The sequence below is a fragment of the Trichomycterus rosablanca genome, chromosome 9 (assembly GCF_030014385.1).
Source record: "Trichomycterus rosablanca isolate fTriRos1 chromosome 9, fTriRos1.hap1, whole genome shotgun sequence".
In the NCBI taxonomy this organism is placed as follows: domain Eukaryota; kingdom Metazoa; phylum Chordata; class Actinopteri; order Siluriformes; family Trichomycteridae; genus Trichomycterus; species Trichomycterus rosablanca.
This window is the reverse complement of record NC_085996.1, coordinates 16,224,412-16,346,307: the sequence shown is the minus strand read 5'-3', so window position 1 is coordinate 16,346,307 and position 121,896 is coordinate 16,224,412. Positions and strand designations below refer to the sequence as shown.

At 36.9% G+C, this 121,896-nt stretch overlaps 3 protein-coding genes across 6 annotated transcripts in view; 1 reads left to right on the top strand and 2 right to left on the bottom strand.

Annotated features, from left to right (window-relative positions):
- The first annotated feature begins 6,146 nt into the window (after positions 1 to 6,146).
- On the top strand, positions 6,147 to 72,957 carry enpp1 (ectonucleotide pyrophosphatase/phosphodiesterase 1). Of its 2 annotated transcripts, XM_063001965.1 has the most exons (25): positions 6,147 to 6,432; positions 24,218 to 24,290; positions 24,431 to 24,556; positions 30,134 to 30,259; positions 31,146 to 31,206; positions 31,290 to 31,387; positions 32,063 to 32,142; positions 34,710 to 34,829; positions 34,968 to 35,077; positions 35,253 to 35,318; positions 36,691 to 36,763; positions 41,486 to 41,594; positions 44,230 to 44,361; positions 47,703 to 47,734; positions 47,816 to 47,943; positions 49,354 to 49,423; positions 51,871 to 51,958; positions 55,955 to 56,139; positions 57,053 to 57,092; positions 61,509 to 61,663; positions 67,152 to 67,287; positions 67,451 to 67,531; positions 70,046 to 70,178; positions 70,369 to 70,513; positions 72,453 to 72,957. In XM_063001965.1, exons 1-25 carry the CDS (start codon positions 6,313 to 6,315, stop codon positions 72,603 to 72,605), a joined length of 2,640 nt encoding a protein of 879 aa, XP_062858035.1. In that variant the 5' UTR covers positions 6,147 to 6,312; the 3' UTR covers positions 72,606 to 72,957. The 2 variants fall into 2 exon arrangements, 1 of the variants encoding a protein (XP_062858035.1); XR_010013705.1 differs by lacking the exons at positions 70,369 to 70,513; positions 72,453 to 72,957 and having other exon boundaries at positions 67,152 to 67,324; positions 70,046 to 70,135.
- A 4,771-nt stretch (positions 72,958 to 77,728) lies between these two features.
- On the bottom strand, positions 77,729 to 103,520 carry disp1 (dispatched homolog 1 (Drosophila)). The gene is made up of 8 exons (XM_063001190.1): positions 103,465 to 103,520; positions 96,095 to 96,651; positions 92,557 to 92,586; positions 91,654 to 91,777; positions 90,692 to 90,819; positions 84,811 to 84,911; positions 84,635 to 84,732; positions 77,729 to 81,489 (listed from the first exon to the last, which is right to left on the bottom strand). The coding sequence occupies exons 2-8, from the start codon at positions 96,631 to 96,633 to the stop codon at positions 77,998 to 78,000; spliced, it is 4,512 nt and encodes a 1,503-aa protein (XP_062857260.1). The 5' UTR covers positions 96,634 to 96,651; positions 103,465 to 103,520; the 3' UTR covers positions 77,729 to 77,997.
- A 4,841-nt stretch (positions 103,521 to 108,361) lies between these two features.
- The window catches only part of brox (BRO1 domain and CAAX motif containing), a 17,709-nt gene continuing 4,174 nt past the window's right edge, over positions 108,362 to 121,896 (bottom strand). For 2 of the 3 annotated variants that reach the window (XM_063001961.1, XM_063001964.1), the window contains exons 6-13: positions 120,424 to 120,496; positions 120,175 to 120,280; positions 119,982 to 120,071; positions 119,703 to 119,788; positions 113,880 to 113,961; positions 113,619 to 113,769; positions 111,441 to 111,600; positions 108,362 to 109,968 (exon numbers count right to left, since the gene is read on the bottom strand). In XM_063001961.1, the coding sequence (XP_062858031.1) occupies positions 109,876 to 109,968; positions 111,441 to 111,600; positions 113,619 to 113,769; positions 113,880 to 113,961; positions 119,703 to 119,788; positions 119,982 to 120,071; positions 120,175 to 120,280; positions 120,424 to 120,496 (841 nt within the window). In that variant the 3' untranslated portion in view covers positions 108,362 to 109,875. Of the gene's footprint in view, positions 109,969 to 110,593; positions 110,650 to 111,440; positions 111,601 to 113,618; positions 113,770 to 113,879; positions 113,962 to 119,702; positions 119,789 to 119,981; positions 120,072 to 120,174; positions 120,281 to 120,423; positions 120,497 to 121,896 lie in introns of all 3 variants that reach the window. The other variant, XM_063001962.1, reaches the window with a different exon arrangement.

Here is a 121,896-nt window from a genome sequence, read left to right as displayed (position 1 = left end):
TGTTTGTGAAAACAAAGCAGAAATCTATAGAAACTATGTTATTGTACAAGGGAACTAGGAAGTAATAGAAATGTCTGTACTTGTGCATACAGTTTGATTTGGTTATCTTTTTACTAAAGCACTGTTTTTCTGCTCAATGCAGCTCCACTTGTGTGCAGAGTGAGCATGTGCTGATAAACTGCAGATGTGCACAAATACTTCTGTAGTCGTGGCGTATTGCACTTATAGTTTGATGGAAAACAAAGGTTGTCTGAATTAAGCACAATGTATAAGGTAATATAAAGAATTGTTATGATAATCTTTGGGAGGCACCAGATTTAACAGAAAATATTTGGATGACAAAGACCCCATAAAAATGTGTTAAAACATGAAAATTAAATGAAACAATACTTAAGAGATAAAAACTAAATAAATTAATATAAAATTATGTAAAAAGCATAATAAAACCATAATGTAAATTATGTAATTTACTTCAGTCTGTGGTAAAACAGAGTCCGAGTTTATGGACATTGTGAGCTGCAGATTCAAATCACATTCAGTAGTCCAGCAAAAACAGCACTGTTGGCATGGCAGCTTTAAACCTATGGGCTTCAGCCTTAGGTGAGTTAAAAGGTACATGTCAGAACCACATTGGGGTAAAATCAGAAGGGAGTACTAGGGAAAACTGTTTGTACCACAGCTAAGAAGCCTCTATTAGGACATCAGTACCCACTTCCTCAACAAACCTGGGTGATGAGAGGCAGAACGACAGCAACCCAACCTTCTTGACCCCAAAATTCTATTACCATAAACCCCCAAGCTCTCTGCATTTATCTAAAGCAGAGGTTAAAGGTCCTGGTCCTAGAGGACATGCTGAGAATTTTTAATTCTAGGAACTAAAAGTAGCCTTGCTACTTTTAAACACGCTGGTTTGTAGTGCTCAATACATTCACTAAAATACTGTGGTGCCGGACTTTGTAGTACTTTATAGGTTGGTAAAATTATTTTGTGGTTTATGTGGAATTTACTTGGCAACTAGTGTAGAGATTAAAATATATGACCAGTGTGACCAAACGTTTTAGCTCTAGTTGCACACATACTGCTGCACTTTGAACCAAGATTAACAAGATACAACTGGAGCTTGTTTATGTAACCTTGAAGATTTACAGTGCTGTAAAAAAAAGCATTTAATCTTTTCCAATTTCTTCTATTTTTGCATAATTCTTACAGTTATGTCTCAAATGATTAAACTACTTTTAGTATTAGGCACCCAGGTGGTGCAGCGAGATTTTTCACTAGCACACCAGCACTGGGATTCTGAACTCTCCGAATCGCAAATCTGCTATCGGTCGGCTGGGTACAATGGGCAGTGCCTGCAGCAGACAAAATTGGTCACTAGTCTGCTGGGTGGGAAATGACCACACTGAAAAAGGGGGTGGGGTCTTTAATGCTTTGTAAGGACCCTAGTTAGTAGCTCGAGGCACTCGTACAGAAGTGGAGAAAGAGATCAGTGTGAGACTGCTCACATGCGAATCCACCAAAGTATGGGTAATAAGAAGTTGTCGGTGGACTGTGCACATGTTGGAGGGAGCGTGTGTCAGACAAATTAACCCTCCTCGTACGCAAGACTAACTGGCTACATTAAATTGCATAAATAAAATAGTAAAGTAATAGTAAAATTGTGTAGTATTAGACAAAAATAACTCAGGTAAAGGCTGGCACTTCAGCGAACCGCAGTGAGAGCCATTATGCACAAATGGAGAAAACTTGTTAAAAATTTAACCAAGAAGTCATCCAAGAGATCACTAAAGAACCAGACAAACATCTAAAGAACTACAGGCCTCACTTGCCTCAGTTAAGGTTAATGTACACAATAAGAAAGACACTGGGCAAAACTGGCATCCTTGGGAGAGTTGCAAAGTGCAAGTTACTGCTAATTAAAAAGAACATGAAGGCCCTTTTCGCATTTGCCAAAAATCTAGATGACCTCCAAGACTTTTAAAATAATATTCTGTGGACTGGTGAGTCAAAAGTGGAACTTTTTGGAAGCATGGGTCCTATTACATCTGATGTAAAACTAACATCACATTCCACCATTAGAACATAATACCAACATTCTTGTTTCTTCAGGGCATGCTCAACTGACCTTAACAAAATTAAGGTTTTGAAGTGGAGTTTTGACTTGAATACCATTAAGATTATGTGGCAGCCCTAACTTGTTTACATTTAGATAAGACATGTACAGCAGGTAAGACAATGGCAAAGAAAACTAACTGAACGGAAGTGATAAAAGTGGAGGAAGGAGAAAGGGAGAGAGATATATAACCCTGTGACCTTCAAAATGAAAAACAGACTTTAGCCTGGCAGGAAAAGTTTAGTATACAGGTTTAACAATAAATCTTCCATCAGGATAATATCCTCACACTGCTTTCCACAAACACTGACACCCCTGGAAAACAAAATGTAAGAGGTATTCTTTCTTGCTTGTCCTTTTAACCTTTCATTATGTGGCATTGGTGAAGTCAAGAATGAGGCATTGGGAAACATTTTGCTAATTTTTACTAAAAAAGAAAATCTGCTCTTGATGTGAATCAAGGGTGGAGTAAGCCAGATTTATTGTTTGGCTATGCTTTTACAGTTACAGCTGTTACCCATCTAAACAGTAGCTTTCCAAAAATATATAAATTAAGAACAAAATACATGAATCAACAGATCTCAAACTAAGGGTTATACTAATACAGCACTCACCGGCTGTGCTGATGTAAACAGCAGCACATTTTGGGTAAAGCAGGATAGCCGTATGTTTACATCTTAGCTTTAAGTGAGCTAGCCACTCGCCAACCACCCATGAGGACCAATCGTCTCGGTGGTCCACAAAAGAGCACAACAATAACCACAGCAGCATAACATAAAATCTAGATGACCTCCACATAGTGGCGGTTGTTAATGCAGTGCCGTCTGAGTGATTGAAGATTGTTTAATGATATTATGCACTGTAGAGGGAGAAATATGCAAATCCCTTCTGATCTTTCTTTGAGGTACATTGTTTTTAAACATTTCAATAATTTTCTCACACATTTGTTGACAAACTGGAGATCCTCTGGCCATCTTTACTCATCAAAGACTCAGCCTTTCCTGGATGCTGCTTATGTACCAAACCATGATTACAATCACCTGTTGACATCATTTGTTTGGAATCACATTATTATTAAGTTTTTTCACCTCATTACTAGCCCTAAATTGCCCCAGTCCCAACTTTTTTTGGAATGTGTTGCAGGTCTGAAATGCAGGAATGGAGGTATATTAACAAATGAGCAGACAAAACATAAAATATCTTGGGTCCAAACTGTCAATCAAATAAAAGTCAATGTAAGGAACAGGAATGTAAGGTTTTTTTTATTATTTGCATTTTCCATACTGTCCCAACTTTTTATGATTTGGGGTTGTACATTTTTTAAAAATAAATAAACTTCATAATTACTGCCCTATAGTTCCATTACAGACTCATTTTATAAAAGATTGAGTTCATTTTTCATCACAAAATTCTACACAAAATAGCCCACAAAAAAGTGTTTTTTTAGACATTTGTGCTAATTTATTAAAAATCTATATGTAAAATATCATATGTACACGAGTGTGCACACCCTTTGATATGACAACCAAAAGTGAGCTGAGGTGCATTTAGTTTTCACTGATACTGCTTAAGATGTTTCTACAATTTAATTGGAGTCCACCTGTGGTAAATTCAATTCATTGGACATGATTGGGGGTTGCCAACACCTGCCTATAAAAGGTCCCACAGTTGACAATGCATATCAGAGCAAACTCCAAGCCATGTGGTCAAAGGAATTATCTGCAGACCTCAGAAACAGGATTATGTGAAGTCATAAATCTGGAGAAGGGTACAGAAAAATTGCTGCAGCTTTACAGGTCCCAAAGAGCACAGTGGCCACCATCATTCATAAATGGAAGAAGTTTGGAACCAAAAATCTTCCTAGACCTGGCCGTCCGGCCAAACTGATTGATCGGGGAATACAGGCCTTGGCCAGGGAGGTGAGCAGGAACCCGAGGGTCACTCTGACAGAGCTCCAGCGTATCCTTGTGGAGATGGGAGAACAGAAGATCAACCATCCTGGCAGCACTCCACAAATCACGCCTTTATGGTAGAGTGGCCAGACGGAAGCCACTCCTTAGTAAAAGGTACATGACAGCCCACTTGGAGTTTGCCAAAAGGCACCTAGAGGATTCTCAAACCATGAGAAACAAGATTCTTTGGTCTGATGAAACCAAAATTGAACTTTTTGGCCTGAATACCAAGCGTCAAGTCTGGAGGAAACCAGGCACCGCTCATCACCTGGCTAATGCCATCCCTACAGTGAAGCATGGCGGTGGCAGCATCATGATGTGGGGATGTTTTTCAGCAGCAGGACCGGGGCGACTAGACCTAATAGAGGGAAAGATGAATGCAGCTAAGTACACCAAGATCTTTGAAGAAAACCTGCTCCAGAGCCCTCTGGACCTTAAACTGGGGCGAAGGTTTACCTTCCAACAAGACAATGACTCAAAGCACACAGCCAAGAGCACAAAGGTGTGGCTCCGGAAAAAGTATGTGAATGTCCTTGAGTGGCCCAGCCAGAGCCCAGAGCTGAATCCAATTGAACATCTATGGAAGGAGCTGAAAATGGCTGTGTATCGACAAGTGTGCCAAACTCGTAGCTTCTTACCTGCTTTAAAGCTGTAATTGCTGTCAAAGGTGCATCAACCAAGTATTAGGCTAAGGGTGTGTACAGATATGTAACCCCTAAATAAACGCATATTTTCTAAACCATGTTTTAATTTCGTGTGTAGATGTAAGGCAAAAAAAGAACTCAATCTATTATAGAATAAGTCTGTAACGTAATAAAACGTGGAGAAGGTGAAAGACTTTCCAGCTTGACTGTAAATAAGGATATCTGGCCTCTGAATCACCTCTTATTTATGCCCCAGTGAAACAGAAAGTTATGAATGGCCACTTAAAGAGTGAAAGCTGTTACTACCTCAAAGTGGGGAACCATCTAATTAATAAAAACAGTACAAAAACAATATTTGATGTATGATGTGTCTACTTAATCTTTTTAGTATGCTCATGATCTAAACCAACTGCTAAAGACTTGGACTTTTGTTTTACATTTTAACTTGATGATACTTCATGATTTCAGTTCAGAGTCTCCACTGTTATAAACTGTGCTTAATACTGCAACACATGTGCAATCCAACACAAACTATTACACTGCTAACAGCTCATCCTGCCTAGAAATTCCTGCCTATTAATAGAGTAAGAGAGGGAGCTATCTCCCATTAGTGCTAAAATAACCCTCCCAGTAGGTCTGCAAACACAGTTTGACCAAATAACTTTTAGACAGCTTCTCCAAAAAAGTGCTGAGTTTTAATTTCAGTTTGCTTAACAGCTCCCTCTTGTTCTGTTCTACAATGCACCACAGTGTTAAATGATTACACGAACCATTTGTGAAAATACTTCATATCACACATAATGCCATTAAAAATTAAAAATGCATTTTAGTAATTTCATTTTTTTCCCTCAAGGTTTCACAGTGGCACTACTGAAAAAGTGAGTGCTGCGGAACAACATGGGTCCTGAAAACCTTGGTACAGTCTTCTTTTGTTCTCTCTGTGTTTGCATGGAATTTACTGCATAAGCTTTCAACCCTCAAAAAATCCCCCCAACTCTTGAATGTATTCTGCTTGGCAATAGATTGGTACATTTACCATGCAACCAGTGTTCCAGTGTTTACACCTTGTATCCAGTGTTCCAAGTAGTGCAATACCCACTACAACAGGGATAAAATGATTAGTAAATAAACTTACAACACTGTTTGAAGAATTTTTGTTTATTCCCAAAAAATAATGTAGTACAATATAGTACAGTTAGCATACCAATCCCATCTCCTACACAGAGACACCTTTCTGATCAAATGACAGCAGATTAAAAACTTATTTTGTCAATACGGGTATTTAATTCAGTTTGAACACCAGAAGTGGGCTTTAAAAAGCAAACCTTTGATTTGCCAAGAGCAAGTCCAAACAAAACGCCCACCATAAGCTATACCAGACGCAGACACTGCGAAACAGCGCCGTCTGCCCTCACAGAATTCAGTCTAACAGGGATACTGTACGGCGCTATGTAACAGAGTGGATATAGCTTACTTCCGATGCGTCGTTAAGAGAAGGAGGTGGTACTGACTGTAGTTTAGAGTATAAAAGTATTTATTATAAAAGTATAAAAAGTATTAACAGTCAAACTCATTGCAAAAGAATTACTCAACAGTAAACGATATGGAAGTCGCTGAGTCAGAAGGGTGTTCTGCCGGGCATGCAGCAAGTCTGCTAGGGCATCAACAGAACTATACCGGGCAGGCGAACAACAAAGCAACTAAAATTAAAATCATTGCTGGGGTAAGTTGTCCTTTATTTAAAAGAATACCCAATACGTGATGTACTCAAACTCCTATTTTTCAGTACTAAAATGAACCGCAAAACTACACTAGTCTGTGGTGATATGAAAGCGGTCAAAGTTTCTCAGTGAGCGTGCTGATATACAGCGTTTACTCGGAGATATATGAAACTGTGCTTATATCTTATTTATTTCAATAATGACTTTAACCAAACTAAGGACATAACTTTAACAGAAATCATAACGGGTTTATAATGGGATGATATGCACAAAAAGTGAAAACCATGCATATACCACAACTTATAATTAGTATTCGTTAATGTCAACTGTTAAAAACTGTTGAACTATGAAATACAATCCCTATTTCCAGAAATGTTGGGACATAAAAAGAAGAGTCTGTGATTTAATTCTTTAGATTTTTTTATTTAACTGATCAATGTAGAAAATAAAGATTTAGAACAATACAAAAACTGAGAAAAAAGTCAAATCTGATATCGTTCAGATATATGACAGAGCCCTGTCGCCAATCTTCACAGCATATGGGCTCATTGTCACTTTAGAACTCTTCAGCGCTTCAATTTCTGGGTGCTTCTTGATGTATGCTTTGGGTCATTCTCCTGCTGAAAGACCCATTACCTCTGACAGATACAGCTTTTTCACATTGTGCCCTAGATTATTCTTGAACATTCTTCAGCTGTCTTCGGATTTCATGATGCACCAAAACATCTGTGAACCTCCACCATGTTTGATTGTAAGGACTTCTTTTCTTTGAAGGCCTAATTTTGTAAATGTTACAATGATTTGCTATACCAAAAAGCTCAATTTTAATCTATTTTATTATTAATATTAATTACATTTTATCCCAGGAAAATTGTGGCTTTGTCAACTTCAGGCTGGAATTTGTGTGTCTCTGTGTCGGTAGAGGAGTCATACTGGGTCTCCTATTATAGCATCCTATTTCATTTATATAACAATGGATTTTGCAGTGTAAAGGCCTTAGTGTTTAGCAGGCTGTTTTGCATATGTGGGCTTGCTATAAGTTGGGCTGTACCATCCCTGAAAACATCCCGTAAAAAATCTAAAAACCATTCTGTGTGCACTGGTACTTCTAGGGGTATATAATTACTTTTGTTTCCCTCTAAGAGCATGCCAAGAAATCTTGTTTAGCACATCTGCACAGGGGCTATTTCCTCAAACTAATTCCTCAAACTTTTCTGTTGTGCAGTCTGAAACCAATTGTCTAATGGCTCTGAGGCTTTTTAAAAGCTGTCGTTCCTAAGAACTACACTCCTTCAACATGATTGGTAGTTGTTGAGTAAAATCTTCTCAACATATGAAACTTCAATCAGTTTTATATTAACATTTTTTATGTGACAAAATACTTTTATGTATTTTGAAGTAAAAAGTAATCTATGTGAAAATTTAAAATATGTAATGAATAACAAAAACAAAAGTGTTGAAATACTTTTTAGCTGATGTGGAACAACCTGTGTTCTATGGTTAAGTAGCATGTTCAAACTTTTTAATGCCTCTGGTAAGATAATTACACCACAAGCAAAAAAAGCAATAGTACTGTATATAATTAATTTAATACTAGTCTTTACTGCAAAAACATGCACATTATTTTAAATTTTTTATGAATGTTTTTTGTAAATAGTGATATAATGTTGCTGTTTTTACTATTCCTGCTTCACATTTTCACTGCCTAATTGTAAAATCTATTCTTACCAGGTTAAGCTCATTAAAACCATACAATTTACTGCATACAAACAGTTAATTTAATGTCTTTCCCCAGCTCTTCCTCTGCTAATATTATTATTATTATTATTAGTAGTAGTATTATAATGATTATACATGTTAATTTTTACAAAACATCTAATTTGTTTTTGTCCTAGTTTTCATTAAAGTTAACTGGTGTGACAAAGTGCCAGTGTGGCTATTACATTAGTGGTTATTTTCAGATAAATGGTCCATTTAAGCTGTCGATGTAAAGCTTTGCCTTGTTGAATATTGCATTTATGTCCTTGGAAAGTAGAAGACAGCATATGTTGCTCTACGTACATATTTCTTTTAGCCTTTAAAGATTTGTAACTTAACCATGCTATGGGCAAATAAAAATATACATTGTTCAACTTTTAGAGCACATTTCTAAAAACTAAGCAGCATTTCCGGACATTTTGACATATGACTTCTACTTTGCAGAGTACAGTCTTAAAATGTGTTGTGGTTTCAAAAAAAGTTCATCAAAATATTCGTGTTTCCATATGGTGGTATTTGTCACTTATTGACTGTATTTGTGTAAAGGACCAAAAGTCATAAGCACTACTAGTGGTGAGTGGCATTAAAGATTTCACCAGAATCCTAATATGTTTTGATTTTTATGCATTATAGAGGAACAAAATTCCTCCATAAACACAACAACTCATCCTGGGGTGCGTTTCCCGAACAACTACGGAGGCTAGCATTGAACTACCATAGTACGATGCATTGTTAAACTAACAAAGATCCGAAGTACGACCGTTTCCCGAAACTGTTGTACCATGTTGGTACCACAGTAGTTCGAACCACATTGGTTTGAACCACCTTAGTCTGAACTACAATGTTTCCAGACGTGTTCGCTCTGATTTCCACAGCGGGAAAATATTAGGCCAAGACATGAGAGCTGTGCCCGAAATAACGTCACTATTATTTAATCTATTCATATCGCTGCCACCACCAACAATAAAAACATTAATAGAGGCGTAAAAATAATAAATAGTAATATATTTTAATTATTATAAGTAAAGTAATTCTAATTAGATACAAAACTTCTTCTTAAAGGACAAAAAAACAAACAAACAAAAAAAAAAACAGAAGAACTAGCTATTTCAATACATTTACATTACCATTGCTGTATCAGTCCCTAGTGGCTCAAGAGGATAAACGGCTGAAAACGCGCCGCTTTAAGAACGGTGTAACTCGGTTGGAGTGGGGGTTCGAATCTCATAAAAGGAGTCTCATTTATTAATATCTTTTTCATAATGGCAATGAAATCTCTCATTGATGAACAATTGATTTATTAACCCTCGCTACCAAGAAAAAAATGCCATTTCAATATACCAACAACAAACAATATGTTTTTACTAGTGCACATGGTATTTTTGATAGATAGATAGATAGATAGATAGATAGATAGATAGATAGGCCTCAGTAGCAAGTTATACAGATCAAAAGTAATAGTACACACTATCAAATCCTACAAATGAATCAAATGAAAAGTATAAATTATAAAGTGTACAGTGCAAAAATAAAAAAAGGATGTGCAAAGAGGTGTGTATGTGCCTGTTTGTGCATACATGTGCACACACAAATGTGCACACACACGTGCACACCCACATACACAGATTTATACACATAAATGTGCCACAATTCTGTTACATTCAGAATTAAGTTCCTTCTCTGTTTCAGAAAAGTTGTGTGCAGTATGTGATTATGATTGTCCATAATAAAAAGCACTTTGCACTGAGTCCTTTTTTCTGTCACAGAGAAAAGGGATTAGAGTAAAGGAGTAATGAGCCTCTACCAAACAGCTGAAGTGATCACAAAAATTATGCAACTTTCAAGGATAATTTTTCAGCTGCAGGCTGTAATTTCACATATAGGTTTCTTAAAACAATCTACCCAATATTTTTTAGTTTAACACATGCAAAACAAGAAGTAGATATGGCCCAAACAAGATTATTTAAATAGAGCTTATTTTCACCCAAGTATTTAGACTCAAAGTAAGATCAGCCAAATGGTTGACCAGACCATTAAGGGGTTAAACAACTATAAATCTTTCTATGTTGTCTCTTCTGATTTGTTTGTAGTCAATAACACTTTTCACCGCTTTAACACTTTTTCATATGCCTAGAAATAAACACATTTCCACATAAACCATAAATGTAAAGGGTAAATTTGATGTTGCCCTTTTTCATGCTTTGTTTAGTTATTTTACCTTTGGTTGAGTCATGTAATAATTAAGCAATGTGGAGCAATGCATGCAGGCCAAGAAACACGTCACCAATTAATAGAGAGATGTTTGGCCTATAACCCCAACCCACCCTCTCACACACCCTTTATTTAAACCTTTATTTATTCCTCCACTATTCATTTTGTAATTTTACATATCATTATGTTCACTTTTTTTTTTTTTACAATCGTTTCATTCATATATTAATTAATTCATTAATTTATCCAATAACCCTTAATTTCATTCATTCACATGATTAAATATTTGACATTTTAAATGTTTGTACAACAAGATTAATGTAAACTTTCTGCTTTCATGGCATTATGACTACCGTCCTTTAACTGCATCCTACATCATCGATTAAATAGTCACCAGGAACTACGCTTCTAACCACACCTACAGGTGTAGTTGGAACTACACAACTTAACCACAGTAGTTGCGAATGTTCGTTGGAACTATGGTTTTGAGAAACACCTGTGTCGCATAACGATGTTTTGAACTATGCAACTTACCAACGTAGTTACCACAGTAGTTCGAACTATGGTTTCCGGAAACACTTGCATCACAACTGCATCGTTCCAACACTGCTTTTGGGAAACGTACCCCTGGAAGTCATAAAAATCTAGTTAAAAGTGAAATAAAGATTTCACCAGAATCCTAATATGTTTTGGTTTTATGCACTAGAGAGGAAAAACTAAAATCTAAAACTAAAATCCTCAATTTCTAAAGTGAAAAAATATAACAATTTGAATTAGGGGTGTGCTATATCGTATCGTTCACGATAATACCGGTATAATTTTTCAAACGATACAAAAAGTACCATATCGTAATAAAAGCGATATTCTGCGTACTTTACGTAATGACGTCACACATCTACGCAAATGGCGTACGTTCGTTACGTGGGTCATTTGGGTACAGTAACGAGTATGGCGGAATGGAGGAGCTCGTTCCAAAAACTCCAAGTCCACCATAAATTAATCTTTGGCAACCCAAATCCCAACCACCGCTTTGCCAGCAACTTTTTTGCGGAAGTATTTCTGCACGCAGGTTTACACAGGGACACAATTCAACAGCGCACCTCCACCAAACAGTGCAGGAATACTCTCAACATTAATGTCCACTACCAACACAGATGTAGTACTACTATTACTTAGTACTAATACTACTACTGTACTTAGTAGTAATTGTGGCGCGCTACGAGTAAAGGCCCACCGGGCTCTGCGCGTTCCAGTGTTGCCAGGTTGGGCGGTTATCCGCCAAACAATTTAATAGCAGTTAAATAACACTTCTATTTAAAAGAAAACATTCCGTTTTAAAAAGCTCCAGCATCGTAGAAGGATATTAAAAGTAAAGTCAATTTTCAATGCTGATTTGGCTTAATAGTGTTGGTCAGTCTGTATCATATTGTTGAAAGAAAATTATTTTTCCATGCATTCACACTAGCATGTTCTGGGGTTCAATTGAGTGTCATCATTACACACAAGTTGGCAGCCAAATGATACAGTATTGCAAAGGAATATCTTTGAAATTCTTTCTCATAATGTTAAGGTTGCTATATTTGTTTTTTTTTTTACTTGTCAGGGAAAATAGAAAGAGAAAAAAGCTTCTTATATTAGTTGTGTTAAGTTAATTGAATTGTTTTTGTTTGATTGGTTTATTGCAAACAGCTGAAAGTTCGAATATGCTGTTAATAAACCTAATTTGCAATGGGGGTTAAATAATTTTGATTGCAACTGTACAGTAATGGGGAAAGAAAGTTCAATTCTCTTCAGTTGTGTAGTTCTCACCAGCCTGTAAACAAACAAAAAAACCTCAGGTAACAAAAAAAGCAACAGAGTTTAATATGTAGTAACATGTAGAACCACCTTTATCATCAATAGCTAAGTAGAAGTTTTCTGTAGGTGTTTATCAGTCACATGATTTCATTACAACAATTCTTCAGTTTGTTGATGTTTTCATTTGACTTGGCTATTCCAACACCTTTTCTTTTATTTTTAAACTATTTAAATGTTGATTTGCTGGTGTGCTTGGATCATTTACTACATTTACTTGAACACTAATAATGTAATAATAATAAACTTTATCAACACAAATATTTTAATAACAATAAGCTTTATTTATATAGCACTTTTTAAACACAAAGTGCTTTACAAAGGACAGCAAAATTGCAGATATTTGTAATTAATAGACAGAGAATAATTAAAAGACAGATAATAATAAAATTTAAAATGCAGACAGTAAAAGTAGTAAAAAGTAGCAGAAAACCATAAAATAGCTAGAAACTTTTTTAAAGTGCAAGCGGTAAAAGGATTTTGATTAAGGTCAGTTTCTGTTAATAATCTGATTATTTTAATGTCATGTAGATAGAGCACTTCTTTCAATGGATTATTTTAATCTTTTACTAAGTACATAACTTAATTAACTGCCTATATATTTACCCAACATTTCCTTTTGTTGTGCTACTGTGTCAGAGACCAAGCAGTTCTACAACAGGATTTTAACATCTACTCTTCACATCCCCCATTGATACCCATCTTTAACTACAGAAGCTAGCTATTTACCATCTACATGGCATGCAATAACCTTAATCTTGTCAGATGTTTTGCAATATCTGCTGATGTCACCAACCATCCCAGTCAGTCCTTCACTAGCTACCTGCCATACAGCCTTACCTTATGCACTCCCAACTTCGAATACCAGGGGGTATCCAAAAGTAAAGTCTAATTTATTTGCATATCACTTTTTACAGTTGACATTGTCTCAGTACAGCTTTGCATAATTCCAGGACCAAAAAAACCCTGATGAGCAAGCTAAGGGCAACAGTGGCAAGTAACATTGTAACAGTTGAGGCTCTGTGTACACTGTGTCCAAAATAAGTACGGTGATTTGGGTTGGTGATGGGCACTGTGTAGGATCATACATCCTGCTTCTTTTGACCTCCCAGGTATGGTGCGGCAGTATGGTCCAACTGTGTGCAGCAGGCGAAACCGCTGTAGTAAAGGACCAAGGACGGTCCTCTCATTCTTCTAAAATCATAAATCTGTTTCCTAATGTAATGCCATGATGTTTGGTCGGGAAATAAGGATGGCAGTCTCAGTGCCTGCCGCCAAGTGATGCAAAAATTCCACTACCAAAAACATTGTTGACATGATTTACAAAACTTATACCACAGCATAATTGGCTGTCTATATACAGGGGTTTGACAAAATAACTGAAACACCTGTCATTTTAGTGTGGGAGGTTTCATGGCTAAATTGGACCAGTCTGGTGGCCAATCTTCATTAATTGCACATTGCACCAGTAAGAGCAGAGTGTGAAGGTTCAATTAGCAGGGTAAGAGCACAGTTTTGCTCAAAATATTGCAATGCACACAACATTATGGGTGACATACCAGAGTTCAAAAGAGGACAAATTGTTGGTGCACGTCTTGCTGGCGCATCTGTGACCAAGACAGCAAGTCTTTGTGATGTATCAAGAGCCACGGTATCCAGGGTAATGTCAGCATACCACCAAGAAGGACAAACCACATCCAACAGGATTAACTGTGGACGCAAGAGGAAGCTGTCTGAAAGGGATGTTCAGGTGCTAACCCGGATTGTATCCAAAAAACATAAAACCACGGCTGCCCAAATCACGGCAGAATTAAATGTGCACCTCGACTCTCCTGTTTCCACCAGAACTGTCCGTCGGGAGCTCCACAGGGTCAATATACACGGCCGGGCTGCTATAGCCAAACCTTTGGTCACTCGTGCCAATGTCAAACGTCGGTTTCAATGGTGCAAGGAGCGCAAATCTTGGGCTGTGGACAATGTGAAACATGTATTGTTCTCTGATGAGTCCACCTTTACTGTTTTCCCCACATCCGGGAGAGTTACGGTGTGGAGAAGCCCCAAAGAAGCGTACCACCCAGACTGTTGCATGCCCAGAGTGAAGCATGGGGGTGGATCAGTGATGGTTTGGGCTGCCATATCATGGCATTCCCTTGGCCCAATACTTGTGCTAGATGGGTGCGTCACTGCCAAGGACTACCGAACCATTCTGGAGGACCATGTGCATCCAATGGCGGTGCCGTGTATCAGGATGACAATGCACCAATACACACAGCAAGACTGGTGAAAGATTGGTTTGATGAACATGAAAGTGAAGTTGAACATCTCCCATGGCCTGCACAGTCACCAGATCTAAATATTATTGAGCCACTTTGGGGTGTTTTGGAGAAGCAAGTCAGGAAACGTTTTCCTCCACCAGCATCACGTAGTGACCTGGCCACTATCCTGCAAGAAGAATGGCTTAAAATCCCTCTGACCACTGTGCAGGACTTGTATATGTCATTTCCAAGACGAATTGACGCTGTATTGGCCGCAAAAAGAGGCCCTACACCATATTAATAAATTATTGTGGTCTAAAACCAGGTGTTTCAGTTATTTTGTCCAACCCCTGTATTTACCCATAATTCCCTTCTCTGTGTTAAATCCTTGCACCCCCCCCCCCACCTTTGTCTCCACAGGTCTTTACTTTTTTATTGAAATTTTCATCTGCATTAATACATATTCATATGATTATTCAGATTTTTAATTCCTTAGTCCTGAGCATTTGCGATCATTTTTTAAAGTAATTATTTATGTTATGCATTTGGGTGTACATTAAAGTTATGAATTTGGGTGATTTCTTCTTATCTAATTTCTGCATCTGCACATAGGCAACTGGAGAAGTGATTGCCCCAAAATAGTAAACAATATATAAGGCTAACAAATACACAGGTACAGCTGGATGAAGTTACCTAATCAGAGTTCTACAGAGCTTCACAAATGCTCTCCAGCACATCCTAAAATTCACTTAACAATTAGTAGCACCATTCTGTGCAGCCATTAGTGCAATCAGATTCAACTGGGCTCAAGTAGAATTTAACGCCTACTGCATGTTCTAGCCCATCAAGTAAAATATTATGATCTACAGTATCAAATGCAGCGCTAGATCTAATAGATGTAATAGAACAAGAAAAGAGGTGCATTCATTATCAGAGGACATTAACTACCTTAATTAATGTAGTTTCACTACTATTGGGTCTAATTCCTGATTAAAATGTTTCATGAATACTGTCATATATGAACATAATTGTTGGGAAACTGCTTTTCCTAGAATCTTGGAGACAAAATAAAGGTTTGAAATTGGCCTGTAATTAGAACATGTGGATCAACATTAGATTTTTAACAGGGTTTTAATGATATCACATTTGAACAATTTGGGTACATATACAAGGCTAAGGGATGCATTATTGAAGTAAGCAGGGGCTCTACAATGGCAGGGAGCACATTTTTAAGTAAACAAGTTGGAACAGGGTCAAGTATACATGACGATGGCTTTGATGATTTAATTAAAGGAATTAGCTCAGTTTTAAAGTCACTTTTAAAGCCCTTGCTGCTCCAAGTGAATTGATGCTGAATATTGCCAGGTGGAAGCTTAATAATCATTGCTGGTATAGTTGGATGGTATATTATCATTTTGTATGAAATTTCTAGCAAGTTTGGATACTGTCTCAAATAGAAATCTAGGATTATTCTTATTATTCTCTATTAAGGAAGAATAATATAGAGATTTGGCTTTTATAGGTGCATGTTTATATTCAGTTCTTTCCATCCTATCTTATACACTTCCAGTATAGTGAGCCTTCATATGCGCTCTAATGTTCGTGCTGCTTGTTTTAGAGCGTGTGTGTGGTCACTGTGTGTGGTCATGGAACAAGCTTTTTCTCCCTAATTAATTTAGTTTTAACTGGTGCTACACTATTCAAAGTTGTGCGTAATACAGACTTTAAATGTTGAGTTGCCTGTTCTAGCTCTGATGGTGACACAGTTGTTAATTCCAATAGTCTGTTTATGAATGCTGCTTCAGTTGCAGACATAATAGCGGACTTACATTGAAAGTGATGTGGTAGCTGTATGTCATTAGATAAAGACACTTCACTTCAGCAAGGAGAAAGCGATCTGAGATCAAGTCAGTTTGTGGTAAAATAACCAGATTTTCTATGTCAGCACCATGAGTTAATATGTTAGTTAATAGTTAGTTCGTCTACAGTGGTGAGTGGGTCCTGTCAAATGTGATTTGTAGTGGATCATGCTTATTTTTATAATACATATTAAAGTTTACTACAATAACCTTTTCGGTTGATGGTACTAATTTGGAAAGAAAATCTGCTAATTCTTGAGGAAATTCTAAATAAGCACCTGGGGGGTGGTAAATAGTAATCAGCTTAAACATATTTATTTTTTCATTAAATGAAGATTAATTAGCTATGTCAGCAACTAGCACTTCTCAAATAAGTTAGTTATATGAGTTGTTTTTACAGAAAGACCTATGTGTTGCTACTCCACCTCCACAACCATGTTCATACGAAAAACGTGTTTCTGCACTGTAGTAAACAAAAACACGCTTCGCTCGGAAGCTGGTAGCACTAGTTTTCTGGCAACAGATTCCCGCAGTAAAACAATATAAATCTAAACATATTGTATTTCACAGACTGGTTGATGGAGTTCCATTGGTTGTCTGTGGATCTTAAGGATGAATTGGCCAGATATGCTTTTATTTGTTACACACAATGTCCCTCAAACATCCATTGCCTGTTTTGGCCATTGGTGGGTGACCCCTCGCTGCTGGGCCAGTAACCTAGAAGAGTTGTCCTGTTTCTTTGCACATTGATCAGCCATCTTACAACAGTTAATCAGTGAGGTCCTTGGGCTTTTCAATGGCTACATGTTCCTCTGTTTAGTGTTCCTCTATAGTAGAACTGTCGACAGACACATAGCCCATGTCAGCTAATTTTGGACAACCATGTCTAATGTGAAGTTTGAGGAATCTCAGTTTCATTTAGACCCAGTGGTTTTGTTATGTCCAAATTAACACTGACTGTCAAACAGTTACAGGCCACAGGTGTTTTCAGCTGCCAAGTCTAATGCTTTTTAGGCTTTGTTTATTTATGTAGTGTTAAGTATTTCCATGTAATCCTCTTTTCAGTCACATGTACAGACAGAAATTCGATAGCATTTAATTATCCATGTACATGGCATAAATACTTTATAGGCATAGTCACCATTGCAATAATTGATTACTGCCAGAACCTGATGCTAATCAGATTATTAGTGTGCATGTAACACACTCAATGACAGCAAGTTTCTCTTGGTTACATTGGTCCAAAGGATATTGTTTCAGAACAATGGTTTGTTCTGGTGCAATTTTGCAAATCACAATCATGATGCCATATTCTTTTTGGAAAGAACGTGCTTTGTTTTTAGTAACCCTGTCATGAAAGCCTTACTTGTTCAGTCATGTGTGGTGCTTGGGTTTTTCTTCATATCTCTGAACATCAAAGATAAGAACTGTTTTAACTGTATTTGCTTGGATTTAGTAACATAACTATTAATTTGATCCTACTTGCAATTAAATGTGCATAATGTTTATGCAGCACTTGCACTACAGTGAGGTTTCACAATATCTTTTGGATCAATGACAGTGAAGTTTTACATCACTGTCAGAACCTCTGTAAACAGCATAGTAATGTCTAGGCTGTGGATGCAACATTGCGGCAACATCTTGGATATTTTAAACATGAACATTATTGATTGACAAATCTGCTGTTTAAATAATAAGTATTTTCAGTAAATATTTTCAAATGCATAATGTAAAAACTGCCAATAATAAAAGCAAAATGTTTTAATGTAAATAAAACAAATGAAGAGAGCAGAATATGCCGGCTATTTACAAACTGTCAAGAAACTATTTGTAATTTCATCCCTAAAGGATAAGGACTTTATTACAAGGTGCAAACAATAACTCAGCATAAAAAATGTGTATAATATACAAGACCCACAATACTATGCTGGACAAAGATCAAAGAAGGCACCACTTTTTTCGGCAAGCTGGAGGGCTGTGTCTCAGTCTGCACACAATACTCTCTACAGTGTGTTTAAAGTAGTAGACTCACCATTGGTTGAAATCTAATTTAGCACACTGTTATATAGAATGGTATACTGTAAACATTAACTAAAGCTCTTATTTGATCTGTATGCTGCTAACACATGACTGGCTAACTGGACAATTATATTAACATTGTACTGGGGTTATAATAAAGTGATGTCTTTATAGTAGATGTTAAATTAAGATTTATGTATGTACTTATGTAAAACATTTCAGGGCAGCAATTTACATACTGCATCTCTGTGCTAAAGATAAATTACTTTAGAATGTGCCTACTTACTAAAATGTTGTTATTAATTTCTCTTTAATGCAAACAAATTTCCCCACAAATAGATGGTATGCAGCTCATGCTGGTGTCCCAGGCCATTGTTACATAAAGAGTTATTCATTTTGGAGAGCATGTATTAACCTGTATATGAATGACGTCCAGTTATTGCTTATAATGGTAACCTGGAAGAAAACCGGTTTCTCTCATTTCCATACAGTGTATTCACCTTTCAGTTCACACTACAATACCCAAGTAAGTTATACCAGTACCTACCTCTATAGTATATGACAAATCTTGGCATATAATTGTGAAAGCTTTTTGTTAAGGCACAACAATGTTACAATTTTAACCAGTTTTATGAGTAAAACTGTGTTTGGTACAGTTGCGCTTGTTAATTGAGTGAGGCCAGCTAAAGCAAGTATTTTAATTTTTAATTTTTTGCATATTCCCCAGTTTTCCTTCCAATCAGGTTGTATCCAATTACCCGATCATACTTCATTTCCTCTACTGCTGCTGACTTCCACTCCTGACCGAGGAGGGTTGTAAATAACACACCTCCCCTCTGACATGTGTGCAGTAGCTGACTACTTCTTTTCACCTGCATGAAAAGAGTCCTACACCGTTCTCCATTATCCACCATGTATTGTGCAGGTGCCAGCAAAGGTTGGAATTGCAGCAGTTATGGCCCTTTGGCGTTCCCACCCATGTAGGAGCCAATCATTGTCCTTATAGGTAGCAATTTACATACTGCAGCTCAGTGCTAAAGATAAATTATTTTAGAAAGAGCCTGCTAACTAAAATGTTGTTGTTAATTCCTATTTAATGTCTAACAAATGCTATGCTGGTGTCCTAGACCATTGTTTAGCACATAGGCACCCAGCCTGTCGGTAGCAAAGCTGAGATTTGAACTCATGAGTTTGAGACATCAACTCTGGTGCGCTAGCGTGTTTTACCACTGAAGCAACTATTTTAACAGTGTTCGGTACACCCACTGTTCAGTAAAAACGAATAAAATCTGAAAAAAAACTATTGGATTTCATGTGTAACGTTTGCAAAAAAATTTACAAGCTTATTTACTAACCACGTTCTACAGATAATTACATCTTTTTAATAAGCATGACATGTTTTGTCTGTTTCGTGTGTATATATGCAATTTTGCTGATTTTACTTCAGCAAAATACAGGGTGGTGCCAGTTCAAATGTTTTTTTCATTTAAAGGCAGCAGTGTGATTTACTAACACTAAAAGTGCCAGCTGCAAGTGGTACTTGAGTTTTTTTTTATTATTTGGGTTTCATGATTCCCAGCTGTTGTGGACTTTGAGAAAATAGTAGGCTACATAAACAACATGTTTGTAGACTTTTTTAAAAACACAGCAGCTCAATAAAATCCAGCAGGTGCACAATTTTTGACATTATTTAATTCATGTAGACATTTTACATGATTCACCACACATAATCACATGCGTAGAAAGCATTGTGTTTTTTTTATCTGACAGTGATTAGTCATTTGTAATCAATTGTTACTTGTTACTAATAAACTGGTTAGCCTTTAATCTCAAAACAGTATTTTTTGCTTATTTGGTCATCATCATTATCCTATTTGGGTATTACTACCCCCAGTAATTTATAATACTTTTAAGTGCACCATTATCTACATACTATGTACTTACATACATTTATTAATTCATTGTTTGCTTTACCACCGCTTTTTCATGGTCAGCGCTACGGTGGGTCTGATTTATTGGGCGAAAGGCAGGAAACACCCTGGACAGGATGCCAGTCCATCACAGAGCAGACACACACACACACACACACACACACACACACAGCCTCAGACTCAGGTGGGTAACCAGGCTTCCATCAGAATCACCTTGGGGTAAAAAAGAGATGTACTTAAAATGTTATGTGAAATAACAAATTGTAAGATGTCAATTTTGCAGAGAGTAGCATGAGACTCTGACACCCGTAATTATTAGAGCATAACTAAAAGTGAGACATATGAGGTAACAGAGCCATGAGGGCTTTTACAGGACATTAGCATCCACCTGCCCCACTGTCAACAAACCTGAGTGATTGGATGAGAGAAACAGAATAACAGCAACCCAACATCACTGATCACCACAAATCTCTACTACCTACAGTACAATCCCCAAGCTCTGTGCTATTGTCTACAGTTGGAATGAACAGTTCCAGTCCTACGGGTCGAAACCAGGCGCAATCAGGAGCCAACATATTGTACCGGGCCAGCAAAAGCAATAAAACATGAGAGCACCAAACTGCCCAGACCGCAAAAGACCAGGGTTTTCAATTTAGACTTGAAAAAATTAGAGCTCTACCCCAGAGCTCTAACATAAAGTGAATAAATAAATTAATTAAACATTTTTATTATCCAAAAACAATTTGTTAATTGTTTGTTAATATACTGTACAATCATTTTGCATTTTAGGCCTACAACACATTCCAAAGAAGTTGGAACAGTAAAGCATTTACCACATTTACCATTTTTGTTTTAAAATTCTCCACACATTCTCTATTAGGGACAGGTCAGGACTGCTGGTAGGCCAGTCCAGTACCCATACCCTCGTCTTCTGCAGCCATGCCTTAGTAACATTTACATTTTCATCATTTAGCAGATGCTTTTTATCCAAAGCGACTTACAATTATGACTGAACACAGTGTTAAGGGCCTTGCAAACAGCAGCAATAGATGAGCGATTGTCTCTGACTTTACATTTACAAGGTGGACCAACCAGGCAGTGAGTGGACACAGTATTTAAAAACTCCAGCAGCGCTGCTGTGTCTGATTCACTCATACCAGCACAACACACACTAACACACCACCACTATGTCAGTGTCACTGCAGTGCTGGGAATCATCCAACACCTAAATAATACCTACTCTGTAGTGGTCCTGGGAGAGTCCTGACCATTGAAGGCCAGTGATAGCTCAGTGGTTAAGGTACTGGGCTAGTAAGCAGAAGGTTGCCGGTTCAAGCCCCGCCACCACCAAGTTGCCACTGTTGGGTCCCTGAGCAAGGCCCTTAACCCTCAATTGCTCATCATGTAAGTCGCTTTGGATAAAAGCGTCTGCTAAATGCTGAAAATGTAAATGTAAATGTAAATGAAGAACAGCATGAAAGGGGGCTAACAAAGCATGCAGAGAAACAGATGGACTACAGTCAGTAATTGTAGAACTACAAAGTACTTCTATATGGTAAGTGGAGCGGATAAAATGGACAGTGAGTGTAGAAACAAGGAGGTGGTTTTAATGTTATGGCTGATCAGTGTATATTAACAATTAAAACGAAGTTGACAAGACAAAATATAAAATATCTCAGGTTCATACTGTCTGCAATGAAATAAAAGTCAAATTAAATGTAAGAAACACTTACATTTTTAAGCATTTTTATTTTATTTGCATTTTTCTTACTGTCCCTTTTTTGATTTGGGGTTGTAAATAATGCAGACTAAATAGACTAGGTGTGGAAACCTTTTATTGTTAAATATAATCAAGTCTATTCTGACTCCATATGGACATATAGCAACCATATGGATAGTGTTCTCCAGAGTATTCTGTGTTTGATTTGGGTCTTTAGGCTTCTTAATGTTAATTGTGCCTCTAATTGTATCCATCCATCTGGTTTCTGGTGATCCTCTTCGTCTTTTACCTACAACTCTTCCAATCATAACTGTCTTTTTTAATGAACTGGTTCTTCTCTTAATGTGTCCAGACTAAGAGAGCTTCAGTATGGTTATCTGAGCTTTGCTGTCCAAGGTACTTTCAAAATTAATTGTCAGAAAAGTTAAAAGGCATTGATTTTCACATCCATGAAAAAACACAGAGAACACCATACCCTGAACAATTGTAATGTTTGTTTGGTGAGACAAACTGTTATTTGTTGATCCAAGTCTGCAAAAGCTGTCTACCACGAAGATCACAGGTGTTCAGCTTAAGCTTGGGCCCTTGACCTTTACGCACTGAAATTCCTCCCAATTTCTTTACTCGTTTAATGATAATATGCACTGTAGAGGGAGAAATATGCAAATCCCTTCCAATCTTTCTTTGAGGTACAATGTTTTTAAACATTTCAATAATTTTCTCACACATTTGTTGACAAACTGGAGATCATCTGGCCATCTTTGCTCATCAAAGACTCAGCTTTTATACCAAACCATGATTACAATCACCTGTTGACATCACCTGTTTGGAATCACATCATTATTTAGTTTTTTCACCTCATTACTAGCCCTGAACTGCCCCTGTTCCAACTTTTTTGGAATGTGTTGCAGGCCTGAAATGCAGGAATGGAGGTATATTAACAAATGAGCAGACAAAGTTGAGCAGACAAAACATGAAATATCTTGGGATCAAACTGTCTGCAATCAAATAAAAGTCTAAGTAAATGTAAGGAACGCTGTATTTTTATTTTATTTGCATTTCCCATACTGTCCCAACTTTTTCTGATTTGGGGTTGTTCCATTCACTACAGTACGGGTACAGTAAAATACATATCGTGTAAAAAATTCTAAAAATGATAAAGGTAAGCAACACTAATAAGCAAGTTTATGATGAAATTAGCAAGGTTATGATATTCCATGATCCAGCTACACTGAGACTTTGTTATTATTTGGCATTAGGCAGCCAAAACAAGCTCCTTTGATTGGTTGGTAATTATGTCTATTTCCCCCTTTCCCTCGGCCCCTACACCCCGCCCCTTGGCAGCTACAGGTACAAATCAGTTTTGCAACATGCTGACTGAGATATTTGTTGCTCGTGGAGGGCAGATTTGAAACTGTGGTGCTATGTTTTTATTCTCACATCAAAAATAAAAGTACAAATTTATTTTTTACAGGTACATTTTTTTTTTTTTTTTAGTTACAACTTTTTTTTTTTTGCAGGTGCAAAAGTTTTGCTACATATTTACCTCCATAATCTGAACACATACATTTGACTTGACCTGCTGTGAGCTTCAAACATTTGAACTGATAACATTTATCTTTTGTTTTGTTTTTCATAAACCAATGGTGCATTAGCTCACTAAAATGATAATGAATGTAAAAATGTACACAAAACTAGGTATGTTTCAGTTCTTTACGAGCAAGGATGGATTAAAGCTTGCCACTTTGTCAAACATTATGTATGCAAATAATTAAACAGTTTAAGATCAACATTTCTAAACAAAAATTTAAATGCATCTAGGTTGTTTATGACTATTATATGCCACTAATAAATGCCTGGCATTTTTTGAGATGGACATTAACACATGGTGTAAAAATATGTTGACAATCTTGTCAATAAACACTGTTCTTCCCTGCATCAACATTAAGACTGTATTATGTTTAGCAGAGGCCATATTACAGTATTTTCTCTACTTAACTGACCCTTGTTGCTGGCACATATGTAATATGTACAAATAAAAGTGGAAAAAGTAAAATATTAATAACTTTATGATAATAGTAATCATTAAAGTTATTCCACTGTTGACATCAGGCTAGTCAGCTTGTCTTGTATATTCTTAGTTTTTACCATTACCTCTAATTCTTTGTTCTTTTCCACAGGTCATTTTAATCTTGCTAATGGCTGTAATTATAGCAGTTGTATTTGTTCTGAAACTACACTGTGATCTGAAAGGTGATTTATTTACTTTTTTACCATTTTGAAAATGTCAGCTTTTACAGTTATTTAATATTTAATTATTAAATCTTTAGGCATTTTATATTCATGTGTATATTTTGCATTTCACTAAAAGTTTATCAAATAACTACATACAGTGAGCACCTGTAGGAATAGATGTCTTTCTGAAAAAAGAAGCATCAGTGCAACTTGTTACTGCGACACAGCCTGTGTAAATGAAGGAAACTGCTGTCTGGACTATACAGAAGTGTGTGTTGAACCCAGTAAGTCACACATTTTGGTAATCTTTAAGATATAATTTTATGACACGTTTCTTAAGAAATACAGTTTTGATTAAAAATATTACAATAAAAATGTATAAACTTTTCTGCAGAGCTAGTTCTTGCTTTATGTTAAGTTTTTATCAGTTAAATAATATAGCAAATAAAAAAGAGAATGATTTATTTTAGAGTAACAGGTTATTTAGCCATGTCACAGTTGTTTAAACCTATACATAATACTGCTGATCTCAAAACCTACTGCTAGTCTAAATGGCCTTGTTGGGTTACAATATGAGTAAATCATTGGAAATAATCACCCTTACTTTGCTTCAGCTGTGATGCATTGTACAAACACCACCCAAAGATTTAAGTGTTCAAGGTGCGTTGCAACCATGATGAATAGAGATGGGACGATCGATCGGCTATGAATCGGTATCGGCCGATTTTTAATCAAAATATGCGATCGGCGATATTTCCTAAAAGTAGCCGATCCGATCGTGTGATATATAAAGATCACGTTAAGTTAACAGCTCAGTGGATTGATCCAGACTTTGAGCTACGACGCGCCAACCATCACATCACCATTCATCAACCATCGTACAGAAACCATCGTGAAAGCTCTTCATGACCTAAAATAACATCATTAACGTTGTGCATCATACATACCATGTAATTTTGCTGATTGTAATATTTACTTTAAAAAGATAATTCAACCCGGTCACATCTGAGTCGATTCTATCAGCACGTTATATAAACTCCTGGTTCACTTTGGTAAATCGTAAGCGGTTCTTACTTGTGATGTAGATGAGAACAGAAAACGTTACAGAGCCAATCAGAGGCAAAAGTTTATTCATTACCAAATTCGTTAGTTCAGGATCATCTGCTAAACTTTTAGGGTAATCAGAACTTTTAGCTCCACAGACGGAACGAGTCTGACTCGGTGACCGCTCTGTGGTAATAGCGGTTTAATTAAGCTTTTTAATTAAGCTTTTTAATGTAAGAAAGTCACACAATGTTCTGTAGTAGCTGGTGTTTATTTAAAACCACAGCATTTATTAATAACAGTAAAAACGGAGAGAGAAACTTACGCGTCACATTCGACTCCTGAATCAGAATCATTTAAAGCGACACTGTGAACAAAGCGTTTTTTTTAAAGAAACACACACACGCTGTTGCTTTCGGTTTATTTTCACTGTGAGGCTCTTTTTAAGTTTTTTTCAGACTAAACTGGATAACATTAAACCTGTGTGTGTGTGGTCAGTTAGACTAATAAGATATGTGTCCTGTGGGTGAAAAAAATAATTGTTTGGTTACTTTATTATTTACTGCTGATTTTGCGCTAAAAATTGCATGTCACCGCAATCGGTGCCAAAAACCCCGATCGTCCCATCTCTAATGATGAATACTATGAACCTGTCACCAAAGCTGAGAGAGAAAATATCATTTAATTGCACCAAAAGGGCAATAGGTATAAGAAGATTTTCAAGACCTTGAACATACCTAGAGACACCACTTAGAGTAGAGGTTCAGGAACACATAAAAATCCTGTACCGCTACAAAAGACTGACAGGATGATCTGATGAAGGCTTGGACAAATGTGTCAGTGGCAACCATAAATAGATAACTTAACAACCAAGCACTCCACTATGCTTGTTTCTGACCAAGAAGCACAAGAATTTGAATATGCCTGCAGAATTTTGGGATACAGTTTTATGAAGAGATCAGTCAAAGCTGGGACTGTTTGGCCATATGGATCAGCGGTTTGCCTGGCACAAAAAGGCAAAGTTTGCCAAAATTCTGTCAACTTTTTAAAATTGCTTATATGTATCAATAAATATACTTTTTCGGTTAACTGAGACATCTTGCAAAGTTTTATTTAATTGTTTATTTTTATTCTATACACATCACCATAATAGATAGACATATAATTGCACATAAACTTACATATATAAGGTAGAAATAAAAATATACAAATATTAGGAAAGCAAGTAAATTAAAGTAAAAATTTTAAGAGCAGGAATTAGAAGTACAACCCCAAATCAGAAAAAGTTGGGACAGTATGGAAAATGCAAATAAAACAAAAATGCAGTGTTCCTTACATTTATTTTGACATTTATGTCAGTGTGTACAGTATGAAACCAAGGTAATTGATATTTGTCTGGTCAACTTCATTCCATTTCTTAATATCTTAATATCTGACTCCTAACACATTCCAAAAAATTAGGGTTTTAGGGCTAGTAATGAGATAAAAAAAACTTAATGATGTGATTTCAAACAGGTGATGTCAACAGGTAATTGTAATCATGATTTGGTATAAAAGCAGTATCCACTAGAGTCTTTGAGGAGCGAAGATGATCTCCAGTTTGTTAACAAATGCCTGAGAATTTATTGGAATGTTATTTAAGGAAAGATTGTAGGGGATTTGCATATTTCACCCTCTACGGTGCATATTATCATAAAATGATACAAGGAATCTGATCCATCAGACGGCACTGCATAAACAATCGTCAATTATCAAAAGCTACTATAGTTACATCACACAGTGAAAACGTATTGTGGTCAGACAATATTTCAAAGCTTTTTTGGAAGAAAGCGATGCTGTATGCATTCAAAAAAAGTTGGAACAATCAGACAAATAGGACCATCCAGATTGTTATTAGTAACAAGTCCAAAAGCCAGGGTCTGTCATGGTATGTGAATGTGTCAGTGCTCTTGGCAAAGGTAATTTACAGTTCTGTGATGGCAGCATTAATGCAGTGGTTGTGCAAGTTATTTTCCTTGCATTTTTAACAAGACAATGCAAAACCACTTAAGAAATCAATTGACGTTGACCAAACAAAACATGAACTATCTTGGGTTTATACTGTTTGCAATAAAATAAAAGTCAAAGTAAATCTAAGAAACACTGTATTTGCATTTTCATACTGTCCCACCTTGGTGAGGGGGATACATTTTTCTAATTGCAACTGTACATGTTAATTGCATGTTCGGTGTTAGTGGTATGAAACATACATACTTACAGTAGTTATTTTCAGCCCTCCATACTTTAAAACTCTTCAACCATGACCCTACCATGTCCATGAGTATCACAAACAGAAGTGGATACAGGTCTAATACCATGCCTAAATTAGACTTAATGCCAATGCAGTCTTGACATCCTAAAGTTTATAAACCACTATATTATTCAAAGTATTCAAAGAAGACTGCTGAAATTAAACTCATGATGGACTTCCAGTTCCTTTTTTTTTTTTTTTTTTTTTTTTTTTTTTTTTTTTACTTTTTTCTTTGTCATGGATGCTCCATTTTTGTCAAGAAGCAGGTCTGTTGTACTCTTTTGTTTTTATCTTATATTGGACTGTGGTTTCTTTGAACTGGGCACAGCTGCATTACAAAAATACAAGATTGAAGAGGTTTCAAAGAGGTTTCATTCCCCAGACATATTTCATTTTAATTAAAAAGGGGGATTTACAAAAATATTTGAAAACAGTGCTTTCACATCTATGGTGTGTTACTCATTTGAGCCATAAGTTCCACTTTCCATTAAGCACCTGGTCCAATGATGTAACATAGTCACAGACCACAGAGTCTGGCTCTTTTACTTTTTAAACGCACTAAAAGTTTATTTAGTAAATTGTGTTTAAGCTTAAATGGGTTTGCCTTTATATGTTTATTAATGAAGAATAGATCTTTCTTTGGTTTCAAGCTCACCTACATTTATCAAATGTACTGTGAAAATTGGTATTGTTGCATTGTTAAATTAACCTGTTAGAATGTATAAAATCATTCTAAAAGCTTTCATAGTTTGAACAAATTTACACCTTTTGGTGCAATCTATGACCCCCTTTTTTAAGAGACATCAACAGCTACAAGACATGTTCTGCATGCTACCGCAATATAATAGCCGGTTCAGGTGCTAGATTAGCCTTTAGTCCTTTATCACATGTAATAGGACTTCAGTGACCTGCACCTCAACCCCACTGAACACATTTGGAATGATTTTTAGCCCAAAATCAGTGCCTAACCTCATAAATGCTCTTTTGACCAAATGGGAACATATTACCAAACATATCTGTTTACAAATCAAAAAGGCCTTCCCAAAATGGTGGTTGTAAGGCAGGGATGGGCTCTGTATTAATTTTTTTGGTTTTGAAACGGTATGTTTAACAAGATCATGGTAAGGTGTCCACAAACATTTGGCCCTATAATGTATGGCACTGAAGGCACTTTGTGGTTTCGAACTTGCTTAAAGAAAGAACAGCAGGAATTTCCACTTTCACTAGCAATTGTTCTGCTCAAAAGAAATGTGATGGAGCACGCTGGTAAATGCTTCTGTCCAAACTTTTGTTGAATCTGTTGTAGGTATAATATCTGGATTAAGCATTTAGTTACAAAATGAATGAAATTGGATAAAACAAACTATTTTTTCATATTTTACAAATTATTTTTATAGTAGCTTAGTATTCTTTGCCAAAATATGTGTATTATGGTCGTCATTGACTAGATTCTTTACAGGTTTTGATATACAACACAATTCCAATACAGTTGGGACAAGAGGTGAAATGTAAATCAAAAACAAAAAGCAGTACTTTGTAAAATGTCTTTTTTATAGTTCATTTAAAAAAAAAAAAGGTTAAAAAGGGTTTACGTTTTCAACTTAACCTACACACATATTCCAAATTTAAAGCCGGCAAAACATTCCAAAAAAGTTGGTGCAGGGGCAATGTAAGCATAAGAATTAGTATGTGAAATGATTAACAACTGTTAAGGAACTTTGCACATATGAACAGGTGATGTTATCATGATTGGGTATAAAAGAAGCATTATCGAAAGACATAGTTCCTTAGGAAAACAAATCAGTTGAGGTTTGCCACATTACAGATATGCCAAGCGAAATCCATATATCAACATTTAGTAACACCCGCAGTTTTTCTGGGTTTAAGTCCATCAGTAATGGACTGATTAAAAATGGAAACTCTGATGTGATCTGACAAATCTACCTTATAAATGTTTTCAGAAAAAAAGAATGTTGTGTTTTCTAGGCCAATCCCAGCTGTTACTTTCAGAAAAACTTCTGGAAGATAATGGAGTGGCTATTGCTGTTGTCTGACTTAAACCCCATAGAAAATCTTTGGTGGGATGCAAATCCAAGAAGCCATTGTTTATGTTTAGGATTCCTCAAATATGCTACCAAAAGCTGGTGTCTGGCTATTAAAGTACTAAAATGCTTGTAATTAATTGTTAAAAGAAGACCCTTAAGGATCTTAAGGGTTAAAACGTAGTCACCAAAAGTGGCATTTTGTGTTGAGTTTAAAGAAATCACTTGTTTGTCCAGCACATCCCTTTGAACAGCTTAAAAGTTTGTCAGGGCAGATTATCCTACTGAAAGAGGTCACTACCAGTAGTAAATGTTGTTATCATGTTTTCTCTTCATCATTATGAGTGATTAAGTGTAGGTTGCAGGGTACAAATTACAATTATATTCATTCGCAATCAAATCCACAACACACTAAAGTATGCAAAATGTCAAGGGGTCTGTATACTTTCACAACTCATTGTGAATTTATAACTGTGTGTTCAAAGGTAGGCTTTGGACATGCTCCAAATTCCGTTGTGGTGAGGAGAGGTTACCCAACAGCCTATGTTCTTGTGCTGAAGATTGTGTTCAAAGAGGTGACTGCTGTGCAAACTACTACACCAAATGTAAAGGTAAAGACATTATTTTAATTGGGCTAGATCCTAATTTGGTTTACACTCATGCAATTACCACTAATTTAGGCACAATTTCTTTGGGTCATTTTGCACTTTTACAGTTTCATATTCTCCCTGCAAACATTTACAGCATTTAGCAGACACTCTTCTCCTGAATGACAAGAAGTGCTTTCTTAGTAGGGTTGCAAGACTGGTGTCTGTTTTTTGACTTTGTAGGCAAGCATCATTGTTTTTAATTGCATGTGGGCAGCTATAGAAATCGTATAAAGAGAGCACAGCCGTGGGGTGATGTGGTAACCCTTGGGTAGACTAAGAACCAGGCACACATAGACATGAGAAGATCTGCCAGGAGAAAATTGCAGTAGTCCAGCATCAAAATGACAAGCGACTGGACAAAAATCTGAGTGGCTTCCAAAGAGAAGAATTCCAGAATATTTATGTTGTAAAACGAGAAAAGACATGATCAGGTCAGTTTAGGAACATGAGCTAGCTAGAATGACACCGAGTTTTCGTTCTTAGATGGTGTGATTTGAGTGTGATTAATTGAGATGACAAGAGAAGCACAGAGAAATAACCTTTGAAATAAATATTAGCTCAGTCTTGCTCTTGTTAAGTGTAAGATGATGAGCTGACCTCCTTAATGAGATGGATGCCAGAAATGCCAAGACGCGAGCTGAAACTTATAACTAAAAAAGCATAATGAATTAGGCAAAAAATGAATTGACTAAAAGTATGGATTACAGTTTGAGGGTGCATTAAATTGAATAGCTTCTTTAATTATGTTAACATATATTTTTTATCTATTTATATATATTTTCACATATTGTACTAAAAATTTATGGTAGTTATGGTTATTAGTTTGTGCTATTAATCATTTGTTCAGGAGAAAAAACATGGTTTGAAGAGGAGTGTGAGGAAATCAAGACACCACAATGTCCAGCAAGGTATTTTATACAACTGTTAATCCAGATTTCACCCAATAATTTAAAGCAGTTGATATTTTAAGATTTTCTATTTATTTTAACAGTTTTTCCAAACCACCACTAATACTTATATCGCTGGATGGCTTTAAAGCAAAGTACTTAAACAATTATGGTGGCCTGCTTCCAATCATTACCAAGCTAAGTATGTTTTATCCTTGTTTTACTGATATAATTACAGTTAGTGACAGCAGGGTGAAACAAGTATTTACTTTTGATGCACATATTCACTTCTAATTTATGCAAATAACATTGCAGTATTGTTTTATAAATATATAAAAGTATAAATTTTGACCCATTCCTTTTAGCACATTTTTGATCCAAGTGCTGTTAATTTTAATTCAGAATATTAGATAGGCCCTTTTTTAGAAGTAAATCTTGCTATTGATGCCCACACATAGGCATGATTGACTTTGCCGGTATTGAAGGTCAAATTGTTTTACCACAATACAATCGTGGGCTCTGCTTTCTGGTCAAGGCACCTGCACTAGCAATGGATGATTTTGGGAGCTAAGCGTGTCTGTATGATGCGGATTTCTCTGAGACTTCATTGTGGGCAGATGAATAGATGTGAACATCTCAGTCCTCCTTGGTTAGATCAGGGGGCAGTGTTAGCGACATGATTCCAGCGGTTAAGCATTGGGATCAAATAGAAAAAAGGGAAAATCAGGTTTGACTGACACTGTCAAATGACGCTGGTAGCAGTTTTTGAAAATTCTTTTTTGGTTGTTGTCTGGGACGAGTTCATGTGAATTAATTATTTTGTTGAGCTAATAGATTTGCAACTAAAAAAAAACAACTTACATTTGCTTTTTTCCAGAACAATGTGGAACCTCTACTCCATTTATGCGCCCTGCTTATCCTACTAAGACCTTTCCCAATCATTACACAATTGTAACAGTAAGTACTTTACAGTTATCATAAACTATCTTGTAACTAATGCAGAATTTAATTGGCAGGTAGTGTAGAGATTATGGAATATGACACTTGTGACCAAACCTAATCTGCTAGATAACTCTAATCTAAAGATAAAAATGCATTGATCAGTTTTTCAGTGTTATTAACAAAATATTTTTCTACCAAAATTATTTAAAACATGGCATAAACTTCCAATGTTATGTATAAGTCACACAGTTGTATGTCAGCCAAACCTAGCAACATCCACACAATTACAACCCCAAATCAGAAAATGTTGGGACAGTATAGAACAGATCCAAGGTCGCAAGGGACAAGTTGTCTAACCTGCTGCAAAACCTTGATGCTTTCTCTGTTTCTCATCTCAGTTGTATAAAACTTGGGCATTACTCTTGATTCAGACCTCTTTTTTGATGCACACAGTAATATTATTAGTGTTACATTTTCATCTTCGTAATATTGTCAAAATAAGAGATCTACATTTTGTTAATAACACTGAAAAACTGATCCAAGCATTTTATCTTTAGATTAGATTCATCACGGTGCCTAATTGCCGTGAGGTAAAATCTGTAAAAAAAATCTAGACAGCTTTTTGTTTTTAATAAAGCTGCATGAACAACAAAGCAAAACCTGTTGTGAAACCTTTTTTTTTTTTTGACAAACTGTGTGACATTAGAAGAGCTTAAAAAACCCCACAACTGGCTAATCTGGCAGTGGCCTTATTATAACCAAGCAGAAGCTTTACCTGATACAAGTAAACAGTATTTTAACAAGCAAAACCTACTGATGGAACAGAGGAAATCAGCTGTAGCATCTGCTTGTTTGAAATAAAATCTGCAGCCACTGTCCCTTTGAGCATAATATTAAACTCTCCTGCTCAAATTAATTAAATATGAATGTGCTTCTAATGGAAACAGCTAAATAACTGAACAATGTCTAATGATTCATGTGAATCTCATTCTCATGAAATATCTCATTTGAATTGCTGTTGTTTGGTTAAATCTGTATGTGCATTGTTCAGTATATACAGACAAATTATTTCTATGTACATAAGTACTGTGTTTGGAGTCCTGCTTTCTTACAAACAATTGCAAATGAGTTGCTAAAATATAAAATCCAGTGTGTTTTTTGTAAATATAGGTTCACTCCTTATTTTTTCCCTGTAACATGTTAAGACACATGATTGTTTACTACTGTGTGCCATTAATTGGACTACTTTGCCAAATGTATTAAAGACTATAAAACACATCTTACTTGAATGTCCACATTTAAACACTTCCAGATCAACATATTACTTAGAAGGATCCCTTTGATATAAATGTTGTAATGACAATAGCCTTATGCCTGCCAAGTATATGCTATGAAGATAGCCTATGTAGCTGTTATGGCAGTAACACCAAACTGACAAACAAAGTAAAGGCAAAACTAAATAAAGACATTAATTAATCATGATTTAAAATGGAATTTCAGTCATGCAAGTCTTCTGCTATTTAACCATACATAGCCCACTCCTTCTGTAGCTTTGCGTATTGTAAAGAACCACGTTTTCAATTGTTGACAGTTCTGAATTAAATGTAGGTCAGTTTAGCACCTGTAAACTGAACTGTATTCTATGCTGTTAAAACACATGCAGTATGTAACTGGCTTATGTCATGTTAAAATAGGCATAGACATATCTAATAAGTAGTAAACTTTATTTAAAAAATAGCATCTCTTGATAGTCATTTTCTTCTTTAGCCCAAAAACAACAGGTTTACTTATTAGACCACAATGCTTATTTGTGCCTTAGACTAATTAAGGTAAGGTCAAGCCCCAAGATGTCATCAGCATTGCTGATATTTTTGTTGACATATGACTTTCACTATGCATTGTGCAGCCTTAACTTGCATCGAATGAATTCCAATTCCAATAAATGCAGTCTTGAATGCAGGAAGAAATTGTTTCTTGACAATGGGTAGTCAGCTATTTCTGAGACCATGTGGTGTTAAAGTCATCACTAAAGCATTGCAGTGAATTTAACCTGCCAGAGGTAGGATCTTACAGAGCACAGTATTGCATGGAGAGCCCCACACTGGCATCACCAATCAACCTCCTCTTGCGCTGCCAGCAGAGGCAGTAAGTGCAGCAGCAATGAGAAACCCCTGCTCAACCCCCTGCCGACTCAACCAGTCATGTCTGTGTACTCCACCTTTACATGATGCTTCTTCTAAATCCAAACATGATTCTAAATCCAAACATGATGATCACTAGTTTCATAGTCTCATGTTACCCCTGCCCTAACTTTTCTGATACATGTTCTAGGCATCAATTTTAGAAAAAAACATTTATTTACTTAAATTTATTTCAGCATCAGATATCTTACATTTGTTCTGATTTGTTAAAATTCAGGTAAAAGTGAATTTACAAATAACCGCTTTCTGTTTGTATTAGCGTTTTTTTTAATTGACATTCAGATTTGAGGATTTTTTGCTTGCTGTAGGATTTTAAGTTAGTTTTTTGTTCTTATTATGCTGCATTCCGAAGATATTGTACTTATATTTTATTTTTTACAGGGTCTGTATCCAGAGTCACATGGAATTGTTGACAATAAGATGTATGATGTTAGTCTTAATGCCACCTTCAGTTTAAGAGACAATGAGAAGTTTAACCCACGGTGGTACCAGGGTGAACCAGTAAGTGACTTGATAAAATTTCCTTTGATTTTCAGATTTAAAAATGTCTGTCCACTTGAAGACATTTGATCCTTACAAAAAGTTAAGCAAATCAATTTAAATGTAAATTATAGTTGGGGGCTCTTTACTATTTTGTAGGTTTGGATTACAGCCATGAACAACGAACTCAAATCTGCTACATTCTTTTGGCCAGGATCAGATGTACCCATTAAAGGAAAATTTCCGAATTTTTATAGAACATATGATAAGTGAGTAGATTTTAAGTAAGTAATTTGTTCTTATATTTACACTAATTGTAATGGACTAGTACTTTATTTTAATCCAATTTCTTAAACTATACAAGGGCAAGGTGAAAAGTGTTTCTCAAACTTTGTAAATACAGTGAAAATATAGGTTTTTTTAAACTTTCTTTTGTTATTTTAGGAATATTCCATTTGAAAAAAGAGTGACCACAATTTTTGAATGGTTGAGTTTGCCTCAAGGAGAAAGGTAATAAATATTATGCAAAAAATTTGTACATGAGTATATTTTCTTAAAGCAAAACGAAACACAAACACATAATCACACACACACACACACACACACACACACATGGTTTGACCTATTGGATGGTGCTCTTTATACTTTGTAATTAATGTTATTTGCAACTGCTGTGCCTAGTCTCTCTCTTTTTTTAAATAATAATAATTAAAAACAGATTTGTGTCTGGTTAAATTTCTTGGAGGGTGAGTGCTCTGGGTGGCTCAGTGGTTTAATGCATCCCACTGCTGGGATGTCAGGCTCTTGAGTTTGAATCCTAGCTGTGCTATCGACCTCCCTAATTAGCTGTGCCTGAGAGATGGAGGTCGATTAAGTTTTTGCAATTGCAGCCTCTGCTAGCTGGTTAAAGGTGCTTGCATGAGAACTGGACTGCGTAAATACAGTGGTGCATGTCTCATGCTATATGGTACATAAAACCAGATTTATCATGGTAGATTCAAAAACTTCTTTTCTAATATTATTGAATCATTGAGAATTGATAAATATTAACCTGGACTACAGTAATGAAATCTTTGGCTACCCCTCAAGATAAGGCTAGTTGCTAAGGTAATAGCTAATAGCTTATTCTTTAAAACTATTGTATATTACAAAGATTTTAAAATATTTATTCACTTTAGTGTCTGCAGCAGCACCAGGGAGTATTTAATTTCTTTAAAATTTTAAATATGAACAAAGTGGTATGTATTTATAAGCATTAGCAAGTATGTTGATACAAACAAAATTGATAGGGGAAAATATGTCATTATATGTATTTATATATTATTTATATAATATATGTACAGTATTACAGATAAATCACATTCTTAAATACTGCAAACAATTATTTGTAATTGCAACTGGGAGCAATTTGTTCACAAGTGAAAAGATCATGGAACTACAAATCCTAAGGTGTAAATGGACCAATGCAACATAGAATAACATGCTGTCAGACTAATATAAAATCAGGCATTTAAAAATGCAGGCAACCTAAAAACAACAACAAACTAATAACCAATAAACTACACTGCAGTTAAACAATAGTCCCAAATATAAAACCCTAACCCTAACTTTATAAGGAAAAGTGAAGATGCTTTCATGGCCTAGCAAAATTCCTGAAAAAATTTCCAAGAGAAACATTTAAAATGCTGCTAAAGTAAATTATTTTTCACCATAGATATTTGTTATAGCCATCAACAGAATTGGAATAAACTAGCAATGGTATTAATTTGTGATGTTTAACTAGTTTCTCTATCAGTTCTTTTTAAGCTTTTATTTGTTTATGCTTATGCTTATATAATTGTTACCCCCTACTGTTGTAAGATTTGTATTTTTTTGACTATAGGCCCAACTTTTACACTTTATATTTGGAACAACCTGATAAAGCTGGACATATATATGGACCAGGGAGCAGCCAGGTAAACTTTTGTTTAAAACATTTGTTACTGCTTCTTAAAAGTCATTAGTAATTAAGCATTGATTCAGAATAAGCACATAATCTTACATTTATTACATAATCAGCAGAAAACTATATGAATAGGACAATAAAGTAATATCAGTAATATTCCTATCAACAATTACTGTGGGGCAATGGTGCAGCAGGTGGTGAGATGTAGGCAGGTTTTATACTCTTCTAGGGACACTTGCGGTGTGGAGTTTAGCATGTTTTTTGTGACCATGGGTTTCCTCAATGTACTTTCCTTACACCTCCAATATATGGCAGAAGGAAAATGTTTCTAAAGTTGAATGAAATAATGAGATAATAATGACGAAAGTTACAAAAATCATCATTTTTTGAAAAAAAAAAAAAGTAATGTAGTGTAAAAACAACTAGTTTGTGAAATATGTTTTGCATTTTTTGTGTATCTATTGTTCTACATTTAGTTAAATTTAAGCTTAAAGTCTCAAAGAGTAAATCTGTATGCCATGAGCACTAATACAAGCTTAAACAACAACAACAAACCCTGTCATTTGAACATTAAGCTAGAAATAAAATAGATGCATTTTGTTTTATTTTTGTTCTGTAGAAAAAAATGTGTATTAATTTCATAAACAATTTAAAAGATTGTTTTAGTAGACCACACATGTTTTCATTGTGCAGCTGTCTATTTTAAGAACAATGAGTCTTAACAAAAACTAAAACTGTGACCTTATGCAAAGAAAATTGGCTTTGATGGTTTGATGTGACATAAGAACCATTGCAAGAATGCACTGGTGTCAGTATTTACCTGGGCTTAGTGGCTGCTGTGCTCAATTAAAGTGTAACAGGATGAATCACAAATTGGTGAACCAAGTTGTACCATATGAACTCAATATGCATGCTTAACCTGGCAGAAAAATTCTGAGGCTAAAGAGCTAGAAAAAAAGGAGAAAACAACTAACAGAATACAGCTGGCCAAAATAACAGACACTAAAAGCAAAATAAAACCAAACCAAAAATTCAATCCCAAAAAATTCACTAACCAAGAAACTGAGTTACCAACCCACTAACTACTCGTGATAACCCCTGTTCTTGGAAAAAAAAGCATAAAGAAAGAGGAACTGACGGTGGCTGTAAAGGAACAGCACAGTCAGTCTACCACCTGACACAGCCTGCATCCAGTGTTAATCCAGCTGTGGGGCTCCGGTGATAAAGGTGCTAAGGACAGCTCAGCACTGGCTAAGTTCTTTGTTCTTTGATCATAGAAACCAAAACTTATGGCCTTACTGAAAGTGCAGGCATCAAATAAGCAAAAGCATGCATCACAATACAACAAGACCATGGTGAGGTGGCCATTCTTGCCAGTAAATAAAGGCTCTTTCAGTTGCAGCAAATTTACACTGATGAGGCACAGGAACTGCCTGATTAAAGGAGACATCACTGTTAGTCATCTGTGCCTCCATTCTCCATTCTGACCATAAATTTTTGCCTTTGTCATTACAATCCTAGTACTGCAATGACATATGTAGCTTTGAAAAGGTATTTACTCTCCTCCCATTCTTTCTATTTTTGTATATTTGGCACACGTTTTAGATCAAACCACTTTTAATATAAGTCAATATTGTTAACACAAAATGCTTTGTTAAATGATGAGTTCATGTGGCTAAGTCAAAGTACTGACATGAATTCCATTCAGATGTTGTGGCAAGACCTTAAAGAGGCAGTTTATGCTCAAAAACCCTCCAATATAGCCTATTTAAAGCAATTCTACAAAGAAAAGTGGGCCAAAGTTTCTACACAGTGATGTAAAAGCGTAAGATATCACAAACATTTGATTGCAATTGTTACTACAAGTAATGTGTCATAACCCTTTATTAGATTTAGGGGGCAGTTACATTTTCCCAAGGATGATACAGTCTTTAAATAAATAAATCTTTATCTTTAACACATGGAATGATCATTCAAAAGCTGCATTTTGTGTTTACTTGCATTGTCTTTTTCTTATACTTAAACGTGACAATTTAGTAAAACTAGAAGAAAGTGGATGCAGGGCAAATACTTATACATAGCACAGCTTAGATTTTAAAAAATAGCACATACTTTTTTTATATACTTTAACAAACATATGAATAGTTAGGGTAAGCAGTATAATGCAGAGTGGTGCACAGTGTGTAACTAGTACACAGTGTGTACAGTAAATAATATATATATATATATATATATACTGTATATATATATATATATACGTATATATGTATACAGTATATACAGTTATTAATATATACAGTGTATCACAAAAGTGAGTACACCCCTCACATTTCTGCAGATATTTAAGTATATCTTTTCATGGGACAACACTGACAAAATGACACTTTGACACAATGAAAAGTAGTCTGTGTGCAGCTTATATAACAGTGTAAATTTATTCTTCCCTCAAAATAACTCAATATACAGCCATTAATGTCTAAACCACCGGCAACAAAAGTGAGTACACCCCTAAGAGACTACATCCCTAAATGTCCAAATTGAGCACTGCTTGTCATTTTCCCTCCAAAATGTCATGTGACTCGTTAGTGTTACTAGGTCTCAGGTGTGCATAGGGAGCAGGTGTGTTCAATTTAGTAGTACAGCTCTCACACTCTCTCATACTGGTCACTGAAAGTTCCAACATGGCACCTCATGGCAAAGAACTCTCTGAGGATCTTAAAAGACGAATTGTTGCGCTACATGAAGATGGCCAAGGCTGCAAGAAGATTGCCAACACCCTGAAACTGAGCTGCAGCACAGTGGCCAAGATCATCCAGCATTTTAAAAGAGCAGGGTCCACTCAGAACAGACCTCGCGTTGGTCGTCCAAAGAAGCTGAGTGCACGTGCTCAGCGTCACATCCAACTGCTGTCTTTGAAAGATAGGCGCAGGAGTGCTGTCAGCATTGCTGCAGAGATTGAAAAGGTGGGGGGTCAGCCTGTCAGTGCTCAGACCATACGCCGCACACTACATCAAATTGGTCTGCATGGCTGTCACCCCAGAAGGAAGCCTCTTCTGAAGTCTCTACACAAGAAAGCCCGCAAACAGTTTGCTGAAGACATGTCAACAAAGGACATGGATTACTGGAACCATGTCCTATGGTCTGATGAGACCAAGATTAATTTGTTTGGTTCAGATGGTCTCAAGCATGTGTGGCGGCAATCAGGTGAGGAGTACAAAGATAAGTGTGTCATGCCTACAGTCAAGCATGGTGGTGGGAATGCCATGGTCTGGTGCTGCATGAGTGCAGCAGGTGTTGGGGAGTTACATTTCATTGAGGGACACATGAACTCCAATATATACTGTGAAATACTGAAGCAGAGCATGATCCCCTCCCTCCGGAAACTAGGTCGCAGGGCAGTATTCCAGCATGATAATGACCCCAAACACACCTCTAAGACGACCACTGCTTTATTGAAGAGGCTGAGGGTAAAGGTGATGGACTGGCCAAGCATGTCTCCAGACCTAAACCCAATAGAACATCTTTGGGGCATCCTCAAGCGGAAGGTGGAGGAGCGCAATGTCTCGAATATCCGCCAGCTCCGTGATGTCGTCATGGAGGAGTGGAAAAGCATTCCAGTGGCAACCTGTGAAGCTCTGGTAAACTCCATGCCCAGGAGAGTTAAGGCAGTTCTGGGAAATAATGGTGGCCACACAAAATATTGACACTTAAGGAACTTTCACTAAGGGGTGTACTCACTTTTGTTGCCGGTGGTTTAGACATTAATGGCTGTATATTGAGTTATTTTGAGGGAAGAATAAATTTACACTGTTATATAAGCTGCACACAGACTACTTTTCATTGTGTCAAAGTGTCATTTTGTCAGTGTTGTCCCATGAAAAGATATACTTAAATATCTGCAGAAATGTGAGGGGTGTACTCACTTTTGTGATACACTGTACATCGATCAACCATAACAATAAAACCACCTCCTTGTTTCTACACTCACTGTCCATTTTCTTAGCTCCACTTACCATAGAGAAGCACTTTGTAGTTCTGCAATTACTGACTGTAGTCCATCTGTTTCTCAGCATTTTTTGTTGTCAGTGGTCAGCCCCTTTTCATGCTGTTCTTCAATGGTCAGGACTCTCCCAGGACCACCACAGAGTAGGTATAATTTGGGTGGTGGGTCATTCTCAGCACTGCAGTGACACGTACATGGTGGTGTGTGTTGTGGTGGTATGAGTGGATAAGACACAGCAGTTCTGATGGAGTTTTTAAACACCTCACTGTCACTGCTGGACTGAGAATAGTTCACCAACCAAAAATATATCCAGCTAACAGCACCCTGTGGGCAAGTCCTGTGACCACTGATAAAGATTTCAAAGATTACCAACTCAAACAGCAGCAATAGATGAGCGATTGTCTCTGACTTTACATTTACAAGGTGGATCAACTAGGTAGGAGTGTCTAATAGAGTGGACAGTGAGTGGACACGGTATTTAAAAACTTCAGAGCGCTGCTGTGTCTGATTCACTCATACCAGCACAACACACACTAACACACCACCACCATGTTACTGTCACTGCAGTGCTGAGAATTATCCATCACCTAAATAATTACTACAAAGTACCATATGGTAAATGGAGCTAATAAAATGGACTGTGAGTGTAGAAACAAGAGGTGGTTTTAATGTTATGGCTGATCGGTATATATATTCCAACATGAACTTTTTTTACATTTTGTGTTTCAGGTGATTGAGGCTCTAATGAATGTTGACAAGATTATAGGAATGATAATGGATGGTCTAAAGCAGAGAAAACTCCATAAGTGTGTCAATCTGGTTCTTCTCTCAGACCATGGTAATTATGTAATTAGGTAATTTATGTAACATCAAGGAACACATTTTATTTATTTAGTATATACATGTAGCGTACTTATTATAATATTTTTCTATATATATATATATATATATATACATATATATACAGGGGTTGGACAATGAAACTGAAACACCTGGTTTTAGACCACAATAATTTATTAGTATGGTGTAGGGCCTCCTTTTGCGGCCAATACAGCGTCAATTCATCTTGGAAATGACATATACAAGTCCTGCACAGTGGTCAGAGGGATTTTAAGCCATTCTTCTTGCAGGATAGTGGCCAGGTCACTACGTGATGCTGGTGGAGGAAAACGTTTCCTGACTCGCTTCTCCAAAACACCCCAAAGTGGCTCAATAATATTTAGATCTGGTGACTGTGCAGGCCATGGGAGATGTTCAACTTCACTTTCATGTTCATCAAACCAATCTTTCACCAGTCTTGCTGTGTGTATTGGTGCATTGTCATCCTGATAGACGGCACCGCCTTCAGGATACAATGTTTGAACCATTGGATGCACATGGTCCTCCAGAATGGTTCGGTAGTCCTTGGCAGTGACGCGCCCATCTAGCACAAGTATTGGGCCAAGGGAATGCCATGATATGGCAGCCCAAACCATCACTGATCCACCCCCATGCTTCACTCTGGGCATGCAACAGTCTGGGTGGTACGCTTCTTTGGGGCTTCTCCACACCGTAACTCTCCCGGATGTGGGGAAAACAGTAAAGGTGGACTCATCAGAGAACAATACATGTTTCACATTGTCCACAGCCCAAGATTTGCGCTCCTTGCACCATTGAAACCGACGTTTGGCATTGGCACGAGTGACCAAAGGTTTGGCTATAGCAGCCCGGCCGTGTATATTGACCCTGTGGAGCTCCCGACGGACAGTTCTGGTGGAAACAGGAGAGTTGAGGTGCACATTTAATTCTGCCGTGATTTGGGCAGCCGTGGTTTTATGTTTTTTGGATACAATCCGGGTTAGCACCCGAACATCCCTTTCAGACAGCTTCCTCTTGCGTCCACAGTTAATCCTGTTGGATGTGGTTTGTCCTTCTTGGTGGTACGCTGACATGTCTTGGTCACAGATGCGCCAGCAAGACGTGCACCAACAATTTGTCCTCTTTTGAACTCTGGTATGTCACCCATAATGTTGTGTGCATTGCAATATTTTGAGCAAAACTGTGCTTTTACCCTGCTAATTGAACCTTCACACTCTGCTCTTACTGGTGCAATGTGCAATTAATGAAGATTGGCCACCAGACTGGTCCAATTTAGCCATGAAACCTCCCACACTAAAATGACAGGTGTTTCAGTTTCATTGTCCATTATTATATATTTATATTTTTTAAAACATTTCTATATTTTTTGTATAATATATATTTTGACTATTTTGTATTTTTTGTCATTACTGTGGCTGAGCAGTCACTAAAGCATTTTACTGTCAGTTGTACTGTGTATGACTATGTATGTGACAAATACACCTTGATTTGATTTGATTTGATTTGATATGACACCTGCTAATGGGTAAAATTAGTTTTTAGATTTGTCCTGTATGAGCAATGGCTGTATGAGGTGAATTTGTATTATTATGCCATTTTACCAGGACTCATATTATACAATCTTACTAAACAAGAAATTAATTGATTTGTGAGCTTTTTGAATTACATAAAGTACATAGTTGGCCAAAACATTAGGGTGATCCTAAGGTGGTCAAAGGCATTGCAACGCCTATTTCATAACAATTATGTGTGTCACAGTTAGGAATATATTTAATGTTGAACCAATGATAGTTACTTGTGGTATGCAAGGAGTGCTCACAGGCATTGGTTGGTGAGTACCCACAAACAGTGGTCAGAGAAGGGACAAGACACAAACCACCTACAGATTGTTGGTTGCCCAGACTTAATAATGCCAGAGTACATGAAGGCTATGGCATCTGGTACTGAACAACAGAACAAGGCTACTGTGGCTTGCCATCAAAAGCACCTACAATAGGCACACAGGCAGTGGAACTGGACACTGGCGCAGTGTAAGAAGATTGAACAGGATGGCACCAAGATGCACTGTAGGATGATACACCATTCATTGTTGAAAAGTTAAAGAACCTGCTGGTAATGCCCTGGTGACTTTCCTTACGTGATGGCAATCCCTATGTGAACCCGCATTGTGCAATAAAAAGAAGCGCTTGGCAACTGCACAAGTTTTGTATTTTCTTCTTCTTCTTCTTCTTCTTTGTAGGAGGCATGTTAGGTACTGCTCTTTTGAGCCAGGGTAGGGGTCTGCAGCAGTGGAGGGGAGACATAACCAGGATATTTGCATATAACTAGATTGGGAAAAAGGGAAAAAAATACATAAATATAATTTTTTTAATTAACATTAATTCATATTGTGGTGGGTTGTGATAGCTTTGCATTTAAAGTTCAGCACTAGTGTTTTTTAATGACGCTGAGGGCCTTTAAGGAAGGCATAGATTATCAAATCTTCAGCTATATGCTAATATGTCATTATGGTAATCTTATTAGTTCCTGACATAAAATCATTTGCCAAAAGAAAAAATGCTAAGTCAATGGAATCTCTGTGCTTTTGATGTTGTCATTTTTTTTGTGAAAACCAGGAATGGAGGAAGCTTCGTGTGAAAAAGCTGTATATATTTCATCATACCAGGATAACACTGATGACTTTACAGTACTCCAGGGTCCTGCTCCAAGGATCCGCCCCAGACGACTTCCTGAACAATTCTTTACCTGTAAGTCCTTGCTTAAATTTACAGTAAGTCCTTGCTTAGAGTTACAAATAATAATTTTTAAAACTGTATGTAATGCAAATAAACAAAGCAGTAATTTGTTTATCCCCTTTGACCTGTGTAGAAACAAAAAGAGTATTACCTTAACATTTTACTAATATTTTACCTATATATATATATATATATATATATATATATATATATATATATATATATATATATATATATATATATATATATACAGTATATATATATACGTATATAGACTGTTGCATGCCCAGAGTGAAGCATGGGGGTGGATCAGTGATGGTTTGGGCTGCCATATCATGGCATTCCCTTGGCCCAATACTTGTGCTAGATGGGCGCGTCACTGCCAAGGACTACCGAACCATTCTGGAGGACCATGTGCATCCAATGGTTCAAACATTGTATCCTGAAGGCGGTGCCGTGTATCAGGATGACAATGCACCAATACACACAGCAAGACTGGTGAAAGATTGGTTTGATGAACATGAAAGTGAAGTTGAACATCTCCCATGGCCTGCACAGTCACCAGATCTAAATATTATTGAGCCACTTTGGGGTGTTTTGGAGAAGCGAGTCAGGAAACGTTTTCCTCCACCAGCATCACGTAGTGACCTGGCCACTATCCTGCAAGAAGAATGGCTTAAAATCCCTCTGACCACTGTGCAGGACTTGTATATGTCATTTCCAAGACGAATTGATGCTGTATTGGCCGCAAAAGGAGGCCCTACACCATACTAATAAATTATTGTGGTCTAAAACCAGGTGTTTCAGTTATTTTGTCCAACCCCTGTATATAGACTGTTGCATGCCCAGAGTGAAGCATGGGGGTGGATCAGTGATGGTTTGGGCTGCCATATCATGGCATTCCCTTGGCCCAATACTTGTGCTAGATGGGCGCGTCACTGCCAAGGACTACCGAACCATTCTGGAGGACCATGTGCATCCAATGGTTCAAACATTGTATCCTGAAGGCGGTGCCGTGTATCAGGATGACAATGCACCAATACACACAGCAAGACTGGTGAAAGATTGGTTTGATGAACATGAAAGTGAAGTTGAACATCTCCCATGGCCTGCACAGTCACCAGATCTAAATATTATTGAGCCACTTTGGGGTGTTTTGGAGAAGCGAGTCAGGAAACGTTTTCCTCCACCAGCATCACGTAGTGACCTGGCCACTATCCTGCAAGAAGAATGGCTTAAAATCCCTCTGACCACTGTGCAGGACTTGTATATGTCATTTCCAAGACGAATTGATGCTGTATTGGCCGCAAAAGGAGGCCCTACACCATACTAATAAATTATTGTGGTCTAAAACCAGGTGTTTCAGTTATTTTGTCCAACCCCTGTATATAGACTGTTGCATGCCCAGAGTGAAGCATGGGGGTGGATCAGTGATGGTTTGGGCTGCCATATCATGGCATTCCCTTGGCCCAATACTTGTGCTAGATCGGCGCGTCACTGCCAAGGACTACCGAACCATTCTGGAGGACCATGTGCATCCAATGGTTCAAACATTGTATCCTGAAGGCGGTGCCGTGTATCAGGATGACAATGCACCAATACACACAGCAAGACTGGTGAAAGATTGGTTTGATGAACATGAAAGTGAAGTTGAACATCTCCCATGGCCTGCACAGTCACCAGATCTAAATATTATTGAGCCACTTTGGGGTGTTTTGGAGAAGCGAGTCAGGAAACGTTTTCCTCCACCAGCATCACGTAGTGACCTGGCCACTATCCTGCAAGAAGAATGGCTTAAAATCCCTCTGACCACTGTGCAGGACTTGTATATGTCATTTCCAAGACGAATTGATGCTGTATTGGCCGCAAAAGGAGGCCCTACACCATACTAATAAATTATTGTGGTCTAAAACCAGGTGTTTCAGTTATTTTGTCCAACCCCTGTATATATGTATATACAGTCAAGCCGGACTGCACACCCTTTTCACCTCCTCCACATTTTATTACATTACAAACTCATTCTATAATAGAGTGAGTTCATTTTTTGTCACAAAATTCTACACAAAATAGCCCACAATGATGAAGTGAAAGCAGATTTTTAGACATTTGTGCTAATTTATTAAAAATCTAAATGTTAAATATCATATGTACACAAGCGTGCACACCCTTTGATATGACACCCAAAAGTATGCTGAGGTGCATTTTGTTTTCACTGATACTGCTTGAGATGTTTATACAATTTAATTGGAGTCCGCCTGTGGTAAAATTCACTGATTGGACATGATTGGGGATTGCCAACACTTGTCTACATAAGGTCCCACAGTTGACAGTGCATATCAGAGCAAACTCCAAGCCATGGGGTCAAAGAAATTATCTGCAGACCTCAGAAACAGAATTGTGTCAAGGCATAGATCTGGAGAAGGGTACAGAAAAATTGCTTTACAGGTCCCAAAGAGCACAGTGGCCAGCATCATTCGTAAATGGAAGAAGTTTGGAACCACCAAAAATCCTCCCAGACCTGGCCCCTGGCCAAACTGAATGATCGGGAAAGACGAGCCCTGGCCAGGGAGGTGAGCAGGAACCCGAGGGTCACTCTGTGTATCCTTGTGGAGATTTGAAAACCATCAGAAGATCAACCATATAGGCAGAACTCCACAAATCACGTCTTTATGGTAGACGGAAGCCACTTCTTAGTAAAAGGTACATGACAGCCCACTTGGAGTTTGCCAAAAGGCACCTAGAGGACTAGATTATCTAAAACAAGATTCTTTGGTCTGATGAAAGCAAAATTGAACTTTTGCTCTGGACCTCAGACTGGGGCAAAGGTTTACCTTCCAACATGACAACGACCCAAAGCACACAGCCAAGAGAACAAAGGAGTGGCTTCGGAGAAGGTCTGTGAATGTCCTTGAGTGGCCCAGACAGAGCCCAGACCTAAATCCAATTGAACATGTGTAGAAGGAGCTGGAAATGGCTGTGTACTGATGCCCCCCCCCCCCCCCCCCCCCCCCCCCATCCAACCTGATGGAGCTTGCAAGGATATGCCAAGAGGAATGGGCAAAAATGTCCAGAAACAAGTGTGCCAAGCTCGTAGCTTCTTTCCCAAGATGCCTTGAAGCTGTAATAGCTGCCAAAGGTGCATCCACCAAGTATTAGGCTAAGGGTGTTTACAGATATGTCACCCCTAAATAAACGATTTTTGTCAGTAAAATAAAATTGCATATTTTCTAAACCCTGTTTTCACTTTGTAATTACTGGCGATGTGTGCTGTGCAATCATTACAAACACAGTGTGTGCTGTGCAGTTATTCTCTTTTTCATGATTCTTTTTCTTTCTGTTTTGTCTTCTGGCAGTTAATTATGAGGGGCTGGTGAAGAATTTGTCGGTATGGATTATCAGTTCTGAGTTATACATTAAGTAAATGCAACATTTATAATTTAACTTTAACAACATTATGCATTTATAGTGCAGGGCTCCTGATCAGCCGATGAAGCCTTATTTGAAGGAGCACCTTCCTAAACGCCTTCACTTTGCTAACAATGTCCGTATAGAAAGAGCACATCTATACATGAAGCCTCAGTGGCAAGCAGCCCTGTGAGTAAATTTGTTTTCATTTGTTCATTTGTTTTTTTTTATTTAAAAATGCTAGGTTTTAAATTAGTTTTATTTTTTGTTTAAATCATTATGAAAAAATTAAATGTAATGACTGTGAAGCAATCCTGCAATGTATTCAGTTATAGTATATGATCAGCTGTGATAGTAAGAGTGGATATATATGCAATTTGCAATCAGTCGCTATTTGATAATTGGGCCTGTCTGCACACACACATCCAGTCATAAGTTTTCACACACTTTGGCTAAAAACAATTAATTTTATTCATCCCCTCCACACATTCTGTCAACGAACTATACTTTTAGCAAGTTGTTTATCATATCTACACGACAAGCATTTTGTCTAACAAATGTTTACAAACAGATCATTTAGCTTGTAATTTACTATATTTAAACTTTAGTTGGTCAGACGTTTATGTACACCAAGTTGACTGTGCCTTTAAATAGCTTGGATAATTCCAAAAACAATGTCATGGCTTTAGAGGCTTCTGATAAGATAATCAACAGCTTTTGAGTTAAGAAGGAGGTTATGGGGAAAAAAAACAGCCAAGACATCCAAAAATAGAATTGTGGACATCCACAAGTCTGGTACATCCTTAGGATCAATTTTCAATTCTTCTAGAGTTGAACATACTTTAGTGAGAAAAATACAAATAAATTCAAGAACAACAATGATGATGCTGAAAGTCACAGACACAAAAGTATAAACTGCAAAAACTTTTAGCAAGGAAGAAGCCACTGCTCCAGATCCACAATAAAAAAGCCAGGTTACAGTTTGCAACTGCACAAACATCTTGCATTTTGGAGAAATGTCTTCTGATCTGATAAAACAAAAATAAAATAACCATCATTATGTATTGAGAAAAAGAGGAAAAGCTTTGCTAGCCATAGAATACCATCCCAACCATGAAGTATGGTGGTGGCAGCATCATGTTGTGGGAGTGCTTTGCTGCAGGAGAAACTGGTGCACTTTACAAAATTGATGGCATTACTAGGAAGGAATATTATGTGGAGCATCATTTTAAGACATCAGCCAGCTTCTAAGGGCCCATGAAAAAACATGATTTTGAACACACTTCATAAAAATAGCAATTTAATATTATAAACATAAAATACTTGTACTGCACAAAACAGAATAGTGTAAATAAGTAAATACATTTTTTACATTTGAAAATAACCTTTTCAGTAATCCTGCATTCTCTACTGCCCTAGCTCGGCTTCTAAATTCAGCCCAGCATGTTTCACTGAAATTTCACATATATGTTCCAAAGCAAATATGACATTCATAACTGTATAGTACTTGGCATATATTTTGCAGTTGTCCAAAGGCTGTAACTTAAAACTGGTTTTGTGCAATGTCACTTCAATATTTGTGTCTCTACTTTTTTGCAGTAAACCAGATGAAATCAAGTACTGCACTGGTGGGTTCCATGGTTCGGATAATGTCTACAAAAACATGCAGGTTGGTACTGTATGTCTATAATACTTGAAATTATTTTTCATAGTGCCACTTCATATGCTTGTACTTTTGCTTTGTCTGGATCCTTACTGTTTGCAATCATGCTTTAGGCAATTACCTAAAAGACAAATAAATTCATAAGGGGGTTGACTAATTTATCAGAGCATAGTTACACAAAGGTGTTTTTTGCATTAAATGTCATTGGAAAAGTTGTCTCTTCTAAAACAGCTTTGAAATCGAGCTTGACACCAGTCATGGTTTTTTCAAAACCTGCTTGAACAGTTAAAACAAAAGTTTTAACAATACTTGTAAAAAGCTCAAATTTTAATAAACAACTTTTTAAAATTAATATTTTACAAACATTTTATCTAAATAAATTTGGTTTATAACAATTTCCCTAATCATATGACATTTCATTTGTAAAATAAACTATTTGATAAATACTATTTGTTTCTATGAAGTATTATACTTTGTAAGATTATAAAGTATTTGAAAATTATTTTTGGTTACAATGTTTACATTCCCTGTCGACATGGTATTTTTAAAAAAATGTAACAGACTCTCAAAAACCACAGTGTTGACTTAGCATCTGAGTAAGACATTTCTAGACCAAATAGATCAAGATACCTTTATTTAAACTTCATGAGGGTTCTAGTTTAAACTTTACTTACAAAACTGTGTAGTATGTCTGTAGTAGCCCTGTACCACCCTGTATTTTTATTGAAATGTAAAAGGCCTTAATATTACTAATACTATAGTTAAATATATGCTGTGTTTTATCACAGCAACATGCTTTATTTTTGCCATGAGCAACACTATTTGAGTTGGGAGTTATGATTTAAATTCATAAGCTGATAAATCGATCCCATAGTAGTTAAAAGATGATTTATACAGTTGGTTATGTTATTGGTCATGTAAAAAGTCTTTTGGCTCTTTTTTCTTAAAATATTTGTGCAATCTGGGGTTTGGCCCTTTTTTGCCAAGGAGTGTACATTACTTTTTCTCTTACTTGGAAGAAAAATGACAAGTTATTTTAAATCCTCAATCTCAAAATAAAACATTTTGATTTAATTCATAACTTTTCTTTAAAGAGAAATGTGTACTGGGAAAGTCACATTTTACCACTACATTAAACTTCTCCCATCTTTAATTGCAAGCCTCCCCTTTAATCTTTGCTCCTCAAACTATATATATTCCTTTATATGTTGTTTGCCATGTGGTATCAACATTTCATTCTGCTTACACCCATCCAAGTTGCTTACTTTTTCATTTGTCTTTTACCAACTTACAGTCTTACCACAGCACTTAGTCTAGCCATCTGCCACACAGTCTAACCAAACATGCTATGCGTCTTAAAGATGTGTAATTAGGAGTGGAAATCAGACCAGTGTTTGAGTCCAGAAATCCCCCTGCATTCACACTAGTACCATTTATTACATTGCACCAACTTCTGTTGCTCATCACCCATGGGCATTATTTTGGCATCTGGCTGGTTGATGCCAAATTCCAGTCTGGATATGGTGGTAGATATAAATGATCTACTTGTCTTTTTTTTAAGTCTCTAACTTGAGTTAAACTATCCTGAAAATATTTATGCTGCTAGGATCATTGAGGTCCTTAACCCTCAACTGCTTGACCCTCAGTTGTAAGTTAGTCATAATTGTTAGTCAATTATTTATTACATTGCACCAACTTCTGTTGCTCATCACCCATGGGCATTATTTTGGCATCTGGCTGGTTGATGCCAAATTCCAGTCTGGATATGGTGGTAGATATAAATGATCTACTTGTCTTTTTTTTAAGTCTCTAACTTGAGTTAAACTATCCTGAAAATATTTATGCTGCTAGGATCATTGAGGTCCTTAACCCTCAACTGCTTGACCCTCAGTTGTAAGTTAGTCATAATTGTTAGTCAATTATTTATTACATTGCACCAACTTCTGTTGCTCATCACCCATGGGCATTATTTTGGCATCTGGCTGGTTGATGCCAAATTCCAGTCTGGATATGGTGGTAGATATAAATGATCTACTTGTCTTTTTTTTAAGTCTCTAACTTGAGTTAAACTATCCTGAAAATATTTATGCTGCTAGGATCATTGAGGTCCTTAACCCTCAACTGCTTGACCCTCAGTTGTATTCAGTCATAATTGTTAGTCACTTTGGATAAAATCACTAAATGTCACAAATGTAAATGTGAAAAGACATGTTTAAAACTATATGATTATAATTACTTTTAGAGTTGTGGCCTTAGTGTCATTGCAAATTCCTGTATTTATGTCAGGTGTAAACAAAAAAACATGTTACCCTTTAATGAGCATACTCATTAGCATTCCAGTGTTATGAATTAGAAATTGAATAGAAAATTGCAAAGATAATGATAGTATAACAATGTTTGTGAATAGAACCATAAACAAATAAACCATCTAAGTAAAATATCATTGTTTATAGACAATTTTTATAGGATATGGACCAGGAATGAAGTACAACACAACAGTGGCTCCCTTTGAAAACATAGAAGTGTATAATCTCTTATGTGGTAAGTAGTAATTACCTGAATTAAGATTAAGGGATTTGTGTTGACTGTTTTTTAGTTTTAGTTGAAATATGTGTATAAAAATACAATTATATGTCACCACTGAGGTGTCAAGGTGTAGTCTTGTACCTGCAAGCCTGGTAAGAATGAACCCATTATGCAGGATGCTTAACCAAGGCAAAACAAAACTAAACCTGAAGAGGCACAAACAAAAGAAAACTACAAAATAATGGATGGCCAATATAACACAAATACATAAAAGAATCAAAAGAAGCTAAATAATAGCCCAAATTAATGCATTAATGGAGTCGGGCATATAACATTTCACATACCCACCATGAAAAGAAAAAGACATAAATCTATTTTGTCCCGGTTGTAAAACTCAGGTGGCTATGGGCTTTCTCCACAAGGACATTAGTGACACGCTTCCGGTGAAACATACGTACACAGAGGGAGTAGTTAAAAATAAGATCAACGAAAAGGGGTAAAATTATAGTTACCACAGCACTAGTTACTTGGTTCACCAGTGTGTTTCCACTGGGGAAAATTTATTCTTACATTTTTGTTGTAAGAAGGCTGTTTTTAACATTGTTTCTCTAAATTGTGTTGTATAATTTGTTTTTGTGCTGTCTATGTTTGTTTTGTGTGGTGATAGTCTTATAGTGTTGTGCACCCCACTACCACAGTAAAAATGCCAGTTCATTAACAAAACATTAGCTTGTTATGTACATTACTTATTTCTAAAAATCATAGGTGTAGCTAGAACCAAAAGTCCTTATTCCATGGCATGTCTGTTGCAAATAAGAAAGTACATTCTATGGCTAAAGGTATATGGATACCCCTTCTAATTATTAAGTTCTTGTGTTTCAGGCATACACATTGCTAAAAAGTGTTTAAAACTAACCAAATGCCCATGCTCCATAGACACAAACGTTGGCAATAACTAAGTGGCCTGTTATAGTATGCCACCTTTGCCCCAAGTCAATTTCTATTCTGCTAGATCTGCCCTAGTTAACAGTAGGTGCAAAGCAGTATACCATGCAAACTTTTAGAGCTGTCGAATGCTGAAGCACATAGTATGAAAAATTGCATATACTTTGTTCTATCACTAACTACATAGTTCCAGTGTGTTTCTGGAAGCACAAGATTTTTGTGCCTGGAACTTCATAAATTGGATTTCCATGGCTGAGCAGCTGCATCTAAGCCTAAGATCATTATGCCCAATGCCAAGCATTGGCTGGACTGGAATAAACACAGTGCCACTGAATTATCAGAACTCTGAGCTGTGGAGACATGTTCTTGTCTATTGGAGAAGTCTGGATTTGGTGAATTCAGGGAAAACGCTTGGCGCCAATAGTACATTTTGATAAAGAGGAAATAATGGTCAGCAGTAAATAAACTTAAAAAGAGCCTCACAGTAAAGATAAACCGGAGCAGCGTGCGTGTGTGTGTGTGTGTGTTTGTGCCTTTAGAAGATACGCTTTGTTCACAGTATCGCTATAAGTGATTCAATGATTCATGAGTTGATTCGTTTTTATGTGAAGCGTAAGATTCTCTTCTCAGTTATCTCTCCGTGTTTACTGTTATTAATTAAATGTTGTGGTTTTAAATAAACACCATCTACTACAGAACATTTTGTGTGACTCTCTTACATTAAAAAGCTTAATTAAAAAGCTTAATTAAACTGCTATTACCACAGATCTGTAACCGAGTCAGACTTGTTCCGTCTAAGGAGCTAAAAGTTTTCTAAAAGTTCAGCAGATGATCCTGAACTAACGAATTTGGTAATGAATAAACTTTTGCCTCGGATTGGCTCTGTAACGTCTTCTGTTCTCATCTAGTACATCACAAGTAAGAACCGCTTACGATTTACCAAAGTGAACCACGAGTTTATATAACGTGCTGATAGAATTGACTCAGATGTGACCGGGTTGAATTATCTTTTTAAAGTAAATATTACAATCAGCAAAATTACATCGTAAGAGCTTTCACGATGGTTTCTGTACGATTGTTCAAAGTCTGGATCAATCCACTGAGCTGTTAACTTAACATGGTCTTTATATACAGTGTATCACAAAAGTGAGTACACCCCTCACATTTCTGCAAATATTTTATTATATCTTTTCATGGGACAACACTATAGAACTAAAACTTGGATATAACTTAGAGTAGTCAGTGTACAACTTGTATAGCAGTGTAGATTTACTGTCTTCTGAAAATAACTCAACACACAGCCATTAATGTCTAAATAGCTGGCAACATAAGTGAGTACACCCCACAGTGAACATGTCCAAATTGTGCCCAAAGTGTCAATATTTTGTGTGACCACCATTATTATCCAGCACTGCCTTAACCCTCCTGGGCATGGAATTCACCAGAGCTGCACAGGTTGCTACTAGAATCCTCTTCCACTCCTCCATGATGACATCACGGAGCTGGTGGATGTTAGACACCTTGAACTCCTCCACCTTCCACTTGAGGATGCGCCACAGGTGCTCAATTGGGTTTAGTCCATCACCTTTACCTTCAGCTTCCTCAGCAAGGCAGTTGTCATCTTGGAGGTTGTGTTTGGGGTCGTTATCCTGTTGGAAAACTGCCATGAGGCCCAGTTTTCGAAGGGAGGGGATCATGCTCTGTTTCAGAATGTCACAGTACATGTTAAAATTCATGTTTCCCTCAATGAACTGCAGCTCCCCAGTGCCAGCAACACTCATGCAGCCCAAGACCATGATGCTACCACCACCATGCTTGACTGTAGGCAAGATACAGTTGTCTTGGTACTTCTCACCAGGGCGCCGCCACACATGCTGGACACCATCTGAGCCAAACAAGTTTATCTTGGTCTCGTCAGACCACAGGGCATTCCAGTAATTCATGTTCTTGGACTGCTTGTCTTCAGCAAACTGTTTGCGGGCTTTCTTGTGCGTCAGCTTCCTTCTGGGATGACGACCATGCAGACCGAGTTGATGCAGTGTGCGGCGTATGGTCTGAGCACTGACAGGCTGACCTCCCACATCTTCAACCTCTGCAGCAATGCTGGCAGCACTCATGTGTCTATTTTTTAAAGCCAACCTCTGGATATGACGCCGAACACGTGGACTCAACTTCTTTGGTCGACCCTGGCGAAGCCTGTTCCGAGTGGAACCTGTCCTGGAAAACCGCTGTATGACCTTGGCCACCATGCTGTAGCTCAGTTTCAGGGTGTTAGCAATCTTCTTATAGCCCAGGCCATCTTTGTGGAGAGCAACAATTCTATTTCTCACATCCTCAGAGAGTTCTTTGCCATGAGGTGCCATGTTGAATATCCAGTGGCCAGTATGAGAGAATTGTACCCAAAACACCAAATTTAACAGCCCTGCTCCCCATTTACACCTGGGACCTTGACACATGACACCAGGGAGGGACAACGACACATTTGGGCACAATTTGGACATGTTCACTGTGGGGTGTACTCACTTATGTTGCCAGCCATTTAGACATTAATGGCTGTGTGTTGAGTTATTTTCAGAAGACAGTAAATCTACACTGCTATACAAGTTGTACACTGACTACTCTAAGTTATATCCAAGTTTCATGTCTATAGTGTTGTCCCATGAAAAGATATAATGAAATATTTGCAGAAATGTGAGGGGTGTACTCACTTTTGTGATACACTGTATCACACGATCGGATCGGCTACTTTTAGGAAATATCGCCGATCGCCGATAGCATATTTTGATAAAAAATCGGCCGATACCGATTCGTAGCCGATCGATCGTCCCATCTCTATTATATAATATGAATCACTCAGCATAAATGTATAGAAACACAAAAATACATAATGGCATTAATAAGGTAGACATACCTTTAACAGTACCACCAATAAGGTGTGGCAAAGAAGGGTAGTGTATAATTCAATTTTAATTATTTATTATAAATTTTAAACATTTCAAGTTAAACATGGTGGTAGAATGTCTATAGAATGTAGATAAGAAAATTTACACATGCTGCTTTATTTAGATTTGTTGGCTGTTCCTCCTGCTCCTAACAATGGCACTCATGGAAGTCTTAACCATCTATTAAAGAAGCCATTTTATCAGCCTGTCCACCCTGCTGAGCTCTCTCCTGCTTCTGACTGTTCCGCTTTTTTTCTCTCTCCAAATGACGACAATGACTGTAGCTGCCAGTCCCACAGCAAAGCCCAGGTAGGCACCAACATAAAGACAACTACACTCCAAAGTAGATATTAGTTTGATTAATTATATCTAGTATCTTAAGCTCACAAGGATAGCTTAAAATAAAAAATAAAAAAGGTACCAAAAATTTTACTTTTATCATGGTTATATAAAATATGGTCTCTAAAACTAAACCAGTGCTCTATAGCTATATTATGTTAATAATATTGAACCCCTCTCACCTTCAATGGCATTATGGTGATGTGTATGTAACTGAATGAAAATATACAAAAAGAGGACTCAGTAAACAGAGAAGGGCTATTTATTGATACAGACAAGCAATTCTGACAAAGTTGACATCATTTTAAGGGTAAATATCCCAGGACTGAGATTGGAATCCAGGGTATCCTGGTGATTGAAATGAAATCATTGTCTTGCTGGAAAGTCCAGTTTTCACCAAGGTTGAGGTTTTACCCATTTCATCTTAAAATGCCTTGGTATTTCTGTGAATATATGATGTAAATCACAAGGTCAAGACTGCCAGTTCCTGCAGCAAAAAAAAAGCGGTTTCCTGCCCCATCCATATGGCCATACAGTTCCAGCTTTGATTTATAACTCAGAATCTCAGAATTCTGCAGGCCAATCCAATTTTTTTCTGGCATATTCCAGTTGACCCCTCTTATGGTTCTTGGTTGAGTGGCATATTACGTAGGGTTGGTCATGAAGTGGTGGTAAAACAGATAATGAATGAATGAGAACAGTTGTAGAAATTATTGAAAACTTATGGTTGGCATGCCATTCAATGTCCATTACAAGTGTATTTAAACTTTATGACTTTAGCTCTACATTCATATTTGGTATTGTGCAGGAAAAGGTTGTTTTAAAAAAAGTAATACTTTATAATAATAATTTTTTTTATTATTATTTTGTTTTTCTTTTACAGGTGAAAGATCTCAATCAACGACTCATCAGATTAATGGAAGGTATGTCCAATCCTGTAGCAAATATATACAGTGTATCACAAAAGTGAGTACACCCCTCACATTTCTGCAAATATTTCATTATATCTTTTCATGGGACAACACTATAGACATGAAACTTGGATATAATTTAGAGTAGTCAGTGTACAGCTTGTATAGCAGTGTAGATTTACTGTCTTCTGAAAATAACTCAACACACAGCCATTAATGTCTAAATAGCTGGCAACATAAGTGAGTACACCCCACAGTGAACATGTCCAAATTGTGCCCAAATGTGTTGTTGTCCCTCCCTGGTGTCATGTGTCAAGGTCCCAGGTGTAAATGGGGAGCAGGGCTGTTAAATTTGGTGTTTTGGGTACAATTCTCTCATACTGGCCACTGGATATTCAACATGGCACCTCATGGCAAAGAACTCTGAGGATGTGAGAAATAGAATTGTTGCTCTCCACAAAGATGGCCTGGGCTATAAGAAGATTGCTAACACCCTGAAACTGAGCTACAGCATGGTGGCCAAGGTCATACAGCGGTTTTCCAGGACAGGTTCCACTCGGAACAGGCTTCGCCAGGGTCGACCAAAGAAGTTGAGTCCACGTGTTCGGCGTCATATCCAGAGGTTGGCTTTAAAAAATAGACACATGAGTGCTGCCAGCATTGCTGCAGAGGTTGAAGACGTGGGAGGTCAGCCTGTCAGTGCTCAGACCATACGCCGCACACTGCATCAACTCGGTCTGCATGGTCGTCATCCCAGAAGGAAGCTGACGCACAAGAAAGCCCGCAAACAGTTTGCTGAAGACAAGCAGTCCAAGAACATGGATTACTGGAATGCCCTGTGGTCTGACGAGACCAAGATAAACTTGTTTGGCTCAGATGGTGTCCAGCATGTGTGGCGGCGCCCTGGTGAGAAGTACCAAGACAACTGTATCTTGCCTACAGTCAAGCATGGTGGTGGTAGCATCATGGTCTTGGGCTGCATGAGTGTTGCTGGCACTGGGGAGCTGCAGTTCATTGAGGGAAACATGAATTCCAACATGTACTGTGACATTCTGAAACAGAGCATGATCCCCTCCCTTCGAAAACTGGGCCTCATGGCAGTTTTCCAACAGGATAACGACCCCAAACACAACCTCCAAGATGACAACTGCCTTGCTGAGGAAGCTGAAGGTAAAGGTGATGGACTAAACCCAATTGAGCACCTGTGGCGCATCCTCAAGTGGAAGGTGGAGGAGTTCAAGGTGTCTAACATCCACCAGCTCCATGATGTCATCATGGAGGAGTGGAAGAGGATTCCAGTAGCAACCTGTGCAGCTCTGGTGAATTCCATGCCCAGGAGGGTTAAGGCAGTGCTGGATAATAATGGTGGTCACACAAAATATTGACACTTTGGGCACAATTTGGACATGTTCACTGTGGGGTGTACTCACTTATGTTGCCAGCCATTTAGACATTAATGGCTGTGTGTTGAGTTATTTTCAGAAGACAGTAAATCTACACTGCTATACAAGTTGTACACTGACTACTCTAAGTTATATCCAAGTCTTATTTCTATAGTGTTGTCCCATGAAAAGATATAATAAAATATTTGCAGAAATGTGAGGGGTGTACTCACTTTTGTGATACACTGTATATATATATATATATATATATATATATATATATATATATATATATATATATATATATATATATATATATATATACAGTATATATATATATATATATATATATATATATATATACAGTGTATCACAAAAGTGAGTACACCCCTCACATTTCTGCAGATATTTAAGTATATCTTTTCATGGGACAACACTGACAAAATGACACTTTGACACAATGAAAAGTAGTCTGTGTGCAGCTTATATAACAGTGTAAATTTATTCTTCCCTCAAAATAACTCAATATACAGCCATTAATGTCTAAACCACCGGCAACAAAAGTGAGTACACCCCTAAGAGACTACACCCCTAAATGTCCAAATTGAGCACTGCTTGTCATTTTCCCTCCAAAATGTCATGTGATTTGTTAGTGTTACTAGGTCTCAGGTGTGCATAGGGAGCAGGTGTGTTCAATTTAGTAGTACAGCTCTCACACTCTCTCATACTGGTCACTGAAAGTTCCAACATGGCACCTCATGGCAAAGAACTCTCTGAGGATCTTAAAAGACGAATTGTTGCACTACATGAAGATGGCCAAGGCTACAAGAAGATTGCCAACACCCTGAAACTGAGCTGCAGCACCGTGGCCAAGATCATCCAGCAATTTAAAAGAGCAGGGTCCACTCAGAACAGACCTTGCGTTGGTCGTCCAAAGAAGCTGAGTGCACGTGCTCAGCGTCACATCCAACTGCTGTCTTAGAAAGATAGGCGCAGGAGTGCTGTCAGCATTGCTGCAGAGATTGAAAAGGTGGGGGGTCAGCCTGTCAGTGCTCAGACCATACGCCGCACACTACATCAAATTGGTCTGCATGGCTGTCTCCCCAGAAGGAAGCCTCTTCTGAAGTCTCTACACAAGAAAGCCCGCAAACAGTTTGCTGAAGACATGTCAACAAAGGACATGGATTACTGGAACCATGTCCTATGGTCTGATGAGACCAAGATTAATTTGTTTGGTTCAGATGGTCTCAAGCATGTGTGGCGGCAATCAGGTGAGGAGTACAAAGATAAGTGTGTCATGCCTACAGTCAAGCATGGTGGTGGGAATGCCATGGTCTGGGGCTGCATGAGTGTAGCAGGTGTTGGGGAGTTACATTTCATTGAGGGACACATGAACTCCAATATGCACTGTGAAATACTGAAGCAGAGCATGATCCCCTCCCTCTGGAAACTGGGTCGCAGGGCAGTGTTCCAGCATGATAATGACCCCAAACACACCTCTAACACGACCACTGCTTTATTGAAGAGGCTGAGGGTAAAGGTGATGGACTGGCCAAGCATGTCTCCAGACCTAAACCCAATAGAACATCTTTGGGGCATCCTCAAGCGGAAGGTGGAGGAGCGCAAAGTCTCGAATATCCGCCAGCTCCGTGATGTCGTCATGGAGGAGTGGAAAAGCATTCCAGTGGCAACCTGTGAAGCTCTGGTAAACTCCATGCCCAGGAGAGTTAAGGCAGTTCTGGGAAATAATGGTGGCCACACAAAATATTGACACTTCAGGAACTTTCACTAAGGGGTGTACTCACTTTTGTTGCCGGTGGTTTAGACATTAATGGCTGTATATTGAGTTATTTTGAGGGAAGAATAAATTTACACTGTTATATAAGCTGCACACAGACTACTTTTCATTGCGTCAAAGTGTCATTTTGTCAGTGTTGTCCCATGAAAAGATATACTTAAATATCTGCAGAAATGTGAGGGGTGTACTCACTTTTGTGATACACTGTATATACATTTCTTATTAGTTGGTGCATTGTGTAAATACAGGTTAAAGAAGAATCTGACCTTTGAGCTCTAACAAGGCATTGCATTATAAACCGTCATGTGATAAATATAGCCACATGGACTCGGGAGTATTTCAGAAATCAGAAGTCAGCTGCTGCATCAAGAAATGCAACCTGAAACACTGTTACACAAAGAGAAAACCATATATCAATTCTATGCAGAAATGCTTCCGAGTTCTCTGGGCCCAAGCTTATCTCAAATGGTCCAAAATAGAGGGAAAACATGGCTGTAGTCAGATGAGTCCACGGTTCAGCTTGTTTTTGGGAAAAAACAGACATTGAGTTCTCTGTGCCATAGATAAAAAAAAAACCCATTCAGACTTTTATCATTGACAGGTGCAAAAACCAAAAGTATGGGGGAGCATCAATGCTCATGGCATGGGAGATTGCGTGTGTGTGACAGTACCACTGATGCTGAGGTGTATATTTGGATGCTGCTATTAAGGCAACATTTTCCCCAGAAAGCCCATAATTATTTCAGCAAGACAATGCCAGGCCTTATTCTGTATGTGCGACAACAGCTTGCCATCTAAACAGGGTGTTCATGTGCATGACTGTCATGCCTGCAATCCAGATCTGTCTCCTTTTGACAAAGTATGATGCAGCATGAAGTGGAGAATCAGACGACAGCAGCCACCTACTGTTGAGCAGCTGAAATCTTGTATCAAGCCAGAATGGAGAAAAATTACACCTGAAAAACTAAAACAAATGATGTCCTCAGTTTCCAAACCATTAAAAAGTTTTATTAATAGGAAAGGTGATGGAACACAGAGGTAAACATGCCTTTGTTTTGAGTGTGTTGAAGACATTAAATTCCAAAAGTCTTTATATTTATCTTTATAATTATCTTCATAATTATATCAATGTGAATTTCCTACTTTTATTAGATTTAAAAGATTCAAGAGAATTACCAGATCACAGACTTTTAACTGCATTTTACAAAACGTCCCAACTTTTACCTTGTAATTTATGTATCCTGACAGACTCAGCTGCCAGAAGTCCCCACTTACTATTTGGAGTTCCAGGAGTTGTACAAAATAGAGCAGACTATTGTGTACTTCAGCATTCATCTTATATCAGTGGATACAGCAAAGACATCCTCATGCCTCTCTGGGTTGCATATACTGTGGAACCACTGGTGAGATAAGTTTAACAAGTGTTTAATTGATAAAGGTGTTATATAAAAGTTTAATAGTCCCTATTTGCATATTTTTTGCGTAAAGCCTTTCTGTCTACAAAGTCATGTATTATCCAATAGTGGTCAAACACCCTCTATGGACATCCTTATGCTCATCTTTTCCATTGCCCCCTAGGATTTCTTCTTCTTCTTTTCCTTCTTTTTCCTCCCCCTTCTCCTCTTCTTTTTTCCTTCTTCACTTTTTCTCCAATAAAAACAAATCGTCACTTGCGGATATATTTCCTTATTATTACAATTTGGCCAGATGGCCAGTTCTAGGAAGGTTTAATATTGTGTTCAGCTTATTGTATTTTACAATTATTAAATCTACTATGATCCTGGAAACACTCAATTTTAATATTTTTACATTTTTAATCATTTCAGTACTTTTTATTTACCTGATCTCTGCCCTACCTTAATTTGATCTTGAAGATTCACAGACAACTCATTCATGTCTTCTTGGCTTGGATTTAATCCTGAAAATGTAGTATAAATTGTGGGCCCTGCCACCACCATATTTCCCCATAAGAATGGTGTTAGCCAGGTGATGTGCAATGTCTGTCATTCACTAGACATAGACACATCTCAGAGATTACCAACGCAAACAGGATAGACCTGTCTACAATTTGGAGTACCACAGCACCTTTATGACTTAAGGTATTACAGTTTTTGATTTTTAATAATTTTTTTAAAAAAACTGTCTTGGTAGGATGTTTAAAACCAGAAAGAGTAAGATAGAAGTCAAATCAGAAAATACACATACAGTAGTTGGACAACTAGCTGAAAATAGCTCGATTTGCAACAGAGTCAATATGCATAAACAAATGTGGCTTGAACCAGAAAACGAATAATGTTTATGCTTATATAGAATAATTCAAGCGATATTATAACACATTACAGCATACATTACAGCACAAATAAGAGTTACTGATTGTTTTACTTTATTTTTTAGGGTTTTTGTATTGTAAATATGCACTAATTTCTGATTTCTAATTTGGGATGTTTTGACAGCCTATTTTCTAAAACACTGTTGCAGAGTTAAGAATGTAATATACAGAGGAAACCATATGTTAACAACATACAGTGCCACACTAGAGTTTTCTGGACTCTAGCTCACCTAAAATAAACTGCTAAATGTGCTGCTTCCTGAGACTTTTTAGCCTACATCGCTGGAAAAGTCTGTTTTAATTATGCTAATATTTAACAGGGCTGGCAGTAGTCAAGCTTTGAAATGTATAGTTTAAGAAGGCAAAACCCTTTTTAATGGCACTGACTGACTACATATTGACGTACATATATTGACAAAGCAAGAGAGGGAGTCAAAATGTCAAGTCAACTTTATTTATATAGCGCTTTTTACAATAGAAATTGTCTCAAAGCAACTTTAAAGAATCCAGGACCAATCAGACCCAAAACCCCTATTGAGCAAGCCGAGGGCAACAGTGGCAAGGAAAAACACCCTTAAAATTACAGGAAGAAACCTTGAGAGGAACCAGACTCAGCAGGGACCCATCCTTCTTGGGTGGCCTGGAGAATAATTTGAATAAATAGGATTTACACAATATCATACACACACAAATTAAAATGAACTAAAAGTTATAACTAGCAAAAATAATTGGAGTTGTTATTCAGTCCAGTCTGTGATAACATCTGTAGTAAGTTCTAGACATTCTTGGTGCAAACACTCGTCCGTCACATCTAGCAGGAGCAGCATTGTTGGCATGGCAGTCTCGACTTCATTCCTTAACCTTCAGGTGGGGTAAAACAACAGAAAATGTAGTTAAATTGTAAAATGTGAATTAAGTAAGATGTCAGTTTAGCAGAGAGTAGCTTTAGACTCCGGCACCCCTAATTACTGCAAAATGGCAAAACCACATATGATTTACGATAAACGATAACATATCATTATTGTATACACACTGTACTAAATGGTACACTAAGACTAAGCTTACCACAGACTAAACTAACTGCTTATGCTACACCAGGAAAACAACAGACCAAACTAATGGAGCTTAATGCTATACTAACTGCTAGAGACTAGAGACAAAAGAAAAGATCTATACTGCCATAATAAAAACAACTTGAAAATACTAGGAAATTACACAGAACTAGAAAGTTTGGCAAGTGAGAGCACATGGAAATGGTGCATGAAATGAGGTGTGTGAATAGATGTGTGCTGAACGTGATGAGACTTTAAGTTCATTACAACCTGTTGCAGTTGATTGGACATAGTTTGGAAGGCACACACCTGGGTATATAATGGCCCACAATTTACACTGCTTTGTCATGAGAAAAAAAAAACAAGCCATAATGTCCAAGGGCCTGTCTCTTTGTAATAAACTGAATCTTTGTGATTAAATTAAGTCAGGATATAAATTAAATCAAAGCAAGGATATAAAACAATAATTAAATGTCCTTTACAATTATGAAAGAAGCATAGCACACCCTTGAACCGTCCTAGAGTTGGCCATCCGGGCAAGAAGGGCCTTGGTCCGGGCAATAAGAATTTGTTAGACACAGAACAATCTTTGCAGCACCCCATAAAACAGGCTTGTTTGGCAGAGTAGCAAGAAGCCATTGTTGAGTGTGGATGTTGCTAAACAGCATGTAAAGGACTAAAGAAGGAGATACTCTGGTCTGATGAGAAATTTTTAACTGTTTGGGCAGAACTGCAAGCACTGTGTCTGCTAAAAAACAGGCATTGCACATCACCTGGCTAATACCATCCCTATGATGAACCGTGGTGGCAGGATCTTGCTATGGGGCTACATCTTAGGCACAGGGGCAGTTAGACTTGAGAAGAATTGAGCGATGGAAGAATGCAGCTAAACACTCGACTATTCTTAAAGAAACCCTTCTCCAAAGTGCATGCAAACTCAGACTAATGCAGCAATTCACGTTTTTAATGTGACAAAGAACAAGAAGCATACAGCCAAAACAACACTGGATTGTCTTTGGGACAAGTCTGTGAATGTCATTGAATGCCCAGCTATAGCACGAACTTAAACTTGATTGAACGCCAAGAGACCTGAAGATGGCAGTTCACAGACACTCATCCAATCATCACCAAAACTTGAGAGGACCGGCCATGAAGAATGGGATAAACTGGCCAAATTCAGGTGTGCAAAGTTAATAGAGACCTAGCCCTGAAGACTTGCAGCTGTACTACATGTCAAGAGATAATATATTTTACCACAATACCACAATAATTTTAATACAAACTCTAAAAAACATTTTCACTATGCCACTATAGGTGATTAAGTGTATAAAATGTGTAGAAATGGCAATTATATCAATTTAAAATCAGATTTGCAGCACAGTACAGTGTGCAAATAGTCAAGGGGTCTGAATGCTTTCTGAGCCCACTGAATCTGGTGTCTGTTTTTGTGTGTAATATGTGTATAGACTTTCTTATCCAGAATAACTAATAAATATGCTTAAAATAAATTTAAAAAAAACTCCCACACTTTTGGCTACTTAAAGTTATGGTTTCAAGCTTAAATTATGACACAACTCTTAAGCTAAAACATCAACCTCCTGTCTATTTTTGTAGGTTTCCTGTTTTAAATTGCTAAAATGTGACTGTGCTATGGTGACTAAATTAACCCATAAAAAAGGAATCTGAGGGAAGAGTTTAGGGGGATTCTAAGTCATTGCTGTCTGCGGGAGACCGCCTCCTCGTCATTCCACCACCGCATAGAAAAACAGACTCTGTTTGCTTGTGGTTTTGTGATGGTGGAACAAACTGCTTATTTTCATTTGCTCCAGACCGACCCACCCTGACTAAGAAGTGGGTGTATAAAAGCAAATGAACAAAGAAACTGTATGAAGTTACATAGACATCCTACATAGACACTTACAATTTAACACTGTTAATTTGCTTTGCCAAAATCTTTTTAAATCTTCTCAAATGTTCTTGTCTATTGAGAATTTATGACTAACAAACATTATTTTAAAGTTTGAACAGTACATAAGATACTAACAAAAACAGAAAGCATTCATTTGTAAATTTCTTTGATTTTATAATGTAAAACAGTACATGATATTTTTTCCAGACAAAATTGTTGGAGCATTGCCCATACTTAGGGACAAAATAATATATATATAATAACCAGTATGCTAGACTTCAGCTGCGCAATATGTCCATTCCTTGCCATGTTTTGTGCTTTAAAATGCATAACATATTTTATGATGGGATACAGATCTGCCTAACAACAGTATAAATATGCAGTATAAGACACTAAAACACTTGCAGAAAGTGGCTGGTTGTTGTAATCTATAAACAAGCATAAATGTATTCTAAAATCCAGCATATATGGCTCCAGAATGTGGTTTGTTTTTGACTCCCCCGATTTCAAAGTTTTAAAACAGTCTAGCAAACTTTAGTTGCTTACGTTTGTGGTTAGCTATAAGAACAAACAGCCTTCTGGTAAACCTCAGAAATAGTTTGCTGGCACTGAGGTGAAATTAAATTGTATGTTTACAGACTTGGTGACCTAAAAATATTAGCTTTTTTATAGGTTTGCAATATTTATGAAGGTCAACATAATTATTTATATCGTTGTTGAGTTTTTGATGAGTTGTTGAAGAAAATAAAGGAAAATTGAAAATTTTGAACTGTAAATGTTAAATTATTTCACAGTGAAACAGGAGGAATTTTAAACAGCAGGAATGATTTTGATATTTAATTTTGTTCTTTTTTGTTTTCGTTTGTCAAATATTAACAAACATTTTATGATTATATTTAACAAACATTTTATAATTATAATTAACAAACATTTTAATCTATTTTTTTCATCCAACTTTCTTAAATACCACTGTGACTAAATACCGATGCAGGGGTGCAAAACCATCCTTGGGTGCATGTCTGCAGAAATGTCAGTATGTGTGAATAAGACACAAGGTAGATGAGCAAAACTGACTATCTGAGATTTCCTGATCCCTTTATATATTTTCTAATTTCACTAGATTTTCTATAACGTTATTATACAAAATTAGTGCTACATTATTTCCTATCTAATTAGAAGGCGTTAAACATAAATAATTGTAATTGGCTAATAATGCTTATTTTCCGTTTGCTGTATGTCTGCCACCAGCTTGCCACCAAGAAAGATAGATGGATAGATACTTTCCTCCACTCTGGATCTGGATTTTATGTAGACTCCCTTTTCTTTCTGTCTCTATAACCCTCCTGCCTCTCCCTCCCTCCTGAAGGGGAAATTCAGGATTTTCTGTGCCACATATTGTTAATGGTGGTAGTAAATGTGTTACATCATTGTTTTTTAACATTTGCTAGTTGAAAGTCATTTATCTGTAATTTCCTGCATTTCCTCATTATTACAGCAACTTTTCCAACAGCTTTGGTAGTATATGTTTATTTAGTAATGCACGAGCTTTACTATTTTTCTCCTCCCTTTTTTGTCTCTCTGTCTTTTATCAAAATTCTCAGACTGCTGTGGAACCCCTTAATTACTCTCAGGAACAGTGTGTTCATGCTGATGTGCGCATACCAGCCACTATGAGTCAGTCCTGCTCCTTCTACAAAAACAACCAGACTCTGACATATGGATTTCTCCATCCACCCAGTGAGCTCAACAGGATGTCTGTTTCTGCCCACACCCAGTTGAGCACTTAAAATAAACATTAAAGGCTCTGCTCACAATATGACACCTAACAAATCTGTAACCTGAAAAAACTAAGATGTACTGCATTTCTATTTTTATGTTGATCATTTATTTTTACTTTTAGACTTGGCGTCAAATGACACTGAGGAACAATCTGACTCACTGATCACAAGTAACATGGCACCAATGTTTACAGCTTTCAAGGGTAGGTTTACATTTAACATTTCCTGCATAGAAAATGTATGACTGACAGGAAACTTAGTCAACTTACACCTTATGTCTTACTGGTCAATTCTAAAGACAGTCTACTATACAGGTGGACTTTGTAGGTATACAATTAATTACTATAGTTTAAACTATATAGTTTTAAACCCCTATTTCATCCTTCAATCATTTTCAATGATGGGTAATTGATAATGAGCATGACTAACAAATTTCGAAGGATGACTAACCTATTTAGTTTGCTCCATCATATGTGGCCAACAAGGTAGGTACAGTGGGGCCAAAAAGTATTTAGTCAGCCACTGATTGTGCAGGTTCTCCTACTTAGAAAGATGAGAGAGGTCTGTAATTTTCATCATAGGTACACTTCAACTATGAGAGACAAAATGAGAAAAAAAAATCCAGGAAATCACATTGTAGGATTTTTAAAGAATTTATTTGTAAATTATGGTGGAAAATAAGTATTTGGTCAATAACAAAAGTTAAACTCAATACTTTGTAACATAACCTTTGTTGGCAATGACAGAGGTCAAACGTTTCCTGTAAGTCTTCACCAGGTTTGCACACACTGTAGCTGGTATTTTGGCCCATTCCTCCATGCAGATCTCCTGTAGAGCAGTGATGTTTTGGGGCTGGCGCTGTGCAACACGGACTTCACAAATTTTCTATGGGGTTGAGGTCTGGAGAATGGCTAGGCCACTCCAGGACCTTGAAATGCTTTTTACGGAGCCACTCCTTCGTTGCCCGAGCGGTGTGTTTGGGATCATTGTCATGCTGGAAGACCCAGCCACGTTCCATCTTCAATGCTCTCACTGATGGAAGGAGGTTTTGGCTTAAAATCTCACGATACATGGCCCCGTTCATTCTACCCTTAACACGGATCCTCGTCGTCCTGTCCCCTTTGCAGAAAAACAGCCCCAAAGCATGATGTTTTCACCCCCATGCTTCACAGTAGGTATGGTGTGCAACTCAGCATTCTTCTTCCTCCAAACACGACGAGTTGAGTTTTTACCAAAAAGTTCCATTTTGGTTTCATCTGACCACATGATATTCTCCCAATCCTCTTCTGGATCATCCATATGCTCTCTGGCAAACTTCAGACGGGCCTGGACATGTACTGGCTTAAGCAGGGGGACACGCCTGGCACTGCAGGATTTGAGTCCCTCTCAGTGTAGTGTGTTACTGATGGTAGCCTTTGTTACTTTGGTCCCAGCTCTCTGCAGGTCATTCATCAGGTCCCTCTGTGTAGTTCTGGGATTTTTGCTCATCGTTCTCATGATCATTTTGACCCCATGGGATCGAGGGAGATTATCAATGGTCTTGTATGTCTTCCATTTTCTTACAATTGCTCCCACAGTCAATTTATTCACACCAACCTGCTTGCCTATTGTAGATTTACTCTTCCCAGCCTGGTGCAGGTCTACAATTTTCTTCCTGGTGTCCTTCGACAGCTCTTTGGTCTTGGCCATGGTTGACTGTTTGAGGCTGTGGACAGGTGTCTTTTATACAGATAACGATGTCAAACAGGTGCCATTAATACAGGTAACGAGTGGAGGACAGAAGAGCTTCTTAAAGAAGAAGTTACAGGTCTGTGAGAGCCAGAAATCTTGCTTGTTTGTTATTGACCAAATACTTATTTTCCACCATAATTTACAAATAAATTCTTTAAAAATCCTACAATGTGATTTCCTGGATTTTTTTTTCCTCATTTTGTCTCTCATAGTTGAACTGTACCTATGATGAAAATTACAGACCTCTCTCATCTTTCTAAGTAGGAGAACTTGCACAATCAGTGGCTGACTAAATACTTTTTGGCCCCACTGTATGTCTCATGTGGCCAGTAAGACTTAATTTAAATTACACAAATGGGACCTGGTGCAGTGGCCACAACTATGCCAGCGATTATCAAAGTCATTTTTGTTTAGTGTTAAGACTCTTTCCACTGATATACAGGGTAGAGGGTGCTGTCAGACTGGGCATATTACAAAATATAATTAATTGTAATTGTGTATAACCAAAGTTCATCTACTGATGCAAGAAAAAGTTTGTGAACCCTTTGTAAAATTACCTGGATTACTGCATTACTTATTTAAAAAGGTTGCCTAGACACATTCTGCCTTAACTTGTAACGCACTAACAAATGTACTTTTCATGTCTTTATTCAACACAAATCAGTCACATTACAGGCTAGAAAAAATCAACTGATAAATGCTAACAAGCTGATATTTCCCAGAGATGACTGGCAAAATGTAATCGTGTCAGTTTCTTATAAACTGTACGTGACAGATGGATTTAATAAATGACCAGTGAGTTTTGGTACAAAGTATGATATGGGCATTATGTGTAAACAGTAAATGCATATACATACACACAGGCCTACACAAATTTATTCATACACATAGTATAATAAAATATTAATCATTATTTAATTCATTATATTTACTTTTTATAGTATGAACATTTATTTTATTACATGGTATTTGTTGTTTTTTTATAGGCATATGGGATTATCTTCACAATGTTATCATGGTGAAGTACTGGAAAGATCTAAATGGCATGAATGTCATGAGTGGACCAATATTTGATAAAGACTTTAATGGAAAGTATGACATAATGACTGGAAAGACAAAGTAAGTTTTTTGTTACATTTTACTGTTTTTAATTGACATTAACAATATCATTTTAAATGTATATAAACAATATTAAACTTTATTACTGAAATCACTACTGTGAGGTGTACTGTTTTTTAAACCAAAAGCTGTTGTGTGAAAACTTATTTGAAAGTATGACAAATGACAAGATACTGTATTTTTGCTACAGACAAGAGGTTCCAATCCCTACACATTTCTTCATGATTCTAACAAGTTGTAAGGATTCATCTCTAAGATTACAAACATGTGGCAATCTAATTCAGACTTTGTCTTTTATTTTGCCACACCGTCCAGATAACCTGGAAACCTGTCATGTGAGTAGCATATTTATACAATGACCCAACCGTACATTATACTGTTTGTTGATGTAGTCCCTAATAATGTGAATGGTAAGAGTTAACAAAAATAAACTTATGTTTAAGGCCTATGTTTTACTTGTTTCTTTCCTGTACAAAATATTTTGATTTGAGAAAATTAACTACTAATACAAAACCTTGAAAAACATTAAAATATTCTATAAGAGTATTACCTTTTCCTTAAAATCACTGCATTTCCTGTTGTTTTTAAAAATGAAAAAAGACATTTATTTGACATTTTATCTACAAAAAAGAAAAGCTGAAAGGCAAATACAACAAATTTAAAGCAGGCAGTGTGTTGAAGCCACATATGGGGTCCAAATGAAACACATAAAAGCATAACTAACATTTTTTGCCTGCGTGCTAGACCCAGAATGTTGTGCTGGTGGCGTGGATACTATGCCATGTTCAAAGTGCTATGTGTATGTGGGAAGTTTTAAAAGGGGGCCGTTAAACTGCACAGTTTAGCAGAGATTGCCACTGTAATGCTGTGATTGGTGCCACATGCTGTCTAAAACAGCTTGTTAAACAGAACTTTGTCGTTACTATTAATTTTCTTTATTAAAAATAATGTACAGAAACGGTTTACATATTTCATTCAGGCAAATTTAGGGATCGTCTTCAGCTTTCTTTGTTATGCTGTTACTTACCACTTCCTACCCCCAGAACCTGTGGGAAGTGTTCCAAACTGAAATTCACCCACTAAGCAGTGTGCCAATAAAGCAGCAACACAACTAAAATTGCACTAATTAATACACACTAAAAATGTGCGGTTTGTAACAGCATCTTTCTGAGAAAAGCAGATGCTTTTACTTTTAATTGTCAAAAAAATACAGACAAATAAACTGTTTTAAAAATGTGCAATTATACATTAGGTAACACAGGTGTCTGCAGAGCTGATATGATTGTGAAAGTAGTGAATTTTAGTTAAAGCTGCCAAATCTATTTATTTGTAAGTAAAGAACAAATACCCAGAAATGTTTTTAGTATATTAACAACACTGCTGATGATAAATTAATTATTTTAAATGATTTAAGGCATTAACAAAAAAAATTAGCTTATATGTGTTATAAATAATTGCATTATTTTATTGTATAAATAACATTATACAACAGTTAGTTCCGACCTTACAATCTGATTGGTTGAGAAGCGTTCTAATCGTGCTGATATTCGTGATAACAGCACGGTCTTTTCACCCCACAACTGTATTACTCCGCTGACGCGTTGCCATTAACGACAAGCTTCATGCACACAAACGCGCACGCAGGCGACACAGACTTTTTCCCGATCTCGTTTTAAATCCGTTATCTGATATACAATCTAGCGCACTGTGTAGGGAACATAAATCCGCGATCTGATACACAATCTAGCGCACTGTGTAGGGAACATAAATCCGCGATCTGATACACAATCTAGTGCACTATGTAGGGAACATAAATCCGCGATCTGATACACAATCTAGTGCACTATGTAAGGAACATAAATCCGCGATCTGATACACAATCTAGTGAACTATGTAGGGAACATAAATCCGTGATCTGATACACAATCTAGTGCACTATGTAGGGAACATTAATGTGTTTGTGATGCGAACAGTTAGCTTAATAGCCCAGTTAGCAGCTCATAAAAGTTCTGTTATCATCCATAATCCTTTGGTGTGTGTTTTTTATTGCCTTCGGCTCGTGCCTGCAACCGAATCACAGCCGTGATGTTATTCGCGATAACACACTCCCTCTCGTGTTCTATTGCTTAAATATTAAACCATTTCTTAGTAATTTATTGATATATAATGAAAACTTTTTTTTACTTATATGAAGTTTTCAGTTAACTTGAATCAGGTTTGTGTGCATTTTCAGTATTTTAACCGTTGTCTGTATTTGTTGTCTTGCTTTTACAGAATGGAAGCGACTACTCATGGGTTCAGAATTGGATTCAGCACCATGTGGCACGGATACGAGATATTGAGCTTTTAACTGGTCTTAGCTTTTATCCTGAATATTCACCTTTTACTGATGTTTTACAACTCAAGACTTTTATGAAAATATTTTAGCATTTATGTTGGATAACCCTTTCTAAATAGGACCTTCAATTTAACTCTGTACCAGCAGGGTCATTAGTAAACAAAAAATTTTTTTAATTAACTTAATACACTTTATATACAAAGATTACATCTTTTTTTATATAGCTGCATGTTTGTCATATGTAAATTCTATGCAAAAACAGGAAAGGATTTCAGGCCATATTTCATTCAGGGATTCATGCTCATGGTATACCACTTCAAGCAATTGTCTTAATGTCATTATTAACAGTCTGTGACCAGATCTTTTGAGATAAAAATGTCAGATTTAAGTTTATAATGTTATAAAACAGTGACTATTGTACATTTTATATTTTTGTTAAATGCTGCATATTTTGTTACTCATGAAGTAAAAAATAAAGTATTCTGAAACAATAACTGTCAAATTCAAATATGTACAAAAAACACTCAAGTCTATATATATATATATATATATATATATATATATATATATATATATATATATATATATAAATATTTAGGTTGCCCACCTTTTGTAAATATAAACAAATATTGAATTTGATGCCTGCAACACAAAAAAAAAAAGTTGACAGGTAAAATAAGAGTGAAAAGTTTCTAAGGAATTATATATAATATTATATAATAATACTGTATATAATATTTATATAATAATATATAATATTTTTATATAATTATATATTATATAGTATTTATATTAAATTATAAAATAAGTTACATTATTTTGAAATAAGCAGGTTAATTAGTAACAGGGGTATCATGATACCCTTATAAAAACACATAAAATAATGTCTAAATCATGATAGGGCCATGGTAGCTTAATGTTTAAGGTAATGGACTAGTGATCAGAAGGTTGTTGGTTCAAATCGCACCTCTGCCAGTTGCCACTATTGGGCTTTTGGGCAAAGCCCTCAACCCTCAATTGCTTGGATTATATTTTGGCACAATAGTAGGGCGCTTTGGATAAAAGCATCTGCTAAATGCTGTAAATGTTAAAAGCAGAATCAATCAAAAGTTCAGACTTTGCAAGCTGTGGCATTGAGAACGACATTGAGATCTCCGTGCCAATGTCATAAAGGACCATCCAGACTGTTACCAGTGAAAGGTGGAAAAAGCCAACATCAGCCATATGCAATGGGTTTAGCAATACATCACACAGTCACAAATTCTTTTACTCAGAACTACCACCAATTTAAAGTTATAAGGAAACTTGATGGATATCTCATTCGAAAACTATGGGCACAAATTTGAATTTCTAATACTTTTCAAAAAAGAAATGTATGATTAAATAAATGCCTTGATCATTTTTAAAGATGTTACAATTTAATCTATGTTCATGCTTTTAAATGAGAATTTATAAAATAATAAACATGTATATAACATGTATACCCTGTGATAACTTTAGGATTAAATAATTAAGCAAGGTTTAAATAATAAGAACAACAGTAATGATAACAATAACAACAAGCTAAATTTATTAAATATCAGACATAATTATTAAAGTTATTTTTTCCAAAAAGACTTCTTTCCAGGTTTGGTATAAAGGTGAAAAGGTGACAATTGTTTTGAGCAAAAAAAAAGAACATATTTTTGCCTTGAAAATATTATTAATAGCTCTACCACCCCATCTGCCGGTGAAAATCTGCCATGTTGCCATGTAATGCATTCTTGTCTTGCATCTGTGTAGTTTTTGAATGGGCTAGACTGTTTGTTACCATGTTTCCCTCTGCAACCATAATATCTTGAGACGCTTAATCTAAAAGTCTACTCAGTCCAAATACACAAGTATATTAGAATCCTTTTTAAGACTAGACTCATAATGCCAGTTAATCTTCTCCGTGTTTTTCGGAGGTGTACCCAAATGAAGTACCAGGAGAAAGACCACAAGAAGATAAGATAATCCTTTATTAGTCCAACAGTGGGGAAATTCACAAACAAATTAAAATTAATAATATTTTAACAAAGAATAAACCCATTTGTACATAAAAATCCTAAAACAGTGACTGAAAGAAACAATCAAAACTAGAACCACAGGAACCATGTTGCTATGCGGTATAAACTCTACAAGCTGTTCCACTGTCCCCCAAATAAAATAATAGGTTATAATAACAATAGCACTAAATAACACTTTCTATAATAGTGTTTTTGTTATTTTAGAGTATTTTTCCATATGAGTTAAAAAAAATTAAAACCTGACAAATTATAGTATATATTATTTTTTATAATATATAATAATAAATAATAATTAATTAATAATATATAATTTTGACAAATTATAGTATATATTATAGTATAGGTATATTAACCCTTTCATGCATGAATTATGACAACATGAATAAAAAATTGTCCTAAATGGATTAATTTTCCTTTCAGGCTAATAAAACTACCGAACTGCTTTTTTATTTTAAATGTAATTAATTAAGAGTTATTTATGTGTCCACTCAGGTGCACAGCATGCATCTGAGTTTCACTGAGAGTGATATTTCAGATTAATAGAACATTAATTTTTAGAAATAAATAAAGTAAAATACAAACTTTTAATGATGTACAACAAATGCTATCATGTTTTAACATGTACTGTATTGGCTATGAAAAAACATGAACAGTCTACTGCCCTGTTTGTATGAAAAATCTATTTATGATACGTTAGCAAAGCAGCCAGGGCACAAAAGCACAAGAAATTTCAAGCAAATGTACATGGTCTATTATGTGCATAAAGCATCTTGGCATCTGTGTGCGTTTTTTGCTTCCTTGAGCTAAGGCCAGTAGTTTTCAGGCCCAAATCTGATCTCAGTGCATCTCATCTTGGTACAAATGGTACAAAGAACACCCTGTGATTCTCTTCTGTAAATAATCACGCAAAATTAAAAATATTAATTTAATACTATCGAAAATGGCGTGGTTTACAAAAAAAACAGACGAAGTGTATTTTCACCAAAATATGGATTTAGTCAAATACATTTGGTAGTTGAAATATCCCCAGAATGCATGATGTCCATTTTAGTGAATATGTGGTTAATTGTAATTTACTGCTTTAAAAAATAAATATTTGAACAAAACAATGATTGTATTGATTCTTAGATGTTGCTTTTTGTGCTCAAATTACCAGCAAAGATGCCTATTTTTACCATATGATTTGTTGCAATTATTGGCCACATGGAGGCGCCATACTGGGTTGTTTGGTAGCATCTTCTTAAAAGGCTGTCATGCGTCAATAACAGTAAAACCTACGTACATGGAAAATAATAACTTTTAAATAGCTGTCCACTGTAGTGACCACCATGCTCGAAAGGGTTAAGACCTTGCATGTACTATATTTGACTGTATTTCTTACGGATGAATACAATTGCCTATTAATATAAATGAACATTCAGTTAAAACACTAAAATATTTAAAACTGAAAGCACATTAAAAAATATATATAAAGATAATAAATACTGATATACAAATAATACATATTTAAGTTTAGTTTATAATAATGCTATGGGTTTAACTTTGATTTGCCTATAATTTTTTAAATTAATTTTGTGTATGTAACAAAAGAAAAAAAAGAAAAAAAAAAAAAGAAAAAAAAAAACCTGTTTGGTTCGTAACTGGCTTTAATGTTGATTGGAACAAAAGAGTTATATTAACAGTACAAACATGACTTCAGGAAGAAAAAAAAAAAAGCTTCTCTTCAACCTAACTATTCATCCTGGGATTTAATAAAATTGTATTTGAAGTCCCTGTATCTAAAGTACTGGATTTATTGAGTATTCTGAAGTGATTTTGGAGAGTTTGTCACATTTAACAACAATTTTCACGTAGTGCATACTATAATCATAATATTAATTATTATATGAAACATATTAAAGTACAATCTAAATTCTATAAACTGAGGAAAAACAGACAGCAATGATATGCAAATCCTTTATATCATATACAAATATATAAATGCAGACAGTGCTGTGGAAAAAGGGCCCCAGTATCTTCTATTTTTGCATATTTGTTGAAATTGTTTCAGATCATCAAACCAAACATGAGCATGAGGTCCTGTCACAGTTATTGTCTGCGTATGCTTTATTTTTTTAAATTGTATTTATTTTCAGCCGCTCAGGTGGCGCAGCGGTGAAAAGACACGCTGCAACCAGAGCTGGATTATGAGTACATTGTATCAAATCCAGCTCTGCCTTACCGGTTCGAGGATGAGCGGCTGTATGAGCAACGATTGGCCGGTTGTTCAGTTGGGGGGGTGGGACAAAGAACCGGATGTGGGTCTCTGTCTGTCAGAATGCAATTACGACCTCTGCCAGCTGATTAGAGGCGCCTGCACAGAGATGAGGAAGAGTGCCCTTAGGTTGTGTCTCTCCGCATGCAACTCTAGGTGGCACAACACTCATTAATGTGTGGGTGGCAAAAATGCATCCGGCTGCTGCCCATGTTTCGGAGGGGATATGGGTTAGCTTCGATCTCCTCGGTCAGGGCAGGGTATAGACAGAGAGGAAGTTGAACAATTGGATGCGCTAAAGGGGGAGAAAAAGGGGGAAATTTTTTTTTTTCATTTATATTGGTGTAAAGGTTTGAGCATCAACAAGGCAGGAAAAAGGTTCTTACTGCCATTGTGCTTATGACAATAGAGGCACTATACAATGTGGTATTAACAGGTTATATATTTTTTGTTATAGTGCTATCAGCCGGTTGGATTAGCATTCTGTCCGAAGTACGGTATGGCATTTCGTCCAGTAATTCTGGGGATACGAAACCAACCATGATCCTGACCAGGAAAAAGAGGTGGTAAAAGTTTGCATGTTCTCCTTATGTTCCTGTGGGTTTATGTTCCTCTGGTTTCCTCCCACAGTCCGAAGACATGTAGTAACTAGAAATACTCATTTGCCCTATGTGTAAAAGTGTGTGTGTTCGCCCTGTGATGGACTGGCGACCTGTCCAGGGTATTTCCTACCTTTCGCCCAGTGAATTGTATCCACCATGACCCTGAATTTGATAAAGCAGTGGTAAAACAGACAATGAATTAATGAATGTTTATTTGGTGTAGTAATATCTAGGCTGCATCACCACTAGCTCTTTCTCTGGTCTTTGTCCCTGTTTAAAAAGTAAATAGACAAAAACAAAACTGTATGGAATAGTTTTATTTGGATAAATAATTATGATAGATAATAGAAATCAATGCATTTCTGCATCTAACAAAAAGTGCCAGTGTAAACATAGGGTCTTATGCAATCTTGTAACTTAATAGGGGGAAACAAGTTGAGCATAAAATATCCACCAAACAAGTGATGTTTAAGGACCTTTAAAACACCAGTACTCCTTTCTACACAATGGGCAAATGGGAAATGTGAATTTACATGTTTAATTAAACAGTAACCACAAGGTATCATAGCATAGTCTTTCAGCATAAACTTTCAGATGAAGGGCTCGAATTACTGGCTAAGACCGAGACATTTGAATTATTCACTGGATTTTTAAACTCCATTGAATTGCACTTCACTTTTAAAGTACTCTTAAAGCAGAATCTTTTTGAGGGGAATTCCTTATTCTCACTTGTCTCTTTATGATACTGTTTGCAAGGAAATCTTCTGTCAGACATTGTAGGTGCCATATTAAACTTTTCATGGTAACACTGCACAGAAGAGTCATTTGAGATCTTTGTTTTAATGTGGTTGGATAAAGTGTTTTGTAAAAATTGGGGATTTGTTTCATCCTGTGATGTTTCACTGTTTTCATGAGTATTGCAGTCTTTGTGTGTGGGAGATAATGTGCAGCATTGAATTGTGTTATGAGTCGAACCTGGACAGCTTATCGCATCAGGTGGAGGGTTCGCGGCACTGATTAAGTGGGACTCATCGATTCCTACACCATCAGACTGAAGGTGCAATGTGTGTATGCCATATCCTATGAAGTAGCAACCATGGGAACACTGGTGGAAATTGATAGGTGCACAATGTCTTTGGTTCATGTCATGCTTGGTGGTCATGTGCATTGTATCGAGAGTAGACAAGGTGTCCTGACCTTTGGCCCCATTATTGCCTGACAAAGCAATTTGTGAAGCAGGGCATGGACAAACTCTTGCTTGCATTCGGGGTTGGTGACAGGTCCATTGTGTTGCTGTTATGTGCTGTTGCAAAAAATCCTGGCAAGTGCAGCTTGTATTATTCAGATGTAGACAAGTCAGATCTGAGCTTGGAATGGTATTACCAGGTCCAGAGCTCTCTCTATCAAAACCACTCCTATTGGATATTTGGGTACATACTTCCTGGTCCTCTGACTTGTCAGCATTTCTAGTATTAGTTGCCAATGGCTCAAGTTCATAATCCACCTCGCTTTCCCTGGTATCTGATTGATACTTGCTTGATTGGCAGCGTTTTTCCTGGCAATGATTGGAAGAGGAGCCAGAGGTACCTGCATCAAAAGTATGGCACTTAAGAGTCTTAGGCATAGGGATCTGTCCACAAGTACCCTGAGGTCCAATACAGCAACACAAACATTGAAAAAAGAATGTTGCAAATGCCCAGCTGATACACATAATTAGCATCAAGAATGTGCCCAGCTGTGTGTAGGCGAGTACTGTAGATGGCATCATCATTGCTCCAGCAACAAACGTGGTAAGTGCTGCCATGGCAATGGCTGAACCCATTCTGCTCAAGGAAAAAACTACTTTCCCCTCCCTATCAGGTTCTGGAGCAATGCAGTATGCTATACCATAATGCACTGCAAAGTCCACAGAAAGTCCTACAGCAACTGAGATGGTAACAGACTCCAGGACATTCAGTTCCCAGCCAAGGAGAACCAATGATCCCACCGTGACAAAAATGGTTCCTGCAATGGAGATGATGGCAAAGAAGCTTATAATGATGTTCCAAGTAGTAAGAAGCATAACTCCTAAGGCAACCAACACTGACAATGCCATAGCAATAAGAGTGCCAGTAGACAGACTATCCTGGAGGTCATAAAACTCCAAGTTGCTGACAAACCAACCAGAGGTTAATCCCTCTGGAGCATTTTTTAACTCTTCCTGAATCCAGGAATCAACTTCACGATAAAAAATATGCATTTTCTCATATGCAAGTGTAAAGTGAAATGTACTTTGAAATTCAAGGACAATGGCACAAATTGTATCATTAATGTCAAATCTTGGCCCTGGAGTCTTGCTGTCCAGATGATAGAAAGTGCTGTGTTCAAGCTCCATGATGGCTTTTTTTATGCACGTCTCAAAAACATCTTGTTTGTATGGGAATGTTGACTGACTGCAACAGGGGTAGACTTTAGCTTCATCACAGTCTTGGTTCTCCATCCACTGCTTAAATGTCTCCATAAAGCAACTCGTGAAGTCTTGCTCATCAGACTGGAACACAAAGCTTTGATTTCTAAGCTTCTGACAGAAATTCAGAATCCATGTCTGGCTGGCAGGGCTGGCAATGTTAAAAGTAGTGTCAAGGGTCAGATTGCCCTTATTTTTGGGGTTCAATGGATCACCATTGTCTACTGGAATAACACCCCATATAATAGTAATAGGCATGTGGAGATCCTCCCCATGGTGAACACGTTCAAACATAAAGAGTTTTTTGTATTCTGCATCATAACGTTCAAAGGGATGTGTGGAACGAAACACTTGAAATTCAGATAGCTCCAGGGAAGGTAATTTCATTTTAGGGCTCACACAGACAATATATGCCCCACCAGCAGTTAGGACCAGAAACCAGAAGAGCCATAGATAACGCAGCTTGATTACAACACATGGCAATACTTTTTCAAATACGAATCGAGCAGTCCCTGAAAAAACTAACAAACACTTGTTGGCTTTCTGACTCATGCTCATCATGAAGCTTGCAGAGCGAGACCTTCGACGAGAAGGTGACCTGGTGCATACAAACAGGTTTAGCAAGTATCGTTCATGAAGAACCACTACAGCCGGCAACCAGGTTACCATTAAAAAATAATTGACCAGAATAGCAGTGCCAGCATAGACACCAAAGCAACGAATGGCTGTAATATTGCTAACGTAATTAGCATAAAAGGCAGCAGCAGTAGTGAAACTGGTTACAAACATCGAAAGAGCAGCATGCTGAAGTGTGACGTTTACAGTTTCAGAGAGTCCAGAGATTGGTTTATCGTTTTTTGTGTAGTTCCAGACATCACACAACACAAAGGCATCATCAGCACCAATTCCAACGAGAATAATTAGTGCTGTAAGATTCATAAAAGGAAAGAATTCAAAGTTGAAGACAACTCGATAAAGTACATATGAGATAATTAAGGAGCTGATGATGGCAAACATGGTCATAATGGTGATAAAAACTGACTTGGTGTATACACACATGACCATTAGCACAATCACAATTGCTATTGCAGGATACACAATATCTGTAAGAAGGTAGTCCTGAAACAAATTATGCTTAATGCCAAACTCAATGCCTGTGACAGTGGTGACACCATCTGAAGAGTTCCAGTTCTCAAAGTTGTCCAAGTAAATATTCATCATAGTTTTTCTTTTCTCTGTGGGGGAGAACAACATGCTATACCTAAGAACAGGTGGAATGATGTTAGTGGTTTTTGGGTTAAGAAAATCCATGTCTACTAAGAAATGCAGAATCTGATAAACAGCATTGTATTTGGTGCACTTTCTGGGGACATTGGCACACTTTACTTGATCTTTTCTGCGGGCAGTCGTGTCCCAACACTCAGGAACCAACGTGCCATTGTAATAGTACTTGGCACAGATACGCAGAATCTTTAGGGTACGAGAGACATCTCCTTCTGTGATTTTTTGGCAGGATGACTTGTTGTTAAGAACTGCAATATAGTTCCCAAGAGTCCAGCTAGGACAACAAGAGTCAGCTCTTGTGCGCTGACATAAACTCAAGTACTGTGGATGAGAGCGAACCTGAAAAAACAAAGACATGCAAACATTTAGGTGCATCTTTGGTCAAAGTGCATGGCTGTATGAATTTAGCTTTAAAAAATTTAATAAAACCAAATCTGTTTTCTTTTTGTCTTAAACATGTTCTACAGTTTAAGTCAAATGTTAAAATACACTTATAATAGACATGCATGCCATGACAGTCTTGGGTTTATAATGCTTTCTGCAACTTGCCATAAATGTACATTTTAGTCGCTTTGGAAAAATAGCTACTAAGTGATGTAATTGTAAATTTTAGTTGCTGTGGATAAAAGCGTCTGTTAAATATTGTAAAAGTAAATTTTATAAATGTATTGTTGGTTATAATAATGAACTGTCGAACTATCACCTTATGCTGGAGGAACATTTGTCAATAACCACAAATTTTAGCATAAATATTACATTTATATTTTTGGCATTTAGCAGATGCTCTTAACCAGAGCGACTTACAGCAGTGCTTTAATAGTAAACAGTACCTTACTATTAGTTTAAGTAGAGGTTAAAAAAAGTTACTGAAATAAAGAGATCACTTGAGCTAGTTTAGGGTTCCCTGATCCAAAATTAGCACCCTAAAGATTGACTGAAAATTAAGTTACTTGGCTAATATGACTAATTAATGTGCTTGGAGAAAAAAGATAAGGCACTGAAACTTAACAATACTGCACCTTCTGTCAAGCATGGAACAAGTGCAATGCAGAAAGTGGGGAGAATAACGTTGGCAAACCTCTGGCAAAAATTACAGAATCACCACACTGAGGTGGATGTTCACCCAGCTTTTTTTAGTTTGTAGCAAATAAACAAATCACAAATATGACTCAAAACTATGTTTGTTAGCTAAACATTCAGGCTTTGTGAAACATACCTCAAATAAAAAAAAAAATACAAGCACATGTCTGAAAATGCTAACAGGTCATCAACTGAAATAATGGAAAGGATCAAAAAGAAAATTCTACCTGGATAGTGGCAAAGGATGGTAGACTGTTCACAGTTAGCTGTATTTAAATAATTTGGTGCAAGTTTAAACAAACTAGAAAGGTTAAAAAAAAATTCGAGTAGACCAATGAAAGTGATTTTCAATCATGAATCACAAATCTGGCAAAGGAGATTATGCTGGAATGTTTGTGTGGTGCCATTCTAATTAAGCATTTAAAGATGACTGTATGACCGTCCTAACTCAATGATGACAGAACATGGGGAGATGGCAACCATTACCTCAGCAGACAAAAACTTAAAAATTTTTCTTCAGGAAACCAGTTCAATGACATGGCCAGCAAACAGTCTGGATCTCAGTCTGATTTGTGGTCTGAAAAATTATAGCTTAAATTTAAAAACTGGTCCATGACAAGGCTCATGGAAAGCTGAACTGTCAACCATTATTTAATAAAGTTGGAACCAGTTTGATACCTCAAATAAGGCCTTCATAAAAAGGAGGAGCAGTAAAACAAAAATATGTCCTACCAGTGATTTGTTTCATTGCTACAAAGTAAAAAATACTATAATTCCATATTTTTGCCAGGTGTTGTAAATTCTTTAGTCTTGAAAGCAAACGGCAAAACCTAAAACAAGTTAAAACTGTTTTTAGAATGACTAAAATAGGCTAAAACTGAGCATTATGAGTAAATTCCTCACCTTAACCTTAATTAAGTGGAAAAGAACAAATCATTTGACTATTTGCACATTTCAGTGTGTTGTGGATTTGATTTTGATTAGAATTGCCATTTTTACTCATCAATCTACATGTAATCACCATGAATAACAAGTACAAACGTTTTCAAAAATTCATTAAAAAAAAAATAAAAAAATAAAAAAATAAAAACTCTTATACACAAAAGTTTTCAGACTCTTTACTGTGGCACTGCTAATTGTGATCCTGGGAAGTCTCTAAAACTCAAACAAGAAGTCAATTTGTTGTGATTTGAATTAGGTAAAGATTGGAATTTTGGAATTAGAGGTTGAAAACAAACACTCTTGGGTCTATATTCTTCTTCTTTCAGTTGTTCCCATTGAGGTCTTTACAGCGTATCTTTTGTCTCCATCTAAAAGAGCCCACAATTTACACTGCATTCTCAGGACAAAAAAAAACAAAGCCATGAAGTCCAAGCAACTATCCATGGATTTCTTTGATGTGAATGTGATATAAAACAATATCTAAAGTGCTTTCAGGACTACAGTTGCCTAAATTTTAAAATGGAAACAGCTTAGCACAACCTTACTAGAGTTAGCTATCCGGGCAAATCGAAACGAACAAAAAGGTAAGGGAGGTAAGAAAAAAACCCAATGGTCATTCTAAAACGGCTCTGAAAGTCCTGTACAAAGATGGAAGAACCTGTTGGACTTACAACCATTTCTGCAGCACAAGTCAGTTACAAGTGGAAGAGGAAAAACAATGTTGAATAAATAACAAATACCAGCCTCTTGGAATTTGCTAAACATGTAATGGACTCAGGAAATATGAAGAAAAAGATTCTCTTGTCTCTTGAGAAAAAACTCACTCTTTGGGTAAAACAGGCCCCGCACAGTAAACAGTGCATATGGTGGTGGGAACAACATGCTATTGGAGAACCCCTCACTAACAGGGAAATGGAGACAAGACAAATGAATGCAGCCAAATACAGGAACATCCTTGAAGATTGTTGAACAAAATGGCAATTATATGTTTTTAAAATAAAATTTTTTACATAGTTTAAACAATTTACTGAATGAAAGTACATTTGGGACTGTAATTGCAACTGAGTTTCTGACAAATCTACAACTACTACTAAAATGATCCACAATTTTCTAAATATAGTGTTTAGCCTTAATAAATAATTATGCGTTCATTTTAGATCTTAAATAGTTTTCCACTAATAGATCTAGTAAACTCTAGATTACTATAGTTAATAAACTTTCCTGATTTGATCAGAACCCCCTATAAAGCAGATTAAATTTAATGTGATTGAATTTGGCATTTTTTTGGCATTTAAGTCAAAACAAAGTGGAAAAACTCAGATCTTTTCACCTTTTACTGATAAATCATGCACCTCAAGTTTATTAAAGATATGGATACTAGGTAATTCGCTTCCTGCCTATTACAGAAAGAATTATGTCACTGGTTCAGCCTTCTTTGTTTGCTTTTAATAATGCTACATACCCGGGCACTGTCAAAACTGCACATGGATTTAATCGCGTGTATATTCCACAAGTTCTTTCCTTCAGCAGAGGCAAATACAATTCTAGAATAGCTGTCACCTGTGTAAATAGAATAACATTATTTACCATATAGAACATCGATCACATTTTGTCAGAAATTACTTAGTTTCATCTTACTTGGAACATCACAGAAGAAACTGTCTTTACTAAAATCCCACTCTGCTTGTCTTTTTTCTCTATCATCACTTTGATCTTCCGACCACCTTTCTTCTTGGTGACTGAAATTAAATTATGCCAGAGCAAAAGAAAGCAGAATGAAACATCACATTAGTCACTGTACATATATTTCTTACTGGTGCTTATCAAATAGTGCAACTATATGCTAACTTCAAATGGGGATTTAAGTTCTTGCTGCTGATCGAGGAATCTGCTGAAGCAGTGTAAGAATGTGTAGAAAAGAGTGTGGCCTTGTATACAGTACAGGCCAAAAGTTTGGACACACCTTCTCATTCAATGCGTTTTCTGTATTTTCATGACTATTTACATTGTAGATTCTCACTGAAGGCATCAAAACTATGAATGAACACATGTGGAGTTATGTACTTAACAAAAAAAGGTGAAATAACTGAAAACATGTTTTATATTCTAGTTTCTTCAAAATAGCCACCCTTTGCTCTGATTACTGCTTTGCACACTCTTGGCATTCTCTCAATGAGCTTCAAGAGGTAGTCACCTGAAATGGTTTTCCAACAGTCTTGAAGGAGTTCCCAGAGGTGTTTAGCACTTGTTGGCCCCTTTGCCTTCACTCTGCGGTCCAGCTCACCCCAAACCATCTCGATTGGGTTCAGGTCCGGTGACTGTGGAGGCCAAGTCATCTGCCGCAGCACTCCATCACTCTCCTTCTTGGTCAAATAGCCCTTACACAGCCTGGAGGTGTGTTTGGGGTTATTGTCCTGTTGAAAAATAAATGATGGTCCAACTAAACGCAAACCAGATGGGATGGCATGTCGCTGCAGGATGCTGTGGTAGCCATGCTGGTTCAGTGTGCCTTTTATTTTGAATAAATCCCCAACAGTGTCACCAGCAAAACACCCCCACACCATCACAGCTCCTCCTCCATGCTTCACAGTGGGAACCAGGCATGTGGAATCCATCCGTTCACCTTTTCTGTGTCTCACAAAGACACGGCGGTTGGAACCAAAGATCTCAAATTTGGACTCATCAGACCAAAGCACAGATTTCCACTGGTCTAATGTCCATTCCTTGTGTTTTTTGGCCCAAACAAATCTCTTCTGCTTGTTGCCTCTCCTTAGCAGTGGTTTCCTAGCAGCTATTTGACCATGAAGGCCTGATTTGCGCAGTCTCCTCTTAACAGTTGTTCTAGAGATGGGTCTGCTGCTAGAACTCTGTGTGGCATTCAACTGGTCTGTGATCTGAGCTGCTGTTAACTTGCGATTTCTGAGGCTGGTGACTCGGATGAACTTGTCCTGAGAAGCAGAGGTGACTCTTGGTCTTCCTTTCCTGGGTCGGTCCTCGTGTGTGCCAGTTTCGCTGTAGCGCTTGATGGTTTTTGTGACTCCACTTGGGGACACATTTAAAGTTTTTGCAATTTTCCGGACTGACTGACCTTCATTTCTTAAAGTAATGATGGCTACTCGTTTTTCTTTAGTTAGCTGATTGGTTCTTGCCATAATATGAATTTTAACAGTTGTCCAATAGGGCTGTCGGCTGTGTAGTAACCTGTCTTCTGCACAACACAACTGATGGTCCCAACCCCATTGATAAAGCAAGAAATTCCACTAATTAACCCTGATAAGGCACACCTGAAAACCATTTCAGGTGACTACCTCTTGAAGCTCATTGAGAGAATGCCAAGAGTGTGCAAAGCAGTAATCAGAGCAAAGGGTGGCTATTTTGAAGAAACTAGAATATAAAACATGTTTTCAGTTATTTCACCTTTTTTTGTTAAGTACATAACTCCACATGTGTTCATTCATAGTTTTGATGCCTTCAGTGAGAATCTACAATGTAAATAGTCATGAAAATACAGAAAACGCATTGAATGAGAAGGTGTGTCCAAACTTTTGGCCTGTACTGTATGTGCTGGAACTCTTTGTCTCACAATGCCCTTGTTGGCCAAGGAAGGTTTTACAAACAGAGGTCACCAAAGTGTAGAAGCAAATCTACAGGGTGGGCCATTTATATGGATACACCTAAATAAAATGGGAATGGTTGGTGATATTAACTTCCTGTTTGTGGCACATTAGTATATGGGAGGGGGAAAACTTTTCAAGATGGGTGGTGACCATGGCGGCCATTTTGAAGTCGGCCATTTTGGATCCAACTTTAGTTTTTTCAATGGGAAGAGGGTCATGTGACACATCAAACTTATTGAGAATTTCACAAGAAAAACAATGGTGTGCTTGGTTTTAACGTAACTTTATTCTTTCATGAGTTATTTACAAGCTTCTCTTTTTTTACAGCCATTGACATGTCGCAGAGGTTAACACGTGAGGAGCGGATAGAAATTGTGTTGATGTCTGGTGAACGCAGTACCCGGGTCATTGCAGCAGATTTCAATGCAAGACACCCTACGAGACCACCCATCTCCCATGCTACAGTTAGCAAACTGCTTGCCAAGTTTCGTGAAACTGGTTCAGTGTTGGATTTGCCAAAATGTGGACGCATGAAAACTGTCACTAATGAAGAAACATCAGTGGCTGTCCTAGCTTCATTCAGCAAGAGCCCACAGCGTAGCACTCGCCGCATGTCACTGGAGAGTGGCATCAGTCGAACATCCCTTTGGCGGATATTAGCTACTCAAAAATGGCACCCTTACAACCTCCAGCTGCTGCAGCATCTCAACGAGGATGACCCAGATCGGTGCACTGAATTTGCAGAATGGGCAAAACAAAAATTGGAACAGGACCCTCAGTTTACACAGAACATTTTGTTCAGTGATGAGGCAAACTTTTATGTGAATGGTGAAGTTAACAAACAAAACCACCGCTATTGGTCTGACACTAACCCACATTGGATAGATCCCTCCAAGACTGTTGGAACACAAAAATTGATGGTATGGTGTGGTATATGGGGTACAAAGATAGTGGGGCCATTCTTCATCAATGGAAACCTCAAGGCCACTGGATATTTGAAATTGCTACATGATGATGTGTTTCCCTCTTTATGCACTGAAGCTGGCACGTTCCCTGAGTTTTTCCAGCAAGATGGTGCACCACCACATTATGGGTGTCAGGTCCGAGCATTCCTAGATGAACAGTTTCCTGGAAAGTGGATTGGTCGTCGTGGGCCAGTTGAATGGCCCCCAAGTTCTCCCGATCTGACCCCCTTAGACTTTTATCTTTGGGGTCATCTGAAGGCAATTGTCTATGCTGTGAAGATACGAGATGTGCAGCACCTGAAACTACGGATACTGGAAGCCTGTGCTAGCATTTCTTCTGCGGTGTTGCTATCAGTGTGTGAAGAGTGGGAGAAGAGGGTTGCATTGACAATCCAACACAATGGGCAGCACTTTGAACACATTTTATAAGTGGTCAGAAACTTGTAAATAACTCATGAAAGAATAAAGTTACGTTAAAACCAAAAAAAAAACTAAAATGGCCGACTTCAAAATGGCCACCATGGTCACCACCCATCTTGAAAAGTTTTCCCCCTCCCATATACTAATGTGCCACAAACAGGAAGTTAATATCACCAACCATTCCCATTTTATTTAGGTGTATCCATATAAATGGCTCACCCTGTACATATACTTGCTAAAAAGCAAGTATATTCAAATCTGGTAAAAAAAAAAAAGAAAAAAAAAAAGTAAAAACTGCTAATTATTATTAATTAATTATTACAATAATAATACTTTACAATTATGTTGTGGCTAAAACATTATTACATAAATAGCGTTGGCCTTGCATAATAGCTAACATGAAAGATGGCAACAACGAGAAAGCCAGAAGGAGGCGCTGTGGCCTCAAATTATAATTCTGGTACATGTGTAGTGTAGTGTAGTGTAGTTCTTTAGACTTGAAGCGCAGTTTTCAGTACTGCAAGCCAAACATATCAAAAGAACAATAAAGACCCAAATAAAGCCTCTTTAACCCAAATTTAACCCTTTTTTTCGTTTTGTTAAACTGGGTTCTAATAGAAACAATAGGTTATAACTGCTAATGAGATACAATGCTGTGAAAAAAAAGTATTTGCTTCTCACTGGAATTTATTTTTGTTAATTTGTCAAATTCAAAAGTTCTAGATCTTAAAACGAATTTAAATACAAGATAAAGATAACATATCTATTTATTAAATATGAAGATTTATCCAAACCCTACCTCGCCCAAGCGAAAAAGTAATTTCACCAATTTCTAAGTGAAACTAAATGTACACAGCACATACCGTTTGTTTTAACAATAACATAAGCATTTGCCTATTTTTTCCGAAAACTACTAACCTAAAATGACACAGTTCACTTATGTGACACGAGACAGTTGGATAGTGAATAAACAGGATATTTTGGTTTATTTTTCCTACCTATTTAGTATAAAAACCATCATCAAAATAATTTGGAATGAGTAAATTCCATTATAATGCAAAAAAAAAAGAAAAATCCCAGTCTCCTCTACAACTATTGACACCTCTAGAAAAGATGAGTAAAAATGATTACAAGGCATTCACCTTTTAGTGAATTAGCTTTATACCACAGTGAATTCTTATAAAATCCCTCACTAAAGATTTTTTTTTTTTTTACCAATACCACATGTGGCACAATTATTGGTTCCTCTGCATCTAATACTACTTTGTACACCTTTTCTTCGTCAAAAAACAGCACTTACTCTTCTATAACATCTTATAAGGTTAGAGACCCTTTACAGAATCTCCAGATCATCCAGGATCCTAGTTACTCTCTTGTGAACTCTCCTCTTTTGCGTACCCACAGGTTTTCTGTTGGTGGTTAGATCAGGGGACTGAGATGGCCAGGGCAAAAGCATGAATTTATGTTTTGTGTTGATCCGGACAAATGTTTTGGATCACCACCCTACTGTATCATTCAAGACATTTTTAGTTTCCTGGCAAAGGTAACTGGATTTTAATGTAAAGGGTCCAGCTATTTTATGGAGTCCATGATGCCATCTACCCTAACAAGGTTCTCAGGGCCCTTGGACAGTCCAACAATGTCACAGACCGTCCACCATACTTAACAGCGGGCATCAGGTTTAAGTGTAGTCTTCCTTATTTTATGCAAATCCACCTTTAGTGTTTTTTGCCAAAAAAATATTGACTTTCACTTTATCTGACCACAAAACGATGTTCCAGTCAAAGTCCCAGTAGCATTTAGCAAACTCCATGTGCCTCTGCCTTACAAATATGTTGGCATGGGGGTGGCTTCGGTATCCTCTGCGAGGATGAAGCACTCATGGGTCCTTGTCCAGGCAGGTTTGTCACAAGTTAAATAGAACCTAATTATAGTCACCATAATTACTATAGTTATTAACCTAACTGTAGGTATGGGCATTTTCAGGTAAGTAGCTATTTTCATAGCCAGTCCCGAGGTATGAACAACACACTTTTCCCTAGTTTGAATCCTGTGTTCTCTTGTGTTTCCCCATGTTGAAAAATTAATAGGAGACTTTGCCCTTTGTGTCAGCTTAAATATATACCCCAGTAAAACAGAACATAAAAAAAATAGTTACATTTTATTTTAACATCAATTATATTCAAGTTATTTCTATTTTTTATTACAAGATTAGGGTAATTTAACAAAAGGTGAATTTCTTATAACCATTTTTCCCATCTTTACCAGAGATGCCAAAAATTGTGGAAGGGGCAGTATATGACTACATCTGAATTTTTTTTCTGTGAGATGCATTCACAGTCAAATACACTTCAGAATTACTGTAATTAAGTTTTAAGAGTCGATTCATATTAATAAGTAGCAGCTTTATTAGGAAACCTTAGATTAGCCAAATTACTGATTTACTAATTGTTCTCATTAAGCTGTGTATACCACCTAGGATAAAGACAAACATGCCTAAATTAAGAGTATAGTTACCTTTTGACCTGCTCATCTGCAAACTTATATGGATAGTTGGCCATGGTGGCTTTGTACCCTGTGTTTTTCACCATATTGTTCCATGTAACTAGCCGCTGACCTATTGTTGTGCCTCTTGGTTCAAAGCCCTACATCAACAAAAATCAAATTACTCTGGCAGAAGTCAGGTCAGCAGTTTTAAAGGCAGAACATACAGTTAAAGGCACAATTTGTGAACATTAGTAAAAGACCTAAATGTATACATAAATTAAAAATGTAGTCAGATTTTTAGCCTATTACTGAATCATGGTAATAGTATAAATACTACCAGAAGAGGTGGTGAATCCCAGTGACAGTACAACTGCTTGTGTTATTACTTAAGGCTGAATGTGTCACTGGGCATATTTCTGTTTGTTCGAACAACCAATTTCATCAGTGCTGTTATTTATTTTTCAAGTGATTTAACAAATTCAAGAGTTAACAGTAACAGTGATGTTAATGTGGCCAATTTATTTTAACCAAAAACAGACCATAATTAGCCAACGGTAAACCATTAACCAACAAGCTTGGAGCATCCCATCAAAATATAAAACATTACTGACTTTCATATTAAGGTTTCATGTTTTAAAAAAAAATGACAAACAGTATAACATGTATGCTTGTGTGTATGAGGGAGATCTGCAGCTCCACTTAATTCAAATCAAGCGTCCCAAAAGTGTTCAGTTATGGTTGAGGCCAAGGCTCTTAATCTGTGTAAAGGGACATGGTCATACTGGAAGAGGTAAGAGCCTTACCTAAACTGTTCCCACAAATCTGGAAGCATATGATTTTTATTTGTATGATTAATTTTATACTGTTGGAAATTGGACTAGCTAAAATGCTCAATATTTGGTATGGGTGCTCACATAATTTTTGCCACATACTGCATGTATGACATTTTTAAGAGACAGGTTTATTGAGATTACATAGTAAAAATAATTTACCAGCAAGGGGTCAGAAAAGTCAGGCAGGTCTGGCACAAGGACACCTACTAAAGTGCATACCACAATGAGTACTGTACACACACCAAGAACCACCACAGGCCAGTCAGCAATGAGCTCTGCATAACTGCAAGGGAAGAAAAAAAAACTCTGTTTTATTTTTTACATTTTAAGTCCAGTGAATAATCTAAAAATGTATATAGGTAAGCAGTAAACTGCAAGATGTTTTTTTATTTTAAATTTAGCATTGCAAAATCTAAAAAATAATTTCAATTTTAGATTACCAAATAGGCATTATCAAGAAAACATAATTGCTTAAAAACTTAAATCAAGCTTTTAATACAAAAGATTACTAGGTGTCTCAAAGTAATTACAATGTTTCAAAGCATTGTTAGAACAGACTATATTACTACATGATGACTACCACCACAATATTTTTTATTATTATGTGGTAATTGTACTATTGTAATCCTAAAGAGAAGCCAAAAAGCCAAGGTATCAGCGAGTTCTGTTTTCTACACTATCAAAAGGGACCAGGAAACTGTGGTGAACCATGTTAGGAAGAGGTCTGGTAGACCCAAAGACACAATGGAATCAGAAGAAACATTTCTAAGACTTAACAGCAGCTAACACAGGCAGCTTTTCTGTAGCATAAAAACTTTCTGAACAATATTTAATTAACACTGTAGAAAAATGCATTGAGTATGTTGAGCTGTTATATCTTTTTTATAATCTCCAACTGTTTATTTGATCTAGGCTTTAGTTTAATCGGAAAAGTCGATTTCTTTTTCTGAAAATCAAAACTAGACTTCAACAGAAAGTCAAAACAGGCAAATGAGAACAAAAATGAAAACTTAACATTTAACGGTTAGAATTATTTAACATAACCCACAAAAATGATCTTACCTTCTGGGAAATCGAAAAGGTCTGGCTGGGCTGTAAAAAGTAAGAGACATACAAATGTAATTTTAGATGTTAAAAATAAAGCAACAGTCAACTACCAACCCAAAAACATGCAATAAAAATTGTAATCTGTAATTTGTAAATTCACTTTATTGTTTATTAAACAGACAAAGAAAAAGACAGTCTGTTAGATTTCTTCTATTTTTTTTTATGACAAGTCAATTTGAGCCAGCAACAGTGGCAAGCAAAAATTTCCTGGGTCAAAAAGAACTTGCAAATCATTGCTGTATGTATTTATTTACATTTAATCTGAATCCATTTTATTGTGGTTTCTTTTGGTGCATGTAAACTTTTGACCTTAGTAATGCATCATGTTCTAACAGATTTTTTTAGTCTTTTGTTAATTTCCTGTTTTCCCAAGATACATTTTTGAAGGTCTTAGTGTAAAAAAATCTAATTTTGGTATGCTGTCTTGGTATTTTACATAATTTAGGCAAACCCCAACACTTTTGAACAAAATTGTTTACAAAATACAGGGCAATGATTATTTCATAAAAAATGTGCATGACATGGTCAGACATAATAAATGTTGGGCTGAATGTATTTACTTGAGTACACATATTGACTGATATGATCAGGCATAAAGACCTGAAATCGTTGTGGCCATATGGGCCAAATTGTGGTGTAAATCAAATAGGTATATACACCACATTTAGCAGTCATAAGAAACCCAATAGGAAATAACCTTTTGGAGCCACATAAACCATAGAACCATAAAGTTACCACAGAAATCAGCATGTAAGCCAATGAATATTCTTCTTTAATAAATGACTGGTACAGCATACCTGACAAAGACCTTTCAATAAATTGTGCCTGACTTCTAAAATATCCCCAAACCAACAGAATGCCTCATAAATCTTTATGACATTGTCTAAGTGGTATTTAATCAAGCATTCTTTAGTAAAAAGAAAACAGAGTTAATGTAGTTAAATAACAACAACAAAACAAATAACAGTAAAAGTACTACAACACCACGGTAATTGCCTCCAATACCACAGCAACCTCTTGGCAACCATCCAAACAATCAAATGGGATTCCATAGCAGCAACCTAGCAACATGCTAGCAACAACCTGTGAAGCCTTAACTTCCAGCTAGGAACACTTTTGCAAAGATCTAGAATAGCAAAGCATCTATTTAGACAATTAAAAATAAATAACCCCCAAATGCCTTTGCTTAGTCGATGCAACATTTTGCAAGCTCTGTGTATTTTCATAAGAAAAAGCAAGTTTAATTTTGTTGGTTACAAATTTCGCTTTTTACTGTTTTTTTTCCAGTTGCATCATTTGACTTGAGGGCAGAGCTAAAAATCTCACCCTAACCCATCTTCAGGGTACATGTGCCTATTCAGACAATTTCTGCTATTTTAACCTAAACAGGAAAGCCTTAATATGCATTTATATTATTTACATAATGAACAACAAAACAACTACATCTTAAAATCACAAAGGGATCACAAACAGAAGCTGTTTTTGTCAGTTCATGCATTCAAAATTATTTTACTGTTGCATTCAGAATTAAATTTGCAACAAAGTGATTGCCCACCACACCTTAATGATCTGTTTTTGCTTTGAAAATTACAATGGCATGTATTTATGTATATGGCAGCTTAAATTTATTATTATTTGTAAATACCATTTCCAAAAAACTGGACATTGATATTTGTAAGATGCAATGGAAGCCAGAATCGGTGGTGCATTTTTGCGTTTAAATCTTTATTTAACTAACAAAAGTACAAAGAAAAGACTTCTGGCTATCCAGCTTAATTGTATTATTTAAACGAATCTTGAATTTAACATTCTGACAATAAGCAGATAAATTAGTTACAGATGTGGGTATCATGGTTGGGTATAAAAGCAGGATCCACCAAAGACTCAGCAAACAAAGATGGGTTATGGCTCACCATGTGCCAAACCTTGTAAGAGAGTTGTAAATTTACAATATAAGAACACGTTTAAACCAACAACTAAACATAATATTGTAAATAGATTCTCAAAGAATGTAGGCCAAGGCCAGAAACCACTTTTGAATGAGTACGACTTTTGATCCTCAGCTTGTCAGCTTGGCCAGTACTTCACAAACCTGTTTTAACACAGCCCCTGATTGCTGCATTAAGAAATGCTAAAATGAATTTCATTTAAGTAAAAAGAAAGCAATACATCAGTTCTATGCTGAAACAGCATAGTTATCTACCTGTAGCCTAAATCTGTCACCTATTAAAAATGAAAAATAAGTCTTGTATCACATAAAACATTGGAAATATTTTGTTAAATAAAGGTTCAAGAGAATTAACAAATCACAGATTCTGATTTAAAATGCAGGCATCAGGCTTATATAAGACTACCATGTAACAACAGTTTAAAATACAAATTGCAAAAAAGAAAAAGGAGTTAATATAAATTTCATTAAGAATAATAAGCTAGAATATCATTATTTATTAGGGTCTTTATAGGGTATACATAAAGCTTTTCTTTACTAAGAAATGCGTCACTCACGACTTGGCAGCATCACTTGTTACAGTCTGGAGAATTGCCAGATCATTTCTAGCCAACAGAAAGCCTATGATTACTTAAATAACCACTCTTTACAAGCAAGGTGAGTGGAAACGCATCTCAAATGGGCAACTGTCAAACCTTAAGGCAGATGAGCTACAACATATCTCATTCCACTTTTTTCAGCAAAGAAGAGGAATCTAAAGCTAGTGGGCAAAGGTTTACCAAAAATGTACAGTTAAAAGATACACTGATATTACTAATCAATATTATTATTATTATTATTACTTGATTATTATTGGTTTTGGGATTTATGTAAATAAATGGGTAACAGTGTGTTAGTCTATAATGGACTGAAACCCTGTCCAGGTTGTACTCATGACCTGCAAAAAGTGTTTCTGAGTGGTGTTTACTGCTGGATGTGGTCACAGTGCTTAAACAGTAAAATGTGATCATGGTTGAAGATTTGTAAAACTTGTGATTTTGAGATCACAAAGTCCCTAAATCAAATGCCACCTCCATGATGAGATACTACGAGGTATCTTTGCTGATGGCATTAAGAAGTTGGTACGACACTGGGTAAAATGCATCAGTAGGTGACTATGTAGATAAGTGATGTAAATTGTTTTTCAAATTCTTAAGAGTTACTTTTTGAAGAACCCTCGTATTTAAACACATTTTCCAATCCAACAACATTTTTTGCTAATCCGCACTGGAAGTTTGATTGTCCCAATTTGTACCTACACATTTTGTGTAAATAAAAAGATGCAAATATTTTTTATTAAGAGCCTTCACATGGCATGGCATAATGGCTCCATAAAGAACCAGCTGATTTTTAATTAGAAATTGTCTATGCTAGTATAAACCTGTATGGAAAAAATAATTCGTCTGTAATACGATTTTAATGCTTTAGAGTGTAAAACCCCAAAAAGGAGAAAAAGAAAATATTTAAACAAAAATGTGGTCAATTAGTGAATCAGTGACCCATTACCTTAATGCTGATAAGTTTGGTTGGTTCTGGAAATGCTCCTGCCAGAAGTTTTGCATGCACAAAGTAGATGTGCCCTGTACACAGCAGGAATCCATGTGAAGGGCTCTTGAGTGCAAGGACCCCTGCAAAGGACTGCCTTCTTGTTGGCTGCCACTGCAGCACCCGGGCTCATGGAAAGGGCAGCAGATAGAACAATGATGCAAAAGAGAGCTGGGCAAGAGCTTGGCCAGCTTTTGAGACTCTGCCAGATGTGACGATAATGCTGAGTAGCAGGACGCAGTGGACCGTGGAGATTGAAGGGACCCATTCTGCTTGACACCACCATTTTGGCTCTGTGATCCAGACTGCAAAGATTCCTTAAGTTGCCAATGTTCTAATTTAGAAATTGCCACTTCCTGCTCCACATCTACATTTGGGTCCAGGACAGACTTTGAGAAAGAACTGGGATGTTCTTTCACGTCAGTAGCAGCTGTAGTACTTTGTATGGCTCCACAATTATTGAGTTGCAGATGGTCAACTGGAGCTTCACTTAGAGCCATTGGCCTTCCACCATTTACCTGAACAAAAAAGACAAGAGCAAATCACTTAACATGAAACCACAATTAAACCATAGCGTTTTTTTTGGGTTTTTTTAAACCAATGTAGCTGCAATGTTAAGCCAAACCAAACACAGCAGTCAAATGTTTTGTATATGGTAAGATAGACACGTACATACAGTGGATTCATACATAAAGTGGATTCAGAAGGTACTTGTATTTTAAATGGTATTTTAAAAACTGAGAAATTAGGTCGCACTCTAGAGCCCTGGTCTAGAACAAAAGCAACTATTATTCAAACATACAACAAATTTTTCCACAAGTTATTTTTGCAAAGTATAAACTCTTCCAAAATAATTTCAGAGCTTCATTCTAGGTTTTATTTGATAAAAAGGCACCAAGGTTTCCACTGTTGACCAACCTACATGCTTGTGGTAGTTCTCGAATTTTAAATACTTTCACAAACAAAACTGGAGAGTTCAGTTTGAAAAACCTATTTAGCAAAGAAAGTTCCAAGGCATGAGGGAGATTTACCCAACGCTGTGAATGGGACCAGTGTATTGTTTACAGCCTTAATATACACTGCCTGGCCAAAAAAAAGGTCATCACCTGGATTTAACTAAGCAAAAAGGTAAGAGCCTTCCATTGGATAATTACTGCATGGGTGATTATGTTTCAGCTGGCAACAAATTATTTAACCCTAACTGATGCAGTGAGTAGCTTCTCATTTGTTAAACAACCATGTCGAAAGACACATCCTGTGGTCGTGGAAAAGATGTTAATCTGTTTTAGAAGGGTCAAATTATTGGCATGCATCAAGCAGAGAAAACATCTAAGGAGATTGCTGAAATTACTAAAATCGGGTTAAGAACTGTCCAACGCATTATTAAAAAGTGGAAGGACAGTGGGGAAACATCATCTTCGAGGAAGGAATGTGGTCGGAAAAAAAATCTTGAATGATCGTGATCGGCAATCACTTAAACATTTGGTGAAATCAAATCACCAAAGTACAGTAGAACTTAGGGATATGTTTAATAGTGAAAGTAAGAGCATTTCCACACGCACACTGCGAAGGGAACTCAAGGGATTGGGACTAAAGAGCTGTGTAGCCTTAAGAAAAACACTTGTCAGTGAGGCTAACCGGCAAAAACGGCTTCAATTTGCTAGGGAGCATAAAGATTGGACTCTGGAGCAATGGAAGAAGGTCATGTGGTCTGATGAGTCCAGATTTACCCTGTTCCAGAGTGATGGGCGCATCAGGGTAAGAAGAGAGGCGGCTGAAGTGATGCACCCATCATGCCTAGTGCCTACTATACAAGCCTGTGGGGGCAGGGCTATGATCTGGGATTGCTGCAGTTGGTCAGGTCTAGGTTCAGCAACATTATGTGCCCAAAGAATGAGGTCAGCTGACTACCTGAATATACTGAATGACCAGGTTATTCCATCAATGGATTTTTTCCTCCCTGATGGCACGGGCATATTCCAAGATGACAATGCCAGGATTCATCGGACTCAAATTGTGAAAGAATCGTTCAGGGAGCATGAGACATCATTTTCACACATGGATTGGCCACCACAGAGTCCAGACCTGAACCCCATTGAGAATCTTTGGGATGTGCTGGAGAAGACTTTGCACAGTGGTCCAAATCTCCCATCACCAGTACAAGATCTTGGGGAAAAATTAATGCAACTCTGGACAGAAATAAATGTTGTGACATTGCAGAAGCTTGTGGAAAAGATGCCACAGCAAATGCGTGCCGTAATCAAAGCTAAAGGCGGTCTAACGACATATTAAAGTATGTGACCTGTTTTTTGGCCAGGCAGTGTATCATATTATGGCATAGATAACAATTTATATTACTTTATTTACACAGTCCAAATATAGCTGATTTGTCTGTCTGAAGTTCTCTCTTCAGTTTCACACTGGAGCTACAATGCTTTTATTGGCAACAAGCTAAATACATTTTATAAATGCATTCAAGAAAATTAAAATCACAGACTCTTCTTTTTATTGCATTTTACAAAACTAGAATTTAGAAATGGGGTTTGTATGGGATTTGTTAGGCAGGAAACCACTGTTGAATGGGTGTCACCTTAAAGTTCATAGTGCCATCTGATTTCTTAAAACTATTTTCAACTCTGTAGCAACTGATTGCAGCAAATAGTGAATGGCTCACTACTAGGCATTTTCCCAAAGTCACTGAAAACAGCTGCTATTAAGCGACTTTTTAAAAAGAGAACCCTGGAAGCTTCTGTGTTAAACAATGACAGGACCTAAAAGAAATCTACCTTTTATAGCCGAGATTATTGAAAAAGCACTTTTTTTTTTATTTTTATTTTTTATTAACTCCAGTGGTTATTTTGACAAATTTCAGTCAGGCTTCCGACCTCACTCGTAACTGTACTTCCCACTGTACTTTTAACCAGTTTTAACAAGCTTCCAGCTAGTTATAAAATAGAGTTTAAAGTGCTGCTACTATTAATAATTGAATGGTTTCAGCCCAGCATACATCTATGATATGTTGAAAAAATATAAACCACATAGGTCTTTTAGATCCAGGGACTCTAGTAAGCTTGTCAAGCCCAGGGTTCAAACTAAAAAAGGTGGTGCATTTACATTTGTGGCATTTAGCGGATGCTTTTATCCAAAGCAATTTACAATAATAAGTGAATACAAGGCAAGCAATTGAGGGTTAAGGGCCATGCTCAGGAACCTAACAGTGGCTACCAGTCGGTGGAGGGGCTTGAACCAGCAACCTTCTGATCACTAGTCGAGTACTTTAACTGCTCAGCTACCATTGCCTCTTTCGAAGCAGCATTTAGCTGTTAAGCAGCATGCAACTGGAAAAAACTGCCAGAATATCTTAGTTGCAGAAAGCCAGGTTATAAACTTCAATTTACATGTGTCTATGACTGAGATCTAAACCTCACGCTTTACTGTTTTATGCTATTATCCATTTTAAATTAGCCTGTTTTAGCAAATTCTTAATGCACTTTACCTTTCATAAGCTAATTTTATACTATTTTAAGTAATTTGGTTTAATTTCATGTTTTACTGATTTTATTTCTTTTTTGTAAAGCACTTTAAGTCGACACTGTTTGAAAAGTGCTGTACAACTATGTTTATTACTTTCAACATGTCTGACTACATGAAAAGCAAGGCTTATACCATCACACCTCTTTCACTATTCAAACATATAACTGTACCACTTGATTATGCATTTGCTTGATGTAGATCAGCACAACGTGTAATTAAGATTTTGGAGGCGCTTACATCAGTATCTCTGCAAGCCTGTGCATATTACGCTTGCCCATAAACTCCCTCTTTGTGTGGATACACAGAAGTATAAATCAGCCTAAACCCACAGCAGCCAGAAATGCACCAGAAAACTGTGAGTTTTGCAAATTATTAGTAAATTATTAGTAAAATGCATACTATATTATATAATTATTCTGTACACAAAATCATTATATTTACATAAGCACATTTAAACAGACCTAAATACAATGTATAATAAAACACTTAGACAATTTGCATTAAAATACGAATGTATGCAACTCTGCAGATAAATAAATAATTTATTAACGTAAAAATGAAAATTGCTGCAAATTACAGCTTTTACCCCTACTTTAGTAAAAAAATTTTGTCCCCATGCAATCCAGCCACAATTGCTAACAGCTAACAGGTGTAATAAATCAATTATATAAAGAAACTTTACTTTCTTGTATGACTGCACCCCTGTGCACAAAGTAAGGTGTAAAAACACATGAACAAAAGTATGGTTTAAAAAAATCTCAGCCCCACTGAACAGCACTGAAAGGAACTGGAAAATCAATTGAGGCTTTCTTGACAAACAGTGCCCAACCACACAAATGCTCTTTTAACCGAAAGGGCACAGATTCTCACAGACATACTTGTAAGAAGCCTTAAAAGATCACACAGAAGTCACTCTATTTTAATATTCTTTGTTTTAAAATGGAAAATTCAACAAGCTATTGGTCATGTGTCCAAATACTTTTGGCCTTATAGTGTATGTTCAAAAAAAACCGGCAGACTTGGTACTGCAAAATAAAAATGTGATGCAGTGGTGCTGGGTTTTTATTCAGTAGTCTTTTCGCAAATATAAAGAAGTTGTTTTAAAATCATAAGCTGTAACCATCAGAGAATCTATAATAAGACTGCTTGAAATATGAATTTAATAGAACATAATGCTAAACATGATCACTACACCACAGGAAAGCTTCAGGGAAAACAGCCACTTCATTGTGCAAAATGATTAAAAGGTTAGTCATATAACTATCTAGACTGCACCTGACCTAGACAAATATTGCTGTAAATATACAGGCTATAACAGCAATACCAGGAACATTTCATGATTCAATTTGATATAACAAAAGCAGAAATTAAGCATGATTTTAATAACTACAACTTAATTTTATTAATGAAGTTAAACACTGAAATTATAACACTGAAATGTATCATTCAAATACTTAACAGTTAAGCAAACCATTGTTTTTGATTGTTTTTAAGTAGAACAGAAGTATTTAATGTGTCAAAGCATTTTCAGATGTGTATTGTAATCACTGCTACACTGGCTACAATGTATTTGTCTAGCGCTTACTCACATTTGAGTTTTTTCATTTAGAAAACTACAGTTTTATAGTCAATGAGTACTTAATTTCGCTAGAGTATTATATTCAATAACAGAAAAAACAAAGGTAAAAGGAAACCAGAGCAAACACAAACAAGACACCTGCAACTACTGTGTTTCATTTAAGGATTTAATTTAAGTTTGTATTGTCTTGAAACAGACCAAAATAGTTTTAGAACAGGTAGGCCTTTACCTACACTGCACAATTCACAAATTCACATCTACAGCAGTGTTGCTGGGGTTTATGAACATGGTGTACTGACAGCACATTTTATTCTCACCCACCTCATTGGAAACTCTTCAATAAACAGTCTACAGATCATCTTTTACCAAGCACAGTGTGATATTCTTATTAATCTACCCTCTTACCAGTACCACGTGCTCCTAATTTATTTACATCCATGCAACAATGCAAAAAAACAATGTTTGGATGGTCAAATTAAATGCAAAAAAATCAAAAAGTTGCTGTAACATGTATAGCACTACTTACAGTCAGTTTTTAATCAAGTGATTCTTTCAAACATGGCAGATGGCGAGGTAAAGCACGCTTGACTGTTGACAGTGTCGCCCATGTTGCAGCAGCCTATAATATTTTGGCAATTTTGGTTCATCTTTGCTGTATATTGGTTTACATTGGCAACATCTAACACTTTTTACGATTGTACCTACTGTTAGTTTTTAATCAAAGTGTGACATTGAATAATGATGTATAGAATTACCTGCCACAAATGATTCAAGTTTACCAAATCACAATGTCGAGTTTGACCATCAGTATGGGTTGACCACATTTTGGTAGCAATTTAACTTGGTACTATAAATATTTTAGCAAAACAAAAAAGTCCCTTTTTTCTCTCTCTGGTATTACCTTGGCACCACACTAAACATATTTTCGATAATCATTAAACTCAGCAAGTTTTAAGTTTAAGTTTTAACAGCTCATGCCATGTTTATTTTAAGTCAAGAAAAACAACATTTTTTATAATATGGAGATTGTAATATTAACTTTCAAATAATTTTTAAACATCTTTCGATATATGTAGGAGATAATTATTAAAAATATAGCCTATTTTAAATAATTTGCAACAAATACCCTTATTAAATTAAATGTCATTTAAATCAATAAGCACAAATTAGGGCATGTATTTAAAGCTAGAAGTGTAGGTGAAAAAGACTTTTGGAACTTGTTAGCATCATTAGCTAGTTCGAAACTAAGAAAGCAACTTCAGACACAAAACATGTCTTGGCTAATGAACACAGCAGAAAAACTGTAAATTATTATCTCTTTTGCTCTTTTGCCTTTAAGACGGGGCTTGAAGATGAAAAGCTTCTTTAACTCGCAATATAAACTTATTAAAGACCAGTAAATAAAAAGGTAGCCTGGGGTGAACTAAAACAAGGGTGAAATATGATGATTCAATGTGACACGCTAAAACATACACACCAATTAAAAGCCAACTTTGTTGAAAACACACTAAGTTTAGATCAGGCACTAAGAAGAAACACACCTAATGTCAGGTCTGTACAAAACGAGAAAGAATATTACAGTTCATTGGCTATGTCATTATACAGTTTGCAGGTACAATACACATTGTTATTTTACGTAAACAAACAGGAAATCGCCGTAAATACGCAACACACGACAATACGTGTATTCTAACTCCATACTGAAATGGTGAGTCAGTGCAATATAAGCTACATTGCAGCAGTTAAAGCCACATTGCTTTATTTTAAGTGGACAGTCATTTCTTAGATAAAAACTACACTATTCGGAAGTATGAAACCAACAGGCCCAATGAGTCATAAACTGTAACTTCTAATACTATTTTTGATTTTATTTCCAAGACACGAACGAAAAAAGCAGTACATGCAACCGCGCCAACTAGCCATAACAAATTCTGAAATAGTCTGACTAGTAATACATTTGTTGCTTACATGATGAATTTCTTAAACGAAAGAACGCGAAGCGAGTTCAAGAATCTGTACAACCATCGGAACCATCGGAGGAGGCTCCTGCAATAGCCGACAAAGTCGCACCACAAATGTCCGCAACTGTGAATACTGTTTCAGAAAGCGGTTTCACTACACTATCAGTTGAATGTTTTAAACAAGCTATATTACACTACGCTCCGCCACAGCCTTGGGAACAATGAACAAACACGAGAAGGACTGAGAAAATCGCGACCTGAATCAGCGTTGCAAAGAATCAACAGTCTTCTGAGAATTCCCTCTTCCTTCCACCACTTCCAACGTTAGCACCACAGAAGCAACGGAGGGGCAACTGGCAAGATCCTTCGAAGTGGTTGGTTCACACGAGCAAACTCAGAGCAAATGACAATTGAACCGTGTATATGTGTATGCAACGCTGCTGTGAGGAGCAGCTTACACACACACGCACTCACTCACTCACAGGCCCAACAAAATTCCCCACATTCAGCCCTGTACTCTGATTGGCTCTAAGCATCAGCAGCTGGATTTACGTGCTGCTCACTAACAAAGATTTTTAAAACAATGTCGTAAAATATCGACACTACAGTACTATGTATAGAGGAAAAGATCTTACATTTTATTTAAAAAAAAAGTTGTAATTGTTGACACTATTTAGGTACAAAAAAAAGTAAAATATTCCAGATTTAAAATAACATTGTAATTGTTAAATTATGATGAATTTCGGAAGCAAACTGTGCTGCAGAAGCATGTACAAACCCCAGGAATCTGTGATTTGCTAATTCTCTTAAGCCTACTGAACTGACAAAAGTACAAAAAAAAAGATTTTCAATGTTTTCACTAACCATCTCAATTCTATTTTGCGCTAGATAGATAGATAGATAGATAGATAGATAGATAGATAGATAGATAGATAGATAGATAGATAGATAGAACTAAACAGAACAGAAGTTTTGATAAACAGAAAAAGATCTGACAGAGGCATGTTTACCCTTGTTACATCACCTTTCCTATTCATTACACATTTTCACCTATTCTTGTTTGATACAATACTTCAGCTGCTCAACAGGCTATGTTCACTGTTGTCTGATTCTGCTCTTCTTGATGTGCTATATGTTTTCAATAGGATTTAGATCAGGACTGCAGACAGGCCAATCAAGCACATGTATGTAAAAAGCCATGCTGTTGTAATGTGCAGATTGAGGACTAGCATTTTCTTGCTATCCATAAACTTCCCAGGGAAACTCATTGCCTTGATGACAGCATATGCCTCTCTTAATGGCATGGACACTGATGCACCCCGTACCATAGCATGTTGGCTTTCAATGATAACAGTCTTTGGCACAGAGAACTCAATGTCTATTTTTCCAAAAACAAGATCCCTCTAAGTTGAGATTGGGCCCAGACGATGCAGTGCCTTTACAGATAACAGATAATTTTAATAGTGGTAATGATGTAAATTTTATTGAGATTTGTTCAAAAACACATAGACCAAAAAATAAACAACCACAAAAACATCTAGTAAGTGGCAGTTAGATAGGCAAAAATGCCTGTTTTTGGAAGGATTGCCTGATTTATTTATTTTATAAATACTAAAGACTGGATATATTAAATTGGTGCTATAAAACACTTGCATTGCGTAGTTTGATGAATCCTGGTTTATGCTGCAACATACAGATAGAAGGGTTAGATTTTTACAAAAACAGAATCAGTCTATAGACCAACTGTGTCAACAGCTCAGGTTGGTGGTGGTGGTGGTGGTTTAATGGTGTGTGGAATGTTTTCTTGGCACACATTGGGCCCACCAACACCAACTGAGCATTGTTTAAATGTCACAGCCTTTCTGAGCATTGTTGCTGACCATTCATTTAAGGCGACAATTTACCAATCTTATAATGGCTCATTTAATTTTGTCTCAAACTTTAGTGTACTGTAGCTTTTCGAATCACCAAATCCAAAAGGTACTTTGAAGATGTGGTGGAAAGGGTGATTTGTAGCATATATGTGCAAATTTGCATACATTTTATTTATTTCCTAAAAGGAAATGACCTCTAGAAAATAAAAACCCCAAATCCAGAACAGAAAGTTAGGACTATGTCAAATGCAAATTAAATCATAAACCATTGATGTGTTAATCCACTTTGAACTTTCTTGAAAAAAAAATCACAAACTGTTGCCTCAAAGTTATAAGCATATAATTTATTGTATATAATTAAATTACAACCCAACACAGAAAACACAAAACAACACAAAAAAAGACAATATGGAAACTGCAAATTAAAAATATTTTGGAATGGATGTGCATTACGAAATAAAATGAACAGACAAAACATGAAATATCTTTTGTTCATACTGCAATTAAATAAAAGTCAAAGTAAATGTAAAAACAGTGTGTTTTTTATTTGCATTTTCCATAATGTCCCAAAATAATGTCCCAAGTAGTTAATGGTTGTGTCTGAAACACCTGAACTGTACAATTCAAACGGGTGCAAGAATACTTTGGCACATATAGTATGTTACTGCCATGAGAAGCTTGCACATTTATGAGTGCAATATTATATATATATATGTGTGTGTATATATATATTTAATACAGATATTTATTAAAATGGATCAGTAAAACAGTTTGTGTTCAATCTCCAAAAATAAGTAAAAATTAATAGTAATGTAATGGTGATAAACATGCTACTCTCCCAATTTCAATGTATCAAATTTAGAATGAGCACATATTGAACATTCAGAAATTATTAATCACTGTTTTTAGCACTTTATATTGTATTTTGGTTAACAAGAGAATGTTATAAAAATGAAATACAGTATAATCTGCAATTACTTTGCTGTTTACTGCTTCAGAGATTCTTCTCGAGCCAGTGACAGACAGAGACAGACACATGTCCTGTGTGATCTTGGACCAGTCAAAAGGGTGAATAAGAAGAGGGTCAGAATAATGCACAGTGCAGCTGGGGAGGGGCACAGGAGAAGGAATTTAAAGCTTTAAGCACACCGCTTGCATTTGTTCAACATATTCTAAAAGAAATTGCTCAAACAGTAGGTTGTCCATCCAGACTGAATCTGAGGACTGATTGAAGCTCAGCAAACATTGTGGGTAACCAGGAATTTCAGTCTTGTTCCATTTTGTGCAGGGCAGTGGGAGGAGGCAGGGAGGAGTCTATGATCACAAGTAGAATTGAAGAAGTGGAATGTGGCTCTCATACATTGGCCCCTAGACTTTTGGAGCATAGATGTAAAATTTCCCTAGGTACCTCTGGCTCCACACTGTTTACAAAAGAGGGTGGACAGGTACAAAACATTCTAGAATTCTATATCAAGGTCACAATGGAAAAAGGGTCCACAGCAAGTCAATGTTAACAGTATTTTGCAAAAACCATAAATGAAGACTTTTTGGCTAGAAATTACATGTTTTTGTACACAAGTTTTCTAAATACTTACCAGGTTTTATGTTTTTAAACACTGTAAGATGATATTCTTTTACATATTTTTCATTATCACAAGCATTAGAAAGATAGGACATGAGAAAGTAATACACATACCATGCACTTTCTGAGAACCCTTTTTTGAGCTACATTCACTATATACACCGATCAGGCATAACATTATGATCACCCCCTTGTTTCTACACTCACTGTCCATGTTATCAGCTCCACTTACCATATAGAAGCACTTTGTAGTTCTACAATTACTGACTGTAGTCCATCTGTTCTCTACATAATTTTTTAGCCTGCTTTCACCCTGTTCTTCAATGGTCAGGACCCCCAAAGGACGACTACAGAGTAGGTATTATTTGGGTGGTGGATCATTCTCAGAACTGCAGTAACACTGACATGGTGCTGGTATGAGTGGATAAGACACAGCAATGCTGCTGGAGTTTTTAAACACCTCACTGTCACTGGTGTACTGAGAATAGTCCACCAACCAAAAATATCCAGCCAACAGCGCCCCGTGGGCAGCGTCCTGTCTAGAATATGACCAACTCAAACAGCAGCAATAGATGAGCGATCACCTCTGACTTTACATCTACAAGGTGGACTAGGTAGGAGTGTCTAATAGAGTGGACAGTGAGTGGACACGGTATTTAAAAACTCCAGCAGCGCTGCTGTGTCTGATCCACTCATACCAGCACAACACACACTAACACATCACCACCATGTCAGTGTCACTGCAGTGCTGAGAATGATCCACCACCTAAATAATACCTGCTCTGTGGTGGTCCTGACAATTGAAGAACAGCATTAAAGGGGGCTAACAAAGCATGCAGAGAAACAGGTGGACTACAGTCAGTAATTGTAGAATGACAAAGTGCTTCTATATGGTAAGAGGAGCTGATAAAATGGACAGTAAGTGTAGAAACAAGGAGGTGGTTTCAATGTTATGGCTGATTTCCGATGTGGGTACATAATAACAAACATAGTCTGTCTACATTTGGATTATTTATTATTTGGATGGTGGACTGCCCTCAGCATTGATTGGCATCTTGCTTGTGTAATGCTCCCTGTAAAGTGCAGAATGGCAGCAACAAATGCTGAAAGCTGGGAAATAACAGAGACAGGAAAATCCAGCTGGCCAAGTGGTTTCACTTATGGATTTAATTAACTTTACTTATGCATTAAGCTGCCATTAGGTTTGGCTTTGGAACCAGTTAATAAACATTGATCATTTTAACACACTTTAAAGTAAAATATTTAAGCTTGTCAGACTTAAATGACAAACTTCAAATAGCTTTTTTTTTGCATGGTGTTTTTATTAGCTAATTTCAAAACACATTGGTTTCTTTTTCAAATAATTCTATTAAATAATTTGTGTGCTTTGGGTCATTGTGTTACATAATCTGACATTTTCTGTGGTGCCACTTTTTTTTTCCTAAGAAAGCAAAGCTTAGGCAATTTTTAAGGCAAGGCACCACTACGACCCACCTAAAACATAAAAAGTGCTATTACAGCATGTTTGTAATTACATTTTTAAAACAAAGACCATTACAAATAACAATAAAATTAATTTAGATGATTGTTTAAAATGTGTTTAAGCAGATTCTATTATGATTGTGAAAATCAGACCCCATCATATGAGAAAAAACATGGTCAGTGTAATTTCAAATGAATCATACATTTCTTAGGGCATTCTATGTACACACTTTAATTTGCTAATTTGCCCATGAGTACAGTGAGAGGGAGTGTGTTGACCCCTGTGCATTCATTAATTTTTAATACAAATAATAATAAATTACCTTTATAGACACATAGACAAAGTCATCTACCACACACACACACACAAAGTTAGTACAGACAGGCTTTGTGTGGGATCTGTGTAGGTGGTGTGAGATCCCACCGGCAGACAGTTCAGAAAGCAAGACTAAACTTTACAGAACATAACTAAATACAAAATACCCATTTAACAATTGTTTTACTAGAGAAAGCCATCCAACACATTTCAGTTTAAAGGTACATGAGAGAAGGAAAGCTTTATATTTACTTAATTATACCAGAGAATTGTATTTATTAAATTATGATCATCTTGAGAATACTCTTTACAATGTATACTGCTATCCCATTTCACACACAAACTAAAACAGGGCTACCAATTTAAAGTGAGATAAAAAAAAAGATACTTGGTTGGAAATCCTGAAAATCCATCATTTTCTGACTGAGTTCAGGGATGTCATACCATCTTAAAAATGAGTACATCTCTGTCTATGTAATCTAATTATTGGTAAAAAGTATTGGTAATATGAGGTTTCTCTGTTTTGAGGCAGAAATTAACATGTTGGCAACAAACTGTGTAGCTAAGATTGCTATTTAAGGATACAGGCCATTAGAGAACTTAAGTAAAGATAGCGTGGAACACAACTAATTTAATTAATTTATTGGGTTTATGTATACAGTTCAATTGGTAAGAAGTTACACGTCTTGTAGAAATTGGCTCCTAAGACACTTACATAATAGTTCTGAGCTTGGAGATTTGTTACTAATATATTATTTAATATTAACATACTGAATGTGCTCAAATGTTTACATTCTGCTTAATGATGTGCATATAAGTGTAGATGTTAAAATAATACAAGTTTTTATGTTTGTAACGTATTTGGATCAGAAGCTATTTACACAAATCAATTGACCTACAAGTTAAAGAAAAATTACACAGACATTTCAGTCAGTGCAAACATTTGATCAACAAATAGATTAAAGTGTACAGTATGCTAGGTATCTCATTACACATCAAAAATCCTATTCATTAAAACCAACAAAAGAAACTGAAATGAATTACTTCACAAAGCCTGTTAGAGAGATGGGTGGAGAATTAAATGCTTCGTTTAAGTACAGTATTAGTATAAATAATTTTAAATGAATATAAATGATTCAATGTAAAATACTGGGAGTACAAAAAGTTTAATTAAGGACACTGCCATATTTTTTAACATGCTGAGTGTCCTGCATGTGCTAGGCAAATAATTATTTTCATTGTGTATTCATGAAGACTAACACTGCAGTGTTACAGATTATTATGTTGCTTTTAGATCTAACTGAGCTGTAAAATGTGCCTGTGGTAAAAAACGTAAAATAAAAATTATGATAATATTTAGCGACATGGAAAAGTATGTAGACACTTGTAGTTATAATGTTGCTCCTGTAAATTCTTAAGAGATCACACATCCAGTGTCTTTCTGGGGCTTCAAATCGGGTTCCTTTACAGGCTTTATATCCTCCTCCTGCTTCGGTTTGGCATTCGCCTAAAAGCAATCAGTGCATTGCCATTAGTATAATACAAAGCCAATATCTGGAAAAGTTGGGACATTTTGTAAAAAAAATTAAAACATTTTGGAAAAAAAGCAGCTGTGATTTGTAAAAGCTTTCCTTGATCAATTTTGTAAAAACACAAATGTAAAAAAAGTTGGGACAGTATCAGGTGTAATTTTTCCCATTCTTACTGCAAACACATTTTCTGCTGGGGACAGGTCAGGACTGCGCATAGTCCAGTCCTCTTTTTCCGCAGCCATGCCTTTGTAATGTGTGCAGCATGTGATTTTGCATTGTCTTGTTGAAAATGCATGGTCATCGCTATTCAGAGCACACAGCATCCATTTCTTTCAAAAAAGATCTGGAATACTGATCCGTCTGACCACAATTCATGTTTCCACTGTGTGGATGGTCCATGTTAGATGCCTCAGAGGCCAGAGAACTTGACACTGTTTCTGGACAGGGTTTCTTTTTTCACAGTTAAGTGGCATTTGTGAATGTAACTCTGTATTGTAGTGCTTGACAAAGGTTTGCCAAAGTAATCCCTTGCCCATGTGCTTATATTAGCTATTGACAAATTGATATTCACCATCACATCATTATTTAGATTTTTTTTACCTCATTACTAGCCTCAAATTGCCCCGTTCCAACTTTTTTTGGAATGTGTTGCAGGCCTGAAATGCAGGAATGGAGGTATATTAACAAATGAAATGAAGCTGACCAGACAAAACATGAAATATCTTAGTTTCCCACTGTCTGCAATGAATTAAAAGTCAAAGTAAATGTAAGAAACACTAAGTTTTTTATTTGCATTTTCCATACTGTTCCAACATTTTCTGATTGGGGGTTGTAAATATAAACAAATTTTGAATTTTTTGCCTGCAACAAAATCAAAACAAGTTGTAACAGAGGCATGTTTACCACTGTGTTCCTTAACCTTTAAAATTAATTACACTTTTAAATAATTTAAGAACTAAGGATACTAATTGTTGCAGTTTTGCAAGTGGAATGTTGGCCCATTCTTGCTTGATACAAAACTTCAGTTGCCCAACAGTCTGCGGTTGGCATTGTCCAAGTCTTCTCTACATGATTTACCACACTTTAATAGTTGACAGATTTGGACTGCAGGCAGGCCAGTCATGCAAATACACTCTGTGTCTACAAAGTCATATTATTGTAGCAAGCGCATAATGAGGCCTGGCACTATCTTAGTGAAATAACTTTTGACTTTCCAAGAAAAGATGACATGATGGCAGCATGTCTCTAAAATCCCAACAGACATCACCATGTTAATGGTACCTTCACAGATATGCAATTCATCCATGCCATGTGCACTACTGACAGATTAGATTTTTGTTATTATTTTACACAATGTCCCAAGTTTTACCAAAAATAGGGTTTGTGATCTAGATAGCACTTCATAAGCAATAATTAATTAAAAGATTGCTTAAATAATTATTTTTACCTTGTCATCCTTTTGCACTCTTGTAAGATCAAATGTGGTGTAGACCTCAGGAGAACACTGGCTACTAACAGAAGGAAGCTCAAAGGCGATGGGCTCTGCCAGACCGTAACTTGCCTTCAATTCCAAAACAGGTGCCTCTGCTGGAACCTTATGGAAGTATCTATAAATAAAGGATTAATGCTCACATTACTGCAGTTCAAGTCAAGTAATTGAAGATTAGAAAATCTGTCAATGCTGGAAATGTAATTCTAAAAAACCCTTTACATTTGTTAACTTTCTAAAACACTGAATGCATAATTACAGCCACCAATTGTACAGAATATCCACAACAATTGAAATCTTGAAATCTAATTGAATCTAGTCATTAAATTTTAATCTAAACACCTCTTTAATTTAACTTTTGAACCATAGGTGCAAACTGCTTGCTAATTCATTTGTAACTGCAATAAAGCTGGGTAGCCGTCTCCTGTTCCCTTATGCATGTCAGTACAACTGGTTAGATGATATGCAAGTAAAAAGTTCAATTCCTGGAATGATTCACCACAAAACATTTTATAGTATACTGTCAGACTAAGGATAAGGAAGGTAAAACATAAGCCTGCAGTCACTCAAAAACTGAACTCCAACATGCAGTAAAGAATGAAGGTGAGTGCATTTAACATCATAAAAAAGAATGGATATAGCAGGATATATTAAATCAGCAACTGTTTCTGGGGAAAAACAGACAACAACAAAAAAGCTAGAAAATTACTTTAAACATATCAAATTAATCTCCAACTGCTGGGCTAAAACCCAAATGTGTTTTTTTTTTAATTTTTTAAGAAGGTCCTGTTACAATTAACAATATCAAAAATATGCTGTTATTACATCATTCATTGGTTTTAATTCTCATTTAATTTTATCGACCGCTTTATTCTGATCAGGGTCATGGTGGGTCCGGTTTCACTAGGCAACACTGGGCACAAGGCAGGAATACCCTGGACGGGGCACCAGTCCATCACAGAACTTTAGCCATCCCCCAAGAACATAACCAATCAAATCTGTGTAGACTCCCAGCTGGCTGACAGCACTGCTGAAAATTAAAAACCAGATCTCAGTGATAGAACGCTGTGCCACCTAAGCACCATGATTACTCAATTAATCTAATATCAACTAAAATGTAACGCTGATCAGATTTACTGGTGTGCATGTAATGCCTAGTTCACACTACACGATTTTTGCCCTGATTTTTGCTCGGCGACTGGTCGCAGCTAGATTTGCTGGCTCGGGAGCAACTCGGCGTTCGCTCGGCGATCAAAACTCGGCTCTCAATCGTGAACAATCGTCAAGTGTGAACTACCCACCAACTCGATCCGACCGGCTCGCCGAGCGCTCGGTGACCAGATCGAGATTTCTAACATGTCAGATATCTGATCTGAGTTGCCCGACTGGCAGTGAGTGCTATGTCGAACAGCCAATGAGAACGTAAGATACGGTATGAGGGGAAACGCAGGAGAGGAGTGTAAACAGGTGGGACAGGGGCTTAATATAGTTTATATCAGAATACACCGGCACACACACGTTTTACAGTATTTCTGACTTGATCCTATACAAAACATAACACCAACACTGCATTGCAAAAATATTAATTAACCTCCAACTTACTATAGAACAATCCATGCTGTTCGTGTTGCCAAATCCACTCAGATTCATTTATTTTTTCTCCTTGACTTTACGCTGCACATCAGCGCACAAACACTTTGATCACTCACTACTTGTTGACGTGCATTTTTGGACGTGGTATCATTAAACTCCTCGTCACTTCTCACGCGTGTTTTCGTAAAAAAAAAAAAAAAGAAAGAAAAAAAAAAAAAAAAAAAAAAAAAAAAAAAAAAAAAGAAGTAGTTTGGGAGATCAGAGAAGCTCGCCTGCGATTCCAGTTGGTGATAGATGGTGTAGTGTGAAACCCCCTATCACCGATCAGTCGTGTAGTGTGAAATATACACCGACTGAAAGACTCCCGAGTGCAAAAGATTCAGTTGTGTAGTGTGAACTGTACAGCGATCCGGCAAATCAGAAAGTCGTGTATTGTTTTACCTCACACAGTGGATACAATTACTGTTTATCCACAGAGAAAGAAATGAGAAACTTTCACAGAATCATGTTTGTGTGGTAGTATCCCTCTGTGTACACACTCACATGAAACCATTCTCTCGCTGACATTTCTCCAGAGTGTTCTTGATGAGGCTGCCAAGCTTAGTGAAGAAGAGTTGTTCAGAAGGCTTTGCAGTGCTGCCTGGGCCTTTGGTCTGACGATATTCTTTACACAGCGTCTCTGCATGGGAGTAACCTAAAGAAGACAGAACCAATCAAAAATTCAAATTAACTACTGTCAAAAGTAAGTGTTTTTTTTTCTAATGCAGCATAGTCAGTATGTGTGGTAATAATTCAAGTGCTCACATTTTTCAGCTTCCTGTAGGGATCTAATGGCTTCTCCACACTTGTCACTAGCAAGGAGTGTCTGTCCATGGTAGCAGTGTGCCTGTGATGGATTAAAAAAAAACAAAAAACATTTTTGTTTCTCACCAACAGCTGGTTGTTACAATTACAAAAAAAGGGGAAAAAAAAACAAATTTAGAATAAAATTAGTTAAATCATACATATGATGTAAAAAAAAAAACTTTTTTATTTAAATGAAAAATTAAATTAAGCCCAGGTGGCGCAGCAAGATATTACGCCAGCACACCAGCGCAGAGTTTCTGAACTCCTCGGTTCGAAACTCAGCATTGCCAACAGCCGACTGGGCGCCATTTGGCGGGCATAATTGGCAGTACCTGCAGAAGATACTAATTGGCCATCGTATCTGCAGGGTGTGGGCCGGACTATGTGTAGGTGGGATCTTCATACGCTGTGTAAGGACCCTGATTGGCAGAAGAGACGCCTGTGCAAAATGCAGGGGCGAGAAGAGGCGTGTACAGCGACATGCTCTCCTCGGATGCAATTGGGTATCCCTCAGCAGTGGAAGACAAATTGACTGCGCTAAATCGGGAGGAAAATGGGGAGAAAATGCATTAAAAAAAAAATTATAATGATGACATATTGGGCAATTTAATGAAGTAGCACCCATGTACAAAACATACAGTACAATAAATTGGCATTATTTTTGGTTCAACGAGTTCCGATAACTAACTGCTTAAGAAAGAACTGGGATGTGTGAAGTTTTCTATAGATTTGTTTTTTAAGTTTCATGCCTTCACTACTATCCCCACCTTTTCCTTGTTAAACACATAGTACTGTGTTACATAATATATATTAGAGTGTGAGACTTCTTTACTGTCTTTTTATCCCAATTTTATTACCAACAGATCACACAGTGTGCACTGGAAGCTGGTTTAGGATACAGGCTGGCATATCCTTAGTTGTAGAAATTACAAAGAGATTCTATTTGAAATTTACTATGAGTCAAAATTATGTGGACATTTGTCTCTAAGTTTTTTGGGCATCCAATTTAAAAACCATGACCACGGTTTTAAAATGGAATGCCCCCACCCTCTTTACAGCTACAACAGTCTTAACAGTCTTTGTGATGTAGTATGTTTGCCTGTGGAAAATTGTGCCCTTTCAATCAAAAGAGTACTTGTGAGGTCTAACACTAATGCTGGACATTAAGGCATGGCTTGTAATCAACGTTTCAATTCATCGCAAATGCGTTTAGTGTGGTTGAGGTCAGGCTCTGTGCAAGCCACTGGAGTTATTTCACACCATACTAGTCTAAATTTGTCCTTGTGAAACTTGCTTTGGTGCACAGAGGCAAACCATGCTTACAGAACATTTCCCAAACTCTTATAGGGTATAGGGAATAGGGTAAATAAGAATGTTTGCATCAGGATGGGCATCCCATGTTTACATATTTACATATCGGACGGTCGAAGCCCAGATTAACAATGTCCGCCTCCAGTACTGTTGGTTAGCAGAATACTGGTGGAAACTATGCTATGCTGTTGGGCCAAGAAAAAGGAAGAGGAGAGGAGCAGGAAAGAATGCTCAACAGCAGTGAAAGAGCTGAAAGGGTAAGAAGGTGGAGTTAAGAGAAGCAATATTGATCGTGGGCACTACGACTGGTAAAGGGAGAGAGCTAGCTAATACAGGGGTTGGACAAAATAACTGAAACACCTGTCATTTTAGTGTGGTAGGTTTCATGGCTAAATTGGACCAGTCTGGTGGCCAATCTTCATTAATTGCACATTGCACCAGTAAGAGCAGAGTGTGAAGGTTCAATTAGCAGGGTAAGAGCACAGTTTTGCTCAAAATATTGCAATGCACACAACATTATGGGTGACATACCAGAGTTCAAAAGAGGACAAATTGTTGGTGCACGTCTTGCTGGCGCATCTGTGACCAAGACAGCAAGTCTTTGTGATGTATCAAGAGCCACGGTATCCAGGGTAATGTCAGCATACCACCAAGAAGGACAAACCACATCCAACAGGATTAACTGTGGACGCAAGAGGAAGCTGTCTGAAAGGGATGTTCGGGTGCTAACCCGGATTGTATCCAAAAAACATAAAACCACGGCTGCCCAAATCACGGCAGAATTAAATGTGCACCTCAACTCTCCTGTTTCCACCAGAACTGTCCGTCGGGAGCTCCACAGGGTCAATATACACGGCCGGGCTGCTATAGCCAAACCTTTGGTCACTCGTGCCAATGCCAAACGTCGGTTTCAATGGTGCAAGGAGCGCAAATCTTGGGCTGTGGACAATGTGAAACATGTATTGTTCTCTGATGAGTCCACCTTTACTGTTTTCCCCACATCCAGGAGAGTTACGGTGTGGAGAAGCCCCAAAGAAGCGTACCACCCAGACTGTTGCATGCCCAGAGTGAAGCATGGGGGTGGATCAGTGATGGTTTGGGCTGCCATATCATGGCATTCCCTTGGCCCAATACTTGTGCTAGATGGGCGCGTCACTGCCAAGGACTACCGAAACATTCTGGAGGACCATGTGCATCCAATGGCGGTGCCGTGTATAAGGATGACAATGCACCGATACACACAGCAAGACTGGTGAAAGATTGGTTTGATGAACATGAAAGTGAAGTTGAACATCTCCCATGGCCTGTACAGTCACCAGATCTAAATATTATTGAGCCACTTTGGGGTGTTTTGGAGAAGCGAGTCAGGAAACGTTTTCCTCCACCAGCATCACGTAGTGACCTGGCCACTATCCTGCAAGAAGAATGGCTTAAAATCCCTCTGACCACTGTGCAGGACTTGTATATGTCATTTCCAAGACGAATTGATGCTGTATTGGCCGCAAAAGGAGGCCCTACACCATACTAATAAATTATTGTGGTCTAAAACCAGGTGTTTCAGTTATTTTGTCCAACCCCTGTATGTTGGAGAGGAGAGGGGTTGACATACTATATGTGGAAAAGACCAGTGGAATGGGGAGTAAGGCTAGAGGTGGGTTTAAACTGTATCATGGTGTAGATGGGAGGAGAAATTAGTTTGGTTAATCTTAAAAGAAGAGTACATCAAGAATATAGTGAAGGTGTACCTAAAGGGGTACCTAAAGAGGAGAGAATTGTGACTGTAAGAAAAAGACTGTGGTGTGAAATTCAAAGAAGGGGTGAGACAGACACTGGCTGGTGGTGACAACTGGGCAACAACTGCAATAGTGGTGACGGAATCAGCTAGGAAGGTACTTGGTGTGAAATCTGGACAGGGGAAGGAAGAAAAAGGAGACTTGGTGGTGAAATAAGGAGATGTATGAAAGTTTAAAAAGGAATAGATTGGTGAAAAATAACTGGGATCTCCAGAGAGACAGAGCGTAAGCAGGGGTACAAGGATATGCAGTGTAAGGCGAAGAAAGAAGTAGCAAAAAAAACAAGGAAAAGACATATGAGAAGTTGGACAACAAAGAAGATGAAAATGACTTGTAACAACTGGCCAGAGAAACAGAGCTGGGATGGATATACAGCAAGTTAAAATGATAAAGGACGCAGATGGGAACGTGCTCACAAATGAAAAGAGTGAACTGAGAGGGTGGAAAAAAATTTGAGGAGCTGTTAATTAAAGAAAATAAAATAAAGGTTGGATGACATACAGATAGTGAATCAGGAAGTTCCCTTAGATTAGCAAGAAGTGAGCGTAGCTATAAAGAGAATAAAGAGTGGGAAGGCAGTTAGCCGGGATGTGGTGGCTGGGATGACAGAAAAGAATGTTCAGGACAGGGCAAGATGTGACAACCCCTAACAGAAACAACTGAAAGATCTTAACTCATTAATTAGGAGGAGTGTCCTCATACTTTTGTTGGATTTACTGGTATGCATGTGATAACTCATTGTACTGGAGTATTGATTTACTACACTACTTCCACAAAATTGTATGCTATAAAAGGTATCTGCAAACCAAAAGAACAAAGAAACTCCCTATGCAAGGTGTTTTAAACCATAGATTCCCAACCACTGGGCCATGGGTGCAGTTCGCAAGACTTATTGTTTACATACTTGGTGGAGTACCTGTACTTTATCTAGGGTTTTGAAATCTCTTTCCTTAAAAAGCCATTTTAGCAGAAAAAAAATGTTAATACATTCCAACAACATACTACGTCACAAAACAATATATGGTCAAAAGTATATGTGGCCACATTACTATGAGCTGTTGGGGATCTTATTCCAGAACCATATGAATGAATAGAGTTCCACAACGTTGCAAGAAAATAGTTAATAATAATTGTTCTTCACACCTGTGTGCAATGGACGTGGTTAAAACTCCTGAACTCAATAATTAAGAGGGGTGTCCACATTAATTTGGCTAGAGTGTATACACTAATAAGCCTAATAATGTGTAAGGACCCTGGTATGCTGTCAAAACAGCTCTGACCCTTCAATACAGCCTCCACATGGACATAAAGTCCTGAAGTATCTGGTACCAGGACTTTACCAGTAGGTACTTCAACTTTTTTAGTCAGTTTCGATGTCTGCGTGCTCATTGTAGGTGCTTCGATGGAGGACAGGAGTAAGCATAAGTACTATGACCAGCCTGGGACTATGCGTCCTCATACACTGACGGGTTTGAAGCTCTGTGTTTTGTGACACATTCACCTCATCACCAGTATTACAATTATCTGCAATTTAAGCCACAGTAGTCTTTGGTCCATACCAAACAGCATGTTCTCTGGCATCACGTACTACTATACAACATGTAGCATGTTGACATCCTCTTTATTTATTTATTTTTTGCATTTTCCCCTAATTTTCCTCCCAATTCAGTCGTATCCAATTATCCGATTGCATTGCGCTTCCTCTCTACTGATGTTGACCTCCACTCTGACTGAGGAGAGCCGTGACTAACACCCCCTTTGTGGTGTCCAGCCTGGCGGATGGCAGAGCTGAGTTTCAAACTGTCGAGTTTGAAATGTCAGCTCTGGGACATCCTCTTTATTATGTAGTATGCAATCTACTTTAGGTAGCAGCATGTTAAGTGCCTTTCACATGTAATACCTGTGTAAATACCTGGTTACATAGCTTTGAAAATTTACTCAGCAACTTACTGTGTCAAACCTCTTCACACATAAAGGACCTGACGCATATAATGTGACCAAAACAAGTAAGATCTTTGACCACAAGTCAAATTTTTTATCAAATATAAAGAACTGTACATTTAGTTACCAACAATGAACAATGTTATTTTTTTTCTTTTCACCTCAAAAATAAACAAACTTTGGGCAGGGGTATTTTTGAGTACAACTGAACAACTTACTTGCTTTGTCCTTGCACACACACACGCATAGGCTGTAAGTGCTGTTTAATTAAGATAGACGCAACACCTTGTCATACAATGACACATACTACCTTGATCTATAAATTATTATCCTCTTTCAATACATGAACCTAAATTCACTGTTTTTACTGACTCTGAACATAATCAAAATGTGTTTCTTCTAAAAATGAATACATATTGTACATATTCTACTTTCTACAGTGTCTAGCTACTTAAAAGTGGTTAGGGTTACAGTGGGTCTGACACCACCCGGAATCACTGGGCAGGAATTCACAGGCTTACATATTCGCTGAATATCAGCTAAGGGCAATTTAGAGAAGTCAATCAGCCCTCTGTATGCTTTTGGTAAGTGGGGGGAAACTGCTTTAATGTAGTTATTTACAGTAGTAGTGTTTTTATACCTTAGCAATTAATTTTTTTATCAGTTTGGTTAAACTGCTTAAACACATTCTTACACACTACTGTCAGACCAGTTTTAGCACATGAAAATGACTTACATAAGCCATGTAAAAGTGGTGCTTCAGCTGTAGGTACTTTCTCCACTTACTGCTGTACTCTGGGTCCAACGTGTTCAGACTATGATCTAGTAAAAGGAACATTTTATTTACCTTAACAAGTCAATTTTGTGCATAAATCATTTGCATTTGTTTACCATCAAGCAGAAATGAATGACTTAGGAAATTGAGACAATAAATGAATACAGTATGTATTTATTCGTTATCTTTTAGGCTAACTTACATACTTTTTTTAAAATAAAAATGTTAACATATACTTACCAGCCTTTTGATAGTAGTTTGCTGTCTCAAATGACAAAGCTGCAATGAGGCCAGCATTATGCTTTAGCTCTATTGCACGGGCAATGGTCACTAAAAAGAAGGGAGAAATAGGTTATTAGTTTCACAAGTTTGTATTTGTTTTTCATGCAATACCAATAGGGTGGAGAAGGTAAATACTGGGAACTTTCCAAACCTTCTTGAGCCTCTGCTTGACTCTGCACAATGTAAGTTTCAATGACCCTGGGCTCCAAGTCTCTGCCTTTCTCAGCTGGTGTGATGAGACGGGGAATTAGAATTTCCTTAAAAAAAAGGGGGGAAAAAATCTTGCTAGCTATTAGCATATTCCTTACAATGCTGGAAACAACAAAATACCCATTAGTCACCAAATGTCAAGGTTAAAGTTTTAATTTTATTATTCCAAACAATCTGTAAAAACACTTACCTTAAGATATGTGAAAAGTCCAGCAGCAATTTTCAGACTCTTATGAACATTTTTTGCTTCATCCTCAGTGATGCTGTAACAAAAGTTACATAGTTGACACCCTGACAATAATAATAATAATTACTGTACTCAATAATTAGGAGCGCTGTCCACATACTTTTCGTCTTTTTTCAAGACCTTCATTGGAAGGCAGTTTTACACCCACGGTTCTCATTGTTTAATTGTTGAAGCAAGACTAGACTCTGAAATTTTTGTACCTTGACCTTTTTACACAACCGTTTTACTGCTGACACCCTGTACTTCCTGTCCTTTAATCCACTCTACTGATTGAAATTGTCCTTCATAATTTTCTCCACCCTATGATGTCATGTTTTGTCACTCTAGAACAGGGGTGTCAAACTCACGGCCCGCGGGCCGGATGGCCCGCGGCGTCATTTGATCCGGCCCGCGAGAGGTTTAACGACTGTATGATTGTTGTGATGGTTCGAGTCGTTACAGAGACGCGCTTATAATTTAATGCGCTCCTGCGCCTTTAAGAGACAACGTGACATCGTAGTCATGGCAACTAACTTTACCCTTCGCTAAGAAGCCATGTGACTTTTACGGCACAGAGAACGCGGGGTAGCGTAGTCAGTAATGTAAACAATAATAAATAAATACAAATAATTATATTGCAATATAATACCCAAGCATTGTCTGTAAGTAGTGGCGTTTATATTCTCAGTTGTTAGTTAATGTTTAGTGAGTATATCACAGCGTTTTAGTTACAAATTTACCGTAATTAAATACTGTTGTTACGTTACTATAGCAATTAGTATCTTTACACAAAATGCTAAGTCGTTATTTTACGTTTGGTTAAATCTCATATTGTACCAGATATAACACTTGACTACAGCTGTGTGCTTTTACTGTATTAAGTTCTTTATTGTTTTTATTGTTTGTATTTTTACTTCATTTTGATGCACAGCTGGGGAGCAAATAAACCGACTGTATTCTGAAGGGAGCTGTCTGTCTGTCTGTCTAGCTGGGAAAGGGGGATAAACTATTAGTGAGGGCAGAATGATTGTCTTAAAAATACACTGTAAAATCTAATAAATAAATAAATAAATTAACTGCATCTTTCAAAATGCAGGCTGATTTTGTGACCTGCAAAGTGACACAGCCTACCAGTAGATGATGTTACACATATTTACACATGATCCTAAAATGTACAAAAAGATAATTAAGAAAATTAAGCATAAGGAGGAAATTTCATGAAAGTGAAAACAAGTTTGTGCTTCAGGAAGAGAAACCGGTGCGTCTCTTGTGTTATGAGGCTGTGTCTGTGGTAAAGTAGAACAATATAAATGCAGAATTCAGCCTCCAAGAAAAACAGCAATGTGACTGCAATCACAGCAGGATACGTTACAATCGGCCCTTTGAGGGCCACCATAATGCTGATGTGGCCCTCGGTGAAAATGAGTTTGACACCCC

Coding starts and splice junctions, on each gene's coding strand:
- enpp1 (XM_063001965.1), top strand. CDS start 6,313: ATGGAAGTCGCTGAGTCAGAAGGGTGTTCTGCCGGGCATGCAGCAAGT. Junction 30,260..31,145: donor CTACTACACCAAATGTAAAG/GTAAAGACATTA, acceptor TCATTTGTTCAG/GAGAAAAAACATGGTTTGAA. Junction 31,207..31,289: donor ACACCACAATGTCCAGCAAG/GTATTTTATACA, acceptor TTATTTTAACAG/TTTTTCCAAACCACCACTAA.
- disp1 (XM_063001190.1), bottom strand. CDS start 96,633: ATGGCTCTAAGTGAAGCTCCAGTTGACCATCTGCAACTCAATAATTGT. Junction 91,778..92,556: donor CCTTTTCGATTTCCCAGAAG/GTAAGATCATTT, acceptor CTTCCCTTGCAG/TTATGCAGAGCTCATTGCTG. Junction 90,820..91,653: donor ACTTTTCTGACCCCTTGCTG/GTAAATTATTTT, acceptor TTGTTGATGTAG/GGCTTTGAACCAAGAGGCAC.